Below are 109,342 nucleotides of genomic sequence, written 5' to 3'. Positions count from 1 at the left end.
GGGTGCACGTCAGAGGCTGTGATGGAGTTGAGCTCCCTGTAGTCCACGCAGAACCAGTTGGTCCAATCCTTTTTTGACACGAGGATTACAGGTGAGGCCCACGCGCTTTTGGACCGTTGTATCACCCCCAGCTGTAACATTCTCATCGATCTCCTGGCACATAACCTGCTGCACCTCGTCGGAGTTCCGATAGGGTGTTCGCCGTAGTGGGGCATGATTACGGGTGTCCACCACGTGGACAGCCAACTCAGTCCTTCCAGGTCGTGTGGAGAACACGACCTGGAAAGGTTCCAGTGTGGTTCGCAACTGCAACCGCTGGGGTTCTGATAGTAAGGCGCTTCCCTCCACGTCCTCGGACCCACTGGCCTTGGGCTAACATGTCCAGGAGGGGGTCTTCCTCTCCATCTTATGGCAGGTTGCAGACCGGTAGGATGTAGGCTTCACGTTCATTATGAGCCTTCATCATATCGATGTGAAAAGCTTTGCGCCTACCCCAGGAATGGTCAAGTGTGACCACGTAGGTGACTGGGTTGAGCTGTTGGTAGATGACGTACGAGCCTTCCCAGGCCACCTGAAGCTTATCCTTTGGTACGGGGACCAGAACCCACACCTTTTGACCCACCTGGAAGGTCCGCTCCCGGGCGTTCTGGACGCACCAGTGCTTCTGATCAGCCTGAGCCTGCGTCATGTTGTCATGCATTAACTGCATCAACGTCTGCCTTTTGTCACAGAAGCGCATGATATACTCTATGGACACTTCAGAAGGGTTCGGCTCCTCTTCCCAAGATTCCCTTTCCAACGCAAGGGGTTCCCGGACTTGCCTGTTGTAAAGGAGCTTGAAGGGGAAGAACCCCGTTGAGGCCTGCAGAACCTCTCGGTAAGCGAATAGCAGGTGTGGGAGGTACAGCTCCCAGTCGCGTCCTTGGGTCAATGCCCAACAGTGCATCCGCCACCTTATCTGCCCTAGTTGACAACAGAGCTACTGCCTCTGGGTACCGGGTAGCGTAGTCTACAACAATGAGGATGTATTTCTCTCCAGAACTGCTGGGGACGGCCCACAATGTCCACCGCAATCCTCTGGAAAGGCTCCTCTATCACTGGCAAAGGGATCAGGGGAGCCTTAAGAGCAGGCCCCACCTTCCCCACTCTTTGGCAGGGGATACAGGAGCGGCAGTTTGTCACATCTGTCCCCATCTTGGGCCAATAGAAGTGTTGAGACAGCCGGGCCAAAGCTTTGCTGATCCCCAAGTGTGCAGCAAGTGAGATTTCATTCGCAATTCTTAACAACTCACCCCGGAATTGCTGCGGGACGACCAGCTGTCTTTCCCTCAACCACTCCTTTTGCGATTTTCCGAGTACTATCTCCCAGTACAACCTCCCTCATTCCCAGAACACTCTCTCCTTATCAGTCACGGAGGTGGTCTCGGTGAAGTGTCTCTGAGTGCAGAGCAGCCTGGAACTCCTGGTTAGGGGCAGCCAGAAGCGACGTCAGGGTCTCTTCCCCACGGGAACCCTCTGGGACCTACTCTGGGTCCATCTCTGGTTCAGTCACGCCTGTGACTGAGGAGGGTCCAGAAGGCAGCCAGTTATCTGCGTTCCGGGCACCCTGACTGCAGGTGACAGCAGCTACGTAGGCTGTCTCCTCTGGGATTTCCACAGACGCATCAGCCAGCGCTGCTATGGGTACTACCTCCCCATCCACCCCCCATCACCTCAGGAGCAGTGCTACCTATGGGGCAGTTACCTTCCACTGTAGCACTGATCAGTTGCACGGCATCACCTTCCTCACGTTTCCCATGCTTCTCCCCAAACACCATCACTTGCTCCTGTTAGGGGTTCCTCAGCCATTCTCCCACAGAGTGACGTGGCTGATCACTCCTGCACCTGTAGACACATCATCATTAGGACATAAATGGTCAGGAGGTAAAACATGCACATTTTCATCATTAGCATTATCAGCATCACCCTTGGCATTTTAAGAAAAATCGTTATAAGGTAAATCATTAAATGGTAAAGCATTGTTGGGTAACACATGCAATTTCCCATCATTATCATCAGCATTAGATTAGGGAGAAGGGTTAGGGACATAATATGCAACCATCTACCCCAAATCAGTCCCCAACAAAACATCAGTGTTCTAGTTATTGGACAGCCTCACTTCCTTCACTCTGCTCCCGGCACCCCAATCTATATATAACCAGGCCATTGGACAGCAGATGCCCCAATCCCTGTGACAGTCAGGGTTTTTTCCTGGAATAATTGTCACGGTTGACACCGTGCTGCCAACAATGTCACGGATCCCAACAATATATCAGGGATCCCAGGGAGGATATCTTCATCGTCCCCACCACTCACACCAATTTGTCACGAACCGGGGTTGTTTGGTTGCCCCTGGTTCGTTCTGAAGAGGATTTATCTATATCCCACTTCCCAGTTCCGGTTTGGAACTTGCAGCTCTCTGGCGCCCCCTTACCCTCAGGTCAGACCGGGTACTGCACCTAGAGTAATTAGTCACCAGAAAGGCTGCCTGCTATGTACTGGCTATTGGGCACACTGCAGTGAGGGCAATATAACAACTCCCACTCAGGTGGGAACAATAATTATCAACGCCGCCATCACTACAAAGATTCCCAATTGCACAGAAGTATGCTGCTACCAGCTCCGATTCCACAAGGGTTAATGGGTCTGGAGCCAACCCAAATCAGTAGCGTAATTCACTTCAGGGGAAGCGACAGTTCGTTTTAGAGCAGAGAGAGACAAGCTAGTAAATATATTTTACTCCATAAAAAAGGTAGGCAGTGTTTACAAAGTATAAAACATATTAGATATTATAAAGAAGACAAAATCATGTGTACATTACAGATTACAAATAAAATAGGATTAACATTGAAAAGAGAACACTTACAAGTCGCCCAGATCATTTCATAATCATCATGGCGGCCGTGTGCTCAGGAGATACATCCAGGTGCATTAGAACAGCTTGCTTCCTGGGCCAAGACTAAGGGTAAGTTCACACAGGACTTTTTTGCTGTGTTTTTTATGCTAATTTAGGTGTTTTTTGGTGCGTTTTTTTTTTCTCTTTTTCCAGGCTAATGTCCTTGGATTTTCAGCAGCAAATAATGATACCTGCGTTTTTTTCAACACCCATTCAAGTCAATGGGTGAAAAAACACAGCAAAAACGCTGAAAGAAGTGACATGCTCTATGTCAAAAAAACGCAGCAAAACACAAAATACTGATCAAACAAAAAACCAATGTGTGTGCAAGAGATTTCTGAAATCTCATAGGCTTTGCTGGTACTGTAAAAAGCAGCTGAAAATTAGCATTAAAAAACGCAGAAAAAATACACAGCAAAAAAGTCCTGTGTGAACTTACCCAAACTCACAACTCAGCAGGCGTAAGATATGCCTTCTTGTTGTGACATCACTAAGTGGGCTGAGTTAAGACATGCATTCTTTTCTCAGAACGTGAAAACCATTTTTTACGCATATCTCGCTGTATGAACCTCGTGTAAGACACAATGCTCATGATGTTCCCCACATCAGGGGCGATTCTTTTAAGTGTTACTACGGAGCAATTACCTGAACCGCTTACTGAGAAATCCGCACTTTGCACTCATGGTGTTTAGCTGCTCGCTCCTTCAGTGGGTGATCGGTCTACCGATGGACATCCGGAATATATAATTCTTATCTGTCTAGCCCAAATCGGTGCCACAATATATATACCTTTAATAGAACAAAAAACTCTGGGCTTACACCAGTTCCAACTAGTACTAGATGAAAGGAGGGATGAGTAGTTTTCGCAAAACCTGGTACTTGCAGGGAACCCCAATAAAAATTCTTCTGGGAGGGGGAACTGAGGGGTTTAGGATTCCCACACACACATATACAGGCAGAGTGAGAAGAGGGGGGTCGGAATGGCCCGCAGCGTGTGTCTACTCAGCTTTAAGGGACGAAAAAGAGCTCAGTGTGCGTGATAATACACAATCAAATACCTCTTGTTCCTAACAATAATCTCTTCAGGTGCCGCCAGTTTGAGTCGGATGAGGGTTCGTTCAGCCCCGATGTCCTTGAGGCCTGTAGTGACATGGCCCCCCCATGGTGACGTGTTGCACATTGTCATAGACCCTCCCAACCGCCCCACCCACCAAAAGAACTGCTGCATTAGACCCCGGGGCTGTGGGGTTCTTCTGCTTCTCTGGACAGTTGGCGCTGAGATGACCAGTCCTATTGCAGGCAAAACACTTAGGCGAAGGTAGGTGGCAGGTCTGGTGCTGTTGGTTAAGGGGACAGCGCCTCTGGCGAGTTGGCTGGCAGGGGTACTGGCGTCGGTTTCAGGCTTACCCCCTTTCCAGCAGGCAGTGAGGGGCCTACGCACTTCCAATTTACCGTTGGCCTCATAGGCGTCGGCAATCTGGGCTGCTTTATCCACGTCTTTGGGCTCTCTGTCCATCAAGAACTGTCGCACCTCAGCTGGGTAAATATGTAGGAACTGGTCTTTGATCATCAGGTCTCACAGCTGTGCAAAGGTGGTCGCTGACAGTCCATGGATCCACTGGTCAAAGTGGGTCCTGACCCCATGCACCAGATTGCTATAACTGTCGTGTGGTTCAAGTTGGAGGTGTCGGAACTTTTTACAGTAAGCCTCAGGAGTTAGCTGGTACTTCTTTATCAGGGCCTGCTCGATGGCCTCATAATCACCATCTTGCTCTTGCGGGAGAGCAGCAAACGCCTCCAGAGCTTTGCCTCTGAGCCCTGGGGTTAGATATTGGGCCCATTTGTCATCAGGCAGCTGATACTGTCTGCAGGCCTTTTCAAAGGCCCTGAAAAAAGTGTCCAAGTCACCATCCTTTTCCATCACAGGAAAGTGTTCTGGCCAGGGTTTAGGGGAAGGAGCGTTGCTGGACTCACTGTTCTCGTGGTAGACGGTACTGCCGTGAGTTGGGCCATCCACAGTTAATGGTCCCTCTGAGTTTGGGCCACCTGCTTGGCTCTCTACGCCTCCAGATTTCTCTTGGTATTCTCTTGAAACTGGATCAGCTTCAGACGTCCATTACAGTCCGCGGCGTGGAATTGTTCCAAGGCTGCCTGCAGATGGGGGTCCAATCTGCCCTGGTTGTAAATAGGGCCAGCATTCAGTGCTTGGACCTCTGCAGCGGCACCATTTGTGCTTGGGCTGGCTTCTACATCCGCTGGGCTCTGAGCGACTTCCAATTGCACCAGGGCCGCAACCAGTTGGCTTTTGTTTTTGCACGTGGCGTCAATCCATCTCAACCCGCAAAGGGCAATAAGAGTGTCTTTGTTATGCTAATTATACCAGTCTATGGTTGCCAAATAAAAGATAGCATAGAAAAACAAAGAGAACGGGAGGGGGTAATCGAAGTACACACGGTATTGTCTCAAGGACTAGTAAACACTGAGCTCGTTCTCCAAAATTTTTTGTGCAAAGTCATCGCAAGCACTGTGCAAGTTTTTAGTAATAGGAATGATTGCTCAAACCAAATCACTAATGCTCTATTATCCCCCACGCTGCCACCAATATGTCATGAATCACAGGGGGAACATTTTTATCATCTCACTGCTGCCACCAATATGTCATGAACCAGGGTTGATTGATTGGCCCTGGTTCTTTTCTGAAGGGGATTTATATCCCACTTCCCAGTTGCGGTTTGGAACTCTCAGCTCTCTGGCGCCCCCCTTACCCTCAGGTCAGTCAGGGAACTGCAACTAGGATAAATAGTCGCCAGAAAGGCGGGACTGATATGTACTGGCTGTGGAGCACACACTGCAGTGAGGGTGATATAATTATTCCCAGCCGCAGCTGGGCAATACACTATAAAAACCCCATTCAGTCACTGCCAGCGTTACCCACCAGCGCAGGACAATGCTGATGCCACCAGCTCCTGTTGCTTAATTAATAATGGGTCACAAGCCAACCCAATTAGTAGCTTAATTTACTTCAGAGAACGTGAAAGTACGTTATAGAGCAAGGAGAAACGAAGCTAGTAATTTTATATACTTTACTCCAAAAGGTAGGCAGTGTTTACAAAAGGGTAAAAAGATATTATAGAATGAGACAAGTATCGCACAGACAATTACAAAATAAAAAGGGATAAAGGAAGAAAATAGACTTACCGTTCTGTCATATCATGGCTGACAATGCGGCTGGGAGCATATCTCCCAATACATCACAGATGCGTCTCAACTAGTTCCTTGGACAAAAGCTAGTGAAAAATGAGCTTCCAATTACTTATACCCTCTGGTCGTGACATCACTGAGTAAGCAGAGCTATGGACTCCACTTCTACTTTCTCAGAGGGACTCAAGAGTTACAGAACACTCATATCCCCCCGTAGCTCCAGGATGCAACCTTGTACAGCGACAACAGAATTACCATTGATCTTGTTTTGAGATTAGCATTCTATTAAGACCAAACATGACCTGGCTATGCAACGCGGGTAAGCAGTAATTCGTTTCTCAGATACCAATGGTTCGGGAAATTAGAAAACGCACGGGGCGATGGCCAGGCCGATGTAGAGGCCAAAAATTTATTTGTCCTGCTTCCAGACCAAAGCTGCACGATTCTATACCAGTTTAAGAGAACAAAGGGAATGTCCCCCAGACCATGCTTCTTTGCACGAAGCGGAGTAGGCCTGCTCACAGCACAATGTTTTCACATTATCGCTGTACACAGGGGGGGGGGGGGGGGGGAGAGCATTGAAAAGAAGAGTTTTCTACTCGGTGTGAAGAGGGGGGGGGGGTCAGAAAGCCCACAGCGCGTGTCTGAAAAGCCATGGAACCTGCTAGGTGTATACTCAAAAGATGGCATATTTATATTATAGTGACACACCCGGCTCCGTCCCCTCAGCTCCTCTGCCCGCTCCGTCCCCTCAGCTGCTCCGTCCCCTCAGCTCCTCTGCCCGCTCCGTCCCCTCAGCTGCTCCGTCCCCTCTGCCCGCTCCGTCCCCTCAGCTCTTCTGCCCGCTCCGCCCCCTCAGCTCTTCAGCCCGCTCCGTCCCCTCAGCTCCTCTGCCCGCTCCGTCCCCTCAGCTCCTCTGCTCTGCCCCCTCAGCTCCTCTGTCCCCTCAGCTCTTCTGACCGCTCCGTCCCCTCAGCTCTTCTGCCCCCTCAGCTCTTCTGCCAACTCCGTCCCTCAGCTCTTCTGCCCGCTCCGTCCCCTCCACTCTTCTGCCCCCTCCGTCCCCTCAGCTCTTCTGCCAACTCCGTCCCCTCAGCTCTTCTGCCTCCTCCGTCCCCTCAGCTCTTCTGCCCGCTCCGTCCCCTCAGCTCTTCAGCCCGCTCCGTCCCCTCAGCTCCTCTGCCCGCTCCGTCCCCTCAGCTCCTCTGCTCTGCCCCCTCAGCTCCTCCGTCCCCTCAGCTCTTCTGCCCGCTCCGTCCCCTCAGCTCTTCTGCCCGCTCCGACCCCTCAGCTCTTCTGCCCGCTCCGACCCCTCAGCTCTTCTGCCCGCTCCGTCCCCTCCGCTCTTCTGCCCCCTCTGTCCCCTCAGCTATTCTGCCAACTCCGTCCCCTCAGCTCTTCTGCCTCCTCCGTCCCCTCAGCTCTTCTGCCAACTCCGTCCCCTCAGCTCTTCTGCCCGCTCCGTCCCCTCAGCTCCTCTGCCCGCTCCGTCCCCTCAGCTCTTCTGCCCACTCCGTCCCCTCAGCTCCTCTGCCCGCTCCGTCCCCTCAGCTCCTCTGCCCGCTCCGTCCCCTCAGCTCTTCTGCCCGCTCCGTCCCCTCAGCTCCTCTGCCCGCTCCGTCCCCTCAGCTCTTCAGCCCGCTCCATCCCCTCAGCTACTCTGCCCGCTCCGTCCCCTCAGCTCCTCTGCTCTGCCCCCTCAGCTCCTCCGTCCCCTCAGCTCTTCTGCCCGCTCCGTCCCCTCAGCTCTTCTGCCCGCTCCGTCCCCTCCACTCTTCTGCCCCCTCCGTCCCCTCTGCCCCCTCAGCTCTTCTGCCAACTCCGTCCCCTCAGCTCTTCTGCCTCCTCCGTCCCCTCAGCTCTTCTGCCCGCTCCGTCCCCTCAGCTCCTCTGCCCGCTCCGTCCCCTCAGCTCCTCTGCTCTGCCCCCTCAGCTCTTCTGCCCGCTCCGTCCCCTCAGCTCTTCTGCCCGCTCCGTCCCCTCAGCTCTTCTGCCAACTCCGTCCCCTCAGCTCTTCTGCCCGCTCCGTCCCCTCCGCTCTTCTGCCCCCTCCGTCCCCTCTGCCCCCTCAGCTCTTCTGCCAACTCCGTCCCCTCAGCTCTTCTGCCTCCTCCGTCCCCTCAGCTCTTCTGCCAACTCCGTCCCCTCAGCTCTTCTGCCAGCTCCATCCCCTCAGCTCTTCTGCCCGCTCCGTCCCCTCAGCTATTCTGCCTCCTCCGTCCCCTCAGCTCTTCTGCCCGCTCCGTCCCCTCAGCTCTTCTGCCTCTTCCGTCCCCTCAGCTCTTCTGCCCCCTCCGTCCCCTTAGCTCTTCTGCCCGCTCCGTCCCCTCAGCTCCTCTGCCCGCTCCGTCCCCTCAGCTCTTCTGCCCGCTCCGTCCCCTCAGCTCCTCTGCCCGCTCCGTCCCCTCAGCCCGCTCCGTCCCCTCAGCTCTTCTGCCCGCTCCGTTCCCTCAGCTCCTCTGCCCGCTCCGTCCCCTCAGCTCCTCTGCCCGCTCCGTCCCCTCAGCTCTTCTGCCCGCTCCGTCCCCTCAGCTCTTCTGCCCGCTCCGTCCCCTCAGTTCTTCTGCCCGCTCCGTCCCCTCAGCTCCTCTGCCCGCTCCGTCCCCTCAGCTCTTCTGCCTCCTCCGTCCCCTCAGCTCTTCTGCCCGCTCCGTCCCCTCAGCTCTTCTGCCCGCTCCGTCCCCTCAGCTCCTCCGTCCCCTCAGCTCCTCTGCCCGCTCCGTCCCCTCAGCTCCTCCGTCCCCTCAGCTCTTCTGCCCGCTCCGTCCCCTCAGCTCTTCAGCCCGCTCCGTCCCCTCAGCTCCTCTGCTCTGCCCCCTCAGCTCCTCCGTCCCCTCAGCTCTTCTGCCCGCTCCGTCCCCTCAGCTTTTCTGCCCGCTCCGTCCCCTCAGCTCTTCTGCCCGCTCCGTCCCCTCAGCTCTTCTGCCCCCTCAGCTCTTCTGCCAACTCCGTCCCCTCAGCTCTTCTGCCCGCTCCGTCCCCTCCACTCTTCTGCCCCCTCCGTCCCCTCTGCCCCCTCAGCTCTTCTGCCAACTCCGTCCCCTCAGCTCTTCTGCCTCCTCCGTCCCCTCAGCTCTTCTGCCCGCTCCGTCCCCTCAGCTCTTCAGCCCGCTCCGTCCCCTCAGCTCCTCTGCCCGCTCCGTCCCCTCAGCTCTGCCCCCTCAGCTCTTCTGCCCGCTCCGTCCCCTCAGCTCTTCTGCCCGCTCCGTCCCCTTCGCTCTTCTGCCCCCTCTGCTCTTCTGCCAGCTCCGTCCCCTCAGATCTTCTGCCCGCTCCGTCCCCTCAGCTCTTCTGCCTCCTCCGTCCCCTCAGCTCTTCTGCCTCCTCCGTCCCCTCAGCTCTTCTGCCCGCTCCGTCCCCTCAGCTCTTCTGCCTCCTCCGTCCCCTCAGCTCTTCTGCCCCCTCCGTCCCCTCAGCTCCTCTGCCCGCTCCGTCCCCTCAGCTCTTCTGCCCGCTCCGTCCCCTCAGCTCCTCTGCCCGCTCCGTCCCCTCAGCTCTTCTGCCTCCTCCGTCCCCTCAGCTCCTCTGCCCGCTCTGCCCCCTCAGCTCTTCTGCCCGCTCCGTCCCCTCAGCTCTTCTGCCCGCTCCGTCCCCTCAGCTCCTCTGCCCGCTCCGTCCCCTCAGCTCTTCTGCCTCCTCCGTCCCCTCAGCTCTTCTGCCCGCTCAGTCCCCTCAGCTCCTCTGCCCGCTCCGTCCCCTCAGCTCTTCTGCCAACTCCGTCCCCTCAGCTCTTCTGCCCGCTCCGTCCCCTCAGCTCCTCTGCCCCCTCAGCTCCTCTGCCCGCTCCGTCCCCTCAGCTCCTCTGCCCCCTCAGCTCCTCTGCCCGCTCCGTCCCCTCAGCTCTTCTGCCAACTCCGTCCCTTCAGCTCTTCTGCCCGCTCCGTCCCCTCAGCTCCTCTGCCCGCTCCGTCCCCTCAGCTCTTCTGCCCGCTCCGTCCCCTCAGCTCTTCAGCCCGCTCCGTCCCCTCAGCTCCTCTGCCCGCTCCGTCCCCTCAGCTCCTCTACTCTGCCCCCTCAGCTCCTCCGTCCCCTCAGCTCTTCTGCCCGCTCCGTCCCCTCAGCTTTTCTGCCCGCTCCGTCCCCTCAGCTCTTCTGCCCGCTCCGTCCCCTCAGCTCTTCTGCCCCCTCAGCTCTTCTGCCAACTCCGTCCCCTCAGCTCTTCTGCCCACTCCGTCCCCTCAGCTCTTCTGACCGCTCCGTCCCCTCCACTCTTCTGCCCCCTCCGTCCCCTCCGCCCCCTCAGCTCTTCTGCCAACTCCGTCCCCTCAGCTCTTCTGCCTCCTCCGTCCCCTCAGCTCTTCTGCCCGCTCCGTCCCCTCAGCTCTTCAGCCCGCTCCGTCCCCTCAGCTCCTCTGCCTGCTCCGTCCCCTCAGCTCTTCTGCCCGCTCCGTCCCCTCAGCTCTTCTGCCCGCTCCGTCCCCTCAGCTCTTCTGCCCGCTCCGTCCCCTCCGCTCTTCTGCCCCCTCCGTCCCCTATGCTCTTCTGCCAGCTCCGTCCCCTCTGCTCTTCTGCCAGCTCCGTCCCCTCTGCTCTTCTGCCAGCTCCGTCCCCTCAGCTCCTCTGCCCGCTCCGTCCCCTCAGCTCTTCTGCCTCCTCCGTCCCCTCAGCTCCTCTGCCCGCTCCGTCCCCTCAGCTCCTCTGCCCGCTCCGCCCCCTCAGCTCTTCTGCCCGCTCCGTCCCCTCAGCTCTTCTGCCCGCTCCGCCCCCTCAGCTCCTCTGCCCGCTCCGTCCCCTCAGCTCTTCTGCCAACTCCGTCCCCTCAGCTCTTCTGCCCGCTCCGTCCCCTCAGCTCCTCTGCCCGCTCCGTCCCCTCAGCTCTTCTGCCCCCTCCGTCCCCTCAGCTCTTCTGCCCCCTCCGTCCCCTCAGCTCCTCTGCCCGCTCCGTCCCCTCAGCTCTTCTGCCAACTCCGTCCCCTCAGCTCCTCTGCCCGCTCAGTCCCCTCAGCTCTTCTGCCTCCTCCGTCCCCTCAGCTCCTCTGCCCGCTCCGTTCCCTCAGCTCTTCTGCCCCCTCCGTCCCCTCAGCTCCTCTGCCCGCTCCGTCCCCTCAGCTCCTCTGCCAACTCCGTCCCCTCAGCTCCTCTGCCCGCTCCGTCCCCTCAGCTCCTCTGCCCGCTCCGTCCCCTCAGCTCTTCTGCCCCCTCCGTCCCCTCAGCTCCTCTGCCCGCTCCGTCCCCTCAGCTCTTCTGCCCCCTCCGTCCCCTCAGCTCTTCTGCCAACTCCGTCCCCTCAGCTCCTCTGCCCGCTCCGTCCCCTCAGCTCCTCTGCCCGCTCCGTCCCCTCAGCTCCTCTGCCCCCTCAGCTCCTCTGCCCGCTCCGTCCCCTCAGCTCCTCTGCCCGCTCCGTCCCCTCAGCTCTTCTGCCAACTCCGTCCCCTCAACTCCTCTGCCCGCTCCGTCCCCTCAGCTCCTCTGCCCGCTCCGTCCCCTCAGCTCCCTCCGTCCCCTCAGCTCCTCTGCCCGCTCCGTCTCCTCAGCTCTTCTGCCCCCTCCGTCCCCTCAGCTCCTCTGCCCGCTCCGTCCCCTCAGCTCCTCTGCCCCCTCCGTCCCCTCAGCTCCTCTGCCCGCTCCGTCCCCTCAGCTCCTCTGCCCGCTCCGTCCCCTCAGCTCCTCTGCCCGCTCCGTCCCCTCAGCTCTTCTGCCAACTCCGTCCCCTCAGCTCCTCTGCCCGCTCCGTCCCCTCAGCTCCTCTGCCCGCTCCGTCCCCTCAGCTCCTCTGCCCCCTCCGTCCCCTCAGCTCCTCTGCCCGCTCCGTCCCCTCAGCTCTTCTGCCCCCTCCGTCCCCTCAGTTCCTCTGCCCGCTCCGTCCCCTCAGCTCCTCCGTCCCCTCAGCTCTTCTGCCAGCTCAGTCCCCTCAGCTCCTCTGCCCGCTCCGACCCCTCAGCTCTTCTGCCCGCTCCGTCTCCTCAGCCCGCTCCGTCCCCTCAGCTCTTCTGCCCGCTCCGTCCCCTCAGCTCCTCTGCCCGCTCCGTCCCCTCAGCTCCTCTGCCTCCTCCGTCCCCTCAGCTCTTCTGCCCCCTCCGTCCCCTCAGCTCTTCTGCCCGCTCCGTCCCCTCAGCTCCTCTGCCCGCTCCGTCCCCTCAGCTCCTCTGCCCGCTCCGTCCCCTCAGCTCCTCTGCCCGCTCCGTCCCCTCAGCTCCTCTGCCCGCTCCGTTCCCTCAGCTCTTCTGCCCGCTCCGTCCCCTCAGCTCCTCCTTCCCCTCAGCTCCTCTGCCCGCTCCGTCCCCTCAGCTCCTCCTTCCCCTCAGCTCCTCTGCCCGCTCCGTCCCCTCAGCTCCTCTGCCCGCTCCGTCCCCTCAGCTCCTCTGCCCGCTCCGTCCCCTCAGCTCCTCTGCCCGCTCCGTCCCCTCAGCTCTTCTGCCCGCTCCGTCCCCTCAGCTCTTCTGCCCGCTCCGTCCCCTCAGCTCTTCTGCCCCCTCCGTCCCCTCAGCTCTTCTGCCTCCTCCGTCCCCTCAGCTCTTCTGCCTCCTCCGTCCCCTCAGCTCCTCTGCCCGCTCCGTCCCCTCAGCTCTTCTGCCCCCTCCGTCCCCTCAGCTCTTCTGCCCCCTCCGTCCCCTCAGCTCTTCTGCCTCCTCCGTCCCCTCAGCTCTTCTGCCTCCTCCGTCCCCTCAGCTCCTCTGCCCGCTCCTGTCCCCTCAGCTCCTCTGCCCCCTCCGCTCCTCTGCCCGCTCCGTCCCCTCAGCTCCTCTGCCCGCTCTGTCCTTTCAGCTCCTCTGCCCGCTCCGTCCCCTCAGATCTTCTGACCCCTCAGCTCTTCTGCCAACTCCGTCCCCTCAGCTCCTCTGCCCGCTCCGTCCCCTTTTAGCTCTTCTGCCCCCTCAGCTCCTCTGCCCGCTCCGTCCCCTCAGCTCTTCTGCCCGCTCCGTCCCCTCAGCTCTTCTGCCCGCTCCGTCCCCTCAGCTCCTCTGCCCGCTCCGTCCCCTCAGCTCTTCTGCCAACTCCGTCCCCTCAGCTCCTCTGCCCGCTCCGTCCCCTCAGCTCCTCTGCCCGCTCCGTCCCCTCAGCTCCTCTGCCCCCTCCGTCCCCTCAGCTCCTCTGCCCGCTCCGTCCCCTCAGCTCCTCTGCCCCCTCCGTCCCCTCAGCTCCTCTGCCCGCTCCGTCCCCTCAGCTCCTCTGCCCCCTCCGTCCCCTCAGCTCCTCTGCCCGCTCCGTCCCCTCAGCTCTTCTGCCCGCTCCGTCCCCTCAGCTCTTCTGCCCGCTCCGTCCCCTCAGCTCCTTTGCCCGCTCCGTCCCCTCAGCTCTTCTGCCCCCTCCGTCCCCTCAGTTCCTCTGCCCGCTCCGTCCCCTCAGCTCCTCTGCCCGCTCCGTCCCCTCAGCTCTTCTGCCCGCTCCGTCCCCTCAGCTCCTCTGCCCGCTCCGTCCCCTCAGCTCTTCTGCCCGCTCCGTCCCCTCAGCTCCTTTGCCCGCTCCGTCCCCTCAGCTCTTCTGCCCCCTCCGTCCCCTCAGCTCCTCTGCCCGCTCCGTCCCCTCAGCTCCTCTGCCCGCTCCGTCCCCTCAGCTCTTCTGCCCGCTCCGTCCCCTCAGCTCCTCTGCCCGCTCCGTCCCCTCAGCTCTTCTGCCCGCTCCGTCCCCTCAGCTCCTCTGCCCGCTCCGTCCCCTCAGCTCCTCTGCCTCCTCCGTCCCCTCAGCTCTTCTGCCCCCTCCGTCCCCTCAGCTCTTCTGCCCGCTCCGTCCCCTCAGCTCCTCTGCCCGCTCCGTCCCCTCAGCTCTTCTGCCCGCTCCGTCCCCTCAGCTCCTCTGCCCGCTCCGTCCCCTCAGCTCTTCTGCCCGCTCCGTCCCCTCAGCTCCTCTGCCCGCTTCGTCCCCTCAGCTCCTCTGCCTCCTCCGTCCCCTCAGCTCTTCTGCCCCCTCCGTCCCCTCAGCTCTTCTGCCCGCTCCGTCCCCTCAGCTCCTCTGCCCGCTCCGTCCCCTCAGTTCCTCTGCCCGCTCCGTCCCCTCAGCTCTTCTGCCCGCTCCGTCCCCTCAGCTCCTCTGCCCGCTCCTTCCCCTCAGCTCCTCTGCCCGCTCCGTCCCCTCAGCTCCTCTGCCCGCTCCGTCCCCTCAGCTCCTCCTTCCCCTCAGCTCCTCTGCCCGCTCCGTCCCCTCAGCTCCTCCGTCCCCTCAGCTCTTCAGCCCGCTCCGTCCCCTCAGCTCTTCAGCCCGCTCCGTCCCCTCAGCTCTTCAGCCCGCTCCGTCCCCTCAGCTCCTCTGCCCGCTCCGTCCCCTCAGCTCCTCTGCCCCCTCAGCTCTTCTGCCAACTCCGTCCCCTCAGCTCTTCTGCCTCCTCCGTCCCCTCAGCTCTTCTGCCAACTCCGTCCCCTCAGCTCTTCTGCCCCTCCGTCCCCTCAGCTCTTCTGCCTCCTCCGTCCCCTCAGCTCTTCTGCCCGCTCCGTCCCCTCAGCTCTTCTGCCTCCTCCGTCCCCTCAGCTCTTCTGCCCCCTCCGTCCCCTCAGCTCCTCTGCCCGCTCCGTCCCCTCAGCTCTTCTGCCCGCTCCGTCCCCTCAGCTCCTCTGCCCGCTCCATGCCCTCAGCTCCTCTGCCCGCTCCGTCCCCTCAGCTCTTCTGCCCGCTCCGTCTCCTCAGCTCCTCTGCCCGCTCCGTCCCCTCAGCTCTTCTGCCCGCTCCGTCCCCTCAGCTCTTCTGCCCGCTCCGTCCCCTCAGCTCCTCTGCCCGCTCCGTCCCCTCAGCTCCTCTGCCCGCTCCGTCCCCTCAGCTCCTCTGCCCGCTCCGTCCCCTCAGCTCTTCTGCCCGCTCCGTCCCCTCAGCTCTTCTGCCCGCTCCGTCCCCTCAGCTCTTCTGCCCGCTCCGTCCCCTCAGCTCTTCTGCCCCCTCCGTCCCCTCAGCTCTTCTGCCCGCTCCGTCCCCTCAGCTCCTCTGCCCGCTCCGTCCCCTCAGCTCCTCTGCCCGCTCCGTCCCCTCAGCTCCTCTGCCCGCTCCGTCCCCTCAGCTCCTCTGCTCGCTCCGTCCCCTCAGCTCTTCTGCCCGCTCCGTCCGCTCAGCTCCTCTGCCCGCTCCGTCCCCTCAGCTCCTCTGCCCGCTCCGTCCCCTCAGTTCTTCTGCCAACTCCGTCCCCTCAGCTCTTCTGCCCACTCCGTCACCTACGCTCTTCTGCCCCCTCAGCTCTTCTGCCAACTCCGTCCCCTCAGCTCTTCTGCCTCCTCCGTCCCCTCAGCTCTTCTGCCAACTCTGTCCCCTCAGCTCTTCTGCCCCTCCGTCCCCTCAGCTCTTCTGCCTCCTCCGTCCCCTCAGCTCTTCTGCCCGCTCCGTCCCCTCAGCTCTTCTGCCTCCTCCGTCCCCTCAGCTCTTCTGCCCCCTCCGTCCCCTCAGCTCCTCTGCCCGCTCCGTCCCCTCAGCTCTTCTGCCCGCTCCGTCCCCTCAGCTCCTCTGCCCGCTCCATGCCCTCAGCTCCTCTGCCCGCTCCGTCCCCTCAGCTCTTCTGCCCGCTCCGTCCGCTCAGCTCTTCTGCCCGCTCCGTCCCCTCAGCTCCTCTGCCCGCTCCGTCCCCTCAGCTCCTCTGCCCGCTCCGTCCCCTCAGCTCTTCTGCCCGCTCCGTCCCCTCAGCTCCTCTGCCCGCTCCGTCCCCTCAGCCCGCTCCGTCCCCTCAGCTCCTCTGCTCTCTCCGTCCCCTCAGCTCTTCTGCCAACTCCGTCCCCTCAGCTCCTCTGCCCGCTCCGTCCCCTCAGCTCTTCTGCCCGCTCCGTCCCCTCAGCTCCTCTGCCCGCTCCGTCCCCTCAGCTCCTCTGCCCGCTCCGTCCCTTCAGCTCTTCTGCCCGCTCCGTCCCCTCAGCTCCTCTGCCCGCTCCTTCCCCTCAGCTCCTCTGCCCGCTCCGTCCCCTCAGCTCCTCTGCCCGCTCCGTCCCCTCAGCTCCTCCTTCCCCTCAGCTCCTCTGCCCGCTCCGTCCCCTCAGCTCCTCCGTCCCCTCAGCTCTTCTGCCCGCTCCGTCCCCTCAGCTCTTCAGCCCGCTCCGTCCCCTCAGCTCTTCAGCCCGCTCCGTCCCCTCAGCTCTTCAGCCCGCTCCGTCCCCTCAGCTCCTCTGCCCGCTCCGTCCCCTCAGCTCCTCTGCCCCCTCAGCTCTTCTGCCAACTCCGTCCCCTCAGCTCTTCTGCCTCCTCCGTCCCCTCAGCTCTTCTGCCAACTCCGTCCCCTCAGCTCTTCTGCCCCTCCGTCCCCTCAGCTCTTCTGCCTCCTCCGTCCCCTAAGCTCTTCTGCCCGCTCCGTCCTCTCAGCTCTTCTACCTCCTCCGTCCCCTCAGCTCTTCTGCCCCCTCCGTCCCCTCAGCTCCTCTGCCCGCTCCGTCCCCTCAGCTCTTCTGCCTGCTCCGTCCCCTCAGCTCCTCTGCCCGCTCCATGCCCTCAGCTCCTCTGACCGCTCCGTCCCCTCAGCTCTTCTGCCCGCTCCGTCCCCTCAGCTCCTCTGCCCGCTCCGTCCCCTCAGCTCTTCTGCCCGCTCCGTCCCCTCAGCTCCTCTGCCCGCTCCGTCCCCTCAGCTCCTCTGCCCGCTCCGTCCCCTCAGCTCCTCTGCCCGCTCCGTCCCCTCAGCTCCTCTGCCCGCTCCGTCCCCTCAGCTCTTCTGCCCGCTCCGTCCCCTCAGCTCTTCTGCCCGCTCCGTCCCCTCAGCTCTTCTGCCCGCTCCGTCCCCTCAGCTCTTCTGCCATCTCCGTCCCCTCAGCTCTTCTGCCCGCTCCGTCCCCTCCGCTCTTCTGCCCCCTCCGTCCCCTCAGCTCTTCTGCCAACTCCGTCCCCTCAGCTCTTCTGCCTCCTCCGTCCCCTCAGCTCTTCTGCCAACTCCGTCCCCTCAGCTCTTCTGCCAGCTCCGTCCCCTCAGCTCTTCTGCCCGCTCCGTCCCCTCAGCTCTTCTGCCTCCTCCGTCCCCTCAGCTCTTCTGCCCGCTCCGTCCCCTCAGCTCTTCTGCCTCCTCCGTCCCCTCAGCTCTTCTGCCCCCTCCGTCCCCTCAGCTCCTCTGCCCGCTCCGTCCCCTCAGCTCCTCTGCCCGCTCCGTCCCCTCAGCTCCTCTGCCCGCTCCGTCCCCTCAGCTCCTCTGCCCGCTCCGTCCCCTCAGCTCCTCTGCTCGCTCCGTCCCCTCAGCTCTTCTGCCCGCTCCGTCCCCTCAGCCCGCTCCGTCCCCTCAGCTCCTCTGCCCGCTCCGTCCCCTCAGCTCCTCTGCCAACTCCGTCCCCTCAGCTCTTCTGCCCACTCCGTCACCTACGCTCTTCTGCCCCCTCCGCCCCCTCAGCTCTTCTGCCAACTCCGTCCCCTCAGCTCTTCTGCCTCCTCCGTCCCCTCAGCTCTTCTGCCAACTCCGTCCCCTCAGCTCTTCTGCCCCTCCGTCCCCTCAGCTCTTCTGCCTCCTCCGTCCCCTCAGCTCTTCTGCCCGCTCCGTCCCCTCAGCTCTTCTGCCTCCTCCGTCCCCTCAGCTCTTCTGCCCCCTCCGTCCCCTCAGCTCCTCTGCCCCCTCCGTCCCCTCAGCTCCTCTGCCCGCTCCGTCCCCTCAGCTCTTCTGCCCGCTCCGTCCCCTCAGCTCCTCTGCCCGCTCCATGCCCTCAGCTCCTCTGCCCGCTCCGTCCCCTCAGCTCTTCTGCCCGCTCTGTCCCCTCAGCTCCTCTGCCCGCTCCGTCCCCTCAGCTCCTCTGCCCGCTCCGTCCCCTCAGCTCTTCTGCCCGCTCCGTCCCCTCAGCTCCTCTGCCCGCTCCGTCCCCTCAGCTCCTCTGCCCGCTCCGTCCCCTCAGCTCCTCTGCTCGCTCCGTCCCCTCAGCTCTTCTGCCCGCTCCGTCCCCTCAGCTCTTCTGCCCGCTCCGTCCCCTCAGCTCTTCTGCCCGCTCCGTCCCCTCAGCTCTTCTGCCATCTCCGTCCCCTCAGCTCTTCTGCCCGCTCCGTCCCCTCCGCTCTTCTGCCCCCTCCGTCCCCTCAGCTCTTCTGCCAACTCCGTCCCCTCAGCTCTTCTGCCTCCTCCGTCCCCTCAGCTCTTCTGCCAACTCCGTCCCCTCAGCTCTTCTGCCAGCTCCATCCCCTCAGCTCTTCTGCCCGCTCCGTCCCCTCAGCTCTTCTGCCTCCTCCGTCCCCTCAGCTCTTCTGCCCGCTCCGTCCCCTCAGCTCTTCTGCCCCCTCCGTCCCCTCAGCTCTTCTGCCCGCTCCGTCCCCTCAGCTCCTCTGCCCGCTCCGTCCCCTCAGCTCCTCTGCCCGCTCCGTCCCCTCAGCTCCTCTGCCCGCTCCGTCCCCTCAGCTCCTCTGCTCGCTCCGTCCCCTCAGCTCTTCTGCCCGCTCCGTCCCCTCAGCTCCTCTGCCCGCTCCGTCCCCTCAGCTCCTATGCCCGCTCCGTCCCCTCAGCTCCTCTGCCCCCTCAGCTCTTCTGCCCGCTCCGTCCCCTCAGCTCTTCTGCCAACTCCGTCCCCTCAGCTCTTCTGCCCACTCCGTCACCTACGCTCTTCTGCCCCCTCCGTCCCCTCTGCCCCCTCAGCTCTTCTGCCAACTCCTTCCCCTCAGCTCTTCTGCCTCCTCCGTCCCCTCAGCTCTTCTGCCAACTCCGTCCCCTCAGCTCTTCTGCCTCCTCTGTCCCCTCAGCTCTTCTGCCCGCTCTGTCCCCTCAGCTCTTCTGCCCCCTCCGTCACCTCAGCTCCTCTGCCCGCTCCGTCCCCTCAGCTCTTCTGCCCGCTCCGTCCCCTCAGCTCCTCTGCCCGCTCCATGCCCTCAGCTCCTCTGCCCGCTCCGTCCCCTCAGCTCTTCTGCCCGCTCCGTCCCCTCAGCTCCTCTGCCTCCTCCGTCCCCTAAGCTCTTCTGCCCGCTCCGTCCCCTCAGCTCTTCTGCCTCCTCCGTCCCCTCAGCTCTTCTGCCCCCTCCGTCCCCTCAGCTCCTCTGCCCGCTCCGTCCCCTCAGCTCTTCTGCCCGCTCCGTCCCCTCAGCTCCTCTGCCCGCTCCATGCCCTCAGCTCCTCTGACCGCTCCGTCCCCTCAGCTCCTCTGCCCGCTCCGTCCCCTCAGCTCCTCTGCCCGCTCCGTCCCCTCAGCTCTTCGCCCCGCTCCGTCCCCTCAGCTCCTCTGCCCGCTCCGTCCCCTCAGCTCCTCTGCCCGCTCCGTCCCCTCAGCTCCTCTGCCCGCTCCGTCCCCTCAGCTCCTCTGCCCGCTCCGTCCCCTCAGCTCTTCTGCCCGCTCCGTCCCCTCAGCTCCTCTGCCCGCTCCGTCCCCTCAGCTCTTCTGCCCGCTCCGTCCCCTCAGCTCCTCTGCCCGCTCCGTCTCCTCAGCTCTTCTGCCCCCTCCGTCCCCTCAGCTCCTCTGCCCGCTCCGTCCCCTCAGCTCCTCTGCCCCCTCCGTCCCCTCAGCTCCTCTGCCCGCTCCGTCCCCTCAGCTCCTCTGCCCGCTCCGTCCCCTCAGCTCCTCTGCCCGCTCCGTACCCTCAGCTCTTCTGCCAACTCCGTCCCCTCAGCTCCTCTGCCCGCTCCGTCCCCTCAGCTCCTCTGCCCGCTCCGTCCCCTCAGCTCCTCTGCCCCCTCCGTCCCCTCAGCTCCTCTGCCCGCTCCGTCCCCTCAGCTCTTCTGCCCCCTCCGTCCCCTCAGTTCCTCTGCCCGCTCCGTCCCCTCAGCTCCTCCGTCCCCTCAGCTCTTCTGCCAGCTCAGTCCCCTCAGCTCCTCTGCCCGCTCCGACCCCTCAGCTCTTCTGCCCGCTCCGTCCCCTCAGCCCACTCCGTCCCCTCAGCTCTTCTGCCCGCTCCGTCCCCTCAGCTCCTCTGCCCGCTCCGTCCCCTCAGCTCCTCTGCCTCCTCCGTCCCCTCAGCTCTTCTGCCCCCTCCGTCCCCTCAGCTCTTCTGCCCGCTCCGTCCCCTCAGCTCCTCTGCCCGCTCCGTCCCCTCAGCTCCTCTGCCCGCTCCGTCCCCTCAGCTCCTCTGCCCGCTCCGTCCCCTCAGCTCCTCTGCCCGCTCCGTTCCCTCAGCTCTTCTGCCCGCTCCGTCCCCTCAGCTCCTCCTTCCCCTCAGCTCCTCTGCCCGCTCCGTCCCCTCAGCTCCTCCTTCCCCTCAGCTCCTCTGCCCGCTCCGTCCCCTCAGCTCCTCTGCCCGCTCCGTCCCCTCAGCTCCTCTGCCCGCTCCGTCCCCTCAGCTCCTCTGCCCGCTCCGTCCCCTCAGCTCTTCTGCCCGCTCCGTCCCCTCAGCTCTTCTGCCCGCTCCGTCCCCTCAGCTCTTCTGCCCGCTCCGTCCCCTCAGCTCTTCTGCCTCCTCCGTCCCCTCAGCTCTTCTGCCTCCTCCGTCCCCTCAGCTCCTCTGCCCGCTCCGTCCCCTCAGCTCTTCTGCCCCCTCCGTCCCCTCAGCTCTTCTGCCCCCTCCGTCCCCTCAGCTCTTCTGCCTCCTCCGTCCCCTCAGCTCTTCTGCCTCCTCCGTCCCCTCAGCTCCTCTGCCCGCTCCTGTCCCCTCAGCTCCTCTGCCCGCTCCGTCCCCTCAGCTCCTCTGCCCGCTCTGTCCTTTCAGCTCCTCTGCCCGCTCCGTCCCCTCAGATCTTCTGACCCCTCAGCTCTTCTGCCAACTCCGTCCCCTCAGCTCCTCTGCCCGCTCCGTCCCCTTTTAGCTCTTCTGCCCCCTCAGCTCCTCTGCCCGCTCCGTCCCCTCAGCTCTTCTGCCCGCTCCGTCCCCTCAGCTCTTCTGCCCGCTCCGTCCCCTCAGCTCCTCTGCCCGCTCCGTCCCCTCAGCTCTTCTGCCAACTCCGTCCCCTCAGCTCCTCTGCCCGCTCCGTCCCCTCAGCTCCTCTGCCCGCTCCGTCCCCTCAGCTCCTCTGCCCCCTCAGCTCCTCTGCCCGCTCCGTCCCCTCAGCTCCTCTGCCCCCTCCGTCCCCTCAGCTCCTCTGCCCGCTCCGTCCCCTCAGCTCTTCTGCCCGCTCCGTCCCCTCAGCTCTTCTGCCCGCTCCGTCCCCTCAGCTCCTTTGCCCGCTCCGTCCCCTCAGCTCTTCTGCCCCCTCCGTCCCCTCAGCTCCTCTGCCCGCTCCGTCCCCTCAGCTCCTCTGCCCGCTCCGTCCCCTCAGCTCCTCTGCCCGCTCTGTCCCCTCAGCTCCTCTGCCCGCTCCGTCCCCTCAGCTCCTTTGCCCGCTCCGTCCCCTCAGCTCTTCTGCCCCCTCCGTCCCCTCAGCTCCTCTGCCCGCTCCGTCCCCTCAGCTCCTCTGCCCGCTCCGTCCCCTCAGCTCTTCTGCCCGCTCCGTCCCCTCAGCTCCTCTGCCCGCTCCGTCCCCTCAGCTCTTCTGCCCGCTCCGTCCCCTCAGCTCCTCTGCCCGCTCCGTCCCCTCAGCTCCTCTGCCTCCTCCGTCCCCTCAGCTCTTCTGCCCCCTCCGTCCCCTCAGCTCTTCTGCCCGCTCCGTCCCCTCAGCTCCTCTGCCCGCTCCGTCCCCTCAGCTCTTCTGCCCGCTCCGTCCCCTCAGCTCCTCTGCCCGCTCCGTCCCCTCAGCTCTTCTGCCCGCTCCGTCCCCTCAGCTCCTCTGCCCGCTTCGTCCCCTCAGCTCCTCTGCCTCCTCCGTCCCCTCAGCTCTTCTGCCCCCTCCGTCCCCCCTCAGCTCCTCTGCCCGCTCCGTCCCCTCAGCTCCTCTGCCCGCTCCGTCCCCTCAGCTCTTCTGCCCGCTCCGTCCCCTCAGCTCCTCTGCCCGCTCCTTCCCCTCAGCTCCTCTGCCCGCTCCGTCCCCTCAGCTCCTCTGCCCGCTCCGTCCCCTCAGCTCCTCCTTCCCCTCAGCTCCTCTGCCCGCTCCGTCCCCTCAGCTCCTCCGTCCCCTCAGCTCTTCTGCCCGCTCCGTCCCCTCAGCTCTTCAGCCCGCTCCGTCCCCTCAGCTCTTCAGCCCGCTCCGTCCCCTCAGCTCTTCAGCCCGCTCCGTCCCCTCAGCTCCTCTGCCCGCTCCGTCCCCTCAGCTCCTCTGCCCCCTCAGCTCTTCTGCCAACTCCGTCCCCTCAGCTCTTCTGCCTCCTCCGTCCCCTCAGCTCTTCTGCCAACTCCGTCCCCTCAGCTCTTCTGCCCCTCCGTCCCCTCAGCTCTTCTGCCTCCTCCGTCCCCTCAGCTCTTCTGCCCGCTCCGTCCCCTCAGCTTTTCTGCCTCCTCCGTCCCCTCAGCTCTTCTGCCCCCTCCATCCCCTCAGCTCCTCTGCCCGCTCCGTCCCCTCAGCTCTTCTGCCCGCTCCGTCCCCTCAGCTCCTCTGCCCGCTCCATGCCCTCAGCTCCTCTGCCCGCTCCGTCCCCTCAGCTCTTCTGCCCGCTCCGTCCCCTCAGCTCCTCTGCCCGCTCCGTCCCCTCAGCTCTTCTGCCCGCTCCGTCCCCTCAGCTCCTCTGCCCGCTCCGTCCCCTCAGCTCCTCTGCCCGCTCCGTCCCCTCAGCTCCTCTGCCCGCTCCGTCCCCTCAGCTCCTCTGCCCGCTCCGTCCCCTCAGCTCTTCTGCCCGCTCCGTCCCCTCAGCTCTTCTGCCCGCTCCGTCCCCTCAGCTCTTCTGCCCGCTCCGTCCCCTCAGCTCTTCTGCCCCCTCCGTCCCCTCAGCTCTTCTGCCCGCTCCGTCCCCTCAGCTCCTCTGCCCGCTCCGTCCCCTCAGCTCCTCTGCCCGCTCCGTCCCCTCAGCTCCTCTGCCCGCTCCGTCCCCTCAGCTCCTCTGCCCGCTCCGTCCCCTCAGCTCCTCTGCTCGCTCCGTCCCCTCAGCTCATCTGCCCGCTCCGTCCGCTCAGCTCCTCTGCCCGCTCCGTCCCCTCAGCTCCTCTGCCCGCTCCGTCCCCTCAGTTCTTCTGCCAACTCCGTCCCCTCAGCTCTTCTGCCCACTCCGTCACCTACGCTCTTCTGCCCCCTCAGCTCTTCTGCCAACTCCGTCCCCTCAGCTCTTCTGCCTCCTCCGTCCCCTCAGCTCTTCTGCCAACTCCGTCCCCTCAGCTCTTCTGCCCCTCCGTCCCCTCAGCTCTTCTGCCTCCTCCGTCCCCTCAGCTCTTCTGCCCGCTCCGTCCCCTCAGCTCTTCTGCCTCCTCCGTCCCCTCAGCTCTTCTGCCCCCTCCGTCCCCTCAGCTCCTCTGCCCGCTCCGTCCCCTCAGCTCTTCTGCCCGCTCCGTCCCCTCAGCTCCTCTGCCCGCTCCATGCCCTCAGCTCCTCTGCCCGCTCCGTCCCCTCAGCTCTTCTGCCCGCTCCGTCCCCTCAGCTCTTCTGCCCGCTCCGTCCCCTCAGCTCCTCTGCCCGCTCCGTCCCCTCAGCTCCTCTGCCCGCTCCGTCCCCTCAGCTCTTCTGCCCGCTCCGTCCCCTCAGCTCCTCTGCCCGCTCCGTCCCCTCAGCCCGCTCCGTCCCCTCAGCTCCTCTGCTCTCTCCGTCCCCTCAGCTCTTCTGCCAACTCCGTCCCCTCAGCTCCTCTGCCCGCTCCATCCCCTCAGCTCTTCTGCCCGCTCCGTCCCCTCAGCTCCTCTGCCCGCTCCGTCCCCTCAGCTCCTCTGCCCGCTCCGTCCCCTCAGCTCTTCTGCCCGCTCCGTCCCCTCAGCTCCTCTGCCCGCTCCTTCCCCTCAGCTCCTCTGCCCGCTCCGTCCCCTCAGCTCCTCTGCCCGCTCCGTCCCCTCAGCTCCTCCTTCCCCTCAGCTCCTCTGCCCGCTCCGTCCCCTCAGCTCTTCTGCCCGCTCCGTCCCCTCAGCTCTTCAGCCCGCTCCGTCCCCTCAGCTCTTCAGCCCGCTCCGTCCCCTCAGCTCTTCAGCCCGCTCCGTCCCCTCAGCTCCTCTGCCCGCTCCGTCCCCTCAGCTCCTCTGCCCCCTCAGCTCTTCTGCCAACTCCGTCCCCTCAGCTCTTCTGCCTCCTCCGTCCCCTCAGCTCTTCTGCCAACTCCGTCCCCTCAACTCTTCTGCCCCTCCGTCCCCTCAGCTCTTCTGCCTCCTCCGTCCCCTAAGCTCTTCTGCCCGCTCCGTCCTCTCAGCTCTTCTGCCTCCTCCGTCCCCTCAGCTCTTCTGCCCCCTCCGTCCCCTCAGCTCCTCTGCCCGCTCCGTCCCCTCAGCTCTTCTGCCCGCTCCGTCCCCTCAGCTCCTCTGCCCGCTCCATGCCCTCAGCTCCTCTGACCGCTCCGTCCCCTCAGCTCTTCTGCCCGCTCCGTCCCCTCAGCTCCTCTGCCCGCTCCGTCCCCTCAGCTCTTCTGCCCGCTCCGTCCCCTCAGCTCCTCTGCCCGCTCCGTCCCCTCAGCTCCTCTGCCCGCTCCGTCCCCTCAGCTCCTCTGCCCGCTCCGTCCCCTCAGCTCTTCTGCCCGCTCCGTCCCCTCAGCTCTTCTGCCCGCTCCGTCCCCTCAGCTCTTCTGCCCGCTCCGTCCCCTCAGCTCTTCTGCCATCTCCGTCCCCTCAGCTCTTCTGCCCGCTCCGTCCCCTCCGCTCTTCTGCCCCCTCCGTCCCCTCAGCTCTTCTGCCAACTCCGTCCCCTCAGCTCTTCTGCCTCCTCAGTCCCCTCAGCTCTTCTGCCAACTCCGTCCCCTCAGCTCTTCTGCCAGCTCCGTCCCCTCAGCTCTTCTGCCCGCTCCGTCCCCTCAGCTCTTCTGCCTCCTCCGTCCCCTCAGCTCTTCTGCCCGCTCCGTCCCCTCAGCTCTTCTGCCTCCTCCGTCCCCTCAGCTCTTCTGCCCCCTCCGTCCCCTCAGCTCCTCTGCCCGCTCCGTCCCCTCAGCTCCTCTGCCCGCTCCGTCCCCTCAGCTCCTCTGCCCGCTCCGTCCCCTCAGCTCCTCTGCCCGCTCCGTCCCCTCAGCTCCTCTGCTCGCTCCGTCCCCTCAGCTCCTCTGCCCGCTCCGTCCCCTCAGCTCCTCTGCCCGCTCCGTCCCCTCAGCTCCTCTGCCAACTCCGTCCCCTCAGCTCTTCTGCCCACTCCGTCACCTACGCTCTTCTGCCCCCTCCGCCCCCTCAGCTCTTCTGCCAACTCCGTCCCCTCAGCTCTTCTGCCTCCTCCGTCCCCTCAGCTCTTCTGCCAACTCCGTCCCCTCAGCTCTTCTGCCCCTCCGTCCCCTCAGCTCTTCTGCCTCCTCCGTCCCCTCAGCTCTTCTGCCCGCTCCGTCCCCTCAGCTCTTCTGCCTCCTCCGTCCCCTCAGCTCTTCTGCCCCCTCCGTCCCCTCAGCTCCTCTGCCCGCTCCGTCCCCTCAGCTCTTCTGCCCGCTCCGTCCCCTCAGCTCCTCTGCCCGCTCCATGCCCTCAGCTCCTCTGCCCGCTCCGTCCCCTCAGCTCTTCTGCCCGCTCTGTCCCCTCAGCTCCTCTGCCCGCTCCGTCCCCTCAGCTCCTCTGCCCGCTCCGTCCCCTCAGCTCTTCTGCCCGCTCCGTCCCCTCAGCTCCTCTGCCCGCTCCGTCCCCTCAGCTCCTCTGCCCGCTCCGTCCCCTCAGCTCCTCTGCTCGCTCCGTCCCCTCAGCTCTTCTGCCCGCTCCGTCCCCTCAGCTCTTCTGCCCGCTCCGTCCCCTCAGCTCTTCTGCCCGCTCCGTCCCCTCAGCTCTTCTGCCATCTCCGTCCCCTCAGCTCTTCTGCCCGCTCCGTCCCCTCCGCTCTTCTGCCCCCTCCGTCCCCTCAGCTCTTCTGCCAACTCCGTCCCCTCAGCTCTTCTGCCTCCTCCGTCCCCTCAGCTCTTCTGCCAACTCCGTCCCCTCAGCTCTTCTGCCAGCTCCATCCCCTCAGCTCTTCTGCCCGCTCCGTCCCCTCAGCTCTTCTGCCTCCTCCGTCCCCTCAGCTCTTCTGCCCGCTCCGTCCCCTCAGCTCTTCTGCCCCCTCCGTCCCCTCAGCTCTTCTGCCCGCTCCGTCCCCTCAGCTCCTCTGCCCGCTCCGTCCCCTCAGCTCCTCTGCCCGCTCCGTCCCCTCAGCTCCTCTGCTCGCTCCGTCCTCTCAGCTCTTCTGCCCGCTCCGTCCCCTCAGCTCCTCTGCCCGCTCCGTCCCCTCAGCTCCTATGCCCGCTCCGTCCCCTCAGCTCCTCTGCCCCCTCAGCTCTTCTGCCCGCTCCGTCCCCTCAGCTCTTCTGCCAACTCCGTCCCCTCAGCTCTTCTGCCCACTCCGTCACCTACGCTCTTCTGCCCCCTCCGTCCCCTCTGCCCCCTCAGCTCTTCTGCCAACTCCTTCCCCTCAGCTCTTCTGCCTCCTCCGTCCCCTCAGCTCTTCTGCCAACTCCGTCCCCTCAGCTCTTCTGCCTCCTCCGTCCCCTCAGCTCTTCTGCCCGCTCTGTCCCCTCAGCTCTTCTGCCCCCTCCGTCACCTCAGCTCCTCTGCCCGCTCCGTCCCCTCAGCTCTTCTGCCCGCTCCGTCCCCTCAGCTCCTCTGCCCGCTCCTTGCCCTCAGCTCCTCTGCCCGCTCCGTCCCCTCAGCTCTTCTGCCCGCTCCGTCCCCTCAGCTCCTCTGCCTCCTCCGTCCCCTAAGCTCTTCTGCCCGCTCCGTCCCCTCAGCTCTTCTGCCTCCTCCGTCCCCTCAGCTCTTCTGCCCCCTCCGTCCCCTCAGCTCCTCTGCCCGCTCCGTCCCCTCAGCTCTTCTGCCCGCTCCGTCCCCATAGCTCCTCTGCCCGCTCCATGCCCTCAGCTCCTCTGACCGCTCCGTCCCCTCAGCTCCTCTGCCCGCTCCGTCCCCTCAGCTCCTCTGCCCGCTCCGTCCCCTCAGCTCTTCTGCCCGCTCCGTCCCCTCAGCTCCTCTGCCCGCTCCGTCCCCTCAGCTCCTCTGCCCGCTCCGTCCCCTCAGCTCCTCTGCCCGCTCCGTCCCCTCAGCTCCTCTGCCCGCTCCGTCCCCTCAGCTCTTCTGCCCGCTCCGTCCCCTCAGCTCCTCTGCCCGCTCCGTCCCCTCAGCTCTTCTGCCCGCTCCGTCCCCTCAGCTCCTCTGCCCGCTCCGTCCCCTCAGCTCCTCTGCCCGCTCCGTCCCCTCAGCTCCTCTGCCCGCTCCGTCCCCTCAGCTCCTCTGCCCGCTCCGTCCCCTCAGCTCTTCTGCCCGCTCCGTCCCCTCAGCTCTTCTGCCCGCTCCGTCCCCTCAGCTCTTCTGCCCGCTCCGTCCCCTCAGCTCTTCTGCCATCTCCGTCCCCTCAGCTCTTCTGCCCGCTCCGTCCCCTCCGCTCTTCTGCCCCCTCCGTCCCCTCAGCTCTTCTGCCAACTCCGTCCCCTCAGCTCTTCTGCCTCCTCCGTCCCCTCAGCTCTTCTGCCAACTCCGTCCCCTCAGCTCTTCTGCCAGCTCCGTCCCCTCAGCTCTTCTGCCCGCTCCATCCCCTCAGCTCCTCTGCCCGCTCCGTCCCCTCAGCTCCTCTGCCCGCTCCGTCCCCTCAGCTCCTCTGCTCGCTCCGTCCCCTCAGCTCTTCTGCCCGCTCCGTCCCCTCAGCTCTTCTGCCCGCTCCGTCCCCTCAGCTCTTCTGCCCGCTCCGTCCCCTCAGCTCTTCTGCCATCTCCGTCCCCTCAGCTCTTCTGCCCGCTCCGTCCCCTCCGCTCTTCTGCCCCCTCCGTCCCCTCAGCTCTTCTGCCAACTCCGTCCCCTCAGCTCTTCTGCCTCCTCCGTCCCCTCAGCTCTTCTGCCAACTCCGTCCCCTCAGCTCTTCTGCCAGCTCCGTCCCCTCAGCTCTTCTGCCCGCTCCGTCCCCTCAGCTCTTCTGCCTCCTCCGTCCCCTCAGCTCTTCTGCCCGCTCCGTCCCCTCAGATCTTCTGCCCCCTCCGTCCCCTCAGCTCTTCTGCCCGCTCCGTCCCCTCAGCTCCTCTGCCCGCTCCGTCCCCTCAGCTCCTCTGCCCGCTCCGTCCCCTCAGCTCCTCTGCTCGCTCCGTCCCCTCAGCTCTTCTGCCCGCTCCGTCCCCTCAGCTCCTCTGCCCGCTCCGTCCCCTCAGCTCCTCTGCCCGCTCCGTCCCCTCAGCTCTTCTGCCCGCTCCGTCCCCTCAGCTCTTCTGCCAACTCCGTCCCCTCAGCTCTTCTGCCCACTCCGTCACCTATGCTCTTCTGCCCCCTCCGTCCCCTCTGCCCCCTCAGCTCTTCTGCCAACTCCTTCCCCTCAGCTCTTCTGCCTCCTCCGTCCCCTCAGCTCTTCTGCCAACTCCGTCCCCTCAGCTCTTCTGCCTCCTCCGTCCCCTCAGCTCTTCTGCCCGCTCTGTCCCCTCAGCTCTTCTGCCCCCTCCGTCACCTCAGCTCCTCTGCCCGCTCCGTCCCCTCAGCTCTTCTGCCCGCTCCGTCCCCTCAGCTCCTCTGCCCGCTCCATGCCCTCAGCTCCTCTGCCCGCTCCGTCCCCTCAGCTCTTCTGCCCGATCCGTCCCCTCAGCTCCTCTGCCCGCTCCGTCCCCTCAGCTCCTCTGCCCGCTCCGTCCCATCAGCTCTTCTGCCCGCTCCGTCACCTACGCTCTTCTGCCCCCTCCGTCCCCTCTGCCCCCTCAGCTCTTCTGCCAACTCCGTCCCCTCAGCTCTTCTGCCTCCTCCGTCCCCTCAGCTCTTCTGCCCCTCCGTCCCCTCAGCTCTTCTGCCTCCTCCGTCCCCTCAGCTCTTCTGCCCGCTCCGTCCCCTCAGCTCTTCTGCCTCCTCCGTCCCCTCAGCTCTTCTGCCCCCTCCGTCCCCTCAGCTCCTCTGCCCGCTCCGTCCCCTCAGCTCCTCTGCCCGCTCCGTTCCCTCAGCTCCTCTGCCCGCTCCGTCCCCTCAGCTCTTCTGCCCGCTCCGTCCCCTCCACTCTTCTGCCCCCTCCGTCCCCTCAGCTCTTCTGCCAACTCCGTCCCCTCAGCTCTTCTGCCTCCTCCGTCCCCTCAGCTCTTCTGCCCGCTCCGTCCCCTCAGCTCTTCTGCCCGCTCCGTCCCCTCAGCTCTTCTGCCCGCTCCGTCCCCTCAGCTCTTCTGCCCGCTCCGTCCCCTCAGCTCCTCTGCCCGCTCCGTCCCCTCAGCTCCTCTGCCCGCTCCGTCCCCTCAGCTCTTCTGCCCGCTCCGTCCCCTCAGCTCCTCTGCCCGCTCCATGCCCTCAGCTCCTCTGCCCGCTCCGTCCCCTCAGCTCTTCTGCCCGCTCCGTCCCCTCAGCTCCTCTGCCCGCTCCGTCCCCTCAGCTCCTCTGCCCGCTCCGTCCCCTCAGCTCTTCTGCCCGCTCCGTCCCCTCAGCTCCTCTGCCCGCTCCGTCCCCTCTGCCCGCTCCGTCCCCTCAGCTCGCTCCGTCCCCTCAGCTCTTCTGCCCGCTCCGTCCCCTCAGCTCTTCTGCCCGCTCCGTCCCCTCAGCTCTTCTGCCATCTCCGTCCCCTCAGCTCTTCTGCCCGCTCCGTCCCCTCCGCTCTTCTGCCCCTCCGTCCCCTCAGCTCTTCTGCCAACTCCGTCCCCTCAGCTCTTCTGCCTCCTCCGTCCCCTCAGCTCTTCTGCCAACTCCGTCCCCTCAGCTCTTCTGCCAACTCCGTCCCCTCAGCTCTTCTGCCAGCTCCGTCCCCTCAGCTCTTCTGCCCGCTCCGTCCCCTCAGCTCTTCTGCCTCCTCCGTCCCCTCAGCTCTTCTGCCCGCTCCGTCCCCTCAGCTCTTCTGACCCCTCCGTCCCCTCAGCTCTTCTGCCCGCTCCGTCCCCTCAGCTCCTCTGCCCGCTCCGTCCCCTCAGCTCCTCTGCCCGCTCCGTCCCCTCAGCTCCTCTGCTCGCTCCATCCCCTCAGCTCTTCTGCCCGCTCCGTCCCCTCAGCTCCTCTGCCCGCTCCGTCCCCTCAGCTCCTCTGCCCCCTCAGCTCTTCTGCCCGCTCCGTCCCCTCAGCTCTTCTGCCAACTCCGTCCCCTCAGCTCTTCTGCCCACTCCGTCACCTACGCTCTTCTGCCAACTCCGTCCCCTCAGCTCTTCTGCCAACTCCGTCCCCTCAGCTCTTCTGCCTCCTCCGTCCCCTCAGCTCTTCTGCCAACTCCGTCCCCTCAGCTCTTCTGCCCCTCCGTCCCCTCAGCTCTTCTGCCTCCTCCGTCCCCTCAGCTCTTCTGCCCGCTCCGTCCCCTCAGCTCTTCTGCCTCCTCCGTCCCCTCAGCTCTTCTGCCCCCTCCGTCCCCTCAGCTCCTCTGCCCGCTCCGTCCCCTCAGCTCTTCTGCCCGCTCCGTCCCCTCAGCTCCTCTGCCCGCTCCATGCCCTCAGCTCCTCTGCCCGCTCCGTCCCCTCAGCTCTTCTGCCCGCTCCGTCCCCTCAGCTCCTCTGCCCGCTTTGTCCCCTCAGCTCCTCTGCCCGCTCCGTCCCCTCAGCTCCTCTGCCCGCTCCGTCCCCTCAGCCCGCTCCGTCCCCTCAGCTCTTCTGCCCGCTCCGTCCCCTCTGCCCCCTCAGCTCTTCTGCCAACTCCGTCCCCTCAGCTCTTCTGCCTCCTCCGTCCCCTCAGCTCTTCTGCCCCTCCGTCCCCTCAGCTCTTCTGCCTCCTCCGTCCCCTCAGCTCTTCTGCCCGCTCCGTCCCCTCAGCTCTTCTGCCTCCTCCGTCCCCTCAGCTCTTCTGCCCCCTCCGTCCCCTCAGCTCCTCTGCCCGCTCCGTCCCCTCAGCTCTTCTGCCCGCTCCGTCCCCTCAGCTCCTCTGCCCGCTCCATGCCCTCAGCTCCTCTGCCCGCTCCGTCCCCTCAGCTCCTCTGCCCGCTCCGTCCCCTCAGCTCTTCTGCCCGCTCCGTCCCCTCAGCTCCTCTGCCCGCTCCATGCCCTCAGCTCCTCTGCCCGCTCCGTCCCCTCAGCTCTTCTGCCCGCTCCGTCCCCTCAGCTCCTCTGCCCGCTCCGTTCCCTCAGCTCCTCTGCCCGCTCCGTCCCCTCAGCTCTTCTGCCCGCTCCGTCCCCTCAGCTCTTCTGCCCGCTCCGTCCCCTCAGCTCTTCTGCCCGCTCCGTCCCCTCCGCTCTTCTGCCCCCTCCGTCCCCTCAGCTCTTCTGCCAACTCCGTCCCCTCAGCTCTTCTGCCTCCTCCGTCCCCTCAGCTCTTCTGCCCGCTCCGTCCCCTCAGCTCTTCTGCCAACTCCGTCCCCTCAGCTCTTCTGCCTCCTCCGTCCCCTCAGCTCTTCTGCCCCTCCGTCCCCTCAGCTCTTCTGCCCCCTCCGTCCCCTCAGCTCCTCTGCCCGCTCCGTCCCCTCAGCTCTTCTGCCCGCTCCGTCCCCTCAGCTCCTCTGCCCGCTCCGTCCCCTCAGCTCCTCTGCCCGCTCCGTCCCCTCAGCTCTTCTGCCCGCTCCGTCCCCTCAGCTCCTCTGCCCGCTCCGTCCCCTCAGCTCGCTCCGTCCCCTCAGCTCGCTCCGTCCCCTCAGCTCTTCTGCCCGCTCCGTCCCCTCAGCTCTTCTGACCCCTCCGTCCCCTCAGCTCTTCTGCCCGCTCCGTCCCCTCAGCTCCTCTGCCCGCTCCGTCCCCTCAGCTCCTCTGCCCGCTCCGTCCCCTCAGCTCCTCTGCTCGCTCCGTCCCCTCAGCTCCTCTGCTCGCTCCGTCCCCTCAGCTCTTCTGCCCGCTCCGTCCCCTCAGCTCTTCTGCCCGCTCCGTCACCTACGCTCTTCTGCCCCCTCCGTCCCCTCAGCTCTTCTGCCAACTCCGTCCCCTCAGCTCTTCTGCCCCTCCGTCCCCTCAGCTCTTCTGCCCGCTCCGTCCCCTCAGCTCTTCTGCCTCCTCCGTCCCCTCAGCTCCTCTGCCCGCTCCGTCCCCTCAGCTCTTCTGCCCGCTCCGTCCCCTCAGCTCTTCTGCCCGCTCCGTCCCCTCAGCTCTTCTGCCCGCTCCATGCCCTCAGCTCCTCTGCCCGCTCCGTCCCCTCAGCTCCTCTGCCCGCTCCGTCCCCTCAGCTCCTCTGCCCGCACCGTCCCCTCAGCTCCTCTGCCCGCTCCGTCCCCTCAGCTCCTCTGCCCGCTCCGTCCCCTCAGCTCTTCTGCCTCCTCCGTCCCCTCAGCTCTTCTGCCTCCTCCGTCCTCTGCCCGCTCCGTCCCCTCAGCTCTTCTGCCCGCTCCGTCCCCTCAGCTCCTCTGCCCGCTCCGTCCCCTCAGCTCCTCTGCCCGCTCCATGCCCTCAGCTCCTCTGCCCGCTCCGTCCCCTCAGCTCTTCTGCCAACTCCGTCCCCTCAGCTCTTCTGCCTCCTCCGTCCCCTCAGCTCTTCTGCCTCCTCCGTCCCCTCAGCTCTTCTGCCCGCTCCGTCCCCTCAGCTCCTCTGCCCGCTCCGTCCCCTCAGCTCTTCTGCCCCCTCAGCTCTTCTGCCCGCTCCGTCCCCTCAGCTCTTCTGCCTCCTCCGTCCCCTCAGCTCTTCTGCCCGCTCCGTCCCCTCAGCTCCTCTGCCCGCTCCGTCCCCTCAGCTCTTCTGCCCGCTCCGTCCCCTCAGCTCTTCTGCCCACTCCGTCACCTACGCTCTTCTGCCCCCTCCGTCCCCTCAGCTCTTCTGCCAACTCCGTCCCCTCAGCTCTTCTGCCCCTCCGTCCCCTCAGCTCTTCTGCCTCCTCCGTCCCCTCAGCTCTTCTGCCCGCTCCGTCCCCTCAGCTCTTCTGCCTCCTCCGTCCCCTCAGCTCTTCTGCCTCCTCCGTCCCCTCAGCTCTTCTGCCCGCTCCGTCCCCTCAGCTCCTCTGCCCGCTCCGTCCCCTCAGCTCTTCTGCCCGCTCCGTCCCCTCAGCTCCTCTGCCCGCTCCGTCCCCTCAGCTCTTCTGCCCGCTCCGTCCCCTCAGCTCTTCTGCCCGCTCCGTCCCCTCAGCTCCTCTGCCCGCTCCGTCCCCTCAGCTCCTCTGCCTCCTCCGTCCCCTCAGCTCTTCTGCCTCCTCCGTCCCCTCAGCTCTTCTGCCCGCTCCGTCCCCTCAGCTCTTCTGCCTCCTCCGTCCCCTCAGCTCTTCTGCCTCCTCCGTCCCCTCAGCTCTTCTGCCCGCTCCGTCCCCTCAGCTCCTCTGCCCGCTCCGTCCCCTCAGCTCTTCTGCCCGTTCCGTCCCCTCAGCTCCTCTGCCCGCTCCGTCCCCTCAGCTCCTCTGCCCCCTCCGTCCCCTCAGCTCTTCTGCCCCCTCCGTCCCCTCAGCTCTTCTGCCTCCTCCGTCCCCTCAGCTCTTCTGCCCGCTCCGTCCCCTCAGCTCCTCTGCCCGCTCCGTCCCCTCAGCTCTTCTGCCAACTCCTTCCCCTCAGCTCATCTGCCTCCTCCGTCCCCTCAGCTCTTCTGCCAACTCCGTCCCCTCAGCTCTTCTGCCTCCTCCGTCCCCTCAGCTCTTCTGCCCGCTCTGTCCCCTCAGCTCTTCTGCCCCCTCCGTCACCTCAGCTCCTCTGCCCGCTCCGTCCCCTCAGCTCTTCTGCCCGCTCCGTCCCCTCAGCTCCTCTGCCCGCTCCATGCCCTCAGCTCCTCTGCCCGCTCCGTCCCCTCAGCTCTTCTGCCCGATCCGTCCCCTCAGCTCCTCTGCCCGCTCCGTCCCCTCAGCTCCTCTGCCCGCTCCGTCCCATCAGCTCTTCTGCCCGCTCCGTCACCTACGCTCTTCTGCCCCCTCCGTCCCCTCTGCCCCCTCAGCTCTTCTGCCAACTCCGTCCCCTCAGCTCTTCTGCCTCCTCCGTCCCCTCAGCTCTTCTGCCCCTCCGTCCCCTCAGCTCTTCTGCCTCCTCCGTCCCCTCAGCTCTTCTGCCCGCTCCGTCCCCTCAGCTCTTCTGCCTCCTCCGTCCCCTCAGCTCTTCTGCCCCCTCCGTCCCCTCAGCTCCTCTGCCCGCTCCGTCCCCTCAGCTCCTCTGCCCGCTCCGTTCCCTCAGCTCCTCTGCCCGCTCCGTCCCCTCAGCTCTTCTGCCCGCTCCGTCCCCTCCACTCTTCTGCCCCCTCCGTCCCCTCAGCTCTTCTGCCAACTCCGTCCCCTCAGCTCTTCTGCCCCTCCGTCCCCTCAGCTCTTCTGCCCGCTCCGTCCCCTCAGCTCTTCTGCCTCCTCCGTCCCCTCAGCTCCTCTGCCCGCTCCGTCCCCTCAGCTCTTCTGCCCGCTCCGTCCCCTCAGCTCTTCTGCCCGCTCCGTCCCCTCAGCTCTTCTGCCCGCTCCATGCCCTCAGCTCCTCTGCCCGCTCCGTCCCCTCAGCTCCTCTGCCCGCTCCGTCCCCTCAGCTCCTCTGCCCGCACCGTCCCCTCAGCTCCTCTGCCCGCTCCGTCCCCTCAGCTCCTCTGCCCGCTCCGTCCCCTCAGCTCTTCTGCCTCCTCCGTCCCCTCAACTCTTCTGCCTCCTCCGTCCTCTGCCCGCTCCGTCCCCTCAGCTCTTCTGCCCGCTCCGTCCCCTCAGCTCCTCTGCCCGCTCCGTCCCCTCAGCTCCTCTGCCCGCTCCATGCCCTCAGCTCCTCTGCCCGCTCCGTCCCCTCAGCTCTTCTGCCAACTCCGTCCCCTCAGCTCTTCTGCCTCCTCCGTCCCCTCAGCTCTTCTGCCTCCTCCGTCCCCTCAGCTCTTCTGCCCGCTCCGTCCCCTCAGCTCCTCTGCCCGCTCCGTCCCCTCAGCTCTTCTGCCCCCTCAGCTCTTCTGCCCGCTCCGTCCCCTCAGCTCTTCTGCCTCCTCCGTCCCCTCAGCTCTTCTGCCCGCTCCGTCCCCTCAGCTCCTCTGCCCGCTCCGTCCCCTCAGCTCTTCTGCCCGCTCCGTCCCCTCAGCTCTTCTGCCCACTCCGTCACCTATGCTCTTCTGCCCCCTCCGTCCCCTCTGCCCCCTCAGCTCTTCTGCCAACTCCTTCCCCTCAGCTCTTCTGCCTCCTCCGTCCCCTCAGCTCTTCTGCCAACTCCGTCCCCTCAGCTCTTCTGCCTCCTCCGTCCCCTCAGCTCTTCTGCCCGCTCTGTCCCCTCAGCTCTTCTGCCCCCTCCGTCACCTCAGCTCCTCTGCCCGCTCCGTCCCCTCAGCTCTTCTGCCCGCTCCGTCCCCTCAGCTCCTCTGCCCGCTCCATGCCCTCAGCTCCTCTGCCCGCTCCGTCCCCTCAGCTCTTCTGCCCGATCCGTCCCCTCAGCTCCTCTGCCCGCTCCGTCCCCTCAGCTCCTCTGCCCGCTCCGTCCCATCAGCTCTTCTGCCCGCTCCGTCACCTACGCTCTTCTGCCCCCTCCGTCCCCTCTGCCCCCTCAGCTCTTCTGCCAACTCCGTCCCCTCAGCTCTTCTGCCTCCTCCGTCCCCTCAGCTCTTCTGCCCCTCCGTCCCCTCAGCTCTTCTGCCTCCTCCGTCCCCTCAGCTCTTCTGCCCGCTCCGTCCCCTCAGCTCTTCTGCCTCCTCCGTCCCCTCAGCTCTTCTGCCCCCTCCATCCCCTCAGCTCCTCTGCCCGCTCCGTCCCCTCAGCTCCTCTGCCCGCTCCGTTCCCTCAGCTCCTCTGCCCGCTCCGTCCCCTCAGCTCTTCTGCCCGCTCCGTCCCCTCCACTCTTCTGCCCCCTCCGTCCCCTCAGCTCTTCTGCCAACTCCGTCCCCTCAGCTCTTCTGCCTCCTCCGTCCCCTCAGCTCTTCTGCCCGCTCCGTCCCCTCAGCTCTTCTGCCCGCTCCGTCCCCTCAGCTCTTCTGACCCCTCCGTCCCCTCAGCTCTTCTGCCCGCTCCGTCCCCTCAGCTCCTCTGCCCGCTCCGTCCCCTCAGCTCCTCTGCCCGCTCCGTCCCCTCAGCTCCTCCGTCCCCTCAGCTCTTCTGCCCGCTCCGTCCCCTCAGCTCCTCTGCCCGCTCCATGCCCTCAGCTCCTCTGCCCGCTCCGTCCCCTCAGCTCTTCTGCCCGCTCCGTCCCCTCAGCTCCTCTGCCCGCTCCGTCCCCTCAGCTCCTCTGCCCGCTCCGTCCCCTCAGCTCTTCTGCCCGCTCCGTCCCCTCAGCTCCTCTGCCCGCTCCGTCCCCTCTGCCCGCTCCGTCCCCTCAGCTCGCTCCGTCCCCTCAGCTCTTCTGCCCGCTCCGTCCCCTCAGCTCTTCTGCCCGCTCCGTCCCCTCAGCTCTTCTGCCATCTCCGTCCCCTCAGCTCTTCTGCCCGCTCCGTCCCCTCCGCTCTTCTGCCCCTCCGTCCCCTCAGCTCTTCTGCCAACTCCGTCCCCTCAGCTCTTCTGCCTCCTCCGTCCCCTCAGCTCTTCTGCCAACTCCGTCCCCTCAGCTCTTCTGCCAACTCCGTCCCCTCAGCTCTTCTGCCAGCTCCGTCCCCTCAGCTCTTCTGCCCGCTCCGTCCCCTCAGCTCTTCTGCCTCCTCCGTCCCCTCAGCTCTTCTGCCCGCTCCGTCCCCTCAGCTCTTCTGACCCCTCCGTCCCCTCAGCTCTTCTGCCCGCTCCGTCCCCTCAGCTCCTCTGCCCGTTCCGTCCCCTCAGCTCCTCTGCCCGCTCCGTCCCCTCAGCTCCTCTGCTCGCTCCATCCCCTCAGCTCTTCTGCCCGCTCCGTCCCCTCAGCTCCTCTGCCCGCTCCGTCCCCTCAGCTCCTCTGCCCCCTCAGCTCTTCTGCCCGCTCCGTCCCCTCAGCTCTTCTGCCAACTCCGTCCCCTCAGCTCTTCTGCCCACTCCGTCACCTACGCTCTTCTGCCAACTCCGTCCCCTCAGCTCTTCTGCCAACTCCGTCCCCTCAGCTCTTCTGCCTCCTCCGTCCCCTCAGCTCTTCTGCCAACTCCGTCCCCTCAGCTCTTCTGCCCCTCCGTCCCCTCAGCTCTTCTGCCTCCTCCGTCCCCTCAGCTCTTCTGCCCGCTCCGTCCCCTCAGCTCTTCTGCCTCCTCCGTCCCCTCAGCTCTTCTGCCCCCTCCGTCCCCTCAGCTCCTCTGCCCGCTCCGTCCCCTCAGCTCTTCTGCCTGCTCCGTCCCCTCAGCTCCTCTGCCCGCTCCATGCCCTCAGCTCCTCTGCCCGCTCCGTCCCCTCAGCTCTTCTGCCCGCTCCGTCCCCTCAGCTCCTCTGCCCGCTTTGTCCCCTCAGCTCCTCTGCCCGCTCCGTCCCCTCAGCTCCTCTGCCCGCTCCGTCCCCTCAGCCCGCTCCGTCCCCTCAGCTCTTCTGCCCGCTCCGTCCCCTCTGCCCCCTCAGCTCTTCTGCCAACTCCGTCCCCTCAGCTCTTCTGCCTCCTCCGTCCCCTCAGCTCTTCTGCCCCTCCGTCCCCTCAGCTCTTCTGCCTCCTCCGTCCCCTCAGCTCTTCTGCCCGCTCCGTCCCCTCAGCTCTTCTGCCTCCTCCGTCCCCTCAGCTCTTCTGCCCCCTCCGTCCCCTCAGCTCCTCTGCCCGCTCCGTCCCCTCAGCTCTTCTGCCCGCTCCGTCCCCTCAGCTCCTCTGCCCGCTCCATGCCCTCAGCTCCTCTGCCCGCTCCGTCCCCTCAGCTCCTCTGCCCGCTCCGTCCCCTCAGCTCTTCTGCCCGCTCCGTCCCCTCAGCTCCTCTGCCCGCTCCATGCCCTCAGCTCCTCTGCCCGCTCCGTCCCCTCAGCTCTTCTGCCCGCTCCGTCCCCTCAGCTCCTCTGCCCGCTCCGTTCCCTCAGCTCCTCTGCCCGCTCCGTCCCCTCAGCTCTTCTGCCCGCTCCGTCCCCTCAGCTCTTCTGCCCGCTCCGTCCCCTCAGCTCTTCTGCCCGCTCCGTCCCCTCCGCTCTTCTGCCCCCTCCGTCCCCTCAGCTCTTCTGCCAACTCCGTCCCCTCAGCTCTTCTGCCCGCTCCGTCCCCTCAGCTCTTCTGCCAACTCCGTCCCCTCAGCTCTTCTGCCTCCTCCGTCCCCTCAGCTCTTCTGCCCCTCCGTCCCCTCAGCTCTTCTGCCCCCTCCGTCCCCTCAGCTCCTCTGCCCGCTCCGTCCCCTCAGCTCTTCTGCCCGCTCCGTCCCCTCAGCTCCTCTGCCCGCTCCGTCCCCTCAGCTCCTCTGCCCGCTCCGTCCCCTCAGCTCTTCTGCCCGCTCCGTCCCCTCAGCTCCTCTGCCCGCTCCGTCCCCTCAGCTCGCTCCGTCCCCTCAGCTCGCTCCGTCCCCTCAGCTCTTCTGCCCGCTCCGTCCCCTCAGCTCTTCTGACCCCTCCGTCCCCTCAGCTCTTCTGCCCGCTCCGTCCCCTCAGCTCCTCTGCCCGCTCCGTCCCCTCAGCTCCTCTGCCCGCTCCGTCCCCTCAGCTCCTCTGCTCGCTCCGTCCCCTCAGCTCCTCTGCTCGCTCCGTCCCCTCAGCTCTTCTGCCCGCTCCGTCCCCTCAGCTCTTCTGCCCGCTCCGTCCCCTCCACTCTTCTGCCCCCTCCGTCCCCTCAGCTCTTCTGCCAACTCCGTCCCCTCAGCTCTTCTGCCTCCTCCGTCCCCTCAGCTCTTCTGCCCGCTCCGTCCCCTCAGCTCTTCTGCCCGCTCCGTCCCCTCAGCTCTTCTGACCCCTCCGTCCCCTCAGCTCTTCTGCCCGCTCCGTCCCCTCAGCTCCTCTGCCCGCTCCGTCCCCTCAGCTCCTCTGCCCGCTCCGTCCCCTCAGCTCCTCCGTCCCCTCAGCTCTTCTGCCCGCTCCGTCCCCTCAGCTCCTCTGCCCGCTCCATGCCCTCAGCTCCTCTGCCCGCTCCGTCCCCTCAGCTCTTCTGCCCGCTCCGTCCCCTCAGCTCCTCTGCCCGCTCCGTCCCCTCAGCTCCTCTGCCCGCTCCGTCCCCTCAGCTCTTCTGCCCGCTCCGTCCCCTCAGCTCCTCTGCCCGCTCCGTCCCCTCTGCCCGCTCCGTCCCCTCAGCTCGCTCCGTCCCCTCAGCTCTTCTGCCCGCTCCGTCCCCTCAGCTCTTCTGCCCGCTCCGTCCCCTCAGCTCTTCTGCCATCTCCGTCCCCTCAGCTCTTCTGCCCGCTCCGTCCCCTCCGCTCTTCTGCCCCTCCGTCCCCTCAGCTCTTCTGCCAACTCCGTCCCCTCAGCTCTTCTGCCTCCTCCGTCCCCTCAGCTCTTCTGCCAACTCCGTCCCCTCAGCTCTTCTGCCAACTCCGTCCCCTCAGCTCTTCTGCCAGCTCCGTCCCCTCAGCTCTTCTGCCCGCTCCGTCCCCTCAGCTCTTCTGCCTCCTCCGTCCCCTCAGCTCTTCTGCCCGCTCCGTCCCCTCAGCTCTTCTGACCCCTCCGTCCCCTCAGCTCTTCTGCCCGCTCCGTCCCCTCAGCTCCTCTGCCCGCTCCGTCCCCTCAGCTCCTCTGCCCGCTCCGTCCCCTCAGCTCCTCTGCTCGCTCCATCCCCTCAGCTCTTCTGCCCGCTCCGTCCCCTCAGCTCCTCTGCCCGCTCCGTCCCCTCAGCTCCTCTGCCCCCTCAGCTCTTCTGCCCGCTCCGTCCCCTCAGCTCTTCTGCCAACTCCGTCCCCTCAGCTCTTCTGCCCACTCCGTCACCTACGCTCTTCTGCCAACTCCGTCCCCTCAGCTCTTCTGCCAACTCCGTCCCCTCAGCTCTTCTGCCTCCTCCGTCCCCTCAGCTCTTCTGCCAACTCCGTCCCCTCAGCTCTTCTGCCCCTCCGTCCCCTCAGCTCTTCTGCCTCCTCCGTCCCCTCAGCTCTTCTGCCCGCTCCGTCCCCTCAGCTCTTCTGCCTCCTCCGTCCCCTCAGCTCTTCTGCCCCCTCCGTCCCCTCAGCTCCTCTGCCCGCTCCGTCCCCTCAGCTCTTCTGCCCGCTCCGTCCCCTCAGCTCCTCTGCCCGCTCCATGCCCTCAGCTCCTCTGCCCGCTCCGTCCCCTCAGCTCTTCTGCCCGCTCCGTCCCCTCAGCTCCTCTGCCCGCTTTGTCCCCTCAGCTCCTCTGCCCGCTCCGTCCCCTCAGCTCCTCTGCCCGCTCCGTCCCCTCAGCCCGCTCCGTCCCCTCAGCTCTTCTGCCCGCTCCGTCCCCTCTGCCCCCTCAGCTCTTCTGCCAACTCCGTCCCCTCAGCTCTTCTGCCTCCTCCGTCCCCTCAGCTCTTCTGCCCCTCCGTCCCCTCAGCTCTTCTGCCTCCTCCGTCCCCTCAGCTCTTCTGCCCGCTCCGTCCCCTCAGCTCTTCTGCCTCCTCCGTCCCCTCAGCTCTTCTGCCCCCTCCGTCCCCTCAGCTCCTCTGCCCGCTCCGTCCCCTCAGCTCTTCTGCCCGCTCCGTCCCCTCAGCTCCTCTGCCCGCTCCATGCCCTCAGCTCCTCTGCCCGCTCCGTCCCCTCAGCTCCTCTGCCCGCTCCGTCCCCTCAGCTCTTCTGCCCGCTCCGTCCCCTCAGCTCCTCTGCCCGCTCCATGCCCTCAGCTCCTCTGCCCGCTCCGTCCCCTCAGCTCTTCTGCCCGCTCCGTCCCCTCAGCTCCTCTGCCCGCTCCGTTCCCTCAGCTCCTCTGCCCGCTCCGTCCCCTCAGCTCTTCTGCCCGCTCCGTCCCCTCAGCTCTTCTGCCCGCTCCGTCCCCTCAGCTCTTCTGCCCGCTCCGTCCCCTCCGCTCTTCTGCCCCCTCCGTCCCCTCAGCTCTTCTGCCAACTCCGTCCCCTCAGCTCTTCTGCCTCCTCCGTCCCCTCAGCTCTTCTGCCCGCTCCGTCCCCTCAGCTCTTCTGCCAACTCCGTCCCCTCAGCTCTTCTGCCTCCTCCGTCCCCTCAGCTCTTCTGCCCCTCCGTCCCCTCAGCTCTTCTGCCCCCTCCGTCCCCTCAGCTCCTCTGCCCGCTCCGTCCCCTCAGCTCTTCTGCCCGCTCCGTCCCCTCAGCTCCTCTGCCCGCTCCGTCCCCTCAGCTCCTCTGCCCGCTCCGTCCCCTCAGCTCTTCTGCCCGCTCCGTCCCCTCAGCTCCTCTGCCCGCTCCGTCCCCTCAGCTCGCTCCGTCCCCTCAGCTCGCTCCGTCCCCTCAGCTCTTCTGCCCGCTCCGTCCCCTCAGCTCTTCTGACCCCTCCGTCCCCTCAGCTCTTCTGCCCGCTCCGTCCCCTCAGCTCCTCTGCCCGCTCCGTCCCCTCAGCTCCTCTGCCCGCTCTGTCCCCTCAGCTCCTCTGCTCGCTCCGTCCCCTCAGCTCCTCTGCTCGCTCCGTCCCCTCAGCTCTTCTGCCCGCTCCGTCCCCTCAGCTCTTCTGCCCGCTCCGTCACCTACGCTCTTCTGCCCCCTCCGTCCCCTCAGCTCTTCTGCCAACTCCGTCCCCTCAGCTCTTCTGCCCCTCCGTCCCCTCAGCTCTTCTGCCCGCTCCGTCCCCTCAGCTCTTCTGCCTCCTCCGTCCCCTCAGCTCCTCTGCCCGCTCCGTCCCCTCAGCTCTTCTGCCCGCTCCGTCCCCTCAGCTCTTCTGCCCGCTCCGTCCCCTCAGCTCTTCTGCCCGCTCCATGCCCTCAGCTCCTCTGCCCGCTCCGTCCCCTCAGCTCCTCTGCCCGCTTCGTCCCCTCAGCTCCTCTGCCCGCACCGTCCCCTCAGCTCCTCTGCCCGCTCCGTCCCCTCAGCTCCTCTGCCCGCTCCGTCCCCTCAGCTCTTCTGCCTCCTCCGTCCCCTCAGCTCTTCTGCCCGCTCCGTCCCCTCAGCTCTTCTGCCCGCTCCGTCCCCTCAGCTCCTCTGCCCGCTCCGTCCCCTCAGCTCCTCTGCCCGCTCCATGCCCTCAGCTCCTCTGCCCGCTCCGTCCCCTCAGCTCTTCTGCCAACTCCGTCCCCTCAGCTCTTCTGCCTCCTCCGTCCCCTCAGCTCTTCTGCCTCCTCCGTCCCCTCAGCTCTTCTGCCCGCTCCGTCCCCTCAGCTCCTCTGCCCGCTCCGTCCCCTCAGCTCTTCTGCCCCCTCAGCTCTTCTGCCCGCTCCGTCCCCTCAGCTCTTCTGCCTCCTCCGTCCCCTCAGCTCTTCTGCCCGCTCCGTCCCCTCAGCTCCTCTGCCCGCTCCGTCCCCTCAGCTCTTCTGCCCGCTCCGTCCCCTCAGCTCTTCTGCCCACTCCGTCACCTACGCTCTTCTGCCCCCTCCGTCCCCTCAGCTCTTCTGCCAACTCCGTCCCCTCAGCTCTTCTGCCCCTCCGTCCCCTCAGCTCTTCTGCCTCCTCCGTCCCCTCAGCTCTTCTGCCCGCTCCGTCCCCTCAGCTCTTCTGCCTCCTCCGTCCCCTCAGCTCTTCTGCCTCCTCCGTCCCCTCAGCTCTTCTGCCCGCTCCGTCCCCTCAGCTCCTCTGCCCGCTCCGTCCCCTCAGCTCTTCTGCCCGCTCCGTCCCCTCAGCTCCTCTGCCCGCTCCGTCCCCTCAGCTCTTCTGCCCGCTCCGTCCCCTCAGCTCTTCTGCCCGCTCCGTCCCCTCAGCTCCTCTGCCTCCTCCGTCCCCTCAGCTCTTCTGCCTCCTCCGTCCCCTCAGCTCTTCTGCCCGCTCCGTCCCCTCAGCTCTTCTGCCTCCTCCGTCCCCTCAGCTCTTCTGCCTCCTCCGTCCCCTCAGCTCTTCTGCCCGCTCCGTCCCCTCAGCTCCTCTGCCCGCTCCGTCCCCTCAGCTCTTCTGCCCGTTCCGTCCCCTCAGCTCCTCTGCCCGCTCCGTCCCCTCAGCTCCTCTGCCCCCTCCGTCCCCTCAGCTCTTCTGCCCCCTCCGTCCCCTCAGCTCTTCTGCCTCCTCCGTCCCCTCAGCTCTTCTGCCCGCTCCGTCCCCTCAGCTCCTCTGCCCGCTCCGTCCCCTCAGCTCTTCTGCCAACTCCTTCCCCTCAGCTCTTCTGCCTCCTCCGTCCCCTCAGCTCTTCTGCCAACTCCGTCCCCTCAGCTCTTCTGCCTCCTCCGTCCCCTCAGCTCTTCTGCCCGCTCTGTCCCCTCAGCTCTTCTGCCCCCTCCGTCACCTCAGCTCCTCTGCCCGCTCCGTCCCCTCAGCTCTTCTGCCCGCTCCGTCCCCTCAGCTCCTCTGCCCGCTCCATGCCCTCAGCTCCTCTGCCCGCTCCGTCCCCTCAGCTCTTCTGCCCGATCCGTCCCCTCAGCTCCTCTGCCCGCTCCGTCCCCTCAGCTCCTCTGCCCGCTCCGTCCCATCAGCTCTTCTGCCCGCTCCGTCACCTACGCTCTTCTGCCCCCTCCGTCCCCTCTGCCCCCTCAGCTCTTCTGCCAACTCCGTCCCCTCAGCTCTTCTGCCTCCTCCGTCCCCTCAGCTCTTCTGCCCCTCCGTCCCCTCAGCTCTTCTGCCTCCTCCGTCCCCTCAGCTCTTCTGCCCGCTCCGTCCCCTCAGCTCTTCTGCCTCCTCCGTCCCCTCAGCTCTTCTGCCCCCTCCGTCCCCTCAGCTCCTCTGCCCGCTCCGTCCCCTCAGCTCCTCTGCCCGCTCCGTTCCCTCAGCTCCTCTGCCCGCTCCGTCCCCTCAGCTCTTCTGCCCGCTCCGTCCCCTCCACTCTTCTGCCCCCTCCGTCCCCTCAGCTCTTCTGCCAACTCCGTCCCCTCAGCTCTTCTGCCCCTCCGTCCCCTCAGCTCTTCTGCCCGCTCCGTCCCCTCAGCTCTTCTGCCTCCTCCGTCCCCTCAGCTCCTCTGCCCGCTCCGTCCCCTCAGCTCTTCTGCCCGCTCCGTCCCCTCAGCTCTTCTGCCCGCTCCGTCCCCTCAGCTCTTCTGCCCGCTCCATGCCCTCAGCTCCTCTGCCCGCTCCGTCCCCTCAGCTCCTCTGCCCGCTCCGTCCCCTCAGCTCCTCTGCCCGCACCGTCCCCTCAGCTCCTCTGCCCGCTCCGTCCCCTCAGCTCCTCTGCCCGCTCCGTCCCCTCAGCTCTTCTGCCTCCTCCGTCCCCTCAGCTCTTCTGCCTCCTCCGTCCTCTGCCCGCTCCGTCCCCTCAGCTCTTCTGCCCGCTCCGTCCCCTCAGCTCCTCTGCCCGCTCCGTCCCCTCAGCTCCTCTGCCCGCTCCATGCCCTCAGCTCCTCTGCCCGCTCCGTCCCCTCAGCTCTTCTGCCAACTCCGTCCCCTCAGCTCTTCTGCCTCCTCCGTCCCCTCAGCTCTTCTGCCTCCTCCGTCCCCTCAGCTCTTCTGCCCGCTCCGTCCCCTCAGCTCCTCTGCCCGCTCCGTCCCCTCAGCTCTTCTGCCCGCTCCGTCCCCTCAGCTCTTCTGCCCACTCCGTCACCTACGCTCTTCTGCCCCCTCCGTCCCCTCAGCTCTTCTGCCAACTCCGTCCCCTCAGCTCTTCTGCCCCTCCGTCCCCTCAGCTCTTCTGCCCCTCCGTCCCCTCAGCTCTTCTGCCTCCTCCGTCCCCTCAGCTCTTCTGCCCGCTCCGTCCCCTCAGCTCTTCTGCCTCCTCCGTCCCCTCAGCTCTTCTGCCCCCTCCGTCCCCTCAGCTCTTCTGCCCGCTCCGTCCCCTCAGCTCCTCTGCCCGCTCCGTCCCCTCAGCTCCTCTGCCCGCTCCGTCCCCTCAGCTCCTCTGCCCGCTCCGTCCCCTCAGCTCTTCTGCCTCCTCCGTCCCCTCAGCTCTTCTGCCCGCTCCGTCCCCTCAGCTCTTCTGCCTCCTCCGTCCCCTCAGCTCTTCTGCCTCCTCCGTCCCCTCAGCTCTTCTGCCCGCTCCGTCCCCTCAGCTCCTCTGCCCGCTCCGTCCCCTCAGCTCTTCTGCCCGCTCCGTCCCCTCAGCTCTTCTGCCTCCTCCGTCCCCTCAGCTCCTCTGCCCGCTCCGTCCCCTCAGCTCTTCTGCCCGCTCCGTCCCCTCAGCTTCCTCCGTCCCCTCAGCTCCTCTGCCCGCTCCGTCCCCTCAGCTCTTCTGCCTCCTCCGTCCCCTCAGCTCTTCTGCCTCCTCCGTCCCCTCAGCTCTTCTGCCCGCTCCGTCCCCTCAGCTCCTCTGCCCGCTCCGTCCCCTCAGCTCCTCTGCCCGCTCCGTCCCCTCAGCTCCTCTGCCCGCTCCGTCCCCTCAGCTCCTCTGCCCGCTCCGTCCCCTCAGCTCCTCTGCCCGCTCCGTCCCCTCAGCTCTTCTGCCCGCTCCGTCCCCTCAGCTCCTCTGCCCGCTCCGTCCCCTCAGCTCCTCTGCCCGCTCCGTCCCCTCAGCTCCTCTGCCCGCTCCGTCCCCTCAGCTCCTCTGCCCGCTCCGTCCCCTCAGCTCCGCCGTCCCCTCAGCTCTTCTGCCTCCTCCGTCCCCTCAGCTCCTCTGCCCGCTCCGTCCCCTCAGCTCTTCTGCCCGCTCCGTCCCCTCAGCTCCTCTGCCCGCTCCGTCCCCTCAGCTCTTCTGCCTCCTCCGTCCCCTCAGCTCCTCTGCCCGCTCCGTCCTCTCCCCGGTGCCACATTCAGCACTGCGGGCCGGCACTGACAGAGGCGCGAGCTCTGCTCTGGAAGAAGTGGCCCCGCCCTCTCCTGTGACGTCTAATCCCATGATACGGGGGCGGGGCCCGGTCGTCAATTCCGGTACGTTGCTTGGAAACCAGACGCGTTGAGGGAACTCAAAGGAGCCGCAAGAGCAGGTATGAGTCAGAAAGCGGGACCCCCATCACTGTCACCCCCATCAGTATCACCCCCATCACTGTCACCCCATCGCTGTCACCCCCCATCGCTGTCACCCCCCCATCACTATCACCCCATCACTGTCACCCCCATCACTGTCACCCCCCATCACTATCACCCCCCCATCACTGTCACCCCCCATCACTATCACCCCCCATCGCTGTCACCCCCCATCACTGTCACCCCATCGCTGTCACCCCCCATCACTGTCACCCCCCATCGCTGTCACCCCCCCATCACTATCACCCCCCATCGCTGTCACCCCCCCATCACTATCACCCCCCATCGCTGTCACCCCCCATCAGTATCACCCCCCATCGCTGTCACCCCCCATCACTGTCACCCCATCGCTGTCACCCCCCATCAGTATCACCCCCCATCACTATCACCCCCCATCGCTGTCACTCCATCGCTGTCACCCCCCATCAGTATCACCCCATCGCTGTCACCCCCTATCACTATCACCCCCCCATCGCTGTCACCCCCCATCGCTGTCACCCCCATCATTTTCACCCCATCGCTGTCACCCCCCATCACTGTCACCCCCATCAGTATCACCCCCATCACTGTCACCCCCCATCAGTATCACCCCCATCACTGTCACCCCATCGCTGTCACCCCCCATCGCTGTCACCCCCCCCATCACTATCACCCCCCATCGCTGTCACCCCCCCATCACTATCACCCCCCATCACTGTCACCCCATCGCTGTCACCCCCCATCGCTGTCACCCCCCATCACTATCACCCCCCATCGCTGTCACCCCCCCATCACTATCACCCCCCATCGCTGTCACCCCCCATCACTATCACCCCCCATCGCTGTCACCCCCCATCACTATCACCCCCCATCACTGTCACCCCCCATCAGTATCACCCCCCATCGCTGTCACCCCCATCACTGTCACCCCCCATCAGTATCACCCCCCATCACTATCACCCCCCATCGCTGTCACCCCATCGCTGTCACCCCCCATCAGTATCACCCCATCGCTGTCACCCCCCATCACTATCACCCCCCCATCGCTGTCACCCCCCCATCGCTGTCACCCCCCCATCGCTGTCACCCCATCGCTGTCACCCCCCATCGCTGTCACCCCCATCGCTGTCACCCCATCGCTGTCACCCCAGCGCTGTCACCCCCATCGCTTTCACCCCCATCGCTGTCACCCCCCATCGCTGTCACCCCCATCATTGTCACCCCATCGCTGTCACCCCCCTAATGTCACCCACCATCACTGTCACCCCGCATCGCTGTCACCCCGCATCACTGTCACCCGATCGCTGTCACCCCCCCATCGCTGTCACCCCCCATCGCTGTCACCCCCATCGCTGTCACCCCCATCGCTGTCACCCTCCATCACTGTCACCCCCATCCCTGTCACCCCCCATCAGTCACCCCATCGCTGTCACCCCCACCATAATAAACTGGCAAATATCTCGCTGAGGATCTGTTTATACCAAGGAAGGTGACGGGCACAAGGGGGCATTCTTTGCGTCTGGAGGAGAGAAGGTTTTTCCACCAACATAGAAGAGGATTCTTTACTGTTAGGGCAGTGAGAATCTGGAATTGCTTGCCTGAGGAGGTGGTGATGGCGAACTCAGTCGAGGGGTTCAAGAGAGGCCTGGATGTCTTCCTGGAGCAGAACAATATTGTATCATACAATTATTAGGTTCTGTAGAAGGACGTAGATCTGGGGATTTATTATGATGGAATATAGGCTGAACTGGATGGACAAATGTCTTTTTTCGGCCTTACTAACTATGTTACTATGTTACTATGGTGTTGTCCTCCTACAGGTGTCATGGAGGCTGTGGAAGAGGTGCATGAGAGCAGACAGGAGGGTGCCGATATCTGCAGGTGAGTCAGGACCGTGCACTGATGTGGGATACGGGGGAGGACCGTGCACTGATGTGGGATACGGGGGAGGACCGTGCACTGATGGGGGATACGGGGGAGGACCGTGCACTGATGGGGGATACGGGGGAGGACCGTGAACTGATGGGGGATACGGGGGAGGACCGTGCACTGATGGGGGATACTGGGGAGGACCGTGCACTGATGGGGGATACGGGGGAGGACCGTGCACTGATGGCGGATACGGGGGAGGACCGTGCACTGATGTGGGATACGGGGGAGGACCGTGCATTGATGGGGGATACGGGGGAGGACCGTGCACTGATGGGGGATACTGGGGAGGACCGTGCACTGATGGGGGATACGGGGGAGAACCGTGCACTGATGGGGGATACGGGGGAGGACCGTGCACTGATGGGGGATACTGGGGAAGACCGTGCACTGATGGGGGATACTGGGGAGGACCGTGCACTGATGGGGGATACGGGGGAGGACCGTGCACTGATGGGGGATACGGGGGAGGACCGTGCACTGATGGGGGATACTGGGGAGGACCGTGCACTGATGGGGGATACGGGGGAGGACCGTGCACTGATGGCGGATACGGGGGAGGACCGTGCACTGATGTGGGATACGGGGGAGGACCGTGCATTGATGGGGGATACGGGGGAGGACCGTGCACTGATGGGGGATACTGGGGAGGACCGTGCACTGATGGGGGATACGGGGGAGAACCGTGCACTGATGGGGGATACGGGGGAGGACCGTGCACTGATGGGGGATACTGGGGAAGACCGTGCACTGATGGGGGATACTGGGGAGGACCGTGCACTGATGGGGGATACGGGGGAGGACCGTGCACTGATGGGGGATACGGGGGAGGACCGTGCACTGATGGGGGATACGGGGGAGGACCGTGCACTGATGGGGGATACGGGGGAGGACCGTGCACTGATGGGGGATACGGGGGAGGACCGTGCACTGATGGGGGTGCATCCTTATCTTGTCTCCCATTTATTGCAGAGGGTTGGACCCTTCCGTAGACATCTCATCATTTCCATCTTCCTACACCCACAACTCTCCTGAGGAGCAGACACTGCTGGACCTGGCAGAAAACTTCTGTCGACAGTACTCACTCCTCTATCCCCACCGGAAGCCGCTCTTCATATCCCCACAGAACGAGTGCGGTGTGAAGGTGAGTGCGCGTGACCCCCACAAGAATGATGGATGGGTGCAGTGTCTTGTGCTGTGGGACGATGGGGACGCAGTGTCTTGTGCTGTGGGAAGATGGGGACGCGGTGTCTTGTGCTGTGGGAAGATGGGGACGCAGTGTCTTGTGCTGTGGGACGATGGGGACGCGGTGTCTTGTGGTGTGGGAAGATGGGGACGCGGTGTCTTGTGCTGTGGGACGATGGGGACGCGGTGTATTGTGCTGTGGGAAGATGGGGACGCGGTGTATTGTGCTGTGGGAAGATGGGGACGCGGTGTCTTGTGCTGTGGGACGATGGGGACGCAATGTCTTGTGCTGTGGAAGATGGGGACGCGGTGTCTTGTGGTGTGGGAAGATGGGGACGCGGTGTCTTGTGCTGTGGGACGATGGGGACGCAATGTCTTGTGCTGTGGGACGATGGGGACGCGGTGTCTTGTGTTGTGGGACGATTGGGACACGGTGTATTGTGCTGTGGGAAGATGGGGACGCGGTGTATTGTGTTGTGGGAAGATGGGGACGCGGTGTATTGTGCTGTGGGAAGATGGGGACGCGGTGTCTTGTGCTGTGGGAAGATGGGGACGCGGTGTCTTGTGCTGTGGGAAGATGGGGACACGGTGTCTTGTGCTGTGGGAAGATGGGGACGCGGTGTCTTGTGCTGTGGGAAGATGGGGACGCGGTGTCTTGTGCTGTGGGACGATGGGGACGCAATGTCTTGTGCTGTGGGACGATGGGGACGCGGTGTCTTGTGTTGTGGGACGATTGGGACACGGTGTATTGTGCTGTGGGAAGATGGGGACGCGGTGTCTTGTGCTGTGGGAAGATGGGGACGCGGTGTCTTGTGCTGTGGGAAGATGGGGACACGGTGTCTTGTGCTGTGGGAAGATGGGGACGCGGTGTCTTGTGCTGTGGGAAGATGGGGACGCGGTGTCTTGTGCTGTGGGAAGATGGGGACGCGGTGTCTTGTGCTGTGGGAAGATGGGGACGCGGTGTCTTGTGCTGTGGGACGATGGGGACGCGGTGTCTTGTGCTGTGGGAAGATGGGGACGTGGTGTCTTGTGCTGTGGGAAGATGGGGACGCGGTGTCTTGTGCTGTGGGAAGATGGGGACGCGGTGTCTTGTGCTGTGGGAAGATGGGGACGCGGTGTCTTGTGCTGTGGGACGATGGGGACGCGGTGTCTTGTGCTGTGGGAAGATGGGAACGCGGTGTCTTGTGCTGTGGGAAGATGGGGACGCGGTGTCTTGTGCTGTGGGAAGATGGGGATGCGGTGTCTTGTGTTGTGGGACGATGGGGACACGGTGTATTGTGCTGTGGGAAGATGGGGACGCGGTGTCTTGTGCTGTGGGAAGATGGGGACGCGGTGTCTTGTGCTGTGGAAGATGGGGACGCGGTGTCTTGTGTTGTGGGAAGATGGGGACGCGGTGTCTTGTGTTGTGGGAAGATGGGGACGCGGTGTCTTGTGCTGTGGGAAGATGGGGACGCGGTGTCTTGTGCTGTGGGAAGATGGGGACGCGGTGTCTTGTGCTGTGGGAAGATGGGGACGCGGTGTCTTGTGCTGTGGGACGATGGGGACGCGGTGTATTGTGCTGTGGGAACGCGGTGTCTTGTGCTGTGGGAAGATGGGGACGCGGTGTCTTGTGCTGTGGGACGATGGGGACGCGGTGTCTTGTGCTGTGGGACGATGGGGATGCAATGTCTTGTGCTGTGGGACGATGGGGACGCGGTGTCTTGTGTTGTGGGACGATTGGGACACGGTGTATTGTGCTGTGGGACGATGGGGACGCGGTGTCTTGTGCTGTGGGACGATGGGGACGCGGTGTCTTGTGTTGTGGGACGATTGGGACGCGGTGTCTTGTGCTGTGGGAAGATGGGGACGCGGTGTCTTGTGCTGTGGGAAGATGGGGACGCGGTGTCTTGTGCTGTGGGAAGATGGGGACGCGGTGTCTTGTGTTGTGGGAAGATGGGGACGCGGTGTCTTGTGCTGTGGGAAGATGGGGACGCGGTGTCTTGTGCTGTGGGAAGATGGGGACGCGGTGTATTGTGCTGTGGGAAGATGGGGATGCGGTGTCTTGTGCTGTGGGAAGATGGGGACGCGGTGTCTTGTGCTGTGGGACGATGGGGACGCGGTGTCTTGTGCTGTGGGACGATGGGGATGCAATGTCTTGTGCTGTGGGACGATGGGGACGCGGTGTCTTGTGTTGTGGGACGATTGGGACACGGTGTATTGTGCTGTGGGAAGATGGAGACGCGGTGTCTTGTGCTGTGGGAAGATGGGGACGCGGTGTCTTGTGCTGTGGGAAGATGGGGACGCGGTGTCTTGTGCTGTGGGAAGATGGGGACGCGGTGTCTTGTGCTGTGGGAAGATGGGGACGCGGTGTCTTGTGTTGTGGGAAGATGGGGACGCGGTGTCTTGTGCTGTGGGAAGATGGGGACGCGGTGTCTTGTGCTGTGGGAAGATGGGGACGCGGTGTCTTGTGCTGTGGGAAGATGGGGACGCGGTGTCTTGTGCTGTGGGAAGATGGGGACGCGGTGTATTGTGCTGTGGGAAGATGGGGACGCGGTGTATTGTGCTGTGGGAAGATGGGGACGCGGTGTATTGTGCTGTGGGAAGATGGGGACGCGGTGTCTTGTGCTGTGGGAAGATGGGGACGCGGTGTCTTGTGCTGTGGGAAGATGGGGACGCGGTGTATTGTGCTGTGGGAAGATGGGGACGCGGTGTATTGTGCTGTGGGAAGATGGGGACGCGGTGTCTTGGTGTGGAAGATGGGGACGCGGTGTCTTGTGCTGTGGGAAGATGGGGACGCGGTGTATTGTGTTGTGGGAAGATGGGGACGCGGTGTATTGTGCTGTGGTTAGATGGGGACGCGGTGTCTTGGTGTGGAAGATGGGGACGCGGTGTCTTGTGCTGTGGGAAGATGGGGACGCGGTGTCTTGTGCTGTGGGAAGATGGGGACGCGGTGTCTTGTGCTGTGGGAAGATGGGGACGCGGTGTATTGTGCTGTGGGAAGATGGGGACGCGGTGTCTTGTGCTGTGGGAAGATGGGGACGCGGTGTCTTGTGCTGTGGGAAGATGGGGACGCGGTGTATTGTGCTGTGGGAAGATGGGGACGCGGTGTCTTGTGCTGTGGGAAGATGGGGACGCGGTGTCTTGGTGTGGAAGATGGGGACGCGGTGTCTTGTGCTGTGGGAAGATGGGGACGCGGTGTATTGTGTTGTGGGAAGATGGGGACGCGGTGTATTGTGCTGTGGTTAGATGGGGACGCGGTGTCTTGGTGTGGAAGATGGGGACGCGGTGTCTTGTGCTGTGGAAAGATGGGGACGCGGTGTCTTGTGCTGTGGGAAGATGGGGACGCGGTGTCTTGTGCTGTGGGAAGATGGGGACGCGGTGTATTGTGCTGTGGGAAGATGGGGACGCGGTGTCTTGTGCTGTGGGACAATGGGGATGCGGTGTCTTGTGCTGTGGGACGATGGGGATGCGGTGTCTTGTGCTGTGGGAAGATGGGGACGCGGTGTCTTGTGCTGTGGGAAGATGGGGACGCGGTGTCTTGTGTTGTGGGAAGATGGGGACGTGGTGTCTTGTGCTGTGGGAAGATGGGGACGCGGTGTCTTGTGCTGTGGGAAGATGGGGACGCGGTGTCTTGTGCTGTGGGAAGATGGGGACGCGGTGTCTTGTGCTGTGGGAAGATGGGGACGCGGTGTATTGTGTTGTGGGAAGATGGGGACGCGGTGTATTGTGCTGTGGGAAGATGGGGACGCGGTGTATTGTGCTGTGGGAAGATGGGGACGCGGTGTCTTGGTGTGGAAGATGGGGACGCGGTGTCTTGTGCTGTGGGAAGATGGGGACGCGGTGTCTTGTGCTGTGGGAAGATGGGGACGCGGTGTCTTGTGCTGTGGGAAGATGGGGACGCGGTGTATTGTGCTGTGGGAAGATGGGGACGCGGTGTATTGTGCTGTGGGAAGATGGGGACGCGGTGTCTTGGTGTGGAAGATGGGGACGCGGTGTCTTGTGCTGTGGGAAGATGGGGACGCGGTGTCTTGTGCTGTGGGAAGATGGGGACGCGGTGTATTGTGTTGTGGGAAGATGGGGACGCCGTGTATTGTGCTGTGGTTAGATGGGGACGCGGTGTCTTGGTGTGGAAGATGGGGACGCGGTGTCTTGTGCTGTGGGAAGATGGGGACGCGGTGTCTTGTGCTGTGGGAAGATGGGGACGCGGTGTCTTGTGCTGTGGGAAGATGGGGACGCGGTGTATTGTGCTGTGGGAAGATGGGGACGCGGTGTCTTGTGCTGTGGGAAGATGGGGACGCGGTGTCTTGTGCTGTGGGAAGATGGGGACGCGGTGTATTGTGCTGTGGGAAGATGGGGACGCGGTGTCTTGGTGTGGAAGATGGGGACGCGGTGTCTTGTGCTGTGGGAAGATGGGGACGCGGTGTATTGTGTTGTGGGAAGATGGGGACGCGGTGTATTGTGCTGTGGTTAGATGGGGACGCGGTGTCTTGGTGTGGAAGATGGGGACGCGGTGTCTTGTGCTGTGGGAAGATGGGGACGCGGTGTCTTGTGTTGTGGGAAGATGGGGACGCGGTGTCTTGTGCTGTGGGAAGATGGGGACGCGGTGTCTTGTGCTGTGGGAAGATGGGGACGCGGTGTATTGTGCTGTGGGAAGATGGGGACGCGGTGTCTTGTGCTGTGGGACAATGGGGATGCGGTGTCTTGTGCTGTGGGACGATGGGGACGCGGTGTCTTGTGCTGTGGGAAGATGGGGACGCGGTGTCTTGTGCTGTGGGACGATGGGGACGCGGTGTCTTGTGCTGGGGGACGATGGGGACGCGGTGTCTTGTGCTGGGGGACGATGGGGACGCGGTGTCTTGTGCTGTGGGACGATGGGGACGCGGTGTCTTGTGTTGTGGGAAGATGGGGACACGGTGTCTTGTGGTGTGGAAGATGGGGACGCGGTGTCTTGTGCTGTGGGAAGATGGGGACACGGTGTCTTGTGGTGTGGAAGATGGGGACGCGGTGTCTTGTGCTGTGGGAAGATGGGGACGCGGTGTCTTGTGCTGTGGGAAGATGGGGACGCGGTGTCTTGTGCTGTGGGACGATGGGGACGCGGTGTCTTGTGCTGTGGGAAGATGGGGACGCGGTGTCTTGTGCTGTGGGAAGATGGGGACGCGGTGTCTTGTGCTGTGGGACGATGGGGACACGGTGTCTTGTGTTGTCGGAAGATGGGGACGCGCTGTCTTGTGCTGTGGGAAGATGGGGACGCGCTGTCTTGTGCTGTGGGAAGATGGGGACGCGGTGTCTTGTGCTGTGGGAAGATGGGGACGCGGTGTCTTGTGCTGTGGGACGATGGGGACGCGGTGTCTTGTGTTGTCGGAAGATGGGGACGCGCTGTCTTGTGCTGTGGGAAGATGGGGCCGCGGTGTCTTGTGCTGTGGGAAGATGGGGACGCGGTGTCTTGTGCTGTGGGAAGATGGGGACGCGGTGTCTTGTGCTGTGGGAAGATGGGGACACGGTGTCTTGTGCTGTGGGACGATGGGGACGCGGTGTCTTGTGTTGTGGGAAGATGGGGACGCGGTGTATTGTGCTGTGGGACGATGGGGATGCGGTGTCTTGGTGTGGAAGATGGGGACGCGGTGTCTTGTGTTGTGGGAAGATGGGGACGCGGTGTCTTGTGTTGTGGGAAGATGGGGACGCGGTGTATTGTGCTGTGGGACGATGGGGACGCGGTGTCTTGGTGTGGAAGATGGGGACGCGGTGTATTGTGCTGTGGGACGATGGGGACGCGGTGTCTTGGTGTGGAAGATGGGGACGCGGTGTCTTGTGTTGTGGGAAGATGGGGACGCGGTGTCTTGTGCTGTGGGAAGATGGGGACGCGCTGTCTTGTGATGCGGAAGATGAGGGTGTGCGGGCTCATTAAGTGTTAACGCTCTTCTCATGGCCTACACCTTTTCTCGATCCACAGAAGTTTGTGTGCTCCACGCTGCGCCCCACTCTTCTTCCGTACCCGTTGCTCTACCAGTGGGATGAATGTGCACACTTTGTGTCCGAATTTATAACTATGAGACCACTGAACTCCGCAAATAAGCTGGTAACGATCCATAATTCATCTGTGCCATCTGACCTTCACCCCCTTTTCTGTCTTCTCTTCTGTGTCCCCTCTCACCTCTCCAACCCTTCTTTCTGTACCCTATTTTCTGTGCACCCCCTTCCCTCTCCTCTCTTTCCCTCTTTGTTCCCTCTCCTCACCTATGTTTCCTCTCTTGTCTCCCTTTCTGTCCCCTCTCTCCCTCTATGACCCCTTGCTTCTTTTCTCTACCCTTGTCTCTTCACCTCTCTCCCTTTTTGTACCCTTGCATCTCGCCTTCTGTCCTATAATCTCTCCCCTCTCGTTCTTTGTCCTCTCCCCCTGTCCCCTCACCTCTTCACCTCTCCGCCCATCCCCCCTCTCCCTTTGTCCCCTCACCTCTCTCCCTGTCCCCTCTCTCCCTGTCCCCTTGCCTCTCTTTCTCTGCCTCCTCTCCCTCTGTCCTCTCTCCCCTCTTTCCTGTATGCTAGAGGTCTCTCATTGAGGCTTTTCTCCCGGTTCTTCTTGCTCACAGCCGCACTGCCTCTCCTCCTCATTCTCTGTTCTGCGGGAGCAGAGAGGAAGTTGCTTTGATTTCAGTGTCTTGCTCTGCTCTTTGCTGCTGGGCGCTGGATACGATGCCTACTGTGTTAGCGGATATGCAACTCGCAAAATGTGCCTTATGGATGAGCGTGAAGAAGCCTGGCCCCTGCTGAAAACACCGCAAGAGGTGAGAACAAAACCAGGTGTAGAGGGTATGGAGGGCTAATACTGCGAGGGTCCAGGCAGCCCGCCCAAGCGGCACGCTGTCTCCCACTTTTCCCATATTTGTTGCTCTCGTGGCCCCAGTGGTCTTCATATCCACACTATTACTCCTTTTCAGAGCTGTGGATCGTCACCCCTGAAAAGTCCCCAGAAGTATAGTGTGCGACCCCCCAGACAATTGCTCAGCAAGTATGAGCTCCAGCAGAAAGTCAAGAAGGAAGCGAAGAAGCAGGCCGCCAACCAGAGGCAGCAAGAAGAGGAGGATCGACGCCTGGCGGTAAGTTTACACACTGTACCCCCCATACCGAGGCAATGATCCCTACAGAGCAGATGGCAAATGCTGTGATCCCTACTGATTGACGTGGTGCAGAGTCTTCTACTACCACAGCCCCCATAACAATAATAAGAATGTTATTTCTATAGCGTCAACATATATATATATAACACGGCATGGACAGACAATAAAAATATCACAAAGTAATGAACAGATCACCAGTTACAAAAGGAGCAAGGGTCCTGCTACAATCTACTAGGAGATGGGGGGGGGGGGGGGGATAATGTGCTGCTATATATGGTCTATCCATATGTATATATGTTCATGCATGATCCATCACCAGCCAGGACCTGTATATATCTCCATATATGATGATTCAGCACGAGTAGGAGATCGACAGAGATGAGATGTACGGTGGTGCAGCACTGTGGAGAGGACGGGTAGGTGGTAGACAGAGATGAGACGTAGGGCAGTGCAGCACTGTGGAGAGGACGGGTAGGTGGTAGACAGAGATGAGGAGGAGATGTAGGGTGGTGCAGCACTGTGGAGAGGACAGGTAGGTGGTAGACAGATGAGGAGATGTAGGGTGGTGCAGCACTGTGGAGAGAACAGGTAGGTGGTAGACAGATGAGGAGGAGATGTAGGGCGGTGCAGCACTGTGGAGAGGACAGGTAGGTGGTATGGGGAGGATACCTTTATCATCCCCACCACTCACACCAATTTGTCATGAACTGGGGTTGTTTGGTTGCCCCTGGTTCTTTCTGAAGGGGATTTATTTGTATCCCACTTCCCAGTTCCGGTTTGTAACTTGCAGCTCTCTGGTGCCCCCCTTACCCTCAGGTCAGTCAGGGTACTGCACCTAGGGTAATTAGTTGCCAGAAAGGCTGCCTGCTATGTACTGGCTATTGGGCACGGTGCAGCGAGGGCGATATAACTATTCCCACTCAGGTGGGAACAATAATTATCAACTCCACCGTTGCTACAAAGCCTCCCAACGCACAGGACAAATCCGCTGCCACCAGCTCCGATTTCGTGATTAACGGGTCCGGAGCCAATCCAAATCAGTAGCGTAATTCACTTCAGAGGACGCGACAGTTCGTTATAGAGCATGGAGAGACAAGCTAGTAGTTTTATATTTTACTCCAAAAAAGGTAGGCAGTGTTTACAAAGTATAAGAAGTTATTATGAAGGAAGACAAATCATATGTATAATACCATTACAAATAAAAAAACGGATTAAAATTGAACAGAACACTTATAGGTCGTTATGTCATTGCATCATCATGGCTTGCCGTGTGCTCAGGAGACACATCAAGATGCATATCACATCTGTATAGCAGCTACACCCCGGACAAAAGACATGTGAAGACTGCTTGCTTCACTACTTATTCCCTAGCCTAAAACCCAGGCACTCCCCCTGTGGTGACCTCACTAGAGGCTGAAACCTCCCTTTACTTAGAGGTATAAAATGCCATTTTTACGCATATCTCGCTGTATGAACCTCGTATAAGAAAGTCACAATGATCAGGATGTGCCCCACATCATGGGGATTCTTTTAAGTGTAAACACGGAGTAATTACATGAACCGCTTACGGAGAAATCCACTCTTTGCACTCGTTGCATTTAGCTGCTAGAGGTTTCAGTGAGCCATAGATCTATCGATGGAAATCCAGAATATATAATTCTTATATCTCTAGCCCAGATCGGTGCCCATATATATCACTTTAATAGAACAAAGAATCTTAGGCTTTCTATACAAATTTTGGCCAGTATTATGCGGGCGGAAGGAATGAGTAGTTTAGGGAGACTGGTCTGCCCGCAGAATATAACCATATAAATTCTTGTGGGAGAGGTAACACGAGGGGTTTTGGATTCACACACACAGGCAGCAGGCAGAGTGAGAAGAGGGGAGGGTCGGAATGGCCAATAGTGTGTGTCTGCCATGGAACCTTCTGGAACTAAGCTCACAATATAACATTTTTACATTATCTTGACAGGCAAATAAATTGTTATCTCTTAATATTTACAGCACCTGTTTAACATGCCCCTTTTGACGCTAGTCACTACTCATGGACAGGCTGTGAGGCAGAAAAGTCAGACGTTCCAGGGTCAATTCCAAGAGAGTATGTAGATAACCAAGGGAAAAGACGGAAACGTAAGTCGGGTCACAGTCCAGGGTCAATAATGAGATAGTAGCTCAAAAGCGAAGGACTAGACAAAAGGATAGTCAGAACACTGTCCAAAGGGTCAGGCAGCAGAAGATCAGGACTCAGAGCAACAGAATCAGGCTAACACCCACCAAGAAGCACAAACTAAGTCTGACAGGGATCAGGGGCACACAGCTCGGTTAAGTAGCTTGGCAATCACCACAACAATGAACACCTGCAGAAAGTCCCGCACGTCCCAGTCACAGATTGGACAGCCGAGCTGTCAACCAAGGCTCCGACAGCCCAGCAAGCCCATCACAGTATTGGACAGCCAAGATGTTAATCAAGACACAGACAGCTCAGCAAGACAGTTTCCATAGTTCGGCATAGAAATCATTCACTGAGTGGGGGAAAGGTGACACCCCCGAAGTGTCTCCAAATCAGGAGAGGAAACTAAAATACCATCTAGATAGACCACCACAAACCTGCCCACCAAATGATGGAAAATATAATTAATGAAATGCTGGAATACTGCAGGTGCATTGGCCAGGCCGAAAGGCCTGACCAGACTCTGGAAATGTCCCTCAGGAGTATTAAACGCCGTCTTCCATTCATCCCCTTACCTGAGTCTAACCAGGTTGTAGGCCCCCCTTAATTCCAACTTGGAGAAAACCTTAGCTCCCACCACCTGGCTGAACAGATCCAGAATCAGAGGAAGAGTATGGATCTCGGATTGTAATCTGATTTTATTACTGGAAATATAAAAAGGGACGGAGACCGGCATCTTTTTTCTTCATGAAGAACTTTGCCGCCACAGGTGAAGATGAGGGTCGGATATGTCCCTTCTCCAGACGTTCTGCAATTAAATCATTCATGGCTTGTTTCCCAGGACCAGAAAGATTGTACAGTCTGGATTTGGGTAGTTTATCTCCGGGAGTCAGGTTAAGAGGACAGTCATATGCACGATGGGGACGCAAATCCTGAAACCCCTTCTCAGAAAACGCGTCGTCAACACCAGACAAAAATGCAGGTATGGTTTCTGTAGAGACTGTAGAAAAGGAAATATTTAGACAGTTCCCCTGTCAGTAATCTCCCCATTCAATGATCTCCCTGGTTGCCAATCCACCAACGGGTTATGTCTCGCCAACCAGGGAAGACCTAACACAATTGGGGTGGGAAGACCGTCCAGGAAATAGCAAGGAATTATCTCATAATGAGTCGATCCAACCCTCAGTCTTACATTATATGCAATCTGAGTCAGAGCTTTCTGTGCAAGTGGCGTTGAGCCAATGGCGAAGATGGGATAACTAAAGTACAGCAAGCACACTCCACATCAACCATGCTGACTCCAGCTCCACTGTCAACAAACACAGAAATCTCCTCGGTTTTTCTCTCCAGCACCACCTCTGCTGTCAGGACAAACTGGGAACTGCAGGTTGATGATAAATGCACCCCTTGCTTATTAAACTCCAGACTACCAAGTGTTAAACAAACAAGTCTCCTTTTGCTTAGGCATCTAAGGACTGGTCCCAATAAAAGGTCCCTTTTTCCCCCACAAAAACAAACAAACAAACAAAAAACACTCTTGCTTTTGCAAATCTCTGGGGAAATTTTTGATGCAGAGGCACCCCGTAACTGCATGGGTTTCTCCACCCTCCCCTGTACAGGTTTACCGCTAGGCTGCACCCCCGGCAAAGAGGCACTAACCTGAAAAGAAGGCTACGGAGAAGGTGGTCTTACCAACCTGTCCCGAAGGCGTCTATCAACACGTACAACCAATGACATGGCAGCCTTCAAATCAAATCCTGTGGCAAAGAGAGCCCAGGACTGAGGATTTCCTTGCAGCAGAGATCAAAATACCGAATTGTTGCGCCTCATTTCTGGAGGAGTGAGGACGTAGTTTAAAAAACAAAAAAAAAATGTCTCTACCTCCTGAAAACCTGTCTGGGAGGGCAACCACGGATTCCAGCTGGACCGGCCTACCTGCAGAGACCCCAACATCAGTGACCTGCAGCCACTGTTGCTGCTGCTGAACCTCATAGTAGAGGTCATTCACCTTCAGAGACAGACAGCGTAGCTGCTCTGCGAGCCCTGCAACCGGATCCATACCAAGGGAGAAAAGTAAAAAAAAAAAAAAAAATACACTCGAAAAAACACAAAACCACAAGTCAGGTTCCCCCCCCCCCCCTAAATATGCATGGCCGGTGATATGGTGATAATGTCACAGTGTGGGAAGACTAAGTGCAAAACAACGGGAAGAAGGAAGGCAGCCCAAATGCTAGGGAAAGGGGGCGTGGAGACCCCTAGGCAGATCTAGTAACACTCTGCCTCCCCTACCGTTCCTAAATTGGTTCCACACCAATCGCTAGGAACTAGATAGGGAAGGGGGGATGAGTACTGGTTAGTCCCTACTAACATAGTAACATAGTAAGGCCGAAAAAAAGACATATGTCCATCCAGTTCAGCCTATATTCCATCATAATAAATCCCCAGATCTACGTCCTTCTACAGAACCTAATTGTATGATACAATATTGTTCTGCTCCAGGAAGACATCCAGGCCTCTCTTGAACCCCTCGACTGAGTTCGCCATCACCACCTCCTCAGGCAAGCAATTCCAGATTCTCACTGCCCTAACAGTAAAGAATCCTCTTCTATGTTGGTGGAAAAACCTTCTCTCCTCCAGACGCAAAGAATGCCCCCTTGTGCCCGTCACCTTCCTTGGTATAAACAGATCCTCAGCGAGATATTTGTATTGTCCCCTTATATACTTATACATGGTTATTAGATCGCCCCTCAGTCGTCTTTTTTCTAGACTAAATAATCCTAATTTCGCTAATCTATCTGGGTATTGTAGTTCTCCCATCCCCTTTATTAATTTTGTACACTAAAGACCAGAAGGAAGACAAACAAGGGGGGAAGAAACTTATCTTGAGAAGACTCGGAGAGGTAATCCCAAACGTACTTCAATAACACCATAAAGATAGCCCACTGCTATAGCGCCAAGCCTTCACAAGATAAAAATGTGAATATCACTGGTGACTTCCTGATGCTAACTGAGAGTCTATAAACACCCAGGTCCAGGTGTGTCAATTAGAGCCAGTGGGAGGTTGCCACTGGGTCCAAAAGTCAGAAGGAATAAGAAGGCGTCTGCAATGCCAAAAGCAAAGACCATCTGTCACGATTCCCCCTGACCTCTGTCACCAATGGGTCAGGATTCACACCGTGACCGTCACCCCTACGTCACGGATTGAGGTGACTTTAGGCCAACAGACGGCTATCACATGTGCAGGGGGGCTTATCTTAGTTATCCCTCCACTGCTAACAATGTGATGAAAAAAACCACTCACAAGGCTATTGACCTCTTAGTTTACAGCAGGGGCTTATTCTAGGTATCCCACTGCTTTTCTATATACCACGAACTGCAGGGATTTATGTATATCCCGCTTACAGTTCCACTTAACACTTGCAGCTCTCTGGCGCCCCCCTTACTCTCAGGTCAGATTAGGTACTGCACCCTGGGTAATTAGTCGCCAGAAAGGCTGCCTGCTATGTACTGGCTATTGGGCACGCTGCAGCGACGCGATAACTACTCCCACACAGGCAGGAACAATAATTATCAAACCCGCAGTTGCTTCAGCATAATCCAACCGTCAGCACACTTTCGCTGCCACCAGCTTCGATTAAACGGGTCCGAAGCTAACCCAACACAACAGTAACAGTAGCGAATTTTCCCTTCAAGAGACTTAGGGTACGGTTTAGAGCAGGAGAACGAACTAATATATAATAGTATATCCCATTCAAAATAACTAGGCAGTGCGTTATCAAAAATAGTTTATAAAGATGTTATACATGAGACAATTGCAAATATGTACAAGGGTAATTATAACATAAAGGGAATAAATGAGAAAAGATAACACTCACATATTAAAAGCATTGCAGGCATCCAGGCTAGTGCAGTTTCCATACATCCCAGTCCATGGGATGTACCAGCTCTTCCAGGACAATAGGACAAAGCAGTCCAGAAGGAGAAATCAGCAAAAAGTGACTCCTCAGAGCCTGCCAGACACTTAAAACATTAAGGCTGTGACATCACAGAAAGGCTGGCTTATCCAGACCCTCCTCTCTCTACATTCTGCCTAAACTTTAAACTATTCTCTCTAATTTCTATAACTTCACTACAAAACATGACAGAGTCATACCAAACCCATAATTCATCTCGGATTAACGTGAGCATTCTAATGAGATCAAATATGTCCTATCTGGGATACATATTTACAGAGAAAACCCTACTTCTTTACCAGATGGAGTTAGAAACCCGAGTTTAAAGGGATGGGTACCTACACCGAGTGAGACTACGAATATATATTTTCGTATTTCTAGCTTAAATCGTTTGCCTAATATCTAACAAAAACTAAACAAAGAATCTTTCCTGAATCTTGGAGCCACTTTTCCAGTTTGAACTAGAGAATGTGGGAGGGGTGAGGGACTTTCCTCTGAGCCTGGAATTTACGACCCCAGAGCAATAAAACCTCTCTTCCCCCATACTCTCAGAGAAGGAAAGCCAGGAATTTGCAGCTACAAACTGTTGCTCCAAGAAGGGGGGCTTAGCTCACACAGGCTAGAGAACTACTTATGATATTTCATACCATATCGTGACACCTCCCCCTTTTGGTGTGCGCTAGGGAGGCAGTACCCCACGGTATGCCTCCATGGGCACCTCAGTAGGTTCACCCTGGCGGGAGAGTCCATCTGCATTCCCATGTTCTTTGCCCGTTTTATGTTCAATGGTGAAGTCAAACTGCTGAAGGGCAAGGCTCCAGCGTAGCAACCTGCCGTTGGTTCCACACATGGCGTTTAGCCAGCGAAGAGGGTTGTGGTCGGTCACCACAGTGAAAGTGTGACCATACAAGTAGGGCTGCAAGCGCTGCAGGGCCCAGACTATGGCCAGGCACTCCTTCTCAATTGTGGAGTAGGCCACTTCCCTCGGCAAAAGTTTCCGGCTCAGGTATAACACGGGGTGCTCTTGGTCCTCCGAGTCAACCTGGCTGAGCACAGCACCAAGGCCAAACTCGCTGGCGTCGGTCTGCACCAAGAACGGTCGACTGCTGTCGACTGCTTTCAACACAGGGGCGTTGCACAGTGCGGTTTTCAACGCCTGGAAGGCCCCCTCACAGCCATCTGTCCAGTTGACAATGTGAGGTAGCTTCTTCCTGGTGAGGTCCGTCAAAGGTTTTGCCAGGCTACTATAGTGCTTTACGAAGCGCCTATAGTACCCTGCAGTGCCCAAGAAGGACATCACCTGTTTCTTGGTCACGGGAGTGGGCCAGTTCACGATCACTCCCACTTTGTCAGGCTCTGGCTTCAGGGTGTTCCCGCCTACCCGGTGCCCCAGGTAGTGAACCTCCCTCATGCCCATCTGACACTTTCCCGGCTTGATAGTCAGTCCTGCTTGGTGAATTCGCCTGAGCACCTCCTCGAGATGCTGCAGGTGTTCCTTCCAGGAGGGACTGAAGATGGCAATGTCATCCAAGTACGCCACGGCGTACGTCTCCAGTCCCTGAAGCAGGAGGTTGACCATCCGCTGGAAAGTGGCAGGGGCATTCTTCATGCCGAAGGGCATGACCGTGGACTCGTACAGTCCAAAGGGTGTGATAAAGGCGGACTTTTCCTGCGCCTCGGGGCTCAGGGGAATCTGCCAGTATCCTCGACTCAGATCCATTATTGTTAGGTAATCTGCGCCAGCTAACTTCTCAAGCAGCTCCTCCATGCGCGGCATTGGGTGCGCATCCGAGGCTGTGATGGCGTTGAGCCCCCTGTAGTCCACGCAGAACCGGGTGGTCCGGTCCTTCTTTGGCACGAGAACTACAGGTGATGCCCACGCGCTCTTTGACCGCCGAATCACCCCCAGCTGTAACATCTCATCGATCTCTTGGCGCATAATCTGCTGCACCTGGTCAGAGATTCGATAGGGTGTTCGCCGTAATGGGGCGTGATTCCCGGTGTCCACCTCGTGGACGGCTAACTCAGTCCTCCCAGGTCGGTTGGAGAACACGACCCGGAAAGGTTCCAGTGTGGTTTGCAACTGCACCCGCTGGGGTTCAGTTAACGAGGCGCTTACCTCCACATCCTCGATGGACCCATTGGCCTTGGCTTGGGCCAGCATGTCCAGGAGGGTGTCTTCCTCACCGTCTTCGGGCAAGCTGCAGACCGGGAGGACGAAAGGTTCACGTTCGTGATGAGCCTTCATCATGTTGACGTGAAAGGCCTTTCGCCTACCCCGAGCGTGGTCAAGCGTGACCACGTAAGTGACCGGGTTGAGCTGTTGGTGGACGACGTACGGGCCCTCCCAGGCTGCCTGAAGCTTATCCGTTGGTACCGGGACCAGCACCCACACCTTTTGACCCACGTGGTAGGTCCGCTCCCGGGCGTTCTGGTCGTACCAGTGCTTCTGATCAGCCTGAGCCTGCGTCATGTTGTCATGCACCAACTGCGTCAAGGTCTGCATCTTGTCACGGAAGCGCATGACATACTCCACTATGGACACTTCAGAAGGGTTCGGCTCCTCTTCCCAGAATTCTCTTACCAACCCAAGGGGTCCCCGAACTCGCCTGCCGTACAGGAGCTCGAAGGGTGAGAACCCCGTCGAGGCCTGCGGAACCTCTCGGTAAGCGAACAGCAGGTGTGGGAGGTACCGCTCCCAGTCGCGCCCTTGAGTCTCAACCAGCATGCGTAGCATCTGTTTGAGGGTACCATTGAAGCGTTCACACAAGCCATTGGTCTGTGGGTGATACGCACTCGATACCAGGTGCTTCACCTGCATTCTCTTACAGAGAGCCTCCATTAGGCGAGACATAAATTGGGTCCCTTGATCAGTAAGCATTTCCCTGGGAAATCCTACACGTGAAAAGATGGCCAACAGGGCATCCGCCACCTTATCTGCCCTAGTTGACGACAGAGCTACTGCCTCTGGGTACCGGGTAGCATAGTCTACCACAGTAAGGATGTATTGCTTTCCAGAGCTGCTGGGGACGGCCAGCGGGCCCACAATGTCCACCGCGATCCTCTGGAAAGGCTCCTCTATCACTGGCAAAGGGATCAGGGGAGCCTTAATAGCAGGTCCCGCCTTCCCCACTCTTTGACAAGTGATACAGGAGCGGCAGTAGTTTGACACATCTGTCCCCATCTTAGGCCAATAGAAGTGTTGAGACAGCCGGGCCTTAGTTTTGCTGATCCCCAAGTGTCCAGCTAGCGGGATCTCATGGGCAATCCGCAACAACTCACCCCGGAATTGCTGCGGGACGACCAGCTGTCTTTCCCTCAACCACTCCTTTTGTGATTCTCCGGGTACTGTCTCCCGGTACAACCTACCTTGTTCCCAGAACACCTTCTCCTTATCAGTCTCGGAGAAGTGCGTCCCGGCAAGTTGTCTCAAACTCTCTAGGCTCGCATCTGTGTGCAGAGCGGCCTGAAACTCCTGGCTAGGGGAAGCCAGAAGCGATGTCAGGGTCCCTTCCCCACGGGAACCCTCTTGGACCTGCTCTGGGTCCACCTCTGGTTCAGTCACAGTAATGACTGAGGAGGGTCCGGAAGGCAGACAGTTATCTGAGTTCCGGGCACTCGGACTGCGGGTGACAGCAGCTACGTAGGCTGTCTCCCCGGGGGTTTCTACAGTCCCATCAGCCGGCGCTGCTATGGGCTCTACCTCCCCATCCACCCCCAACACTCCAGGGGCAGTGCTACTTATGGGCCAGTTACCTTCCTCGGTGGCACTGGTCACTTTCATGGCATCACCTTTCTCACGGTTCCCATGCTTCTCCCCATTTCCTGTAGCACCGACACTTGCCCCTGCTAGGGGTTCCTCAGCCGTCTCACTCCGCAGAGCGACGTGGCTGGGCACGCCTGTACCTATGGACACATTAACCTTCACAGAAAAATCATTATCAGGTTCAGCTGGCACAGGTACAACATTTTCACCATCAATCCTAGGGAAAAAATGGTTATTAGATGCATCATTACAAGATAAAGCATGGTCAGGTAACACATGCGATTTCCCATCATCATCAGGGTTAACTTTACCCTCATTAGTAGATTGGGGAGGGGTATCAGTGACGTAGTGGGCAACCAACCTCCCCAAATCAGTCCCCAACAAAACATCAGTGGGCAAATTATCAGACAGCCCCACTTCCTTCACCCCGCTCCCAGCACCCCAATCAATAAAAACCCGGGCCATCGGTAAGGGACAGCTAATGCCCCCAATCCCAGTGACAGTTAGGGTTTTCCCCGGAATGATTTCTTCAGGGGCCGCCAGTTCGGGTCGGATGAGGGTTCGTTCAGCCCCGGTGTCCTTGAGGCCTGTAGCAACATGGCCCCCCACAGTGACGGGCTGTACGTTGTCACACACCCTCCCAACCACACCACCCACCAAAAGAACTGCTGCATTAGGCCCTGGGGCCTTGGCTGGGGGGTTCTTCGGCCTGTCTGGACAGAAGGTACTGATATGCCCAGGCCGCTTGCAGGTGTGACACGTGCGAGGTTCGGTGGTAGGTCTGGTGCTGTTGGCCACAGGGCCAGGACCTCTGGTGTGCTGGCTGGCAGGGGTACTGGCGTTGGTTGCAGGCTTACCCCCTCTCCAGCTGGTAGTGACTGGCTTCCGCACTTCCGATCTACGGTTGGCCTCATAGGCATCGGCAATCTGCGCTGCTTTCGTCACGTCTTTGGGTTCTCTGTCCATCACGAACTGTCGCACCTCAGCTGGGCAAAGATGAAAGAACTGGTCTTTGATCATCAGGTCTCGCAGCTGTGCAAAGGTGGTCACTGACAGTCCTTGGGTCCACTGGTCAAAGTGGGTCCCCAGTCCATGCACCACATCACTGTAACTGTCGTGTGGGCCACGTTGGAGGGTCCGGAACTTTCTACGGTACACCTCGGGTGTAAGCTGGTACTTGGCTATCAGAGCCTTTTTGATGGCCTCATAGTCACCATCTTGTTCTTGAGGGAGGGCAGCAAACGCCTCCAGAGCTTTACCTCTCAGCCCTGGTGTCAGGTATCGGGCCCATTCATCTGTAGGCAGCTGGTACTGCCTGCAGGCTTTCTCAAAGGCCCGCAGAAAAGTGTCCAAGTCTCCGTCCTTCTCCATAACAGGGAAGTGATCGGGCCGGGGTTTAGGCATCTGAGCGCTGCTGGGCTCACGGCTGGACTGGGACGACCCCTGCATTTGCAGTCGGGCTAACTGCAGCTGGTACTCCCGCTCCGCTTGGGCCTCTCGCTCGGCTCGCTGGGCCTCTCTCTCGGCTCGCTGGGCCTGGGCCTCTCTCTCAGCTCGCTCCTGGTATTGCTGGATCAGCTGCAGACGTCTCTCTAGGTCATCTGCGGGGCATTGTTGCAGAGCCAGCTGCAGGAGGAGGTCTGCGCCCCCCTGGTTGCCAGTAGGGCCCGTATTCAGTGGTTGGACCTCTGCTGCAGCCTCATGTTCGCTGGTGCTGGCTTCTGCGGCCTCTGAGCTCTGAGATTGGTCTCGAGCGGCTTCCCATTGCACCAGATCTGCGACCAGTTGGGCTTTGTTTTTGCTTGCAAAGTCAATGTGCTGTGACTTGCATAAGGCGACAAGGGTGTCTCTGGTCTGCTGCTCATAGAAGGTTTCTCCCAGCACAACCATGGTTGCCAAATAAAAGATAGGATAGAAAAACGAAGAGAAAGGGAAGGGATAATTACCAGTACGCAATTGTCTCACAACTAAAAAGCACTGAGTTCGTTCTCCAAACTTATTTGCGCAGAGTCCTCGCAAGAACTTTCTGCCAGTTTTTAGTGAGAGGAATGATTACTCAAACCAAATCACTAATGCTCTAAGATATCCCACCGCCTTGCCACCAATTGTCACGATTCCCCCTGACCTCTGTCACCAATGGGTCAGGATTCACACCGTGACCGTCACCCCTACGTCACGGATTGAGGTGACTTTAGGCCAACAGACGGCTATCACATGTGCAGGGGGGCTTATCTTAGTTATCCCTCCACTGCTAACAATGTGATGAAAAAAACCACTCACAAGGCTATTGACCTCTTAGTTTACAGCAGGGGCTTATTCTAGGTATCCCACTGCTTTTCTATATACCACGAACTGCAGGGATTTATGTATATCCCGCTTACAGTTCCACTTAACACTTGCAGCTCTCTGGCGCCCCCCTTACTCTCAGGTCAGATTAGGTACTGCACCCTGGGTAATTAGTCGCCAGAAAGGCTGCCTGCTATGTACTGGCTATTGGGCACGCTGCAGCGACGCGATAACTACTCCCACACAGGCAGGAACAATAATTATCAAACCCGCAGTTGCTTCAGCATAATCCAACCGTCAGCACACTTTCGCTGCCACCAGCTTCGATTAAACGGGTCCGAAGCTAACCCAACACAACAGTAACAGTAGCGAATTTTCCCTTCAAGAGACTTAGGGTACGGTTTAGAGCAGGAGAACGAACTAATATATAATAGTATATCCCATTCAAAATAACTAGGCAGTGCGTTATCAAAAATAGTTTATAAAGATGTTATACATGAGACAATTGCAAATATGTACAAGGGTAATTATAACATAAAGGGAATAAATGAGAAAAGATAACACTCACATATTAAAAGCATTGCAGGCATCCAGGCTAGTGCAGTTTCCATACATCCCAGTCCATGGGATGTACCAGCTCTTCCAGGACAATAGGACAAAGCAGTCCAGAAGGAGAAATCAGCAAAAAGTGACTCCTCAGAGCCTGCCAGACACTTAAAACATTAAGGCTGTGACATCACAGAAAGGCTGGCTTATCCAGACCCTCCTCTCTCTACATTCTGCCTAAACTTTAAACTATTCTCTCTAATTTCTATAACTTCACTACAAAACATGACAGAGTCATACCAAACCCATAATTCATCTCGGATTAACGTGAGCATTCTAATGAGATCAAATATGTCCTATCTGGGATACATATTTACAGAGAAAACCCTACTTCTTTACCAGATGGAGTTAGAAACCCGAGTTTAAAGGGATGGGTACCTACACCGAGTGAGACTACGAATATATATTTTCGTATTTCTAGCTTAAATCGTTTGCCTAATATCTAACAAAAACTAAACAAAGAATCTTTCCTGAATCTTGGAGCCACTTTTCCAGTTTGAACTAGAGAATGTGGGAGGGGTGAGGGACTTTCCTCTGAGCCTGGAATTTACGACCCCAGAGCAATAAAACCTCTCTTCCCCCATACTCTCAGAGAAGGAAAGCCAGGAATTTGCAGCTACAAACTGTTGCTCCAAGGAGGGGGGCTTAGCCCACACAGGCTAGAGAACTACTTATGATATTTCATACCATATCGTGACACCATCTGCAGCCAGATATAGAGCAACTGTCTGTTACTTCTGACACACCTGTGACAGTAGGGTGGTGTAGCACTATGGAGAGGACAGGTAGGTGGTAGACCGAGATGAGGAGATGTGGGGTGGTGAAGCACCACGGAGAGGACGGGTAAGTGGTAGACCGAGATGAGGAGGAGATGTAGGGTGGTGCAGCACTGTGGAGAGGACACGTAGGGTGGTAGAAATTAGGAGATGTTGAGCAATGCAGCACTGTGGAGAAGAAAGGTAGGTGCTAGTCAGATGTAGGGTGGTGCAGCACTGTGGAGAGGATGGGACAGTGGAAGACAGATAAGGAGGAAACGTAGGGTGGTACAGCACTGTGGAGAGGATGATTAGGTGGTAGACAGGAGATGTAGGGCGGTGCAGCACTGTGGAGAGGACGGGTAGGTAGTAGACAGATGAGGAGGAGATGTAGGGAGGCGCAGCACTGTGGAGAGGACAGGTAGGTGGTAGACAGATGATGAGGAGATCGAGGGCAGTGCAGCACTGTGGAGAGGACGGGTAAGTGGAACACAGAGGAGGAGAAGTGGGGCAGTGAAACGTGCATATTATATGTTGCATTAGAGGTAAAGATGACTGTAGAGTGTTCATAAGCTGCTGGGTATTGTTGGCACATAGGTCTCTGGGCGCTAAGTAGGGGTGTCCTGAGCAGACGACTGCTACTAGCAGCGAAAGAAAGAATGTTATGGTCAGACGATGGGAGAGGGGGAGTCAGTAAAGTCGTACACTGAGCAGAGTCAGAAGACCAGGTCTAGTATATTCCCGTACTCATGTTCAGAGAGTCGAAGGAGGTTAGAGACAGAAGAAGACCAGCTGATGAGGAGCGTGGATTATCAGTGGGGATGTTAAAGTCCCCCATGAGGAGAGTGGGGATGGACAGGATTCTAAGTGTGGAAGTTGGGAGGCAAAGTGATCTAGAAACTGATTGGAAAAGCCCAGAGGGTGATGCATAACCGCCACCTGCAGGGAGAAGGGTTTGAAAAGTAACAGTGTGAATCTCAAAGGAATGGTAGACAAGTGAGGGAACAGGGGGAATCACCTGGAAAGCACGTTGTGATGAAAGGAGCAGACCAACGCCTCCACTAGTCTGATCTCTGGTCTGGGGGTATGTGAGAATTGTAGCCCACCATACAAGAAAGCAGCAGCCATGGTGTTCAACTGCTGGATTCAAGGTTCACTAAGAGCCAAAAGGTTAAAGGAATTTTAAAGGAAAAATGGATGTCGGGGTTCTTTGTTACACGCCGACCATGAGATCCAGAGGGCACCATTACAGGAGCCAGGAGAAGGATGTACTGAATGGTAATGAGATTCCACTTTATTCCATTCCTTCTCATAAGTCCCTATCATCCATGAGTATGTTATGTGTCTACAGGAAGCAGAGAACCCAGGCCCGGACCCTCTGTACGGTTGCAGAGTTCACTGCTGGGTTTTGGTCCTAGCTAGTAAGAGAGAAGTTCCAGACAATTTCTTCATCGATGCTCTGACAGGCCGCGCGTTCCAGACCAAGGACCCGCATTTCCTGGACATCGAAAGTCTGTGGAATCATGAGAACTACTGGGTGAACATGCAGGACTGCCGTAACGGCTGCAAGGTACCAGGGACAGAGAAACAAAGCAGATATATAAGACAGCGAAGGGGACGGCGCAGCATGTTCAGGGAGTGGGATGGCAGCTGAGAGGACGGCGTGGCATGTGCAGGGGAGGGAAGGTAGAGGGGATGGCTTAGCATGTGCAGAGGAGGGGACAGTGCAGTGCATGCAGGGGAGGGACAGCCAAGGAGCGGACTGCGCAGCATGTGCAGGGAATGGACAGCAACGGGGGATAGCACAGCGTGTGCAGGGGAGGGACAGCAGTGGAGGGTATGGCGCAGCGTGTGCAGGGGAGGAAATACAGAGGAGATGGCGCCTTGTGTACAGAGGAGGGGACGGTGCATCGTGTGCAGGGGAGGGACAGCATAGGAGATGGTGCCGCAGAGGGGAAGGCACAACGTGTGCAGGGGAGAGACGGTAGAGGAGGGGATGACATAGCTTATGCAGGGGAGGGACGGCAGCAGGGTGACAGTGCAGAGCATATAGGGGAGGGACAGCAGAAGAGGAGATGGATGATTTAGGAAGGGATGGTGCAGGGGAGGGATGGCAGCAGAGGGGACTGTAGCATGTGCAGGTGAGGAACAGCAGAAGAGGGGACGGGGACAAAGCAGCGTGTGAGGGGTGGAGGCTGGGGAGGAGACAGCACAGCTGTTAAGAGGTGGAGGTAGGGGAGGAGACAGCGCAGCGTGCGCAGGATGGAGGCAGGGGAGGAGACAGCACAGCCATTGAGGGGTGGCGGCAGGGGAGGGGACAGAGCAGCGTGTGCAGGGTAGAGGCATGGGAGGAGACCGTGCAGCGTGCGCGGGATGGAGGCAGGGGAGGGGACAGTGCAGCATGTGCGGGGTGGACGCAGGGGATGGGATGCCGCCATAGTTGCAGAGGAGTGGAGACAGGGGATGGGATGGCACCATAGTTGCAGAGGAGTGGAGACAGAGGATGGGATGCCGCCACCATAGTTGCAGAGGAGTGGAGACAGGGGATGGGATGCCACCATAGTTGCAGAGGAGTGGAGACAGGGGATGGGATGGCGCCATAGTTGCAGAGGAGTGGAGACAGGGGATGGGATGCCGCCACCATAGTTGCAGAGGAGTGGAGACAGGGGATGGGATGCCGCCATAGTTGCAGAGGAGTGGAGACAGGGGATGGGATGGCGCCATAGTTGCAGAGGAGTGGAGACAGGGGATGGGATGCCGCCATAGTTGCAGAGGAGTGGAGACAGGGGATGGGATGGCGCCATAGTTGCAGAGGAGTGGAGACAGGGGATGGGATGCCGCCATAGTTGCAGAGGAGTGGAGACAGGGGATGGGATGCCGCCATAGTTGCAGAGGAGTGGAGACAGGGGATGGGATGCCGCCATAGTTGCAGAGGAGTGGAGACAGGGGATGGGATGCCGCCATAGTTGCAGAGGAGTGGAGACAGGGGATGGGATGCTGCCATAGTTGCAGAGGAGTGGAGACGGGATGGGATGCCGCCGCCATAGTTGCAGAGGAGTGGAGGCAGGGGATGGGATGCCGCCATAGTTGCAGAGGAGTGGAGACAGGGGATGGGATGCCGCCATAGTTGCAGAGGAGTGGAGACAGGGGATGGGATGCCGCCATAGTTGCAGAGGAGTGGAGACAGGGGATGGGATGCCACCATAGTTGCAGAGGACTGGAGACAGGGAATGGGATGCCGCCATAGTTGCAGAGGAGTGGAGACAGGGGATGGGATGCCGCCATAGTTGCAGAGGACTGGAAACAGGGGATGGGATGCCGCCATAGTTGCAGAGGAGTGGAGACAGGGGATGGGATGCCGCCATAGTTGCAGAGGAGTGGAGACAGGGGATGGGATGCCGCCATAGTTGCAGAGGAGTGGAGACAGGGGATGGGATGGCGCCATAGTTGCAGAGGAGTGGAGACAGGGGATGGGATGCCGCCATAGTTGCAGAGGAGTGGAGACAGGGGATGGGATGCCACCATAGTTGCAGAGGACTGGAAACAGGGGATGGGATGCCGCCATAGTTGCAGAGGAGTGGAGACAGGGGATGGGATGGCGCCATAGTTGCAGAGGAGTGGAGACAGGGGATGGGATGCCGCCACCATAGTTGCAGAGGAGTGGAGACAGGGGATGGGATGCCGCCATAGTTGCAGAGGAGTGGAGACAGGGGATGGGATGGCGCCATAGTTGCAGAGGAGTGGAGACAGGGGATGGGATGCCACCACCATAGTTGCAGAGGAGTGGAGACAGGGGATGGGATGCCGCCATAGTTGCAGAGGAGTGGAGACAGGGGATGGGATGCCGCCGCCATAGTTGCAGAGGAGAGGAGACAGGGGATGGGATGCCGCCATAGTTGCAGAGGAGTGGAGACAGGGGATGGGATGCTGCCATAGTTGCAGAGGAGTGGAGACGGGATGGGATGCCGCCGCCATAGTTGCAGAGGAGTGGAGACAGGGGATGGGATGCCGCCATAGTTGCAGAGGAGTGGAGACAGGGGATGGGATGCCGCCATAGTTGCAGAGGACTGGAAACAGGGGATGGGATGCCGCCATAGTTGCAGAGGAGTGGAGACAGGGGATGGGATGCCGCCATAGTTGCAGAGGAGTGGAGACAGGGGATGGGATGCCGCCATAGTTGCAGAGGAGTGGAGACAGGGGATGGGATGCCGCCATAGTTGCAGAGGACTGGAAACAGGGGATGGGATGCCGCCATAGTTGCAGAGGAGTGGAGACAGGGGATGGGATGCCGCCACCATAGTTGCAGAGGAGTGGAGACAGGGGATGGGATGCCGCCATAGTTGCAGAGGAGTGGAGACAGGGGATGGGATGCCGCCGCCATAGTTGCAGAGGAGAGGAGACAGGGGATGGGATGCCGCCATAGTTGCAGAGGAGTGGAGACAGGGGATGGGATGCCGCCATAGTTGCAGAGGAGTGGAGACGGGATGGGATGCCGCCGCCATAGTTGCAGAGGAGTGGAGACAGGGGATGGGATGCCGCCGCCATAGTTGCAGAGGAGTGGAGACAGGGGATGGGATGCCGCCATAGTTGCAGAGGAGTGGAGACAGGGGATGGGATGCTGCCATAGTTGCAGAGGAGTGGAGACAGGGGATGGGATGCCGCCATAGTTGCAGAGGAGAGGAGACAGGGGATGGGATGCCGCCATAGTTGCAGAGGAGAGGAGACAGGGGATGGGATGCCGCCATAGTTGCAGAGGAGAGGAGACAGGGGATGGGATGCCGCCGCCATAGTTGCAGAGGAGTGGAGACAGGGGATGGGATGCCGCCATAGTTGCAGAGGAGTGGAGACAGGGGATGGGATGCCGCCATAGTTGCAGAGGAGAGGAGACAGGGGATGGGATGCCGCCGCCATAGTTGCAGAGGAGTGGAGACAGGGGATGGGATGCCGCCATAGTTGCAGAGGAGTGGAGACAGGGGATGGGATGCCGCCGCCATAGTTGCAGAGGAGTGGAGACAGGGGATGGGATGCCGCCATAGTTGCAGAGGAGTGGAGACAGGGGATGGGATGCCGCCATAGTTGCAGAGGAGTGGAGACAGGGGATGGGATGCCGCCATAGTTGCAGAGGAGTGGAGACAGGGGATGGGATGCCGCCATAGTTGCAGAGGAGAGGAGACAGGGGATGGGATGCCGCCATAGTTGCAGAGGAGTGGAGACAGGGGATGGGATGCCGCCATAGTTGCAGAGGAGTGGAGACAGGGGATGGGATGCCGCCATAGTTGCAGAGGAGTGGAGACAGGGGATGGGATGCCGCCATAGTTGCAGAGGAGAGGAGACAGGGGATGGGATGCCGCCATAGTTGCAGAGGAGTGGAGACAGGGGATGGGATGCCGCCATAGTTGCAGAGGAGTGGAGACAGGGGATGGGATGCCGCCATAGTTGCAGAGGAGAGGAGACAGGGGATGGGATGCCGCCATAGTTGCAGAGGAGTGGAGACAGGGGATGGGATGCCGCCATAGTTGCAGAGGAGTGGAGACAGGGGATGGGATGCCGCCATAGTTGTAGAGGAGTGGAGACAGGGGATGGGATGGCGCCATAGTTGCAGAGGAGTGGAGACAGGGGATGGGATGCCGCCATAGTTGCAGAGGAGTGGAGACAGGGGATGGGATGGCGCCATAGTTGCAGAGGAGAGGAGACAGGGGATGGGATGGCGCCATAGTTGTAGAGGAGTGGAGACAGGGGATGGGATGCCGCCATAGTTGTAGAGGAGTGGAGACAGGGGATGGGATGGCGCCATAGTTGCAGAGGAGTGGAGACAGGGGATGGGATGCTGCCATAGTTGCAGAGGAGTGGAGACAGGGGATGGGATGCTGCCATAGTTGCAGAGGAGAGGAGACAGGGGATGGGATGCCGCCATAGTTGCAGAGGAGTGGAGACAGGGGATGGGATGCCGCCATAGTTGCAGAGGAGTGGAGACAGGGGATGGGATGCCGCCATAGTTGCAGAGGAGTGGAGACAGGGGATGGGATGCCGCCATAGTTGCAGAGGAGTGGAGACAGGGGATGGGATGCCGCCATAGTTGCAGAGGAGTGGAGACAGGGGATGGGATGCCGCCATAGTTGCAGAGGAGAGGAGACAGGGGATGGGATGCCGCCATAGTTGCAGAGGAGTGGAGACAGGGGATGGGATGCCGCCATAGTTGCAGAGGAGTGGAGACAGGGGATGGGATGCCGCCATAGTTGCAGAGGAGTGGAGACAGGGGATGGGATGCCGCCATAGTTGCAGAGGAGTGGAGACAGGGGATGGGATGCCGCCATAGTTGCAGAGGAGTGGAGACAGGGGATGGGATGCCGCCATAGTTGCAGAGGAGTGGACAGCCCAGTGGGTGCAAACAGAAGAGGGGATAGTACAGCGAGTACAGGGGAGGGACACAGCAGCGGAGGGGAGGGCACAGTGTGTGTCGCGTATGGGAGAGGATCGGCAACAAAGGGGGACGTTGATGGTGCAGTTTGTCCCATGAAGATGAGTGGTGTGCTGGACACTTTGGAGGGCAATACATGATGAAGTCCACTTTTTTCTTATTGTATAGGATATAACTTTTGACCTGGGCGACCCCTTGTGCTGGGAGTTCATGCTGTTGAGCACTGCAAAGCCTGTGCTGCTCATTCCTAACATGAAGGAGGAAGATGAGGAGGATGAAGGAGACCAGGTGAGCGCACAGATTGTAATGGAGGACAGAGACCGGGGGAGCGCACAGATTGTAATGGAGGACAGAGACCGGGGGAGCGCACAGATTGTAATGGAGGACAGAGACCGGGGGAGCGCACAGATTGTAATGGAGGACAGAGACCGGGGGAGCGCACAGATTGTAATGGAGGACAGAGACCGGGGGAGCGCACAGATTGTAATGGAGGACAGAGACCGGGGGAGCGCACAGATTGTAGTGGAGGACAGAGACCGGGGGAGCGCACAGATTGTAATGGAGGACAGAGACCGGGGGAGCGCACAGATTGTAATGGAGGACAGAGACCGGGGGAGCGCACAGATTGTAGTGGAGGACAGAGACCGGGAGAGCGCACAGATTGTAATGGAGGACAGAGACCGGGGGAGCGCACAGATTGTAATGGAGGACAGAGACCGGGGGAGCGCACAGATTGTAATGGAGGACAGAGACCGGGGGAGCGCACAGATTGTAATGGAGGACAGAGACTGGGGGAGCGCACAGATTGTAATGGAGGACAGAGACCGGGGGAGCGCACAGATTATAATGGAGGACAGAGACCGGGGGAGCGCACAGATTGTAATGGAGGACAGAGACCGGGGGAGCGCACAGATTATAATGGAGGACAGAGACCGGGGGAGCGCACAGATTGTAATGGAGGACAGAGACTGGGGGAGCGCACAGATTGTAATGGAGGACAGAGACTGGGGGAGCGCACAGATTATAATGGAGGACAGAGACCGGGGGAGCGCACAGATTGTAATGGAGGACAGAGACTGGGGGAGCGCACAGATTGTAATGGAGGACAGAGACCGGGGGAGCGCACAGATTGTAATGGAGGACAGAGACCGGGGGAGCGCACAGATTATAATGGAGGACAGAGACCGGGGGAGCGCACAGATTGTAATGGAGGACAGAGACTGGGGGAGCGCACAGATTATAATGGAGGACAGAGACCGGGGGAGCGCACAGATTGTAATGGAGGACAGAGACCGGGGGAGCGCACAGATTATAATGGAGGACAGAGACCGGGGGAGCGCACAGATTATAATGGAGGACAGAGACCGGGGGAGCGCACAGATTGTAATGGAGGACAGAGACCGGGGGAGCGCACAGATTGTAATGGAGGACAGAGACCGGGGGAGCGCACAGATTGTAATGGAGGACAGAGACTGGGGAGCGCACAGATTATAATGGAGGACAGAGACCGGGGGAGCGCACAGATTGTAATGGAGGACAGAGACCGGGGGAGCGCACAGATTGTAATGGAGGACAGAGACCGGGGGAGCGCACAGATTGTAGTGGAGGACAGAGACCGGGGGAGCGCACAGATTGTAATGGAGGGACAGAGACCGGGGGAGCGCGCAGATTGTAATGGAGGACAGAGACCGGGGGAGCGCACAGATTGTAATGGAGGACAGAGACCGGGGGAGCGCACAGATTGTAATGGAGGACAGAGACCGGGGGAGCGCGCAGATTGTAATGGAGGACAGAGACCGGGGGAGCGCGCAGATTGTAATGGAGGACAGAGACCGGGGAGCGCGCAGATTGTAATGGAGGACAGAGACCGGGGGAGCGCACAGATTGTAATGGAGGACAGAGACCGGGGGAGCGCACAGATTGTAATGGAGGACAGAGACCGGGGGAGCGCACAGATTGTAATGGAGGACAGAGACCGGGGGAGCGCACAGATTGTAATGGAGGACAGAGACCGGGGGAGCGCACAGATTGTAATGGAGGACAGAGACCGGGGGAGCGCACAGATTGTAATGGAGGACAGAGACCGGGGGAGCGCACAGATTGTAATGGAGGACAGAGACCGGGGGAGCGCACAGATTGTAATGGAGGACAGAGACCGGGGGAGCGCACAGATTGTAATGGAGGACAGAGACCGGGGGAGCGCACAGATTGTAGTGGAGGACAGAGACCGGGGGAGCGCACAGATTGTAATGGAGGACAGAGACCGGGGGAGCGCACAGATTGTAGTGGAGGACAGAGACCGGGGGAGCGCACAGATTGTAATGGAGGACAGAGACCGGGGGAGCGCACAGATTGTAATGGAGGACAGAGACCGGGGGAGCGCACAGATTGTAATGGAGGACAGAGACCGGGGGAGCGCACAGATTGTAATGGAGGACAGAGACCGGGGGAGCGCGCAGATTGTAATGGAGGACAGAGACCGGGGGAGCGCACAGATTGTAATGGAGGACAGAGACCGGGGGAGCGCACAGATTGTAATGGAGGACAGAGACCGGGGGAGCGCACAGATTGTAATGGAGGACAGAGACCGGGGGAGCGCACAGATTGTAATGGAGGACAGAGACCGGGGGAGCGCACAGATTGTAATGGAGGACAGAGACCGGGGGAGCGCACAGATTGTAGTGGAGGACAGAGACCGGGGGAGCGCACAGATTGTAATGGAGGACAGAGACCGGGGGAGCGCACAGATTGTAGTGGAGGACAGAGACCGGGGGAGCGCACAGATTGTAATGGAGGACAGAGACCGGGGGAGCGCACAGATTGTAATGGAGGACAGAGACCGGGGGAGCGCACAGATTGTAATGGAGGACAGAGACCGGGGGAGCGCACAGATTGTAATGGAGGACAGAGACCGGGGGAGCGCGCAGATTGTAATGGAGGACAGAGACCGGGGGAGCGCACAGATTGTAATGGAGGACAGAGACCGGGGGAGCGCACAGATTGTAATGGAGGACAGAGACCGGGGGAGCGCACAGATTGTAATGGAGGACAGAGACCGGGGGAGCGCACAGATTGTAATGGAGGACAGAGACCGGGGGAGCGCACAGATTGTAATGGAGGACAGAGACCGGGGGAGCGCACAGATTGTAATGGAGGACAGAGACCGGGGGAGCGCACAGATTGTAATGGAGGACAGAGACCGGGGGAGCGCACAGATTGTAATGGAGGACAGAGACCGGGGGAGCGCACAGATTGTAATGGAGGACAGAGACCGGGGGAGCGCACAGATTGTAATGGAGGACAGAGACCGGGGGAGCGCACAGATTGTAGTGGAGGACAGAGACCGGGGGAGCGCACAGATTGTAATGGAGGACAGAGACCGGGGGAGCGCACAGATTGTAATGGAGGACAGAGACCGGGGGAGCGCACAGATTGTAGTGGAGGACAGAGACCGGGGGAGCGCACAGATTGTAATGGAGGACAGAGACCGGGGGAGCGCACAGATTGTAATGGAGGACAGAGACCGGGGGAGCGCACAGATTGTAATGGAGGACAGAGACCGGGGGAGCGCACAGATTGTAATGGAGGACAGAGACCGGGGGAGCGCACAGATTGTAATGGAGGACAGAGACCGGGGGAGCGCACAGATTGTAATGGAGGACAGAGACCGGGGGAGCGCACAGATTGTAATGGAGGACAGAGACCGGGGGAGCGCACAGATTGTAATGGAGGACAGAGACCGGGGGAGCGCACAGATTGTAATGGAGGACAGAGACCGGGGGAGCGCACAGATTGTAATGGAGGACAGAGACCGGGGGAGCGCACAGATTGTAGTGGAGGACAGAGACCGGGGGAGCGCACAGATTGTAATGGAGGACAGAGACCGGGGGAGCGCACAGATTGTAATGGAGGACAGAGACCGGGGGAGCGCACAGATTGTAGTGGAGGACAGAGACCGGGGGAGCGCACAGATTGTAATGGAGGACAGAGACCGGGGGAGCGCACAGATTGTAATGGAGGACAGAGACCGGGGGAGCGCACAGATTGTAATGGAGGACAGAGACCGGGGGAGCGCACAGATTGTAATGGAGGACAGAGACCGGGGGAGCGCACAGATTGTAATGGAGGACAGAGACCGGGGGAGCGCACAGATTGTAATGGAGGACAGAGACCGGGGGAGCGCACAGATTGTAATGGAGGACAGAGACCGGGGGAGCGCACAGATTGTAATGGAGGACAGAGACCGGGGGAGCGCACAGATTGTAATGGAGGACAGAGACCGGGGGAGCGCACAGATTGTAATGGAGGACAGAGACCGGGGGAGCGCACAGATTGTAGTGGAGGACAGAGACCGGGAGAGCGCACAGATTGTAATGGAGGACAGAGACCGGGGGAGCGCACAGATTGTAATGGAGGACAGAGACCGGGGGAGCGCACAGATTGTAATGGAGGACAGAGACCGGGGGAGCGCACAGATTGTAATGGAGGACAGAGACCGGGGGAGCGCGCAGATTGTAATGGAGGACAGAGACCGGGGGAGCGCGCAGATTGTAATGGAGGACAGAGACCGGGGGAGCGCGCAGATTGTAATGGAGGACAGAGACCGGGGGAGCGCACAGATTGTAATGGAGGACAGAGACCGGGGGAGCGCACAGATTGTAATGGAGGACAGAGACCGGGGGAGCGCACAGATTGTAATGGAGGACAGAGACCGGGGGAGCGCACAGATTGTAATGGAGGACAGAGACCGGGGGAGCGCACAGATTGTAATGGAGGACAGAGACCGGGGGAGCGCACAGATTGTAATGGAGGACAGAGACCGGGGGAGCGCACAGATTGTAATGGAGGACAGAGACCGGGGGAGCGCACAGATTGTAATGGAGGACAGAGACCGGGGGAGCGCACAGATTGTAGTGGAGGACAGAGACCGGGGGAGCGCACAGATTGTAATGGAGGACAGAGACCGGGGGAGCGCACAGATTGTAGTGGAGGACAGAGACCGGGGGAGCGCACAGATTGTAATGGAGGACAGAGACCGGGGGAGCGCACAGATTGTAATGGAGGACAGAGACCGGGGGAGCGCACAGATTGTAATGGAGGACAGAGACCGGGGGAGCGCACAGATTGTAATGGAGGACAGAGACCGGGGGAGCGCACAGATTGTAATGGAGGACAGAGACCGGGGGAGCGCACAGATTGTAATGGAGGACAGAGACCGGGGGAGCGCACAGATTGTAATGGAGGACAGAGACCGGGGGAGCGCACAGATTGTAATGGAGGACAGAGACCGGGGGAGCGCACAGATTGTAATGGAGGACAGAGACCGGGGGAGCGCACAGATTGTAGTGGAGGACAGAGACCGGGGGAGCGCACAGATTGTAATGGAGGACAGAGACCGGGGGAGCGCACAGATTGTAATGGAGGACAGAGACCGGGGGAGCGCACAGATTGTAATGGAGGACAGAGACCGGGGGAGCGCACAGATTGTAGTGGAGGACAGAGACCGGGGGAGCGCACAGATTGTAATGGAGGACAGAGACCGGGGGAGCGCACAGATTGTAGTGGAGGACAGAGACCGGGGGAGCGCACAGATTATAATGGAGGACAGAGACCGGGGGAGCGCACAGATTGTAATGGAGGACAGAGACCGGGGGAGCGCACAGATTGTAATGGAGGACAGAGACCGGGGGAGCGCACAGATTGTAGTGGAGGACAGAGACCGGGGGAGCGCACAGATTATAATGGAGGACAGAGACCGGGGGAGCGCACAGATTATAATGGAGGACAGAGACCGGGGGAGCGCACAGATTGTAATGGAGGACAGAGACCGGGGGAGCGCACAGATTGTAATGGAGGACAGAGACCGGGGGAGCGCACAGATTGTAGTGGAGGACAGAGACCGGGGGAGCGCACAGATTGTAATGGAGGACAGAGACCGGGGGAGCGCACAGATTGTAATGGAGGACAGAGACCGGGGGAGCGCACAGATTGTAATGGAGGACAGAGACCGGGGGAGCGCACAGATTGTAATGGAGGACAGAGACCGGGGGAGCGCACAGATTGTAATGGAGGACAGAGACCGGGGGAGCGCACAGATTGTAATGGAGGACAGAGACCGGGGGAGCGCACAGATTGTAATGGAGGACAGAGACCGGGGGAGCGCACAGATTGTAATGGAGGACAGAGACCGGGGGAGCGCACAGATTGTAATGGAGGACAGAGACCGGGGGAGCGCACAGATTGTAATGGAGGACAGAGACCGGGGGAGCGCACAGATTGTAATGGAGGACAGAGACCGGGGGAGCGCACAGATTGTAATGGAGGACAGAGACCGGGGGAGCGCACAGATTGTAGTGGAGGACAGAGACCGGGGGAGCGCACAGATTGTAATGGAGGACAGAGACCGGGGGAGCGCACAGATTGTAATGGAGGACAGAGACCGGGGGAGCGCACAGATTGTAATGGAGGACAGAGACCGGGGGAGCGCACAGATTGTAATGGAGGACAGAGACCGGGGGAGCGCACAGATTGTAATGGAGGACAGAGACCGGGGGAGCGCACAGATTGTAATGGAGGACAGAGACCGGGGGAGCGCACAGATTGTAATGGAGGACAGAGACCGGGGGAGCGCACAGATTGTAATGGAGGACAGAGACCGGGGGAGCGCACAGATTGTAATGGAGGACAGAGACCGGGGGAGCGCACAGATTGTAGTGGAGGACAGAGACCGGGGGAGCGCACAGATTGTAATGGAGGACAGAGACCGGGGGAGCGCACAGATTGTAGTGGAGGACAGAGACCGGGGGAGCGCACAGATTGTAATGGAGGACAGAGACCGGGGGAGCGCACAGATTGTAATGGAGGACAGAGACCGGGGGAGCGCACAGATTGTAATGGAGGACAGAGACCGGGGGAGCGCACAGATTGTAATGGAGGACAGAGACCGGGGGAGCGCACAGATTGTAATGGAGGACAGAGACCGGGGGAGCGCGCAGATTGTAATGGAGGACAGAGACCGGGGGAGCGCGCAGATTGTAATGGAGGACAGAGACCGGGGGAGCGCGCAGATTGTAATGGAGGACAGAGACCGGGGGAGCGCACAGATTGTAATGGAGGACAGAGACCGGGGGAGCGCACAGATTGTAATGGAGGACAGAGACCGGGGGAGCGCGCAGATTGTAATGGAGGACAGAGACCGGGGGAGCGCGCAGATTGTAATGGAGGACAGAGACCGGGGGAGCGCGCAGATTGTAATGGAGGACAGAGACCGGGGGAGCGCGCAGATTGTAATGGAGGACAGAGACCGGGGGAGCGCGCAGATTGTAATGGAGGACAGAGACCGGGGGAGCGCACAGATTGTAATGGAGGACAGAGACCGGGGGAGCGCACAGATTGTAATGGAGGACAGAGACCGGGGGAGCGCACAGATTGTAATGGAGGACAGAGACCGGGGGAGCGCACAGATTGTAATGGAGGACAGAGACCGGGGGAGCGCACAGATTGTAATGGAGGACAGAGACCGGGGGAGCGCACAGATTGTAATGGAGGACAGAGACCGGGGGAGCGCACAGATTGTAATGGAGGACAGAGACCGGGGGAGCGCACAGATTGTAATGGAGGACAGAGACCGGGGGAGCGCACAGATTGTAATGGAGGACAGAGACCGGGGGAGCGCACAGATTGTAATGGAGGACAGAGACCGGGGGAGCGCACAGATTGTAATGGAGGACAGAGACCGGGGGAGCGCACAGATTGTAATGGAGGACAGAGACCGGGGGAGCGCACAGATTGTAGCAGAAGATACTGCACTTGTCTTCTCTTCATGTACTGCATGCGGATTACAGCTGAAGATGATGAGTTGTGGTGGTTGAGCTTTACCTTTTGTCTCGTCACTTGTCTTCTCCTCCAGGACCAGGTGATGAGCCAGGTGCCAGTGTCCTGGGTGCTGCCCATTGTGGTGACACCAGAAGGTAAGCAATAATACTGCCATTACAGAGCAGCGCCATTATGTAACTCAATGATAAAGGCCTAATCGGCCGTGGTCCCCGGATTTTTGGAGCCGTACAGGGACGGCAATGGAGTTAGGAGGTCCCTGTCGTTCTTTCACTGGCTGCGTTATGTCATTTTGGCAGTGTCCACTCCAGACACCGACACTCCTTCACAGAATCATTAGGTTCATCTGCTCATCCTTCCTAACAGCGTTCGAGATGCGATGTCCTGAAGGAATGAAGCTTCTACAGTACAAGAAGGCCAGGCTAGAGAAATGGGCGCCCTACCTCCAGGATGACGGCCGGGTGTCTCGTCTCACGCTCTACCAGGACACTGCATGTAAGTTCCTGATACTTTCCATGAGGAATGGGGTCACCAATCCAATGCTCACCCCGGACCTAATCTCCTCAGCCACTATAGAGCTGGAAGTCCAGGACTTGTTTGAGAACCGGAAGGACAAGCTAGACATGAGACAGGTGAAGCGACTGGCCGGAGACAGCAGCGAGTACTTCTCTCCAGGCCGCAAGGATGCACTGAAGGGTAATATGAGGCTATGAGGAGGTGTGGAGGCTCCGACACTGCGTTGCTAACCGCTCTCTCTTCTAGCTCACACCTTCCGATCTCTGACCCCAGAGACTGAGCGCACCATGGTATTTTATAGCGAGGCTCGTCTCGATGGACTGCAGAGACGTGAGGAGCGACCAAAGGAAATGCTGGAGAACTTCCACAACAGAGAGGATCTCCTGTACTATAGGCACACGACCTATGGAAAACGGGCAAAGAAAGTGTCCATCGCCGGAGGACCAACAGAGGTCAACCCCCGACCGATCCTGGTACGGCTCCATGACCCCTCATACACACAAGACAGGAATACATACATGCACCACCAGTAGAAGCAAGCGCACAGTACCCCTGGTCTACTCACATCTCACACTCAATAGTTACAGTGCTACAGATATATCGACAGCTCACCTGCTGTCAGTACTCAGCGCCCCCCCGCTAATGTGAAAACCCACTATGTCTCCCACTACTGAGAAACCTGCCATACATTATATCATGTAATTCAGGCGCTCTGGGAGGATATCACGTGTAATACAGGCTCTCTGGGAGGATATCACGTGTAATACAGGCTCTCTGGGAGGATATCACGTGTAATACAGGCTCTCTGGGAGGATATCACGTGTAATACAGGCTCTCTGGGAGGATATCACGTGTAATACAGGTGCTCTGGGAGGATATCACGTGTAATACAGGCTCTCTGGGAGGATATCACATGTAATTCAGGCTCTCTGGGAGGATATCACGTGTAATACAGGTGATCTGGGAGGATATCACGTGTAATACAGGCGCTCTGGGAGGATATCACGTGTAATACAGGCGCTCTGGGAGGATATCACGTGTAATACAGGTGCTCTGGGAGGATATCACGTGTAATACAGGCTCTCTGGGAGGATATCACATGTAATTCAGGCTCTCTGGGAGGATATCACGTGTAATACAGGTGCTCTGGGAGGATATCACGTGTAATACAGGCGCTCTGGGAGGATATCACGTGTAATACAGGTGCTCTGGGAGGATATCACGTGTAATACAGGCTCTCTGGGAGGATATCACGTGTAATACAGGCTCTGGGAGGATATCACGTGTAATACAGGTGATCTGGGAGGATATCACGTGTAATACAGGTGCTCTGGGAGGATATCACGTGTAATACAGGCTCTCTGGGAGGATATCACGTGTAATACAGGCTCTCTGGGAGGATATCACGTGTAATACAGGTGCTCTGGGAGGATATCACGTGTAATACAGGCTCTCTGGGAGGATATCACGTGTAATACAGGTGCTCTGGGAGGATATCACGTGTAATACAGGCTCTCTGGGAGGATATCACGTGTAATACAGGCTCTCTGGGAGGATATCACGTGTAATACAGGCTCTCTGGGAGGATATCACGTGTAATACAGGTGCTCTGGGAGGATATCACGTGTAATACAGGTGCTCTGGGAGGATATCACGTGTAATACAGGCTCTCTGGGAGGATATCACGTGTAATAGAGGCTCTCTGGGAGGATATCACATGTAATTCAGGCTCTCTGGGAGGATATCACGTGTAATACAGGTGCTCTGGAAGGATATCACGTGTAATACAGGTGCTCTGGGAGGATATCACGTGTAATACAGGCTCTCTGGGAGGATATCACGTGTAATACAGGCTCTCTGGGAGGATATCACGTGTAATACAGGCTCTCTGGGAGGATATCACGTGTAATACAGGTGCTCTGGGAGGATATCACGTGTAATACAGGTGCTCTGGGAGGATATCACGTGTAATACAGGCTCTCTGGGAGGATATCACATGTAATTCAGGCTCTCTGGGAGGATATCACGTGTAATACAGGTGCTCTGGGAGGATATCACATGTGATACAGGCTCTGTGGGAGGATATCACGTGTAATACAGGCTCTCTGGGAGGATATCACGTGTAATACAGGCTCTCTGGGAGGATATCACGTGTAATACAGGCTCTCTGGGAGGATATCACGTGTAATACAGGCTCTCTGGGAGGATATCACATGTAATTCAGGCTCTCTGGGAGGATATCACGTGTAATACAGGCGCTCTGGGAGGATATCACGTGTAATACAGGCGCTCTGGGAGGATATCACGTGTAATACAGGCTCTCTGGGAGGATATCACGTGTAATACAGGCTCTCTGGGAGGATATCACATGTGATACAGGCTCTCTGGGAGGATATCACGTGTAATACAGGCTCTCTGGGAGGATATCACGTGTAATACAGGTGCTCTGGGAGGATATCACGTGTAATACAGGTGCTCTGGGAGGATATCACGTGTGATACAGGCTCTGTGGGAGGATATCACATGTAATACAGGCTCTCTGGGAGGATATCACGTGTAATACAGGCACTCTGGGAGGATATCACGTGTAATACAGGCTCTCTGGGAGGAGATCACGTGTAATACAGGCTCTCTGGGAGGATATTACGTGTAATACAGGCTCTCTGGGAGGATATCACGTGTAATACAGGCTCTCTGGGAGGATATCACGTGTAATTCAGGCTCTCTGGGAGGATATCACGTGTAATACAGGCTCTCTGGGAGGATATCACGTGTAATTCAGGCTCTCTGGGAGGATATCACGTGTAATACAGACTCTCTGGGAGGATATCACGTGTAATACAGGTGCTCTGGGAGGATATCACGTGTAATACAGGTGCTCTGGGAGGATATCACGTGTAATACAGGCGCTCTGGGAGGATATCACGTGTAATACAGGCTCTCTGGGAGGATATCACGTGTAATACAGGCTCTCTGGGAGGATATCACATGTGATACAGGCTCTCTGGGAGGATATCACGTGTAATACAGGCTCTCTGGGAGGATATCACGTGTAATACAGGTGCTCTGGGAGGATATCACATGTGATACAGGCTCTGTGGGAGGATATCACATGTAATACAGGCTCTCTGGGAGGATATCACGTGTAATACAGGCGCTCTGGGAGGATATCACGTGTAATACAGGCTCTCTGGGAGGATATCACGTGTAATACAGGCTCTCTGGGAGGATATCACGTGTAATACAGGCTCTCTGGGAGGATATCACGTGTAATACAGGCTCTCTGGGAGGATATCACGTGTAATACAGGCTCTCTGGGAGGATATCACGTGTAATACAGGCGCTCTGGGAGGATATCACGTGTAATACAGGTGATCTGGGAGGATATCACGTGTAATACAGGCGCTCTGGGAGGATATCACGTGTAATACAGGCTCTCTGGGAGGATATCACGTGTAATACAGGCTCTCTGGGAGGATATCACGTGTAATACAGGCGCTCTGGGAGGATATCACGTGTAATACAGGTGATCTGGGAGGATATCACGTGTAATACAGGCTCTCTGGGAGGATATCACGTGTAATACAGGCTCTCTGGGAGGATATCACGTGTAATAAAGGCGCTCTGGGAGGATATCACGTGTAATACAGGCTCTCTGGGAGGATATCACGTGTAATACAGGCTCTCTGGGAGGATATCACGTGTAATACAGGTGCTCTGGGAGGATATCACGTGTAATACAGGCGCTCTGGGAGGATATCACGTGTAATACAGGCTCTCTGGGAGGATATCACGTGTAATACAGGCTCTCTGGGAGGATATCACGTGTAATACAGGCTCTCTGGGAGGATATCACGTGTAATACAGGCTCTCTGCGAGGATATCACGTGTAATAATACAGGCTCTCTGGGAGGATATCACGTGTAATACAGGCTCTCTGCGAGGATATCACGTGTAATACAGGTGATCTGGGAGGATATCACGTGTAATACAGGCTCTCTGGGAGGATATCACGTGTAATACAGGCTCTCTGGGAGGATATCACGTGTAATGCAGGCTCTCTGGGAGGATATCACGTGTAATACAGGCTCTCTGGGAGGATATCACGTGTAATACAGGCTCTCCGGGAGGATATCACGTGTAATAAAGGCTCTCTGGGAGGATATCACGTTTAATAAAGGCGCTCTGGGAGGATATCACGTGTAATACAGGCTCTCTGGGAGGATATCACGTGTAATACAGGCTCTCTGGGAGGATATCACGTGTAATACAGGCTCTCTGGGAGGATATCACGTGTAATAAAGGCTCTCTGGGAGGATATCACGTGTAATACAGGTGCTCTGGGAGGATATCACGTGTAATACAGGCGCTCTGGGAGGATATCACGTGTAATACAGGCTCTCTGGGAGGATATCACGTGTAATACAGGCTCTCTGGGAGGATATCACATGTGATACAGGCTCTCTGGGAGGATATCACGTGTAATACAGGCTCTCTGGGAGGATATCACGTGTAATACAGGCGCTCTGGGAGGATATCACGTGTAATACAGGTGCTCTGGGAGGATATCACGTGTAATACAGGTGCTCTGGGAGGATATCACATGTGATACAGGCTCTGTGGGAGGATATCACATGTAATACAGGCTCTCTGGGAGGATATCACGTGTAATACAGGCGCTCTGGGAGGATATCACGTGTAATACAGGCTCTCTGGGAGGATATCACGTGTAATACAGGCTCTCTGGGAGGATATCACGTGTAATGCAGGCTCTCTGGGAGGATATCACGTGTAATACAGGCTCTCTGGGAGGATATCACGTGTAATGCAGGCTCTCTGGGAGGATATCACGTGTAATACAGGCTCTCTGGGAGGATATCACGTGTAATAAAGGCGCTCTGGGAGGATATCACGTGTAATACAGGCGCTCTGGGAGGATATCACGTGTAATACAGGCTCTCTGGGAGGATATCACGTGTAATACAGGTGATCTGGGAGGATATCACGTGTAATACAGGCGCTCTGGGAGGATATCACGTGTAATACAGGCTCTCTGGGAGGATATCACGTGTAATACAGGTGCTCTGGGAGGATATCACGTGTAATACAGGCGCTCTGGGAGGATATCACGTGTAATACAGGCTCTCTGGGAGGATATCACGTGTAATACAGGTGCTCTGGGAGGATGTCACGTGTAATACAGGTGCTCTGGGAGGATATCACGTGTAATACAGGTGCTCTGGGAGGATATCACGTGTAATACAGGTGCTCTGGGAGGATATCACGTGTAATACAGGCGCTCTGGGAGGATATCACGTGTAATACAGGCTCTCTGGGAGGATATCACGTGTAATACAGGCGCTCTGGGAGGATATCACGTGTAATACAGGTGCTCTGGGAGGATATCACGTGTAATACAGGCTCTCTGGGAGGATATCACGTGTAATACAGGCTCTCTGGGAGGATATCATGTGTAATACAGGCTCTCTGGGAGGATATCACGTGTAATACAGGTGCTCTGGGAGGATATCACGTGTAATACAGGCTCTCTGGGAGGATATCACGTGTAATACAGGTGCTCTGGGAGGATATCACGTGTAATACAGGCTCTCTGGGAGGATATCACGTGTAATACAGGTGCTCTGGGAGGATATCACGTGTAATACAGGCGCTCTGGGAGGATATCACGTGTAATACCGGTGCTCTGGGAGGATATCACGTGTAATACAGGCTCTCTGGGAGGATATCACGTGTAATACAGGTGCTCTGGGAGGATATCACGTGTAATACAGGCGCTCTGGGAGGATATCACGTGTAATACAGGTGCTCTGGGAGGATATCACGTGTAATACAGGCTCTCTGGGAGGATATCACGTGTAATACAGGTGCTCTGGGAGGATATCACGTGTAATACAGGCTCTCTGGGAGGATATCACGTGTAATACAGGCGCTCTGGGAGGATATCACGTGTAATACAGGTGCTCTGGGAGGATATCACGTGTAATACAGGTGCTCTGGGAGGATATCACGTGTAATACAGGCTCTCTGGGAGGATATCACGTGTAATACAGGTGCTCTGGGAGGATATCACGTGTAATACAGGCGCTCTGGGAGGATATCACGTGTAATACAGGTGCTCTGGGAGGATATCACGTGTAATACAGGCTCTCTGGGAGGATATCACGTGTAATACAGGTGCTCTGGGAGGATATCACGTGTAATACAGGCGCTCTGGGAGGATATCACGTGTAATACAGGTGCTCTGGGAGGATATCACGTGTAATACAGGCTCTCTGGGAGGATATCACGTGTAATACAGGTGCTCTGGGAGGATATCACGTGTAATACAGGCTCTCTGGGAGGATATCACGTGTAATACAGGCGCTCTGGGAGGATATCACGTGTAATACAGGTGCTCTGGGAGGATATCACGTGTAATACAGGTGCTCTGGGAGGATATCACGTGTAATACAGGCTCTCTGGGAGGATATCACGTGTAATACAGGTGCTCTGGGAGGATATCACGTGTAATACAGGCTCTCTGGGAGGATATCACGTGTAATACAGGTGCTCTGGGAGGATATCACGTGTAATACAGGTGCTCTGGGAGGATATCACGTGTAATACAGGCTCTCTGGGAGGATATCACGTGTAATACAGGCTCTCTGGGAGGATATCACGTGTAATACAGGCTCTCTGGGAGGATATCACGTGTAATACAGGTGCTCTGGGAGGATATCACGTGTAATACAGGTGCTCTGGGAGGATATCACGTGTAATAAAGGCGCTCTGGGAGGATATCACGTGTAATACAGGCTCTCTGGGAGGATATCACGTGTAATACAGGCTCTCTGGGAGGATATCACGTGTAATACAGGCTCTCTGGGAGGATATCACGTGTAATACAGGTGCTCTGGGAGGATATCACGTGTAATACAGGCTCTCTGGGAGGATATCACGTGTAATACAGGCTCTCTGGGAGGATATCACGTGTAATACAGGCTCTCTGGGAGGATATCACGTGTAATACAGGTGCTCTGGGAGGATATCACGTGTAATACAGGTGCTCTGGGAGGATATCACGTGTAATAAAGGCGCTCTGGGAGGATATCACGTGTAATACAGGCTCTCTGGGAGGATATCACGTGTAATACAGGCTCTCTGGGAGGATATCACGTGTAATACAGGCTCTCTGGGAGGATATCACGTGTAATACAGGTGCTCTGGGAGGATATCACGTGTAATACAGGCGCTCTGGGAGGATATCACGTGTAATACAGGTGCTCTGGGAGGATATCACGTGTAATACAGGCTCTCTGGGAGGATATCACGTGTAATACAGGTGCTCTGGGAGGATATCACGTGTAATACAGGCGCTCTGGGAGGATATCACGTGTAATACAGGTGCTCTGGGAGGATATCACGTGTAATACAGGCTCTCTGGGAGGATATCACGTGTAATACAGGTGCTCTGGGAGGATATCACGTGTAATACAGGCTCTCTGGGAGGATATCACGTGTAATACAGGCGCTCTGGGAGGATATCACGTGTAATACAGGTGCTCTGGGAGGATATCACGTGTAATACAGGTGCTCTGGGAGGATATCACGTGTAATACAGGCTCTCTGGGAGGATATCACGTGTAATACAGGTGCTCTGGGAGGATATCACGTGTAATACAGGCTCTCTGGGAGGATATCACGTGTAATACAGGTGCTCTGGGAGGATATCACGTGTAATACAGGTGCTCTGGGAGGATATCACGTGTAATACAGGCTCTCTGGGAGGATATCACGTGTAATACAGGCTCTCTGGGAGGATATCACGTGTAATACAGGCTCTCTGGGAGGATATCACGTGTAATACAGGTGCTCTGGGAGGATATCACGTGTAATACAGGCTCTCTGGGAGGATATCACATGTAATTCAGGCTCTCTGGGAGGATATCACGTGTAATACAGGTGCTCTGGGAGGATATCACGTGTAATACAGGCGCTCTGGGAGGATATCACGTGTAATACAGGTGCTCTGGGAGGATATCACGTGTAATACAGGCGCTCTGGGAGGATATCACGTGTAATACAGGTGATCTGGGAGGATATCACGTGTAATACAGGCTCTCTGGGAGGATATCACGTGTAATACAGGCTCTCTGGGAGGATATCACGTGTAATACAGGTGCTCTGGGAGGATATCACGTGTAATACAGGCGCTCTGGGAGGATATCACGTGTAATACAGGCTCTCTGGGAGGATATCACGTGTAATACAGGTGCTCTGGGAGGATATCACGTGTAATACAGGCTCTCTGCGAGGATATCACGTGTAATAATACAGGCTCTCTGGGAGGATATCACGTGTAATACAGGCTCTCTGGGAGGATATCACGTGTAATACAGGCTCTCTGGGAGGATATCACGTGTAATACAGGCTCTCTGGGAGGATATCACGTGTAATACAGGCTCTCTGGGAGGATATCACGTGTAATACAGGCTCTCTGGGAGGATATCACGTGTAATACAGGCTCTCTGGGAGGATATCACGTGTAATACAGGCTCTCTGGGAGGATATCACGTGTAATACAGGCTCTCTGGGAGGATATCACGTGTAATACAGGCTCTCTGGGAGGATATCACATGTGATACAGGCTCTCTGGGAGGATATCACGTGTAATACAGGCTCTCTGGGAGGATATCACGTGTAATTCAGGCGCTCTGGGAGGATATCACGTGTAATACAGGCTCTCTGGGAGGATATCACGTGTAATACAGGCTCTCTGGGAGGATATCACGTGTAATGCAGGCCCTCTGGGAGGATATCACGTGTAATACAGGCTCTCTGGGAGGATATCACGTGTAATACAGGCTCTCTGGGAGGATATCACGTGTAATGCAGGCCCTCTGGGAGGATATCACGTGTAATACAGGCTCTCTGGGAGGATATCACGTGTAATACAGGCTCTCTGGGAGGATATCACGTGTAATGCAGGCCCTCTGGGAGGATATCACGTGTAATACAGGTGCTCTGGGAGGATATCACGTGTAATACAGGCTCTCTGGGAGGATATCACGTGTAATACAGGCTCTCTGGGAGGATATCACGTGTAATAAAGGCTCTCTGGGAGGATATCACGTGTAATAAAGGCGCTCTGGGAGGATATCACGTGTAATACAGGCTCTCTGGGAGGATATCACGTGTAATGCAGGCTCTCTGGGAGGATATCACGTGTAATACAGGCTCTCTGGGAGGATATCACGTGTAATACAGGCTCTCTGGGAGGATATCACGTGTAATACAGGCTCTCTGGGAGGATATCACGTGTAATACAGGCTCTCTGGGAGGATATCACGTGTAATACAGGCGCTCTGGGAGGATATCACGTGTAATACAGGCTCTCTGGGAGGATATCACGTGTAATACAGGCTCTCTGGGAGGATATCACGTGTAATACAGGTGATCTGGGAGGATATCACGTGTAATACAGGCTCTCTGGGAGGATATCACGTGTAATACAGGTGATCTGGGAGGATATCACGTGTAATACAGGCGCTCTGGGAGGATATCACGTGTAATACAGGTGATCTGGGAGGATATCACGTGTAATACAGGCTCTCTGGGAGGATATCACGTGTAATACAGGTGCTCTGGGAGGATATCACGTGTAATACAGGCGCTCTGGGAGGATATCACGTGTGATACAGGCTCTCTGGGAGGATATCACATGTGATACAGGCTCTCTGGGAGGATATCACGTGTAATACAGGTGCTCTGGGAGGATATCACGTGTAATACAGGCTCTCTGGGAGGATATCACGTGTAATACAGGCTGTCTGGGAGGATATCACGTGTAATACAGGCTCTCTGGGAGGATATCACGTGTAATACAGGCTCTCTGGGAGGATATCACGTGTAATACAGGTGCTCTGGGAGGATATCACGTGTAATACAGGTGCTCTGGGAGGATAGCACGTGTAATACAGGCTCTCTGGGAGGATATCACGTGTAATACAGGCTCTCTGGGAGGATATCACGTGTAATACAGGTGCTCTGGGAGGATATCACGTCTAATACAGGCTCTCTGGGAGGATATCACGTGTAATACAGGCTCTCTGGGAGGATATCACGTGTAATTCAGGCTCTCTGGGAGGATATCACGTGTAATACAGGCTCTCTGGGAGGATATCACGTGTAATACAGGTGCTCTGGGAGGATATTACGTCTAATACAGGCTCTCTGGGAGGATATCACGTGTAATACAGGCTCTCTGGGAGGATATCACGTGTAATTCAGGCTCTCTGGGAGGATATCACGTGTAATACAGGCTCTCTGGGAGGATATCACGTGTAATACAGGCTCTCTGGGAGGATATCACGTGTAATACAGGTGCTCTGGGAGGATATCACGTGTAATACAGGCTCTCTGGGAGGATATCACGTGTAATACAGGCTCTCTGGGAGGATATCACATGTAATACAGGCTCTCTGGGAGGATATCACGTGTAATGCAGGCTCTCTGGGAGGATATCACGTGTAATACAGGCTCTCTGGGAGGATATCACGTGTAATACAGGTGCTCTGGGAGGATATCACGTGTAATACAGGCTCTCTGGGAGGATATCACGTGTAATACAGGTGATCTGGGAGGATATCACGTGTAATACAGGCTCTCTGGGAGGATATCACGTGTAATACAGGCTCTCTGGGAGGATATCACGTGTAATACAGGCTCTCTGGGAGGATATCACGTGTAATACAGGCTCTGGGAGGATATCACGTGTAATACAGGTGATCTGGGAGGATATCACGTGTAATACAGGTGCTCTGGGAGGATATCACGTGTAATACAGGCTCTCTGGGAGGATATCACGTGTAATACAGGCTCTCTGGGAGGATATCACGTGTAATACAGGTGCTCTGGGAGGATATCACGTGTAATACAGGCTCTCTGGGAGGATATCACGTGTAATACAGGTGCTCTGGGAGGATATCACGTGTAATACAGGCTCTCTGGGAGGATATCACGTGTAATACAGGCTCTCTGGGAGGATATCACGTGTAATACAGGCTCTCTGGGAGGATATCACGTGTAATACAGGTGCTCTGGGAGGATATCACGTGTAATACAGGTGCTCTGGGAGGATATCACGTGTAATACAGGCTCTCTGGGAGGATATCACGTGTAATAGAGGCTCTCTGGGAGGATATCACATGTAATTCAGGCTCTCTGGGAGGATATCACGTGTAATACAGGTGCTCTGGAAGGATATCACGTGTAATACAGGTGCTCTGGGAGGATATCACATGTAATACAGGCTCTCTGGGAGGATATCACGTGTAATACAGGCTCTCTGGGAGGATATCACGTGTAATACAGGCTCTCTGGGAGGATATCACGTGTAATACAGGTGCTCTGGGAGGATATCACGTGTAATACAGGTGCTCTGGGAGGATATCACGTGTAATACAGGCTCTCTGGGAGGATATCACATGTAATTCAGGCTCTCTGGGAGGATATCACGTGTAATACAGGTGCTCTGGGAGGATATCACATGTGATACAGGCTCTGTGGGAGGATATCACGTGTAATACAGGCTCTCTGGGAGGATATCACGTGTAATACAGGCTCTCTGGGAGGATATCACGTGTAATACAGGCTCTCTGGGAGGATATCACGTGTAATACAGGCTCTCTGGGAGGATATCACATGTAATTCAGGCTCTCTGGGAGGATATCACGTGTAATACAGGTGCTCTGGGAGGATATCACGTGTAATACAGGCGCTCTGGGAGGATATCACGTGTAATACAGGCTCTCTGGGAGGATATCACGTGTAATACAGGCTCTCTGGGAGGATATCACATGTGATACAGGCTCTCTGGGAGGATATCACGTGTAATACAGGCTCTCTGGGAGGATATCACGTGTAATACAGGTGCTCTGGGAGGATATCACGTGTAATACAGGTGCTCTGGGAGGATATCACATGTGATACAGGCTCTGTGGGAGGATATCACATGTAATACAGGCTCTCTGGGAGGATATCACGTGTAATACAGGCGCTCTGGGAGGATATCACGTGTAATACAGGCTCTCTGGGAGGAGATCACGTGTAATACAGGCTCTCTGGGAGGATATTACGTGTAATACAGGCTCTCTGGGAGGATATCACGTGTAATACAGGCTCTCTGGGAGGATATCACGTGTAATTCAGGCTCTCTGGGAGGATATCACGTGTAATACAGGCTCTCTGGGAGGATATCACGTGTAATTCAGGCTCTCTGGGAGGATATCACGTGTAATACAGACTCTCTGGGAGGATATCACGTGTAATACAGGTGCTCTGGGAGGATATCACGTGTAATACAGGTGCTCTGGGAGGATATCACGTGTAATACAGGCGCTCTGGGAGGATATCACGTGTAATACAGGCTCTCTGGGAGGATATCACGTGTAATACAGGCTCTCTGGGAGGATATCACATGTGATACAGGCTCTCTGGGAGGATATCACGTGTAATACAGGCTCTCTGGGAGGATATCACGTGTAATACAGGTGCTCTGGGAGGATATCACATGTGATACAGGCTCTGTGGGAGGATATCACATGTAATACAGGCTCTCTGGGAGGATATCACGTGTAATACAGGCGCTCTGGGAGGATATCACGTGTAATACAGGCTCTCTGGGAGGATATCACGTGTAATACAGGCTCTCTGGGAGGATATCACGTGTAATACAGGCTCTCTGGGAGGATATCACGTGTAATACAGGCTCTCTGGGAGGATATCACGTGTAATACAGGCTCTCTGGGAGGATATCACGTGTAATACAGGCGCTCTGGGAGGATATCACGTGTAATACAGGTGATCTGGGAGGATATCACGTGTAATACAGGCGCTCTGGGAGGATATCACGTGTAATACAGGCTCTCTGGGAGGATATCACGTGTAATACAGGCGCTCTGGGAGGATATCACGTGTAATACAGGCTCTCTGGGAGGATATCACGTGTAATACAGGCTCTCTGGGAGGATATCACGTGTAATACAGGCGCTCTGGGAGGATATCACGTGTAATACAGGTGATCTGGGAGGATATCACGTGTAATACAGGCTCTCTGGGAGGATATCACGTGTAATACAGGCTCTCTGGGAGGATATCACGTGTAATACAGGCTCTCTGGGAGGATATCACGTGTAATACAGGTGCTCTGGGAGGATATCACGTGTAATACAGGCGCTCTGGGAGGATATCACGTGTAATACAGGCTCTCTGGGAGGATATCACGTGTAATACAGGTGCTCTGGGAGGATATCACGTGTAATACAGGCTCTCTGCGAGGATATCACGTGTAATAATACAGGCTCTCTGGGAGGATATCACGTGTAATACAGGCTCTCTGCGAGGATATCACGTGTAATACAGGTGATCTGGGAGGATATCACGTGTAATACAGGCTCTCTGGGAGGATATCACGTGTAATACAGGCTCTCTGGGAGGATATCACGTGTAATGCAGGCTCTCTGGGAGGATATCACGTGTAATACAGGCTCTCTGGGAGGATATCACGTGTAATACAGGCTCTCCGGGAGGATATCACGTGTAATAAAGGCTCTCTGGGAGGATATCACGTTTAATAAAGGCGCTCTGGGAGGATATCACGTGTAATACAGGCTCTCTGGGAGGATATCACGTGTAATACAGGCTCTCTGGGAGGATATCACGTGTAATACAGGCTCTCTGGGAGGATATCACGTGTAATAAAGGCTCTCTGGGAGGATATCACGTGTAATACAGGTGCTCTGGGAGGATATCACGTGTAATACAGGCGCTCTGGGAGGATATCACGTGTAATACAGGCTCTCTGGGAGGATATCACGTGTAATACAGGCTCTCTGGGAGGATATCACATGTGATACAGGCTCTCTGGGAGGATATCACGTGTAATACAGGCTCTCTGGGAGGATATCACGTGTAATACAGGCGCTCTGGGAGGATATCACGTGTAATACAGGTGCTCTGGGAGGATATCACGTGTAATACAGGTGCTCTGGGAGGATATCACATGTGATACAGGCTCTGTGGGAGGATATCACATGTAATACAGGCTCTCTGGGAGGATATCACGTGTAATACAGGCGCTCTGGGAGGATATCACGTGTAATACAGGCTCTCTGGGAGGATATCACGTGTAATACAGGCTCTCTGGGAGGATATCACGTGTAATGCAGGCTCTCTGGGAGGATATCACGTGTAATACAGGCTCTCTGGGAGGATATCACGTGTAATGCAGGCTCTCTGGGAGGATATCACGTGTAATACAGGCTCTCTGGGAGGATATCACGTGTAATAAAGGCGCTCTGGGAGGATATCACGTGTAATACAGGCGCTCTGGGAGGATATCACGTGTAATACAGGCTCTCTGGGAGGATATCACGTGTAATACAGGTGATCTGGGAGGATATCACGTGTAATACAGGCGCTCTGGGAGGATATCACGTGTAATACAGGCTCTCTGGGAGGATATCACGTGTAATACAGGTGCTCTGGGAGGATATCACGTGTAATACAGGCGCTCTGGGAGGATATCACGTGTAATACAGGCTCTCTGGGAGGATATCACGTGTAATACAGGTGCTCTGGGAGGATGTCACGTGTAATACAGGTGCTCTGGGAGGATATCACGTGTAATACAGGTGCTCTGGGAGGATATCACGTGTAATACAGGTGCTCTGGGAGGATATCACGTGTAATACAGGCGCTCTGGGAGGATATCACGTGTAATACAGGCTCTCTGGGAGGATATCACGTGTAATACAGGCGCTCTGGGAGGATATCACGTGTAATACAGGTGCTCTGGGAGGATATCACGTGTAATACAGGCTCTCTGGGAGGATATCACGTGTAATACAGGCTCTCTGGGAGGATATCATGTGTAATACAGGCTCTCTGGGAGGATATCACGTGTAATACAGGTGCTCTGGGAGGATATCACGTGTAATACAGGCTCTCTGGGAGGATATCACGTGTAATACAGGTGCTCTGGGAGGATATCACGTGTAATACAGGCTCTCTGGGAGGATATCACGTGTAATACAGGTGCTCTGGGAGGATATCACGTGTAATACAGGCGCTCTGGGAGGATATCACGTGTAATACAGGTGCTCTGGGAGGATATCACGTGTAATACAGGCTCTCTGGGAGGATATCACGTGTAATACAGGTGCTCTGGGAGGATATCACGTGTAATACAGGCGCTCTGGGAGGATATCACGTGTAATACAGGTGCTCTGGGAGGATATCACGTGTAATACAGGCTCTCTGGGAGGATATCACGTGTAATACAGGTGCTCTGGGAGGATATCACGTGTAATACAGGCTCTCTGGGAGGATATCACGTGTAATACAGGCGCTCTGGGAGGATATCACGTGTAATACAGGTGCTCTGGGAGGATATCACGTGTAATACAGGTGCTCTGGGAGGATATCACGTGTAATACAGGCTCTCTGGGAGGATATCACGTGTAATACAGGTGCTCTGGGAGGATATCACGTGTAATACAGGCGCTCTGGGAGGATATCACGTGTAATACAGGTGCTCTGGGAGGATATCACGTGTAATACAGGCTCTCTGGGAGGATATCACGTGTAATACAGGTGCTCTGGGAGGATATCACGTGTAATACAGGCGCTCTGGGAGGATATCACGTGTAATACAGGTGCTCTGGGAGGATATCACGTGTAATACAGGCTCTCTGGGAGGATATCACGTGTAATACAGGTGCTCTGGGAGGATATCACGTGTAATACAGGCTCTCTGGGAGGATATCACGTGTAATACAGGCGCTCTGGGAGGATATCACGTGTAATACAGGTGCTCTGGGAGGATATCACGTGTAATACAGGTGCTCTGGGAGGATATCACGTGTAATACAGGCTCTCTGGGAGGATATCACGTGTAATACAGGTGCTCTGGGAGGATATCACGTGTAATACAGGCTCTCTGGGAGGATATCACGTGTAATACAGGTGCTCTGGGAGGATATCACGTGTAATACAGGTGCTCTGGGAGGATATCACGTGTAATACAGGCTCTCTGGGAGGATATCACGTGTAATACAGGCTCTCTGGGAGGATATCACGTGTAATACAGGCTCTCTGGGAGGATATCACGTGTAATACAGGTGCTCTGGGAGGATATCACGTGTAATACAGGTGCTCTGGGAGGATATCACGTGTAATAAAGGCGCTCTGGGAGGATATCACGTGTAATACAGGCTCTCTGGGAGGATATCACGTGTAATACAGGCTCTCTGGGAGGATATCACGTGTAATACAGGCTCTCTGGGAGGATATCACGTGTAATACAGGTGCTCTGGGAGGATATCACGTGTAATACAGGCGCTCTGGGAGGATATCACGTGTAATACAGGTGCTCTGGGAGGATATCACGTGTAATACAGGCTCTCTGGGAGGATATCACGTGTAATACAGGCGCTCTGGGAGGATATCACGTGTAATACAGGCTCTCTGGGAGGATATCACGTGTAATACAGGCTCTCTGGGAGGATATCACGTGTAATACAGGTGCTCTGGGAGGATATCACGTGTAATACAGGCTCTATGGGAGGATATCACGTGTAATACAGGCTCTCTGGGAGGATATCACGTGTAATACAGGCTCTCTGGGAGGATATCACGTATAATACAGGTGCTCTGGGAGGATATCACGTGTAATACAGGCTCTCTGGGAGGATATCACGTGTAATACAGGTGCTCTGGGAGGATATCACGTGTAATACAGGTGCTCTGGGAGGATATCACGTGTAATACAGGTGCTCTGGGAGGATATCACGTGTAATACAGGTGCTCTGGGAGGATATCACGTGTAATACAGGCTCTCTGGGAGGATATCACGTGTAATACAGGCGCTCTGGGAGGATATCACGTGTAATACAGGCTCTCTGGGAGAATATCACGTGTAATACAGGCTCTCTGGGAGGATATCACGTGTAATACAGGTGCTCTGGGAGGATATCACGTGTAATACAGGCGCTCTGGGAGGATATCACGTGTAATATAGGTGCTCTGGGAGGATATCACGTGTAATACAGGCTCTCTGGGAGGATATCACGTGTAATACAGGCTCTCTGGGAGGATATCACGTGTAATACAGGCGCTCTGGGAGGATATCACGTGTAATATAGGTGCTCTGGGAGGATATCACGTGTAATACAGGCTCTCTGGGAGGATATCACGTGTAATACAGGTGCTCTGGGAGGATATCACGTGTAATACAGGTGCTCTGGGAGGATATCACGTGTAATACAGGTGCTCTGGGAGGATATCACGTGTAATACAGGCGCTCTGGGAGGATATCACGTGTAATAAAGGCGCTCTGGGAGGATATCACGTGTAATACAGGCTCTCTGGGAGGATATCACGTGTAATACAGGCTCTGGGAGGATATCACGTGTAATACAGGTGCTCTGGGAGGATATCACGTGTAATACAGGTGCTCTGGGAGGATATCACGTGTAATACAGGTGCTCTGGGAGGATATCACGTGTAATACAGGTGCTCTGGGAGGATATCACGTGTAATACAGGTGCTCTGGGAGGATATCACGTGTAATACAGGCTCTCTGGGAGGATATCACGTGTAATACAGGCTCTCTGGGAGGATATCACGTGTAATACAGGCTCTCTGGGAGGATATCACGTGTAATACAGGTGCTCTGGGAGGATATCACGTGTAATACAGGCGCTCTGGGAGGATATCACGTGTAATAAAGGCGCTCTGGGAGGATATCACGTGTAATACAGGCTCTCTGGGAGGATATCACGTGTAATACAGGCTCTGGGAGGATATCACGTGTAATACAGGTGCTCTGGGAGGATATCACGTGTAATACAGGTGCTCTGGGAGGATATCACGTGTAATACAGGTGCTCTGGGAGGATATCACGTGTAATACAGGTGCTCTGGGAGGATATCACGTGTAATACAGGTGCTCTGGGAGGATATCACGTGTAATACAGGCTCTCTGGGAGGATATCACGTGTAATACAGGCTCTCTGGGAGGATATCACGTGTAATACAGGCTCTCTGGGAGAATATCACGTGTAATACAGGCTCTCTGGGAGGATATCACGTGTAATACAGGCTCTCTGGGAGGATATCACGTGTAATACAGGTGCTCTGGGAGGATATCACGTGTAATACAGGTGCTCTGGGAGGATATCACGTGTAATATAGGTGCTCTGGGAGGATATCACGTGTAATACAGGCTCTCTGGCAAAATATTTCAGCCATTTATTGTGGATTCTTTATATTTGGAAATCTCCTCCATTTTTTCGTTTCCAGAAAATTCTAGAACGTTTCCATAGGAATTCCAGCAAGGCAGCCAATGAGGATGTGGCGGAACGGATCTTTCTGATAGCTGAGGGTCGCATCCATGTCCGCTGCCACCGGCAGGACGACCACATCACCACCTCCACCTGGGATTTCTTGAAGCCGGCCAACCTTGGGGAGAAGGGGGCACACGTGGTGCTGAGTCCCGAGACCTGCGTCTCCTACCAGGTACCACAGATGTTAGGAGGGGCGCTGCCTGCCACTTGGTGCATCCAGGGGTGGTGGAGGGCTCTGTGGATCTGCTCACTTTAAGGAGGGATTTTGACACCTGGATCAGAAGACGGCAGCCGTGGGCTCAGTTCTTGGAGAGGGTGGATCAGTACAGACCGCTGATGATTCTTGCACTCTGCTCTGTTGTCCACCAGGTTGAGCCACTAGAGAAATTCACGAAACAACTCTACGTCTATGAGACTCTAGTACATCTCCAGCAGGGGGAGCAGTGCGCACAGGAGGCGGTGCGCAGGGCCGAGGCCGAGGTACGAGACAGCACCTGTCATAGTGAGCGCGTGAATACATGGAGGGTGAGGATAATGGGGGTACTCTGCACCGCAGCTGCTGGAGATCCTGTACCGGAGGGCTCAGGAGGAGGCAGAGCCGCAGCTGATCATTTCCATCTTTGACACCGAGAGGAATAGAAGTAGCCAAGAGCAGCGCACAATGCAGGTGAGTGGTGCAGTGTAGGTGTCTGCCTCCTGGGGTCACAGGGCTAATGTGTCGCTGTCTCATCTCAGCAACGCGCTGCCCAGCAGGAACAGGAGCGCCGTGCCGAGCTCTGCCGGGATTATTTGGCGCCGTACCTGGCACCTGTGGGAGACCCCGAGAAGCTGACAAGGCTGCAGGCCCAGCAGGTGAAGGACGACTGCCTGCGCGACCTCAAGAACAGGCTGGTGCAGCAGGCCAACCTCATCCAGGCGCGCTTCGAAAAGGTAACGAGGGGTCACATGATCGGGACATCTGACCCACCTACAAGTGTCCCCAGTGTCGCTGCATGCCGGCCGCAGCCAGCACCGGAGATCCTCTTACATCTTGCGGACAAATGAGGTTTCCACGCTGTATATATGGGCACTGTGTATCGCATATACACAAATCTTTGTCCAGTAATGAATCCTCGTGATTTCAACTCTGCAGGCCGAAATTTTGCTATTTAAAGTGGATACTTTCAGGTTTAATTAATGGAGTTGAACAGAAATCTCCTGTGAAACATTTAGGAATTACAGCCATTTTTGTACAAATCCTCATTTCAGGGGCTCGGAAGTAATTGGACAAATTCACCTTCTCAAATAAAATGTCCATGTTTGATAACCTTTTCTAGAGAATCCTTTGCAGCAATGACGGCCTGAAGTCTGGAGGCCATGTTTGTCACCATCACTGGTCTCCGGTGTGAGGCTTTGCAGCAATTACGGCCTGATGTCTGGAGGCTGTGGACGGCACCATCGCTGGTCTCCGGTGTGAGGCTTTGCAGCAATGACGGCCTGATGTCTGGAGGCAGTGGATGGCACTATCGCTGGGGTCCGGTGTGAGGCTTTGTATAATGACGGCCTGATGTCTGGAGGCAGTGGATGGCACTATCGCTGGGGTCCGGTGTGAGGCTTTGTATAATGACGGCCTGATGTCTGGCGGCCATGGACGTCACCATCGCTGGTCTCCGGTGTGAGGCTTTGCAGCAATGACGGCCTGATGTCTGGAGGCCATGGACGGCACCATCGCTGGTCTCCGGTGTGAGGCTTTGCAGCAATGACGGCCTGATGTCTGGAGGCAGTGGATGGCACTATCGCTGGTCTCCGGTGTGAGGCTTTGTATGATGACAGCCTGATGTCTGGAGGCCATGTATGTCACCATCACTGGTCTCCGGTGTGAGGCTTTGCAGCAATGACGGCCTGATGTCTGGCGGCCATGGACGTCACCATCGCTGGTCTCCAGTGTGAGGCTTTGCAGCAATGACGGCCTGATGTCTGGCGGCCATGGACGTCACCATCGCTGGTCTCCGGTGTGAGGCTTTGCAGCAATGACGGCCTGATGTCTGGAGGCAGTGGATGGCACTATCGCTGGGGTCCGGTGTGAGGCTTTGTGGCAATGATGCCCTGATGTCTGGAGGCCATGGACTGCACCATCGCTGGGGTCCGGTGTGAGGCTTTGCAGCAATGATGGCCTGATGTCTGGAGGCAGTGGATGGCACCATCGCTGGTCTCCGGTGTGAGACTTTGCAGCAATGACGGCCTGATGTCTGGAGGCCATGGACAGCACCATCGCTGGTCTCCGGTGTGAGGCTTTGCAGCAATAACGGCCTGATGTCTGGAGGCAGTGGATGTCACCATCGCTGGTCTCTGGTGTGAGGCTTTGCAGCAATGACGGCCTGATGTCTGGAGGCCATGGATGGCACCATCGCTGGTCTCCGGTGTGAGGCTTTGCAGCAATGATGGCCTGATGTCTGGAGGCCATGGACAGCACCATCGCTGGTCTCCGGTGTGAGACTTTGTATAATGACAGCCTGATGTCTGGAGGCAGTGGATGTCACCATCGCTGGTCTCTGGTGTGAGGCTTCGCAGCAATGACAGCCTGATGTCTGGAGGCAGTGGAGGTCACCATCGCTGGTCTCCGGTGTGAGGCTTTGCAGCAATGATGGCCTGATGTCTGGAGGCCATGGACAGCACCATCGCTGGTCTCCGGTGTGAGACTTTGTATAATGACAGCCTGATGTCTGGAGGCAGTGGATGTCACCATCGCTGGTCTCCGGTGTGAGGTTTTGCAGCAATGACAGCCTGATGTCTGGAGGCCATGGATGGCACCATCGCTGGTCTCCGGTGTGAGACTTTGTATAATGACAGCCTGATGTCTGGAGGCAGTGGATGTCACCATCGCTGGTCTCCGGTGTGAGGTTTTGCAGCAATGACAGCCTGATGTCTGGAGGCCATGGACAGCACCATCGCTGGTCTCCTTTGTGAGGTTTTGCAGCAATGACAGCCTGATGTCTGGAGGCCATGGACAGCACCATCGCTGGTCTCCGGTGTGAGGCTTTGTATAATGCCAGCCTGATGTCTGGAGGCCATGGACAGCACCATCGCTGGTCTCCGGTGTGAGGTTTTGCAGCAATGACAGCCTGATGTCTGGAGGCCATGGATGGCACCATCGCTGGTCTTCTGTGTGAGGCTTTGCAGCAATGACAGCCTGATGTCTGGAGGCCATGGACAGCACCATCGCTGGTCTCCGGTGTGAGGCTTTGTATAATGACAGCCTGATGTCTGGAGGCCATGGACAGCACCATCGCTGGTCTCCGGTGTGAGGTTTTGCAGCAATGACAGCCTGATGTCTGGAGGCCATGGACAGCACCATCGCTGGTCTCCGGTGTGAGGCTTTGTATAATGACAGCCTGATTTCTGGAGGCCATGGACAGCACCATCGCTGGTCTCCGGTGTGAGGCTTTGCAGCAATGACGGCCTGATGTCTGGAGGCCATGGACAGCACCATCGCTGGTCTCCGGTGTGAGGTTTTGCAGCAATGACGGCCTGATGTCTGGAGGCCATAGATGGCACCATCGCTGGTCTCCAGTGTGAGGTTTTGCAGCAATGACAGCCTGATGTCTGGAGGCCATGGACAGCACCATCGCTGGTCTCCGGTGTGAGGCTTTGTATAATGACAGCCTGATGTCTGGAGGCCATGGACAGCACCATCGCTGGTCTCCGGTGTGAGGTTTTGCAGCAATGACAGCCTGATGTCTGGAGGCCATGGATGGCACCATCGCTGGTCTTCTGTGTGAGGCTTTGCAGCAATGACGGCCTGATGTCTGGAGGCCATAGATGGCACAATCGCTGGTCTCCAGTGTGAGGTTTTGCTGCCATTCCTGCAGTTACTTCAGTTTCATCTTGTTTGCGGCTCTTTCTACCTTCAGTTTTGTCTTCAATCGGTGAAATGGGGCTCGATAAGATCTGGTGAGGACTCGGCCACTGCAGAATATTCCACTTCTTTGCTTTCGCAGAATGTTTTGGGTCATTGTCCGTCTGTCCTATGAAGCGTCGTCCAATCATCCTTGCTGCATTTTGTGGATCTGAGCAGAAAGTCTCGCCCTGTACCAGGATTCATCCGGCCGCTTCTGTCCTCAGTCACATCACCAATAACCACTAGTGACCCGGTGCCATTGGCCACCATGCATGCTCGCGCCATCCCATCGCCTCCACCATGTGTTACGCAGGATGTAACGTGGATACGGTGCCGCTCCGAGCCTTCTGCAGACGGTCTTCTTCCCATCATTCTGGTATGGGTTGATCTTAGTTTTGTTTTTCCAGATCCGGGTGGCTTCTTTAGATGTTTTTTGGCAATGTCTAATCTGGCCAATTTTCCTGCTGATTAATGGTTTTCACCTTGTGGTGAACTCTCTATATTGGCTCTCGTGAATTCTTCGCTTGTAAAGCGCTGCGGAATTTGTTGGCGCTATATAAATAAAAAATTATTATTATTATAATTCCTCTGTATATGGTAGTCTTAGTTACTGAGTGTCACGAAAAAGGGGGGTGACCTTTGGCCGGCGCACGTCTATCCCATGTCATGGGGGGCTTATCTTAGTTATCCCTCCGCTGCTAACAATGTGATGAAAACACAAGCAAGGCTATTGACCTATCAATTTACCGCAGGGGCTTATTTTAGATATCCCACTGCTGCTACAATATGTCACTAACTGCAGGGATTTATGTATATCTCGCTTTCCAGTTTCGCTTTGGAACTTGCAGCTCTCTGGCGCCCCCCCTTTACCCTCAGGTCAGGTTAGGTACTGCACCTAGGGTAATTAGTCGCCAGAAAGGCTGCCTGCTATGTACTGGCTATTGGGCACGCTACAGCGAGGGCGAAATAACTATTCCCACACATGTGGGAACAATAATTATTAATGCCGCTGGTCGCTGCAAAGAAGCCCAATCGCATAGGACAAAGTCGCTGCCACCAGCTCCGATTTTCACAAGGATTAACTGGTCCAGAGCCAACTCAAATTAGTAGTGTAATTAACTTCAGGCACGTGTAAATTCGCTATAGAGCATGGAGAAGACGAGACCAATAAATTTTATATTTTACTCCAAAAAAGTTAGGCAGTGTTAATAAAAGGTATAAAAAGATTTTGCACTATGAGACAATCAAAATATGTACAAAGCGATTATAAATAAATAGGATTAAAACAGAAATGAACACTCACATATTGGTTAGGTCATTCCAGGCTAACCATGCTGGTGGGAGGAGCCAGACATCACAGTGCATTGAGGGTCTTGTAGCAGCAGCTTCCCAGGTAAGAATGAAGGCTGGGCTGAGAGCAGTAACTTATACTTCTGGGCTTGTGACATCAGTAAAGGGGCTGGTTTACCTGCACCCTCCCCTAGCTGCCAGGGTGCACATTTTGGTAAGAAAACTTAGGTTCTCAAGTTATGAGTATTATAGCAGAATAACGGCACACACATTACTCATCTTATATTGAAATTAGCTTTCTAATGATTCCAAACTCAAACTAACTATTCCACTCTGTTCAGGAGAAATCTGCACTTTGCACTCGTTGCGCCTAGCTGCATGAGCTTTCAGTGGGTGATAGGTCTACCGATGGACATCTGGAATATGTAATTCATATATTTCTAGCCCAAATCGGTGCCGCGATATATAACTTTAATCGAACAAAGAAATCTATTCCTTTTGAGAGAGACTATACCAGTTTCAACTAGTACTAGATGGGAGGAGGGAGAAAGGAGCAGCCTTCGCAGAGACTGCTATTTGCAGGGGCAATAAAAATTATTCTTCACACACACACATAGCTCGCAGTGTGTGTCTTGTAAAGCTAGGCAAATACTCAAACATGGCAAATTCACATTATCATGACACTGGGAAGGATTTTGTGATCATCTTTTGTCTACTGTGGACATCCCAGCCTTTCTGAGTTCCTGAGCTCACCAGGGAGATCTTTTTTATTTTTTTACAGAGTGTAAAAACTGTTGATTTTGCCGCTCCTAACATGTCTGCTCTCTCTGATGGATCTGATTTTTTTCAGCCTAATGATGGTCTGTTTCTCCTTGATTAGGAGCTCCTCTGACCGCATGTTGTGGGTTCACAGCAAGAGCTTCCAAATACAAATTCTAATCCTAGAATCAGCTCCAGACCTTTTACCTGCTTAATCGATAATAGAATAATGAGGGGAATGCCCATGAAGCTCATTAAAGAGCATCTGAGATAAATGTTAAATTAATTCTAGTCCCTTTAATAGGAGGCAGCTCCATATTATGACAGGGCTGTAATTCCTAACCCCGTCCTCCACTCAGGATGGGAATCGCTTCAAATTAAAGCTGAAAGTTTACCCTTTACGTCCATATTGGCGACAGGACTCGATCTGAAATATGTTCTGGTAAACGGGTAAAATGTCAAAACTTGTGACCAACGTCCTAATATTTCTGGATCTAACTGTTTACACCTCCATATCTGACCCATATAAGGAGACACAAGAGCTACAAAAGAAGCAGCAGTGGTACCACCAGAACCAGCCATCCATGACGAGGGAGGATGAGGAGGCATACCTGGAGTTCTGCTCTGAGGCCATGTTCCAGATCCAGATCCTGGAGACCAGACTCAACAGGTGGGACGTCACAGCGCTGCTTCAGGTTATGTGATGACCACTTTAATGGCGCAGCTCACCCAATATCCTCTTCTCTGTCCTCTTAGACACAAGCGATTGGCTCCTCAGAAGTTCCAGGCTCTGGAGGATCGGCTCAACAAGGACCCTCGTCTGAACGAGCAGCTGCTCCCTCCATAGTAATCCTGGAATGAGACCGCAGTTAGGCTACGTTCACATTTGCGTTGCGTCGGGCGCAACTGCGGCGACGCATGCGTCATGCGCCCCTATATTTTACATGGGGGGCGCATGGACATGCGTTGTGCTGCGTTTTGCGACGCATGCGGGTTTTTTTTGCCGCAAGCGTAGGGGTGCAGGGAACGCAGCAAGTTGCATTTTTTTTTGCATGCAAAAAAGAACGCATGTGTCGCAAAACGCTGCGTTTTAGCGTGCATTTTGTTTTGCGTTGTGCGTTGCGTCTCGGACGCAACATCGCACAACGCAAATGTGAACGTAGCCTTATGTGACCAACACTGCGGCAACAACAAGAAATAAGTTGTAATAGACTGAAAAAGATGAAATAAAAGAAACACAGACAACTCCAATAGAGCTGCAAATACCGATGCTTATATTATACAGCAGTGACATCACCGCTCCCCAGATCTGTTATTATATACAGCAGTGACATCACCTCTCCCCAGATCTCAGTTATATTATACAGCAGTGACATGACCGCTCCCCAGATATCAGTTATATTATACAGCAGTGACATCACCGCTCCCCAGATATCAGTTATATTATACAGCAGTGACATCA

General features: G+C 58.1%; 1 protein-coding gene across 1 annotated transcript; it reads left to right on the top strand.

The window, feature by feature from the left end:
- Positions 1 to 44,897: 44,897 nt before the first annotated feature.
- DRC7 (dynein regulatory complex subunit 7) lies at positions 44,898 to 109,131 on the top strand. The gene is made up of 18 exons (XM_069739602.1): positions 44,898 to 45,018; positions 46,858 to 46,918; positions 47,939 to 48,110; positions 54,081 to 54,206; positions 54,718 to 54,912; positions 55,066 to 55,224; positions 70,133 to 70,351; positions 75,368 to 75,487; positions 83,109 to 83,169; positions 83,399 to 83,527; positions 83,600 to 83,728; positions 83,795 to 84,021; positions 101,911 to 102,126; positions 102,324 to 102,434; positions 102,511 to 102,621; positions 102,690 to 102,884; positions 108,411 to 108,550; positions 108,637 to 109,131. The coding sequence occupies exons 2-18, from the start codon at positions 46,863 to 46,865 to the stop codon at positions 108,725 to 108,727; spliced, it is 2,457 nt and encodes an 818-aa protein (XP_069595703.1). The 5' UTR covers positions 44,898 to 45,018; positions 46,858 to 46,862; the 3' UTR covers positions 108,728 to 109,131.
- The last annotated feature ends 211 nt before the right edge of the window (positions 109,132 to 109,342 follow it).

Source organism: Ranitomeya imitator, chromosome 9 (assembly GCF_032444005.1).
Source record: "Ranitomeya imitator isolate aRanImi1 chromosome 9, aRanImi1.pri, whole genome shotgun sequence".
Lineage (NCBI taxonomy): Eukaryota > Metazoa > Chordata > Amphibia > Anura > Dendrobatidae > Ranitomeya > Ranitomeya imitator.
The sequence above is the reverse complement of the archived record's forward strand: the minus strand, read 5'-3'. Positions and strand labels throughout refer to the sequence as shown.

Excerpts from the sequence above, each read along its gene's own strand:
- DRC7 (XM_069739602.1), top strand. The coding sequence starts at position 46,863 with ATGGAGGCTGTGGAAGAGGTGCATGAGAGCAGACAGGAGGGTGCCGAT. Across the intron at positions 54,913-55,065 it reads TGCTGAAAACACCGCAAGAG|AGCTGTGGATCGTCACCCCT; the intron begins GTGAGAACAAAA and ends ACTCCTTTTCAG. Across the intron at positions 84,022-101,910 it reads TCAACCCCCGACCGATCCTG|AAAATTCTAGAACGTTTCCA; the intron begins GTACGGCTCCAT and ends TTTCGTTTCCAG.